A 144,179-nucleotide genomic window follows, 5' to 3' on the forward strand; every position below is an offset into this window, starting at 1 on the left:
AAGAGATACTTGGTTGACCTTGTTTAGTATAGCCAGCCCTCCAGCCCTCAGGTGTACAGTTGGTAGGCACCATGTGAAACACAAATCACAACACAGATTGTTTTTGCACAGTATCTTACCATTTCCACTTGGAAATCAGAGCCCATCATTATATAACAGAATAAGAAAAGTCCATTCCTCCATTTTGAGAGCAAGCCAGTTGTATGTGAAATACAGCTAAGATAGCTTTTGCATTAAATGCACATTTATTTTCTCTGAATCAGAGGTTATATTCAACAGGTTCTTACCAGTTCCGGAGTTGACTTGTGCTAATAAAGAGCTGTTTGTTACCCTGAAGCCTGACTGTGCCTTCATTCCCCCATCTAACAAAAACAAAGTCAGGTCTCAGAGTTCCAAAGTCTTGTCTCAAATATCAGGTTTTGTAATTTCTGTAATTCTAGCCTCCGTCTAATATTGTTATATGCTTGTTTCTTTATTTCTAAATAAACCTAAACTCTTGTACCCTCACAAGATTCTAATCTCAAGTGTCCATCAATTACTGATAAATTTCTTCCTAGCACTATCTGTTTTCAATTGGCATTTAAAACACATTTTGGGCGTACATATGTATATATATATTTCCTGCTTCCAGGGCAATTGGTGAAAATCATATAATGTAAAATAGGCAACACCACAAGTTTGCATTATGAATTTAGTTTCCTTTGAGAGGTTTTAAGCTTGACCAAATAGATAAGGGAGGGCTAGAATAATATGAAGTTACACAATAAAATACGAGAATACTATAAGATACTTCAAGGCCAAACAGGAAGAAGGAATCCAATATTCAAACATCAAAATTCAGAGTCAGGCACCAATACAGTTTATTTACACGGCATTGTATAATACTGTAATTTAATATAACAATTTTCTCATGGTATGTTGACTGGAAATGAATTCAGTGTCAGTTGGTATGTATATGAGTATTGATTGTGTCATTTATTAAACGCTGCAGTATTTTTCACCTACCAAAACATTTCAAGACCTGAACCAAAATCCCTGCTACATTTTTCTGTTCTCTATAGATCTTAAGAGGTCTAATAGCCTCTGCAGATGAGACACTACCAGCTCTACTGAACAAGGGAATGGAAAACAAGTGTGACTTGAATGTGTTCATTCCTGACAGGGTTAACTATGGGAGAAAAAGAAAGGGCATTACATTGCCTGGTCCTTGAAAATGCAAATTATTAGGTAAATGAAATGTGTACTGGCTGTCCCCAAGAAATCTGAATGATTTTGTTTCAACCATTTGAAGGAAGCTACTGTGGCATTTCTAAGAAGCCAATTACTAAAAAGAGAACATATTTTTAAAAGGTTTGATGACTGAAATCAATCTCCTAAAAATAATAATAAAAAACCCTCCATCATACTACTACTTGTATAGCACAATGACTGTAAAATATGTTTTGAGATAGACCTTCCTATCACGAAATCTAGCTTCACAAATGGAAAGGTTTTTTAAATTTTATTTTCTCATGGTCACATCCTACACCAATCCCTGACAGTAAAAAAAAATTTCTAGAATCTTAGCCTCTCCCTTCTCTTTCCCTATATTATGTTCATTTAATTTCTTTAAAATAAACCTCCCATTCTGAATGTAGTGTTCAACTGCAGTAGATACCAAATATGATTTCCACAAGTCACTTATCTGCTGACTTCTCATTTCTCCCTTTTAATCCTCTTTAACAGGTGCTGCTGGAAACAGAGGGTACTGGGAGAAAAGATGGACGGCAAATTTATTAGCCAAGACTTCTAGCTCTTCATCTCATCTGATTTGTGTGGAATGAAGATTGTCTAGATCAGATAAAGCAAATTGTTTATGCAAAGCAGCCACAATTTAAATTTTACTAAAGGTGTCCTCTTCAGCACTGTGATTCTGCCATCTCCTTGTTCCCTTGGAATAGTTTGCTTGGTAAACACGAAGGCTCATTTTGAATGAAGTACACAGACCAGAAATCAAAACTGGAAGGATCTGGAATTCTGTAGCAGTTTAGCCCATTCCACAAGTGGGGATAAAGTCCAGGATGTAATGTTCTGTGGACATAAGCCAAATAGATAACCAGGCACTCAAAAGATACTTTTTGTGAGCTGTAGCCTTCTTATCACATGCTGACAGCAGATGTGTTGCTACCATATCTTTGCTGACAATTTACCAATGCCTGTTCAGGGCTCAACCTAATCTTGAAAATTGCCAGATAATTCGGCTGCTTTTCCTATTGCCTGTGTTCCTCAAAAGCAGAGTCCAAACAGTGACAAAGGGGGCCATCACTCGGCACCATTATGATGCATAGGGTGTGTCCAAACCCTATAAATAATCACCGTTGTTGCTGGGCACAATACTAGTAAAGTCATGATGACAATGGTACCCAGGATGATTAAGACAATGGCCCAAATGTCCAGAATGTGCTTCGGAAGGACGAGTTGGGTAGATTCCATGCTCTCCGAGTTACCCATCATCTTCCAGAGTTCTTCCCTAAGGGAAGAAAAAGGGAAGAAAAGTTATCAACTAGACAAGAAACAAAGCAAAACAAGTTATGGTCCTCCAGAGGCTGCTGAGTTGTAACATCCAGCAATCCTCATCATTGACTGTGATGGTTCAGTTAATCCATGGAAGTTCAAATAAGCATATATATTTTTATTTAGCAATAGCAATAACACTGACACATATACCATTTCACAGTGCTTTACAGAGTCAGCATATTCTCCCCAACGATCTGTGTCCTCATTTTACCAATCTCGGAAAGATGGAAGGCTGAGTCAACCTTGAGCTGGTGAGACTCAAACTACCGAACTGCTGGCAGTTGGCAGTCAGTGGAATTAGCCTGCAATACTGCATTCTAACCACTATGTCTTCATGGCTCTTATAACATAAATTTATATTTATATATCAAACTTCTTAATTGCCCATCTCCCTCATTGAGTCTTTTCTTTCCTCTACAGCTCTACATGGGGCTGCCCTTGAAAAGTGTTCAGAGACTACAATTGGTCCAGAATGCAGCCACGCGAGCGATACTGGGTGTACCTAGGTACACCCATGTTACACCTATCCTCTGTGAGCTGCACTGGCTCCCTATTAGTCTCCGAACATGCTTCAAGGTGCTGGTTATCACCTTTAAAGCCCTACATGGCCTAGGACCTGGATATCTCCGTGACCGCCTCCTGCAATATACCTCCCAGCGACCAATAAGATCGCACAGGGTGGGCCTTCTCCGGGTGCCGTCGACTACACAATGTCGTCTGGCGGCTCCTCGGGGGAGAGCCTTCTCTGTAGCTGCCCCGGCCCTATGGAACGATCTACCCCCTGAAATCCGGACCCTCCCTACTCTCTCGGCCTTCCGAAAGTCTGTTAAGACCTGGCTGTTCCGGCAGGCCTGGGGCTGCTGATCTCTGATTGAGCTTCAGCTCCATTAACATTGAGTGTATGTTGTGTCCTTTTTAATTTGCTCTGTTTGTATTTTAACTTTTTTAGTATTTTGTTTTTTAAACTTTTTTTTATGTAAGCCGCCTGGAGTCCTTCGGGATTGGGCAGCATACAAATCTATTAAAACTAAACTAAACTAACTAAACTACAGTAGACACAGCAGTACTGGGGCTTCTTTTAAAGCAGATTAGAACATTTCTCAGAAATCTTACATACATTTTCACCTCTATTTATATATTCATATAAGTGTTTGTAGAATTAAATCATTAAAAATAAAAATATCCAGTTTGTGCCAGCAAGGTTATACGAACCTAATGGAATAGATCACTTTGAGGATAGACACCTGCCCTTATACCATATGGAATTTGATGTAATTTGCTATTTGACTTCCTAAAACATTTTTGTAAACCAGATGTCCTCAATATGCTGCTCTCCAAAAATGTTGGAATTCTAGAATTTGGCCAGTATCTTTGTTTGTTCATACCACTTGGAGATACAGTATTCAAGTCCAATGTATCCGGAAGTCAGAAGGTGAGCCTACATAAATATTAAAAGCTATACACAAATCCATGATCATCATTATCTTTCTGAACTACCTAACAATGTTGTGTTCCTTGTATGGAGGATGGGATGCACATAGGCTAAATAAACAAAGAAATCCATTTGCATATTGTAAGATAAAACGGATGCTGTTCATATCAGAATGTCCACATTTCTCCCTTTTTATGGAGGCTGGCATTCATGTGTTGGATATCATCAGGCAAGCTGAATGTATAGAAGGATAGGATATATGACATAATGACAGAAAAGCAGCTTTTAAAGTTGGGTTGCTGTTTATATTCTTATTTTATTTTTCTTCCATTCAATTATGTCCAATTCTCAGAGACTGTCCAGACAAATCCAAGAAGTTTTCCTGGCAAAGTGTTCTTTCTTAGGGCTGAGTCAAAATGACTGGTCCAAGGTTGCCTTGTTCCTAAGGCAAGCCTAGAATTCCCGGTCCCCTAGTTTCTAGCATGATGCCTTAATCGGGCTCTCTACTCTATATACTAAACAAGTACTAACTATTCTTTTCAACAGGAGAACCTTTGGGGGAATGGAAAATCATGTACTCTGATACTATACAATAAACTATGTTGTAAAAGTATTTACTATGTGTAATTATGACCTTAATTAGCCTTTGGTTTTATAATCTGATGGGAAGCAACATTGCCCTCAGGGGCAACAGCGTTGTTGTTTGGAGAAAAATGGTATATTATGCAGGTTGACTGTTTTATTTATAATTAGCTGATAATCTGGAATTGCTCAGGTATTTATTTATCCCAACCCTCCTTCCATGAACGTTACCACAATTTCTAATGTTGGCTTTCCCCCCTTACCGGAGGGAGCCCCCTTGTGGAGTACTGTGAAGCTGTTAGCATGGCAACTCCATAGCACTGTTCAGTAGAAGCCATTTTAAGGCAGTATGGTAGAATCCATTTTAAGGTACAACAGGCTGTATCGGAATAGAACATCCTCCCTAACCGAGGGGTGTTAGGGGTATCTTACCCCATAGTATTTGTTTCCAAAGAGTAAGTAATCTGTGTACCAAGTTTGGTTGAAATTGCTTGAGGCGTTCGAGAGTTATGCTGGAACACACCCACCCACCCACAGACATTTTATATATATAGAAAAAAATAATAAAGGCTGGATAAAAATAAATAAAAATAAATTTAAAGAACATGGGAATAGTAGAAACAGATAACTATTTATCCCTTCTTGCATAGTTTCTCTTCCAACTTTTTTGCACACCAAGGAATGTTTACAAATACATGCACAGAAATACATATACATTTTTCTTTGCATCATTTTTTTTCTTGTGATAGGGAGGAAGGATATTTTTAGCCATGATCCATTGAAACAAAGGCCAATGCACTCAGCTATTAGTCAACTTGAAAGGATGAAAAGTGAGCACTGATTGGCTGGCAACTCCCTGTGCTCATTAGTGCTACAAAGGGCAAACTAGTGATCAGCAGTTTTATGTGACTCCTTGACTCAGATACATATAACCATGACTGCATCCACACCATCTCAATATCTGAATAGATCTGCAAATTTTGTCTTAAAGAGAGGCACAGAAATGGTGGTCATCTTGAAATCCATGAATAAAACGTATTTCAGAACATTCAATCATTGCCTTCTCAAGAGCACAAACAATACTAGCCCTTCCTACTATCAGTCACCCTATAGAAAATTGTCTGATACTCTAGATTTATAAACTGTGACACTACTCCTAGCTAGATGCAATAGTATGCGAGAATCACCTTGAGGGAGAAGAATAAGTATTCCTGCTACTTTAACTGCAACTTCTCTTTAAAAATTTTCTTTAAAGTCTTTCTCTGTACAAAAATTAGCAGGTGTGAATATGAATTCTCAACTAATAGAAAGAATATTTTTTTAATTAAGTGAACTACATTATTTAAAGATATTGCAGAAGAAAGCAGTTTTAAAATGTAGGGTGAAACTAAATCCATATACAGGAAATGTAAGCACTGAATTAAATAAATGTCATTTCTGGAAAATTATGTGAACAGTATAAGCATATATATTTATTCAAAGTAAATCCTTTTGACTTCAATGAACTTTATTCTTATGTAGAGATTGCAATTTTCAAACATGCATGGACTGAAATATAAACATCTACTTATTCACTGTCCAGGTTTTTTTTTAATGGTTTATTGTATTTTTATGTACTCCCATCTTTAAAACATATTACTTCAAATTAATTTACTTCAGATTAATTAAATGAGGCAACTGAGCTTTTAATATGCTCAGCACAATATTTTACCCCTTCCAACTCATCACTCATTTAAAACTGAATTCTGCAGTGTCCCCATCACATATACCTTGTCTCTTGACGGCTGAAAAAATGTCAAAAAATGAGGGCATAGATATAAAAATTGATATCAGACTCTGTTTTATGGCTCAGAGTTTTGTATTTTTTTAAAAAAACAACAACAATATTTTAGCAAACATGTCTTAGGAGGTAGCTTTCCCCAACCTATTCAATAAGTAATTGATTATTTAATTTTATATATATATAAACAACAACATATATATATATATATATATATATATATATATATATATATATATATATATATATATATATATATATATATATATATATATATATATATATATATATATATGTTGTTGTATTTGTGCTGATAAATAAATAAAGGGAGACTAGTATAGACCTATTTCAAGCTATTTAGCTCTCATCAGCTAGCCATACCCTTATTGGGATTTGAACCTGGGCTATATTGCATACTAGGCAAACTTCTTAGCCATTAGGCCACAGGCTCTTATCCGTTATCAGGTTATATATATATATATATCCTGATTTTAACCCCAAGCATTTCTGAGAGAGATCTCATTTTTTAAGCTGAGCTTAAAATTTACTAAGTTGATGAAAAAAGATAGCAAGAAAATGTTAACAAGAACTTACAACTGTTTGGAAGGATAAGTTAGAATATTAGGGAACACAAATATAATAGGCTTAGTTTCCAGTGAAAAATATTACTGCAGCCCTTACAGGGAACAACGTCTTGTCTAAGTGATCTAATTTACTCAACCATTATAATAATGACTTAACACTAGTCTCTGGACGTTTCCCATGTCAGGAATAATTTATAAATGAACTACTTTAATTCATACTGTAATCCTATGCACAATTACTCATAATTATTACTCATTGTACAATAATATAGATATTACTTCTAGGATCCTCGGATTTTTGTATCTGCACTGACGTCACAAATAAAGCAACACATGTTGGTTTATCTAAGTCCTCTACAAATTCTGATGACACAAAAATGGTGACAGATCACAATGCAAGTGTCTGCTCTTCTTGCATTTACAACCTCCTTTTCAAGCAAAGATGTAGGTCACCTGGTTTTGTGTCGTGATGCACATTTTGTCGGTTCCCTCTTTATCCCCTGTGTCCTCAACAGGCACTTTTGCTAACAGAAGCTTTTCTCTCTTTTTGAAACTTCTCTCCTTGCTTATGGTAATCCTGATCCATGCCAGGACCCTGTACATTTAGGCTATAGAAAAGAAATACACAATGGACAGCTGCATGCTACGTGATTAATAGTTAAGGTTTTGCTTTGCACTGGAATCTTCTATCAATTTAAATGGATTTGGATCTGATTGGCCCATAAATCCAAGAAAAGGCATACAATAAATCATGTTTGATTAAGATGTAATTGGCTTAACAGATATGAAAGGAGACCTGGATACAAATTCCTTTAACCCCTCTCCTCCCACTTTTTAGCTCCAAACTGACTAATTTGACACCACTTTTGCAATTTCTTCTCCAGACTTGACAGGAGCCTGTTGTGACTTTGACGTCAGAATGAGCAGGTTAAACTGGAGTCAAGATAAAGATTTTCTTAAGTAATCAAGATCAAAGATAACATTGTTACATCAAAGTTTGTGTGGATTCAAAGGCCAGCTACACCCATCTTCATGCCTCAAAGAGATGACTTGTTAAAACATAGGCATTTTGTAAGAAGTCTGCAAGCAAACCCCAAATCGAATAAACGTCCTACTTCGATTTCTCATATTTAATAAGGAGCATTTTTTTCACGTCTCAGAAGATTATTAATTGACCATGTTAACAACTATCTACTCATTTGTTGTGGTTTAACAAAGTCATTTTAACAACTATTAGGAATGCACTGCTATATTAGCATGTCAAGGCAGTTATGCTTAATCTGTTGCTCAGATTCATACTTTTTACAGTCAACAGCTCAGTGTTTTCTATAGATTTGTCAAAAGTTGCCCTAGAAATAAATTTAATTTGAATCCAAGTTTCTCTACAAAGTCCTTGTAGGTGAAACGAGAATATGGAAGCCTTGCTGCCCAATCTTTGTACATATGGTTATTTCTAGAGCGCTTCTATACCCGTTACTAGGATTTTAAAAGGGGGTGCACATGTGCTGAGTTATAGTTACAAAATTATTCAGAACTAGGAAGGTGGGTAGGTTGATAATAGCAACCAACAAGGAGCAATACGAATTTAGTTATTTATTTAAGAAAATTTATATGACTGCCCAATTCACTCCCAGGACTCTGGGTGGCTTACAAAGATAAAACCCCAATATATAAACAATAAAAAGCAACACACACACACCCCGCCCTGCCCTAAACAACATCAGTCAAATAAGCCACACTCAAATAAGTGTCAAAGTAGGGACCAATCTTATCTCTTCGGGGAATGATGTTCCACAGATAGGGAGCCACCAGGGAGAAGGCCCTTCTTCTTGGCCCCAATAGATATACCTCCTTAAGATTGGGGAGCTGTGGCATTCCCTGCCTTCCTATGCTGGTGGGTTGGGTAGATGTGATCGGGAAAAGGTGGCCCTTTAAATACCGTGGTCCCAAGCCATGCAGGGCTTTAAAGGTGGCAATCAACACTTTAACTGGACCTGGGAACAACCAATTCAGCTCCTGCAGGAGAGATGACACATGTGCACACGTAGGCCTGCACAAAACCATCCAAACTGCTGCATTTTGAACCAATTGAAGTTTCCAGACACTTTTCAAAGGCAGCCTCATGCACAGTGGGTTACAGTGATCAAGGTGGGAGATGACTAGGGCAGGAATGGCTGTGAGCAGGGATTGTTCATCTAGGAAAGGGCATAGCTGGTGCATAACCCACCGTTGCACAAAGGCCCTCCTGGCCACAACTGCCACCTGTTCCTTGTAAAGGAGTCATGAATCTAAGAGAACCTCCATAATATATATTGGATCTGTCTGGCATGGTGCCACCCATCCAAGAGCAGAGATGGCAATTGTTCATGGACCAAAGTCCCCCAAACCCAGAGCCATTTGTCCTTGCCAGGGTTTCGTTTCAGTCTGTTGCTCCCCATCCAGCCTCCAAGCATTACGAGAGGGATGTCATGGCATCACTTAGCTCACCATGGGCCAAGACATAGATGGATGTCATCAGCATATTGATGATATCTCAACTTTTGGTCGGCAGATGATATCACCCAATGGCTTCATGTAAACAGAAGCAGAGAAAGTGCCAAGCCCTAAAGGACCCCACAAAACAGAGGACAAAGACTGGACTTCTTACCATCTGAGAGGGTCCACAGAGGAGAAAAGTGAACTAGGGTAACACAGAACACCCTTCCCACTCCCAACCATGATATAGAAGGTCACTCAGAGGTCAAGTAGAGAGGGTATAGCATAGCAAGGATAGAGATCATCCAAAAGAGCAACTAATGCCCTTTCTGTCTCATATCCAGACCTGAACCCTAATTAAAAAGGGTTCAGTTACTGTATTTTTCGGACTATGACACACCTTTTTCCCTCCAAAAAGAGGCTGAAAATCTGTGTGCGTCTTATACACTGAATACAGCATTTTTGGCCTCCTAAAACCCTGCCCCTTCACCAAAATGGCTGTGCATAGCCTTTAGGAGGCTTATAGAGTTTCTGGGGGCTGGGGAGGGCAAAAATGAGCGAACAACAGACTGTTATATAATAAATAATAAATTGACAATAGCAAACAGGAATGTCTACATTTCTTTGCTTCATCTAATGGCTATTTGGAGTTCTTTAGCCCTTATATGTATTGATAGACTAGAACTAACTTCAAGATCAGATTTAGGTCTATTCCTAATAGAATCTTAGAGATAGCACTGATCCTCAATAGTAATGTAAACCCATATTTTGAAGTAGTAGAAATTCTACCATTGTAGTATTGTGCTTTCCTTAAAAATCCTCTAATGAACAAAAGTTTCCTATCCCACAAGTATAATGTTCTACTGCCAAGCAGCTGATATTTTTTGTTAAAGTTTCATCTATGGACTTTCCCTTCATTTGTTGCCAAGAAGACATCACTTTGGGTCTAATGCTTAAGAACAACAGAACATAAGGTAGCGTATCTTCATTGTGACAGTCCTTTAAATAATTTAGTACATTTAGCATATCATTTCAAGTTACAGAAGATCTTTAATCTGTCCTTGTGGGAACTACCTCTAAACTCTTTTTTACCCCATTCATGCCAGTTACTCAGATATTCTGATATGATATCTACTCTTGAGGTCAAAATAAAGTATGCAAAACAAAAATAAAGCTTACATATCCTGTGGTATGAGAAAATGTTATTTTTATCCATCTCCATTACTGATTCTAAAATCATCTGTGCTGCTTAACACATGTTAAGCCATAACTTACGTAAGCACAGTTTCTCAAAGAAACTGAAATTGGCTAGTTTAAAAATCGTGTTTTGCAAACTACAATGGTTGTGACGAGCCAACTATTTTTAGGGCTCTTATAAACACCAAAACCAGTGCAAGATGGGAACTATGGCCCATTTTCAGAGGTCTTCTTTATGGAGATGCAAGCAAAAAGAAGCTAAGAACATCCAGTAGGAGAGAAAAAAAACTAATATCCCCCTGAGTTGCTGCTGCAATTTAGTGAAGGGTAAATGAATATAATCCACTGCTAAATAATATTAGAACTGCAAAACTAAGAATTAAAGAAAAATAACTCATCAAAGATATTTTGTTAATTGAATAGAAAAATGTGGTAGAGGATTGTAAGGATTATAGCTGCAGATTTATGGATTTAAATTCCCTGAATTCTTAGAAATGGCCTTGTTCGGTGGGGAATTCTGAGAGCTGATGTCTAACATCTGGTATGGAGGGCATGTGTTTGGCTTACCTACATATTAGAGAACAAATATAGATGTACATGTACATATACACACATTAAATATGCATTAAATATAAGGTGCTTTTTTCTTCTTAAAAAGATCTGCCTTTATGGGAAACATTTGTCACATTGCTTATGAAACTGCTGCTGGCCCATCCCTGTTGTTCTTTTGACCTCACCTCTTTCTTCAGAGCTGACCAGGTTATGGTTACTTGCTTTGACATAAATAGCATGGTTGTCTAGTTCAGATATTGTCCAAAGTAGCTCACTCTATCTTAGAAAGAAGCAGCACAGAAGAAAGAGCATACTCATACTGGAAACCAAATTGCTGCCAAGCATCCTAATAATGAAGCAATTAGAAACATGTCTCTTTCTCTAGCAATTCTAGCAAATGCTAGAGAAAAAAAATTGTCATAGCCAAGTCTTAAACTAATGGAGAGGGACATATTCCTGACTTTCTCCAATCACAAGGACAACTTCTACACAATGCTACCATAAAGATCCAAGTGAGAAAGGACCTCAAGGGACTTCTTCTCACGAATTATCAAAACTTCACAAAATAAATATTTTTTCCTTCTGCTTACCCCCATAGCAATCCCTGGAAACTTATTCTCACTGTACACATGAATAACTCAGACTGCAAAAGAATCCAAAGTGGGCCGTGAAAGCAAGTCAACAGTCAAATTGCCTTCTGAACCATGGAAGGAATCTTATATTTTCTACAAATTTTATTTGGTCAAATCAATATATGTCCCCCAACAGCACCAACACAGGACGAAGCATACACAAGATTAGAAGAGCCATGACATGTTGATCATCTTATACTTGTCATAATATTTCAGCAACACCCCATATGTAAGACAAACAGGATAAACCTTGGAGAAAAGAATAAATGGGTACAAGTTTGACATCAGATTCAAAACAAGGACAAAGGAATTTCAGTGATTCAACCGCCCCAACCCCTCTACTGTGGATTTCAAATGACTATTTTGAAAAAAAAAATAGACTTTAACAGCATCAGTGAAATGATTGAGCTTACATACATCAGAAGGTTTAAGACTTTCTCAAAGGCCTCATTGAACTTAATGAGTTTTAACATATTACAATAGATACTTATTGCTACAACAAAAGACATCTCAAGTGATAAAAGTATTTGTAATTTGTCTCTGCATAATCAACCTGTCTCCCGCTCTTTTCTCCTTCGCCTCCACATCCTTCTAATCACTGTATGTGTATAAAATTTGTTAGTCAGAAAAATTGCAATCAGACTCCTCCTGATTTATGCTAACACAGCTCTCCTACAATGCCTCCCGAAACACATTTTCAGTCATCCCACAGCTAAGTGCTATGAAGAGAAAGAAAGCACAAAGCTGGCAACTAAGCACAAATAACTGGATATATTTGTAAAGCGTAAATTGGATATATGTTAAGGGCTTTCAGGAAGAAGTTTCATCAAGAATGTTCTTTAGAAAAGAGGAAACAAAGTAGCGGTAATCCAGCATTCAAAGACTGCATCAACATGTCATTTCACCTATATGCCTCAAGGCCTGTATGTCTCAAAGGCTCATCTGGGGTGGGGGGAGAACACCTCCTGGAAATACAATAGCTTAGAAAGCTTGTTTAAAGGCAGCCAAATGAAATTACTGACAACCCTATCTGAGAAAGATGACTCTCAAACCTGAAAAGGGAACTTATGAAAAGCAGACCAAATGGCAAAGGATTTTTTTTTTAACCATGTGGAGTTTCCCCTGGAACCGAAAAATAGAGAAACGACTCAAATGGATGAGAAATGTCAACCGTGCAAGTGGGAAAGGAAGTGCCAAAGCTCTAAAAACAAGAAATCGGTTGGGGTTGTTTTTTTTTTAAAGATCCACCAAGCCGTCGAAAATTTACTGTAGTTCACCCTGAATGGCTAAGAACTCCCGACACCAGTTTCGGCTTACCCCGAAATTGCACAGCAATCCGAATCAAAGGGGAAGGAAATCATTGCTACCTACTGACTTAACTTACCCAAGTTAGTTGCCGGAGATAAAGGCTCCCATGGCTGTATCCTTGGAGGAAGAGTGACGGACTTCGAGGGTAATGTTCAAGCGTCCCTCCAGCTCAGAACCGGCCCCTTCGCTCCCTCCGCGCCAGCCCTCTCCCTTCGAAAATCACCTGCCCGGCTCGGTGGGTCAAAGGGGCAGGAAGCCCTTCGCACACTCCAGCGTGAAGGTCGTCTTGCGTTCAGGCAGGAAGAGGCGAGTTTCCGGGCACTGGAAACGTCTGCCGCCCGACGTGATGCTTCCCTTCTCGAGGAAGGAGTAAAAATGCCGCAGAAGGGTTTTCTCGTCCGGCGTAAAAGTAATAGAATGATTCTGTTTAGCTTGGCGGGCAGGCAGGCTGGCAGCCGTTCGCAGAAGGGTTGGAGCTCCCCTTCTATTCTCAAGAGCGAGCAGAATGAATTCCAAGGCTTGAATTGCTCTCGTCCGTCCGTCTTCGTTTGTCTCGTTGCCCACTAGGCCACCTAGTGGTGGATGAAGGCGTGAAGATGCCTCGACAGGCGCTTAGTGCCAAAGGGAGGTAGGGAAGGGGGTGATTGATGATGTATCATCAAACTGGTGTCGACTCCTAGATAGATGTTCTCTATAGCTATCTTTCCCTCGTGTTTTTCAGGTCTCCCCAAAATGCAGCCATAGCTTCTCGTGTCTATGGAGATTCTTAGTCATCCAGGTCATGGTTGCCCAAAAGGTGCTTTTGTTTTTCAAGAGGCCATTGGACTTTCTGGTTTTTCTTTGAAGATGTTTCTCTTCTCATCCAAGAAGCTTCTTCAGCAGAGCTGAAAAAAAGCACTTCTGGGACACGTGTCACTTCTGTAAATGAAACCACCCACCTTGAGCTGGCCGTCCACTTTTTCCTTCCTTCTGCCTTTCCAGGCAGTAGAGTCTTCTCCAGAGAGCCATAACCTTAGTTGATTTCCTCAAGAAAAAATGGATGGAAACTAATCAAAGAGAGAAGCAACCTGGAATTAAGGAGAAACTTTGTAATAGAACAATTAACCAGCGAAACAGCTTGCCTTCAGAGTTGTAGGTACTTCATCAATGGAGATATTTAAAAAGAGACTGGACAGCTACTTGTCTGAAATGGTATAGGACGGGGATGTCAAACTCAAGGCCCTTAGATCAGGCCCATGGGGCTGCCCTGGAAACAGTGAACGACTGGCCCGTGATGCCTCTGCCAGTGAAAACAGAGCTCAGGAGGGCCTTCCCAAGCTCTGTTTTAGGCTGTGATGGCCTCCTGCAACCCTCTGCCAGTGAAAATGGATCTCGGGAGAGCCGTGCGTGTCCCTCCTGAGCTCCATTTTCACCGGCAGAGTGCTTGGGCCACCACAGGTGTCCCTGAAACAAGTGATGTGGAGTTGGCCACGCCCACCCCTGCCCCCTGAGGTCAAACACAACCCTGATGTGGCGTCAATGAAATCGAGTTTAACACTCCTGGTATAGGATCTCTGGCTTGAGCAGAGGGTTGGACTACATGGCCTACAAGATCCCTTCCAGCTCTAGTCTAATGTATTAGAAGTAGGATAATTTGGGCCTCAGGTAGTAACTCTAGGTTGATTTGTTTAATAATCCATGTGTTGGGAGGTTTCAAATAATACCAAATCATTATTTATTAAAATAATATTTTGCATTCTGCTTCATTTCCTCTCTTTCTGCATGGCCGGTCATTATTTCCTATGAACTTCTTTAACGTAACTTTTATCAATTTAAAACAATAAAGGTTAAGAAATAGCTTTTATTTAGATACTTATTCGGTTAATTTGTGCATTGCTTCTCACATCAAAGACAGCTCAAAGCATAGTATGGGAAGCATTTCAAGAAAAAATATAATAACTGAACATGTTTACCAATAAAGGACAATAATTGTAGCCATTTGAATATTTGAACATCTTTAATCCATTAAAAAAAAAAAACCTACATCTTAATCTTGTTGCAAATTTCCCCAAAGATCAATTTATTGAATTCCTTTAAACAAACAGAAGATGGTTTCACAATGAATGGACACATTTAACATCCCGTGACAACTTTGCTTACAAAAGTTAGATATGAGATAAGTTAGCGTTCCCACACACGACATATTTGTCTCATTACCGTATTTTCAAAGAACTGTGTGGTTTTTCCATTGTTTTCCTTTTACTAAGTGGTGCCTGACTTTTTGCCACCTCATGGACCACAGCATGACAGGCACTCCTATCCTCCACTCTCTCCTGGAATCTGCCCAAACTCATGTTCACTGTTTTGGTAATACTAACCATCTTGTCCTCTGCCATCACTCTGCCTTCTATGTTACCCAACATCTGGATCTTTTGCAATGAGTTGTCTCTTCCCATTAGGTGGCCAAAGTATTTAAGTTTCAGCTTCAGTATCTCTCCTTCCAAAGAACATTCAGGTTTTATTTCCTTTAAGCTTTTTCCCCCTAGAAAAGCAATTATCTGTATTGAATTGTACACTGCACAATTGGAATCTGAGAATATGTGGGGATTTTATTAAGACTAAAATCTGTCATCTGGTTGTAATGCCAGGAATAACGACAACACACCAAAGAATAATAATTACAGGTTCTTTATCTGCAGGTTATTTAGCAACTTATCATAATGAGAAACCCTCCTCCTCCTCCTTTCACTGCCAAGGCTCTATGAAAATGCACGCATAAAGTGGAACAACTGAAAGAGGAAGCTTGTACTTTCCTGGAACCTAGAACTGCAGTTGAAGTATAATGATTCATGCTTTCCAAAGCATTTTGTTTGGCACCCAGAAATGAAAAGAAAAGAAAAAATTCTGAAAAGATTATGCTTTTGCAATTCATGACTTGATGTTTTGTTCAAAACCTTAGTTCCCTGAATAGTAGTAAAGCTTTCAAATCATTATATTTAGTAGGCGTTCCTAAGTAGCATTCTCTGACTAGGGGAAGATGGAAGAGAGTTCCCATAGTAGCAGCATTATACATCTACTTCCGTTACTGCCCTCACTATAGAACAGCCTTTAAATCAGGAGTGTCAAACTCAATTTCATCACCGTTGTGGTTGACCTCGAGTGCCCGGAGTGGGTGTGGCCAGCTCAACCACACTCATGTCAGGGGCGCCTGTGGCAGCCCAAGTGCTCTGGCAGTGAAAATGGGCGCCCACGCTCTGTTTTTGGCTGTGACGGCCTCCTGCAATTCTCTGCCAGCGAAAATGCAGCTCAGAAGAGCCACATGCTGTCCTCCCACGCTCCGTTTTCGCTGGCAGAAGCACAACGGACCAGTTCTTTACTGTCTTCAGAGTGGCCCCGCGGGCCAGATCTAAGCACATTGTGGGCCGAATCTGGCCCCTGGGGCTTGAGTTTGACACCCCTGCTTTAAACAGCCTGGAAACTGTTTAAAGTCTGGAAACTATTCCCCTGGCTAGAATCATCACAGAAACCCTTTTCTAAATTCTCTGCCAATGGTTCTTCCTCCCAGAAAAAAAAAAGAGAGTTCTCCTACAGGGATTAAAGCGAAAAGCAGAAATAGCGGCACCCAACTTTCACCCTGAGCCAAACTTTGTCTCAGACATACAGATACTAGGATGAGACAAAGAAATTTAATAAGAGCTTCTGAATTCATTTAGAAAAGCATCACCCACCCACCCCAGCGCTGAATCTTTGTAGAGGGGAACTTGCTTATGAACTCCAGGCAGAAACAATTATTGTGACTCAAGAAAGATTGGCAACCAGTATTATGTGGTTTGTTGTAAATAGAAGTGGTTGGGTGGAAGATATCCTGTCCAGCCTCCATTCTGTATCACACAGGCAGTAGAATATGATGCTTGTTTCATTTCCTATAGTGTAGCCTTTCAGAATAACCATGATTTTTACTCAGCTTCCCCAAAAGGACGCTTTTAAAGCTTCATCTGTATGTTAGTTTCATAATCCCAAAAGACTAAGGAAGGCAACCTTTCATTTAGTTCCAGTATGAGACAAATAAATTACATCACTGTTTCTCACAACGTATTTTTAAATTTGTACCAAATATGAATTGATTAGAAAAGGACAAATACTATTTAGATATCTAGAACTCTGACAAGCAATTACTGGTTCTGACTGATGGCAAAAACAATTAAAACTCAGGAAGATAATATATTCTCTATGTGTTTTTCTCAGAAATCAAGTCATATGGAAACCATTACAGTTTCGACAGCAAAAAGGAGATATATTGAACTGATTCCCAGTTAGTCTTAAGAGAATTATACTGAATAAAACTTTGGGACACGAATGAAGCTGAAGTAATTGTATATCAGATTACCAGAACGAAGTTAAAAGTCAACACTGAGCACTTTGCTAGAATGCGTCTATGATCTTAAACTGTTTATTTTGCTGAAATACCACATTCATGATGTCAAAAAAAAAAAAAGATTCCGTTGTGGGAAACTGGCATTCTTTCTTATGGAATATTCCACCATAACAGCTACTTTTTCTTGGAATATTCCATTGTTCCATGAGATTAAAAGGTTCAAGAAAATTCTTCGATTTGGGGCTGAGTCAGGGGAAAAAAAAGTAACTGTGGAACAATGGTAACAGTTCATTTTTCAACAGCCCTGCTTAGTACATACAATTTTGGGGAAGAGCAGTTGGTTTGCAGGTGTGAAGAAAGAAAGAGAAAGAAAGAAAGAAAGAAAGAAAGAAAGAGGTGTAATTCAATGTCATTTGTCATATAGCAGATATTATTTAAGAGGATAACACCAACTATAGCCTCTCTGGGTTACGGTATATGCTTAGCACATGTTCTTTTCAGGAGAGAATATTTTTTGTTTTCTGATCAAATTCATACAGCTTAATCCATTATGTAGGAAAGAAGATAATGTCTTCATATGGTTGCTTTTCCCTTTGTAGGTGGCAAAAAAAGAAATCCACAACAAAAATAGTTTATATTTTTCCTTTGTAAAATAAAGCAACTGTATTAAAAATACCTTTTCCCAATGACACTGACTCCTAAATTTCCTAATTTGGCACTTTGCCAGATCAATATCCACAGGTGCATATCTGTAGATGGCCAAAGCACACCATTTATAAACTAGAAATGAGATGCACATTCTTCAGTTGAGCTGACCTTCAAAGAGCATAATATTGTTAATTTCATTTGTGACAGAAGAAATTGTGCCTTCTATATGTACCTCGTATGTATGTAAAACTGTGCAGACTGAGTGAAATTTGAACTATTCCAAAGTAAACTGCACGAAATAAATAGTAATGACAATATAGCTGTCCTTGAGCTCTAGAGTCCCATTCAGAAATTGAAACATTTCTGAATCATACAGGCTTCAGGTCCTCTGTGACAACAACCCACTGCAGTCCATTAATATGGAAGAGTCTGTAGGCGAAGAATGTCTACTTGAAGTTGTTGGAAGAAAGGTAAAGAAAGTTGGAAATATACTCAAACACCAATGGAGTCCCTAGTGTTCTCTTGACTTTGTTTGGTAGCAGATATTTTATTACCAAAGATAATATCAGTGCTAGTGAAGTGGGCTTAGCTCCCTATTTATATACAGTAGCTCAGGGATGAACTGTGGGCAGGGATGACCTGCCAATGTTAGTGGGGGGGTGTACTGAACATAAGGTACTGGCACAAACTACTGCATATAAATAGGAACCAAGGCCATATTCATTAGCACTGATGTTACCTACATCTGTAATCAAGCAACCGAGCTCAGAGAACACCAAAGTTCATCCTTGAGCTACCTATATTTTCTTCTGATATCAGTGGAAGCTATAAGTTTTGACCCACTGACAGCAGAGCATCAGTCTTATCCTAACCTTTTTTTTTGAGGTGGCTATTGAAGAGGTTAGATATATTTTATCCCTTGATAGTAAAAGCGGATTAGAGCACACATTTTTTGGATTTCCCATTTAGCAATAGGAATGCTTATTAATATGAACTATAAATTAGATGGTTCTTGTTAAAACCACCTTCTGGCTGTGAATTAGTAAGTTATGTCTTAATGCAAACCATTTTTCTATTTTAACTCCTGGGCAAAATGGACATGATACAGAAGAGTCATAATAACTAAAATATAGTAAATCTGTTTTAAAATATGAAATTACAGTATTTGCTTTAGCACTGTTACGCAATGATTATTTTGCTTTTGAATAAATCAATTTCTGTTAGAAGAGAAGTTGCTCTTAAAAGTTTAGAGGTTATCTTTTGGGGGGGGGGAGGAAAAAAGCAACACTTTTGAATTGTTTTGAAGCAAGCTCATTTTTTATTTCTTTTGCTTTTGAAAACATGAATCCCAATCATACAAGTGGTAGACACACTACAGACATTTTAATGTGACTTGTCAGGTACGTAGTATGAAGGCAATATATTCATCCAACCACTGTGTAATGAAAAGGGCAACAATATTGCCTTTCTAATTTCCATTTGCTCATCTTCCTCTCCTATATGATTCGAAACAAGACTGCATCATTGTTTGAGCTAGTAATTGATAGCAAAATAAGCCAGCAATTATCAAAACAGCTACACATTTTACTGCTATAAAACTATTTTAAGAAATAAATTTTCTGGCAGGGGCCTGATATTAACTTAAAGTCTCCTGTTATCATAGTTTTTAAAGAAGCTCTATCACAATAAAATAAGAATAGTGAACATTTACAAATCATCATTAACAACTACTGGTAAATGCATTAACTGAGAGTGAAATACTACCAGGCTCAGCAAATGGCAAAATTTACATACGTATATTAAGAAAAAACATCTTAGAATCCCACTTTTTCCAAACAATGTTTGCTGAGGATAGTTAGAACTTTTTAGAAAAGGTAACATAGGACGCTGGCAGCAACCTGTATCAACCATTAGCACCAGTCAATAGTATTTGTGATGCATTTTTGAATGTTTAGTTGACTTGAGTTTCATGTTTAATGAATAAAGTATATAATAATAATAATAATATCATATATTTTAAGAAAATACTTGGTCGATACCTGGGATGCTGACAGCAACTTGTATCAACCATCAGTGCAAGTTAATATTGGTGATACATTTTTAAATGTTCAGTTGACTGAGTTTCATGTTTAATGAATACAGTATAATAATACTGATACTAATACTACTAATACTAAAAAACAACAATAATAATATGCCGTTTGGAATTGACAAATGTACAACAATGGCAACAAAAGCAGGCAAGGTCATAGAAGATGATGGAATAGAACTTGAGAATGAAGAAATGATAAAGGCAGTAAAACCAGAAGAAGATTTTAGAGGCCTCTGACTTAATGCATAATAAAGTCAAGGAATTAACTTCAGCCAAGTACATTCGACGAATTCGCAAGATGTTAAAGTCCAAATTGAGTGGAGGAAACATCATAAAAGCCATAAATACCTGGACTATACCTGTGATTCGATACTCTGCAGGAATAATTGACTGGACCCAGATGGAGTTGGACAATTTGGACAGAAAAACAAGGAAGCTTATGACAATGAATCATGCTTTGCACCTTAAAAGTGATGTTGACCAATTATAGCTGCCAAGAGCAGAGGACTCCTACAAGTAAAACAGACTATGGAGACTTGTAGGAGTCGAGGACTCCTACAAGTAAAACAGACTGTGGAAGAAGGAAAACACAGCTTGAATGATTACATCCAGAAAAGTGAAGAACCAATGATTAAGGAAGTAAATAAAGGAGGCCTTTTAAAGACAACTAAGTCAAAAGCTGAATATAAGAAAGAAGTAATTGAGAAGAGAGCTGAAAATTGGAAAAACAAAGCTATGCATAGCCAATACTTGGAAAGTATTGAAGGCAAAGCTAACCAAAAGCTAACTTGGAACTGGTTAGGATCAGGAGCACTGAAAAAAGAAACAAAAGGCTTTATTTTGGCAGCTCAAGAACAAGCCTCAGCCACAAACTGCATGAAGGCAAAAATTCAACGTTACCCCAACAACAAATGTCGCCTCTGTAATGAGAAAGATGAGACAGTCAACCACTTGATCAGTGGGTGCAGCAAAATTTCACAAACTGACTACCTACAACGCCATGACCGTGTTGCTAAGATCATTCACTGGAAATTGTGCCAAAAGTTTGGATTTGAGTACAGCAAAAACCACTGGGACCATCAGGTTCAGAAGGTTTTAGAGAATGAGAAAATCAAGATCTTGTGGGACTTCAGAATCCAGACTGACAGGCACTTGGCCCACAACACCTGACATAACAATAGTTGAAAAGAAAAAAAAGTATGGTTCATTGACATTGCAATATCTGGAGATGCACGAATTGAAGATAAACAGCAAGAAAAAATCACAAATTGCAAACTGAAGTTGAGCGACTGTGGAAAAAGAAATCGAGTGTTGTCCCGATTGTATTTGGAGCCTTTGAAGCAATACCTAAAGGGCTACCTCGCTATTTGGAAATTTTGTAAATTTATCAGACCTGAACATTCTGATTCTACAAAAAACCACCGTACTTGGAACAGCTTCTATCCTCCCACGTTACCTTAACAGTTCCTAGGTCCTTGGTTAGGACTCGAGCTGTTGAGCTACCAACCAGCCCCAAAGGCTGTGAATCTCACCAAAGATTAATCACATAATAATAACAATAACAACAACAATAATGATGCCAATCTTTTCCAAGTGATAGACCTGCAATACCCATCCAATCCCCCCCCCCAAAAAAAAACTTCTTTGCCTCCCGGGGGAATGGGTCACGGAAGGTTTTTAAGAAGAAAGACTGGAGAGCCATCTATCTGAAATGCTATATGACAGAGTTCTCCAACCTATCTAGGTTGGCGGCCCGGAGGAAGTGGGGGCGGGGGGGGGAGAGAGGTGGCTTTAGCCGCGCACGCGCACACGAGAACGGAGGCGCGCGCGGCGGTACCGCGGGTGGGGGTATACGCGCACGCACTGGCCAGCCACTCACGCGGCCCGTTGGCCAATAGGCCACTGCCTGGTAGGGTTTCTTGCTTGAGCAGGAGGCTGGATTAGAGCGCCTCCATAGTCCCTTCCAGCTCTATTCTGATTGATTACAACAACCATCAGTCGGAAAATGGGTTTTTGTTTAAGATGTACACAGACTGGAGAAGATAAATGTATCAAATTGCCATAGGACGCGCTAATTTTAAATTTGACAAATAATTCTCAATGCCATTTCACGCCCCTCTGTCCGATACCACTTGCAGAGAACTGGCGGAAATGACGACACACTGGTTACTGCGGCCCGTGCACGAGACTGAATGTTTCCGGATCACGTGGCGGAAATCGGGGCGTGTTGGGTGCGGTGGCGCGCCGGAGAGCTTGGGGGCCGGTTTCTGTTCTGCCAAGATGGCTTCCCTTCTTCAGTCGGACCGCGTCTCCTACCTGGTGCGCGGCGAAAAGGAGATCCGCATGCCGCTTTCGCAGCTGTATTTCTGTCGCTACTGCAGCGAGCTCCGTTCTCTCGAGTGTGTCTCGCATGAGGTAAATTGGCCGTGTTGAAGAGGCTGGGGAGTTTAATCCCACGCCAGCGGGGTGGATTGGCTAACCCTGCTGCCACTCGCAGTCCTAGCTCCTTTCCCTCTTCATCCAATTGGCTGTTTTTCTGGTTTGGAGCTCGAGAACAGAACCTCGATTGGGGAGCGTGCCCCCCCCCCCGCCCTCTGTCAGTGTCCCTTTGTGCTGCCTTGGCTAGGCTGAAAGGGAATAAATTGTGGGTAGGAAAGAGAGGAAGATATTTATAGGAAGGGTGGAGTGGAATCGTTTAGCATATGTATTTGAAATAGAATTTCTTCCCATGAAATTGTTGCTTTTCCTGTGTAAATTGCCATCACTCCCTCCTCAGACATTATCACATGCTATGCCTCCCAGTTAGTTACTGAGACAATTTAAGCCACATCCTTATTCTCCCACCCCCATATATTCATATTTATATATTTATGTCATGGGTGCCTGCCTGCCTGCCTCAGTCCAGTTGGAGTCTAGGTGGTACTGTTGGTAATCACATAATGTTAACCCATCTAACTATATGAAACTTGTATTTGTAAAAAACACAACGGTGGCCTACAGACTTGATTCATATTTTGGTACCTGTAAATTTCAAAGTTCTTGGGGACGTGTTTTGTGATTTGCTGCAGAAAAAATGCCTCACTTCATTTTAATTTTAGATATATTTTATTTAATGGGATATTAGGGTGCTGCAAAACACAAACAGTATTCTGAAGAATGCTCCTGGTCCCCAGATATATTCTGGAGGCATTTTTTAAAAATGAAAATGATTGAGGACTGAAGTATGAGGTATGCCCACGTGTGTAGAAAAGGATAGAAATACACAGATATGATAGAGCCAGGATGGCGAACCTATGGCACATGTGCCACAGGTGGCAGGTGGAGCCATTTGTCAAGGCATGCGAGGCGTTGCCCTGTCAGTTGCCCAGTGCACATGCACGTGCTGGCCAGTTGAGTTCAGCCTTTTTTAAAGCCATTTTTTGCCCTCCCCAGGCTCCAGAGGCTTTATAGGAGCCTGGGGAGGGCTAAAAGAGTCCCCCCCCCGGAGGGTGCAAAAAACCAGCCCTATGGGCACACTAGAAGTTCAGGAACGGACTTCCGGTTTGTTTGTAGGATCAGTTTAAGCCCTCCGGAGGCTTCAGGGAAGCCTCCTGAAGGTCCCTGAAGCCTCCGGAGGGCCTCGGGGGGGGGGGGGAGGCTGTTTTTGCCCTCCCCAGGCTCCTATAAAGCCTCTGAAGCCTGGGCAGGGCAAAAAAAGCATGCAAAAAATGGGGGGTCGTGCCTCTAATGTGTATATGCGCACTGGGGTGTGTGTCACACGTTGCATTATGGGTGCGGCACGCCTGCACATGACCCCTCTGCGCTCCCCCCCTTATGGCACGGTGAGCCAAAAAAGGTTCGCCATCGCTGTGATAGAATATCCTGAAAGACTAGTACATTGATTTTTGTGTGAGCCATCTTTTTGGAGAAATTCCCATGACATTTTCACAGAATTCCAGATGTGCTATCCAGTTTGCCAAGCTAGGGCGCACTTGGAATTCAGTACTGTAGTTTGTAATACTGAAAATCTATTTATTAACCAACCGTTCTAAAGCCTTAGTAAGACCACACCTTGAATACTGAATCCAGTTTTGGTCACCACATTACAAAAAAGATGTTGAGACTTTGGAAAAAGTGCAAAGAAGAGGAACTAAGATGATTAAAGGCCTGTAGACTAAAACATATGAAGAACAGTTGCAGGATTTGAGTTTGGCTAGTCTAGAGAAAAGAAGGTGGCATGATAGCAGTACTCCAGCATTTGAGAGGTTGCCATAAAGAGGAGGGGGGCTCACCTTATTTACCAAAGCACCTGTAGGCAGGACAAGAAACAATGCGTGGAAACTAATCAAGGAGGGAAGTAACCTGGAACTAAGGGGAAACTTCCTAACAGTGAGAACAATTAACCAGTGGAACAGCTTGCCTTCAGAAGCTCTGGGTGCTTCATCAGTGGAGTTTTTAAGAAGAGACTGGACAGTCACTTGTCTGAAATGGTATAGGTTCTCCAGCTCTATTTTGATTGATTGACCCAGTTTTGTTCTGTATGAATATGAATGAAGAGGAATATTTTACTTTTTAAATCTTATTCTGTTACTGTATATGTCTTTGAATGCGAACCAATTTCCATTTTAAAACTGTCTATAGCAGGGATATCAAACATGCGGCCTGCGGGCTGGATGCAGCTCATAGAGGCCACGCCCACCCCGGTTCCGCAAGGGCAAAAACAATCCTGATACGTCATGATACGGCCTACGATGTGATCAGGTTTGACACCCCTGGTCTATAAGCAGGGAACAAGAAACATCTTAGTCATTATGATTAAATGGTCCTAATCTGAAGTATTAGTTTTTGAATTACTTATTTTTTAGTTGTTCAGTTCTGGAAAAAAAAAACTAAAGGGTAATTAAAGAAGGTGACAAGCTATTGGAACCCAGTTAGATAGAAAATAAATTTTAAGAATTAGTTCATGATAGGACAAATTCCAAATTTGTTTTTTGATATCGCCTGTTCAAAATATTAATAGTTGAGAATGAGAAAAATCTCTGCTAGAAAATTCATGGAATCACTGCTAATTATAAGTTTGTTTTTCATCCCAGATATAATGCCAATTTTAATTGTCATTAATAATTCTGGGGATTGTAGTTTAATAAAGATTCTGACTGTTTTTCTGGTACAGAACTAAATTTTGTCTCAATAATAATATCTAGAATAGAAAGAAATTTTGCAGTTTTGGAGAAAAATCTTTTCCCTTCATTTAATTGTCAGCTCTTCTGAATCATCTTATGTCTCCTGAGCATGATGTTTGATGTTACATTTTAATATTGTATTATTGTATTATTAAATATTAAATATTTTAAAATGGGACAATTTTTTCCCCACAAACATCGAAGTGTATATTTGAAACTAGCCAGGAAAGCCAGGTATTTCTGGTATTGGCTCTTACCTGTACAATTAAAATGCCCGTCTGATCTTTGAGAGCAGCATCTGAAATCACATCTGAAATCACAATAATCAAATTAGAGTTTTGTGGTTTATAAATCAGTATTTTGGATATTGTCCTGTCCCAACTCCTGAAAATCCAAATGTCTTTTTTGTTCCAAATATAAGATGCACCATTAGTTGAAGTATAGTGATGAAGAATGACGATTCTTTAAAACTATTCTGTAGGTGGATTCGCACTATTGTCCCAGCTGCTTGGAGAATATGCCTTCAGCTGAAGCTAAGCTGAAAAAAAATAGGTAAGACTACATTCCCCCCCCCCTCTTTCTTTTCCTAAAGCTTTTTTGTATTTTGCGTAATCTCTTTATATTTGACCACATACTTATTAATTTGAAACTCATTTTTAATTTAATAGTACAAGTAGTCCTTGATTTATGACCATAATCAAACCCAAAATTTTTGATGCTAAGTGAGATATTTGTTAAGTGACTTTTGTCTCATTTTACAACCTTTCTTGCACAGTTGTTAAGTGAATCACTGCATTTGTTAAGTTAGTAACACGGTTGCCATACAGTTAAGTGAATCTGACTTCCCCATTGACTTTGCTTGTCAAAAGGATACAAAATGTGATCACATGACTCTGGGCATTGCAACTGTCATAAATATGAGTCGGTTGCCAAGCTTCTGAATTTGGATCACATGACTATGGTGATGCTGCAGTGGTCATGTGAAAAATGGCCATAAATAACTTTTTCAGTGTTATTGAAACTTCAAAAGGTCATTAACTGAAGTGTTGTAAGTTGTGGACTTACAGCATATAGAATCTTAACAGATTGCTGTAAAAAATGAAGGAATATGCATGACAGGATTTTTGTTTTTTTATAACAGACTAGATACATGAATTTGCTTCCTGTTGCTTGCCTCGATGAATTTTTCTGAGCAAAAAGTATTTTAAAATATTTATTTTTAAAAACGGTTTTGGAATTATATGTACATTTATAAGTCAAGAGCCTTGGCTCCAATTTATATACAGCTTTCAATTTTAAGAAATAAATATGGTTTACATAATATTGAGCATTGTCACTCTGTTGGTAAATGCAAACAAATCCATTCAGTTAAAAAGCTAAAATTGGTGTCTTCTTGCATAGGTGTGCCAACTGTTTTGATTGTCCTTGCTGTATGCACACCCTTTCTACCCGAGCAACAAGCATTCCTGCTCCATTGCCTGATGATCCAGCTAAGACTACAATGAAAAAAGCTTATTATCTTGCCTGTGGATTTTGCCGTTGGACATCTAGAGATGTTGGCATGGCAGATAAGTCAGTTGGTGAGTGTCATATCTAAAATAAATGGGACTAGGATGGCTTAAAAAAACTACATGCTTTGCACAGTTATCAGTCAAAAGGGGAACACCTGTCTTTAGTTTGCATGATTGACATATCAATCATGTTAACCAACAGTCAGTTACTAGATTAGAAACACAAGCTGCTTTCTGACTCACATTATACAGTGATGAAGCACACAGTATTATGTCATTCTAAATAACAAAGATACAGTATTAGCCCAGTGATGGATTTAGCAGAGTTACTTTCTATATAGTTTATTTTTGACTTGAACATGTATTTCATGATTCCCTTTTCAATTGTTGATGTTATTTTTTGTTATATTGCAGCCAGTGGAGGTTGGCAGGAACCCGAAAATCCTTATATACAAAAGGTAACTAAAAAAACCTCATATCTAGTACTTTAAGTTTGAGAGAAGTCTCAAGTGTTATTCACAATCTTCCCACAACTAATTTAGCAGTGTAATATAATTGTCGACCTAGGTATGAAACTGTGTTGGTGGAAAAATCATCAAGTCCATGTATTTTTCCATAGCTGCCCTGCTTTGAGACACTGCTCTAATCTTATTAGCTCGGTAAATGCAATAGGGAAAGCTATGATCTGTATAGGGAAGATCACAGTCCCTATATAATTTTTAGAAGAAGGAGGTTTACCTTTTGCTCAGGTCAGTTTTTCTTCCCAGATCAATTGTCTTCCTACATACAAACAACTAGATAGCTTCTAGTCATTGATGTGTGTAATAGGTTTTGGAAAGCAAAAGATCATTTCTGGATTTCTCTGGTATGAATCTGATTTGACCTTTGAGTACTGAATACTTAGTTAAAAGACCCATACAAAGGAAAGACATTAGTAATTCAAAGTTTTCTTTCAGTTTCTCTTTCTCTATTTGGATGACCTTGGAATTAACAGATTAATTAAGACAGGTGACAAAGCTTGATAGATAGAATCCTGCTCCAGATCAGCTTAATTCCTGTTCAGGGAAAGACACAGCAGTAGTTAGCCCAAGAATGAAGATAAAATTGGTCTGGGTGTAGCTTAGTCTACATAAGCATTGTCTGTGTGTTTGCACATGCATATCCTATTGTTTCAATAAAACATGATGTTGTTTAAAAAGAACAAAAATATAAACTACCACATGCCAGAGTGTTAAAATATATTTTGGAATATATCTCGAAACATTTTTTAACATTTGGAATTTTCACATGAATAGTTTTAACATTGCAGGCTTATTCGGGAATAAATTAATTTACTAGGAAATGTGAAAGTGAGATAAATCAGGAATATATTGATTTGTCCATGTTTAGCCTCTACAAAAGAATAGTAATATTCATTCAAATGAGTAAGCTGTAAAATGTAAATTGTAGTCATGTAGAATAGTGGCACAAATTAAACAAAATATTCTATAAATAAAATAAATAGGGTTAGAAAGAGTTGCTAGGAAGAGAGAGAGTAAATCTTAAACTCCACTATGTGAAGGTTTGTAAATGCAGTGAAAGGTTATTTTTTTAAAATAAAAAATCTGAGTGAATTCAGGAAAAAAAATTCTTGTAAAGAATGTGCTTTCTCATGAATAGCTTAAAATGTTTCTTTTTATATAGATTAATAAACTAGTGGAATATTATCAACAGTTGGCTCAGAAGGAGAAGATGGAAAGAGATCGTAAAAAATTAGTTCGACGTCGACCATACATGCCACTGGCTTTTTCGGTAAGCTAGGAAAACAGCACAGAAATTGTTGAGGTCACACAGTGAGAATCAGATGTAACATTCTAAAGTACAGTGATACAATTGTTATAGTTAGCATTTTTAAAACTGAAGCAAGAACATTTAAAAAATAATAATTGGAGCTTATCTGAAGTTTTCATAGCTTATGTTTTATTAATCATCTGCAGGTAGTTCTCAATTTACAATTCATTTAGTGACTGTTTGACATTACAACAGCACTGAAAAACGTGACTTATGACCATTGTTCACACTTATGACTATTGAACCAACCCCATGGTCTTGTGATCAAAATTCAGATGCTTGATAATGGACTCATATTTATGACAGTCGCACTGTTCTGGAGTCATGTGATTCCCTTTTGCTACCTTTTGACACGCAAAGTCAACGGGGAAGCCAGATTCACTTAACAACTGCAGTGAATCACTTAGCAACTGTGGCAAGAAAGTTCATAAAATGGGGCAAAATGTACTTAACTGTCTTGCTTAGCAACAGAAATTTTGGGCTGAAACATGATCATACGTTGAAGACTACCTGTGCTTGAAATAAATGTAGGGTTAGGCATTCATTTTCATTTCATTTTTTCATTTTATTGAAAATTTATATGCCGCCCTTTTCCCTGAGGGGACTCAGGGCGGCTTACAACAGTGAAGGGAAGGGAGTGCAAGACAAGACTTAAAAAGAAAGGAATCGTGATTAAAAGAAAATTGATCGTAAAAACACAACATTCACTCAACATTCGGGCGGGGTGAGAGTAATCCTATCCCCAGGCCTGACGGGATAGCCAGTTCTTAACGGCTGTGCGGAAGGCCTGGACTGTGGTGAGGGTACGGATCTCCACGGGGAGGTTGTTCCATAATGTCGGAGCAGCAACTGAGAAGGCTCTCCTCCGCGTAGTCGCCAGTCGGCACTGACTGGCGGATGGAATTCGGAGGAGGCCTACTCTGTGCGATCTGATGGGACGCAGGGAGGTGATTGGCAGGAGGCGGTCTCTCAAATAGTCAGATCCACTACCATGGAGCGCTTTATAGGTGGTAAGTAAAACCTTGAAGTGCACCCGACGATCAACAGGTAGCCAGCGCAGCTCACGGAGGATTGGTGTTATATGGGCGAACCGTGGTGCGCCCATGATCACTCGCGCGGCCGCGTTCTGGACTAGCTGAAGTCGCCGGATGCTCCTCAAGGGCAGCCCCATGTAGAGCACATTGCAGTATTCCAGCCTAGAGAGCACAAGGGCTCGAGTGACTGTTGTGAGAGCCTCCCGGTTCAGGTAGGGCCGCAACTGGCGCACCAGGCGAACCTGGGCAAATGCCCCCCTGGTCACAGCCGACAAGTGGTGGTCAAAACTCAGCTGTGGATCCAGGAGGACTCCCAAGTTGCGGACCCTATCTGAGGGGGATAAGTTTTGCCCCCCCAGCCTGATTGGTGGAACGTTAGCCAAATTTTTGGGAGGAAAACACAACAGCCACTCGGTCTTTTCCGGGTTGAGTACCAGTTTGTTAGCTCTCATCCAGTCTTTAACAGCCTCAAGGCCCCGGTTCATCACGTCCACCGCTTCATTGAGTTGGCACGGGGCGGACAGATACAACTGAGTATCGTCCGCATACTGGTGGTATTTTATCCCGTGCCTTCGAATGATCTCGCCCAGCGGTTTCATGTATATGTTAAATAGCAGGGGGGACAGAACCGAACCCTGCGGCACCCCATAGGTTAGGGGCCTCGGGGACGATCTCTCCCTCCCCACCAACACCGACTGCGACCTGTCCGAGAGGTAGGAGGAGAACCACTGTAAAACAGTGCCGCCCACCCCCACCTCCCGCAGTCGTCGCAGAAGGATACCATGGTCGATGGTATCGAAAGCCGCTGAGAGGTCGAGGAGAACCAGGATGGACGCATAGCCTCCATCTCTGGCTCTCCAGAGATCATCGGTCAATGCGACCAAAGCGGTTTCAGTGCTGTAACCGGGCCTGAAGCCAGACTGGAAGGGGTCAAGGTAGTTAGCTTCCTCCAAGGTACGCTGAAGCTGTAAGGCCACCACCTTCTCAACAACCTTCCCCAGAAAGGGGAGGTTGGAGACTGGACGATAGTTGTTAAGAACTGCTGGATCCATTCATACTTTGAAATCATAAAGTAACTTGGCTTGAATTTTACAGTGAAGGTTCAGCTTTGGAAATGGGCCCCAATACCTCAGATTTTCAAATGCTGATTACTGTTATTCTGTATAGAGTGATTTAACTCCGAGTCGGCACAAATGTAATGTCTGAGATATTTAGATTTAAATATGCATTTTCTTTTAATTTTCAGCTATGCATTCAGTGTCAAATGAAAAGCTTATTTTTTTTCTTGGCTAAATAATTTTGCATATGCTTGCTGCCTTTTGGATAACACTATATAACCTGCTTGCTCTGTGCATTGCTTTTGTCTTTATTGGTGCATATTTTTTTTATCTCCGTTGCTACCTGCCGCTAATTTGGGGCTCTCCACAGCAACATACTATACATGTAGTGGTAAGTTCCTTTAGTTGGTTCCATTAGCTGGATTCAGCTAGTCAAATTGTCTTTATTGCATTTGGGTGACTAACATGCTCATAATAGGAAAGTTCACATTCAATCTGAATGAATTAATATGCATTTGAGTTTAGTAGTCATATAACTCAGTGTATTCCTTAATTTTTTTTATATAAAACCAAAAGTGTTCAGTATAAGACCCTATAAATGTTCTGTGAGGTCACAATCTTTGATGAATTGTAGTGCTATTAAGAACAGTTGGATAGATTTTGCCTGGACAAGTATGTTTTGGGATTCCACTGTCTATGATTCTTCGACACATTTTAGTCCTCTTGAACTATAGATAGCCTATACATACATTACTCACTGTCTACAATTTTGTCACTTAAATATTTATTTCCCTGTTAAAAATCATAAATTCTTTTAAATAGCAATCCTGTATAGAAACTTTAATATATATGTTATCTAATATGTTAAGTAGATAAATGAAATATATTTTCCTTTCCTTTAAACTAAAACAATAAGCCACCCACCAAAAGTTTACAAAATAATAGGTGAGCTAGAGAGGCAAAATAATATCCCAAAATATTTAGCAATTTTAAAAAATAGTACATGGCATGGGTGTCAAATTCCCGGTATCACGTTGCCATCACATGACATTTCATGACAGTTTTCCCATTTGTGGAGCTGATATAGGCATGGGCTGCGCGTGATACATCTGGCCCACGGGCTGCCAGTTTGATATCCTTTGTATGGAGCTAAACCTATCCTTACTATGAAGCTAACACGGACTGAACTATTAGGAGCAGCAGGAAGATAAGTAAAATAATTCAAACCACCTGACTCAGTAACATTGCCATATAAACTCTGCTTTCAGTGCTAGCAGTTACCATACTTCTCTGAAAAGTTGTCTGACCTCTTGTACATGTATTTAGTTCATTTTTTTTTCATTTTTTTAGTGCACTGGTCTGGCACTAATGGGAAATGAACTGTTTCAATTATTTTCTGTATTCAGAAGAACACTTTTGAATCCAACCTACTTTTTCTTAGAAATTGACAACCTTCAGTTTTGATATCTTCTGTCACAACACAGAATGTCAATCAATTTGTTGCAAGTACCTCAGCTGACTGTTGTTAACTCAAGTATAGTATAATGGGGTGATTTCATATCATGAAATATAGTCATTATGTATTTTTCAGCTCTAAATCATCTTCAGGTCTGTTGCAGTAGAGGGTATTTGGCCACAAAAGTAGGCCAAATTACTCCTAGAATTTAAACTATTTTTGTTGTAAGCTGCCCAGTGTCTGGATATGAGATAGGCAGCAAATACATTTAATAAATAAGTATTTATGTTCTGAGCTAGAAGATTTAATGATCAAGTGAAATTTAAATGTAATCACTAAATGAAAATACTTTTAAGTAGAATAAACAGTGATTGAGGCTTGCTGCTTTTTTTTTTTAGCTTTTGTATGTTTGATTTCTGTTCATCAAACTATCAAAACTTTCTCTGGAGGGAGAAAACTTCCAGATTTCCTTTTCTTGTAATTGATTCACTTGTTTTTAAGCTGCCCTCAAACCTCAAGATGGTGTTTTCATTTGCCAATACACCTCTTGTTATTGACAGGTAATCCTTGACTCACAACCACAGTTGTGACCAGAATTTTGGTTTCAAGTAATTGTGGTAGTAAGTTGAGGCACCACGTGCTCAGACTCATTTTTATGACTGTTTTTACGACAGTCATTGAATGAGTCACTGTGGTAGTTAAAACAAACCACTTCATCTAATGGACATATTTTTGCTGAAAAATGGCAAAAAAGTAGCATAATGTGATAATATGATTGTGGGACTCTGCAAGCTGATTGTAAATGTAAGCCGACTGCCAACCGCCTGAAATGTGTGACTGGGGGGATGGTGTGGCAATCATAACTTCAAGGATTATTTTTTTCAGTCGCACAATTTTGAAGGTTTGGTAAGCAACCAGTCATAAATCAAGGATTATCTGTATCTCTTTTAGGACAAATATGGCCTTGGAACCAGGCTCCAACGTCAGAGGCCCGGGGCCCCTATCAGCGCCCTTACTGGACTTTCGTGAGTACTAGTTCTTTCATATCAATGATTGATAAAGTTGCTTAATCCCAATCATATAAAATGGAAATAGTCTCAGAATCAAGGATAATTCTGGGTCTTCTTTAGCTGATTAGTTAAATGCTATACTTTTAATACCAGTGTGTGGACATCTAAGCTGTACCTGTGATCTTTTCTAAAGTGTCATTTTATTAAAAAAAAAATACAGCTCATGTTCTTACTTCTAAAATTTGCTATTATCTATATTAATTAAGTGTTAAAATGTAAATTGAGTGCTACCACTTGGTACTACTATTCCATGTGCTGCAAGAGGATTTGAACATAAGTAAAGAATTGATCTCTAGCAGCTCTATACTGCTTCTTTTGAACCAGCAATTTAGTACTGCTTAGGTTTTTATGGCTTCTTTTAAAAGTAATCAATCCATTCCCTTTACCTCAGGCTGAAAGAAGGGGAAGACCACAAGGAGATAAAAATTGAACCAGCTCAGGCTGTGGAAGAAGTAGAACCTTTACCTGAGGATTATTACACAAGGCCAGTCAATCTAACAGAAGGTAATAGTTTAGCTTGTCTTTATCACATTTCTACCCAAGCTGATTGATTCAAATGGTGCTTGTTCTTATTATTCAAAATCATGAACTGAGATTTCTGAATTTTCTGAACTTCCTATGTTGTGAACAGTGACAACCTTAAAGCAGCGCCTCCTGCAGCCAGATTTTCAGCCCATTTGTGCTTCTCAACTTTACCCACGTCATAAGCACCTTCTGATCAAACGCTCACTGCGATGCAGGGTATGTAGTCATTATAAAAAACTTTACTGCCATCATAGTCACTTTTGACAAAATTAGAGATTATGTACAAATTCCTGAATTCCCTGTCCTGGAATTGTCATTTTCTTCCATATAACTCTTTCAGCTTGGCCCTTGGCTGATTTTGAATGTAATCAGCATGGGATTGCATGTTTTGAGAATTCTTAGATTACAATAAATTCAATAGGAAAATATTGCTTCTCTGGGTCCATAAAATGAGGCAGTATCCTTCATAAATGCATTTTACAGTGATGAAACCCAGTTGTAAATTTATACTGCTAAAAGTGATAATCATATAGCTTGATCTTTCATGATACCAAGTTCATCTTACTTTCATTCCAGTGGCTACTGATGATAGTGGTAAGGAGTAAAATGGAACACTGACAATTCCAGGCAATGCATGCTAAATAAATAGAATGAGGAAGACACTAAGTATTTTATTTGAACTACAAGCATATTGAGTTGAATTCGTTCTTTAGTTCTTACTTGAAATATGAGCACTAACGACTTAAAGAAAGACTAATAAAAGACTAAGTTCCAAAGAGGTAAAGACTCTTATCCTAAAAGATACATTTAGAATATAAATTAGTATTATTTGTAGAATTCATTGTCAAAATGAATGTAGGTTTAAATGTTAAGTTGGATAAATTTGTGGTGCAGAAGGCAATCTAGGTTTTCTGCATGGTGGTTATATCTCTATCAGTTTATATTCAAGGTATGTTTCCATCTCCCCATATCATCTTGTCAAAGGCTTGTGGCTAGCTGTGATAGGAAACACAGCTAGCCGCAAGCCTAAATGAACTAAAGGAACTTTGACAGTTGTGTTGCAGTGTGTCTATAAGGGGAAAGATTACCATAACACGGAAGGTTTCAGGTTTCTGCAAGATGCCCTAATTAATTCCAAGGAAGGAGAGACCGTATTCCAAGGGTGGGAGAAGATGAAGCACAGTTTGGAGCTGGATTGTGAGAAGAGGAAGATATATTTAGGATAGGCAATTCCTCCCTAGAATTTGCCAGGGTATCTCTATTAGGGTGGAGTAGCATAGGTTTGATCTGGCAAGATTCTGTCTGTACAATGTTATGCAGATAAAGAACTGAAGTTTGACTGACATTTTTACTTCGTTCTTGGACTAGAACTGACAATAGGGCAGGTTCTTTCTAGGAAACAAAGTTGTCTTTTTTAATGTCTGAATAAAATCTTTCAACATTTTTATAGGCTATTTCCATTGTTAAGGAAATGCTTTATGTTCATATGGATGAATGCCCTTGGTTCCCCCCCCCCCCCCCGGTACTCGTATCACTTCATATCTATTCTGGAGAACACTGGGTTTTCTGTAGCAGATTTGAGATAGGAGAAATCCATCCCAGTAGCAGTTTCCATTCTACTGTCAACAGTCACTCTTGGATACAGTCCAGCCCTTACATTCTGTTTAGTGAATTGAGTAAAATAAAATGATTCTGCAATGATATTTGTAATTCTTGAGCATAGCTTTGCAAACTTCTTATTCTCATTTGTTTTCTTTTGTTTGTAGAAATGCGAACACAATTTGAGTAAACCAGAGTTCAACCCCACATCGATAAAATTCAAAATTCAATTGGCTGCTGTGTAAGTATTTTGAAAACTACTGCAAGAAATCAAAAGACTTTCTCATGTTTGGGATAAATCTATATCTGCTGTATACGGTTTCTTCTAGCAAATTAAGATTCTCACAATCCAAGTTCTAGCATGCAGAAAAATAGTGTGCTAGTAATAGACTTTCTATTTTAGCTTTTCTTATGAATATAGATACAATAAATGTGTGGAAAATATAGTTTTAAAAATTCCAGTTTTATTAAACAATGCAGTGCAATTAGCTAGATGTTATGTTAACATACATCAAAAGTTTTCAAGGAACACAATGGTTTTTAACATCACAATTAACACTGTAATCTATGTAATATGTAACCTGCATAAATGAACTGTTTCCTCCTCTCTTTCCTCATCCTAATTTGAATGCTATATCATTTTACTAGCTTATAAGTCATAAAATGTGTAAGTCTGGAAACGTGCTACTAGACTTCTGATTTTCAGCCGAAATTGGTGCATTCTACTGTAGGGAGGGTATTTTCTTCATGGCGTAGGAAATATCTTCTAATCCTGTCTACTAGTTGCAAGAAATGAATATTTTTTCCTGTGAGGTCCATCTTTCTGTGAATACAGAAAAAGGAAATTCACAGTAATTCCAATTACTGTATTGTATGAAAAAACAAACTGGAAGCTATAAATTACAATATAATCTCCTTAAAAAACCTGTTTCCCAATCATAAATTTTACCAGTTTTGAAAAATGCTTCAGTGTTGAGAATAATTTGAAAACCGCATAATTGAAAAATGAATTATTTAAAATTATAAAACTTAGCAAAAAGTCTAGAGACAATGCCATTCATATGTTTCCTATTGGTGTTTTTTATTTGTATTTATAGCAATTACATCCCAGAAGTGAGAATCATGTCTATTCCTAAACTACGCTATATGAAGGTTAGTAATTGATTACTTTAACCTTCTTTAGAGATGGACCTTCAAAGCTTCATGAAGCCTGCATCTGCTGTTTTGTTTAAAATATGGCAGAGGTCTGGAAAGCTAACATGTTATGTTTAATAACATTGATTCAGGCATGACCCTAACTCAGGGTTTCACAATCCACTGTTTTTAAATTGGATTCAAAAGCCTATCAGGATGAAACAATTGAAAAAGATGCTCATAAGGAATACATGATAAAATGTTATAAATATAAGTTTAATGTGTGGTTTTGAAAATTGTAAATCTTGAAGCATTTCCCCCTTTTCTTTCACATAGGGAAGACTAGGTATAGTGAGAACACCAAACCTTAAGATGAAAACTTTGAGGTGTCAAACTTTTCTCCCAGAAACCCTCTAGTTTTAAAAGCCATGGACCACTTTCCTAGCATCAGGGTAGTGCTTGCTAATTATGATCACCATGTGAGACTTCCTGGAAGTCCTTGCTTGATGCACTTTCACTAATCTTGCAAACTCTTTGGCGTCTGGTAAAAGACAGGGGAAAAGATTGGGAGAAAAAGAAATTTAAAGATGCTACTCTTTGGCCTTTGTAGCATTCAGTTGTATAATTATGAAAAATAGCCCCCCTCCTTTCCTTTGGGAAGCTAGATCATGAAATTTCAAAGGAAAATTGCTTTATTAAAAACAAGAAAATGATACAGTCAGTGGACAAGGAGATTAAATAGTGCTGCTAATATCATAAACACTTTATAGAAATCTCCCACTGGGAAAAAAACCCTGCAATTTACGTGTTTTTTTAAAAATATACTACTAATATAAAAGGGAAAGAGATGCCACTTTCTATCAGACAGGACTGATAGAACAATAACCAGAGACAGGAAATGAAAACCAGACACCCCCCTCAAAATTTTTAATGTGATAACTAGGCATATACTTACGCTTCTTAAAGTAATAATTCCTTGACTTGAAAAGATTCCTTCTATTACATATCCTTGCTGGAACTTTCAGTCTTAAATTTGAGGTTAGAACTGAATTTTGACTTCCTCCAACCCAAGCCCACTATTTCTTGCTTCTTTCTCTCAGAGGTCTCTGGGGAAAAAAGATATATTTTTTCTCTATCAAAGAGGAAAGAGTTTGTGGGGAGGCAATTAGACTTCTGCTGTTTGCTCCCAGCCATGAGATGGAAGCACCTTCCATCAAGAAAAAGTCTTGTTGAGAAATGTATGTACTGGTTGCCTGGGGTAATAAGCTGAGTGAGGGTGAAACTGAATCTTTTAAAGTTTTGTTATGCTGTAGGGTGACTGCTTGATATTTCAGATTTTTATGTTTGATTTTGGTTTGGTTGACTGCAAACTAATTTATAATATTCCTTAATTCTAATATGAATTGGATATTTATAGTTTAGAAAAATGAATGGAATAATTGTTCATGTTACTATTTAGAAGGTTAGCACTTCCTAAAAGGGCATCATACAGGCAAAAATGGTTATATAGAACCTTCATGAATATTTTGTCTCTTATATACTTCTGTCATTCATAGGAAAGTCAAGTTCTTTTAACTCTAACCAATCCAGTGGAAAACCTTACCCATGTGACCTTAAAAGAATGTGAGGAAAATGATTCTGAGGATATTAATAGTACTGCAAAGGTAAGTATCGTTTATCATCTTAGGTGTATAAGCTAATGTATATACTCTGATACTATGCTAAAAATATATTAATTGTGAATATCTTGCATAGTCCTTTTTCAGGTTCAGAATGGTTTTTTGCCATAACACAATAATGTTATTTTAAAAAAAGGAGAGGAAGCTTTTAATACCTATGATTAGCATAGGTATTAGATCTTTTGGATATGGTAGCTCAAATTTCATTAGCAATTATAGTTGTTTTCATATTTGTTATGAAACTTTTTTTCTATGTCTCTTTTCAGGTAGCGGTTCCTTCCAAGGAACTAATCTTGGCTGGCAAAGATGCAGCAGCAGAATATGATGACTTGGCAGAATCTCAAGATTTCCAGGATGACCCTGAGTAAGTTTGTTTGTCTGCTTTCATAGGCTGTAGATTTGCATTTATCAACTATTGAAAATTGACCAATGCTGTCTTAACTTTTTCTAGGGGGAAATTAAAAAAATTTTTTTTCTCCTAGTAGCAGTAGATTTTAAATAGGCTAAATAATATATAATACATAAAATGCAAATGCAATTTTCTACATCCATCTGATACATATTCCGACATGTTTAGCAGGAAAGATGAACCTACTGTACCAGTGATTTTAGTTCTGGCAAACATCAGCATCAGATGCAGCCTTCATTAGACATTAGTTTGGATACTGCCACTGGGTACTACTTGCCTGGGAGGTAGTATTTTGATAGACGTTTCTAGGAAGCAAGTACTAAGGCTAAGGCCCTATTTGTGAGCATCCCAAAGGCATTTGGGTGGCTACTGTTGGAAGCAAGACGATGGACTAAATGAATCCTTTCTCTAACCCAGCCCCAAATTTGTTTTGTAGCCAATTCTTGAGTAATGTAACTATTTAGCCCCATTTTCATTTAATGGAAATTTTGGGCTCAATTATGGTCATAAATCGAGGACTACCTGTATTATGTTCAGTAATCCTAAAGATAAGATAAACTTTATTGTAATTTTTTACTGGGAACACACTGGCACAGATTAAAAATGAAATTTGGTTGCCTGCTCTCAAAAGAGCATCAATATATAAAAATAAATACCATTGTCCATCTTGAATACATTTCTGAAAGAGGAAGCTTGAGAGTTCACAAGGTTGATACTATATGGAACAAAACTATGACTGAATCTGGATGTTCTGCTTTGAATATCACAAAGCTTCCTCCTAGAAGAAAACAGATCATGAAGAGGATGTGTAACTTCCTGCGGGAACTGGGGGGGGGGGGGAGAGGCAAAGGTGATCGCGTTGCTTGGTGCTTTTGGGATACCGCTAGGTTGGTGAGCAGTGCTGAGCCCAGCTGAAGAGGGGGGTTGCCGAGCGGCTGCTCTCTTACGAGTGGGCTCTCAAAGAGCTGGGCACAGCCTCATGGGCGAATGGCTGTGTTGCGCTTTCGCAGCAGCGCAACACAACAGCCATGAAGCGACCACGCTCACGAGTAGCCACCCGGCAAACCCCCTTTCCAGCCAGATACAGCGCCATTCACTAACCTAGGGGTATCGCCAAGCTGCATGGGCACCTGTTTGCTGCTGCCCGGCTTGGCACCTTCGAAATGCCAGTGAATGGCACTCTGCTTGGCTGGAAAGGGGGGTTGCACAAGTGGCTGTTCCGCTCTCGCTCATGTGCCTCCCAGCCTCACGATGCCCTGGCCCAGCTCTCCCTGCAGAGCCAGGGCACTTCTGCTGCTGCTGGCGCCATCCCAGCATGGCTTTTTCGGCAGCTTCCAAACTGAGTTTTCCCTCAGTGGCCGCTCTGGGCGTACGCTCTATGGTTTGGAAGCCGCCGAAAAAGCCATGCTGGGATACGGCGGCAGCAGCAGAAGTGCCCTGGCAGCCACTCAGCAACCCCAAAACAATAAACCCTCCCCTCATAATAAGGCCCAAGCCATATTTTGTGGGTAAAAAGAAAATAAGACCCTGTCTTATTTTTGGGGAAACATGGTAGTATATGGACTGCATCTAGCTCTTCGTCCATTTATGGTAATTAATTCTCGTATTCCTGATGAAAAGATGGGGGAGATGACATTATTTGTTTCTGAGAATTGAGAGACACTGGAGCAGCATTGAAAGTTTACAAGATCCTGGAAATTGAATTGGCAGTTCCTTACTTGAACAACAGTCTATTTCAGTATTTATTATTATTATCTCTTTTATTCATTAAACATGGAACTCGGTCAACTGAACATTTAAAAATGAGTCACAAATTCCGTTGACTGGTGCTAATGGTTGATACAGGTTGCTGCTAGCGTCCTATTATTATTATTATATACTTTATTCATAAACATGAAACTCGTCAACTGAGTTTTATGTTTAATGAATAAAGTATATAATATAAATAGTTATAATAATATTTATTATAATAATAAAAATAAAAATTGTTGTTTTGTTGTTGTTATTATTCCTGTTTTGTAGCATCATAGCCTTCCGGAAAGCTAACAAAGTTGGGATATTCATCAGAGTTACTCCACAGAAAGAAGAAGGAAAAGTTACTGTAAGCTTTAAGATGAGACATGAATTCAAAAATCTTGCTGCTCCAATCCGCGCCACAGAGGAGTGTGATCAGAGTTGTGAAGTTATTTGGCTCACCCATCACGTGGAGCTCAGCCTGGGCCCTCTGCTTCCCTGAAGTTTGTGCCTTAATTGGTTGCTAAATGATAGGTGTTTTGAAAATGCATTCTGATAAAATGCTGGTTCTACGGAGATGCCTTGGAAAGGGAAATTTCAGCCAAAAAAGGTAGAGTTGAAACAGAAAAAAGACACCCCCCCTTGCCTCCTTCTCTTCACATCTATTACATGAATTAGTGATTCTGTCACTGTACCATATGCATAGTCAAATTGACAGGTCAAGCTTAGTGTGCATGTTTGTAGTTATCTTCTATCTTCCTTAAAAAAAGTCACACACTAGTTTCTTGCAAAACCTTTTACTAGCTTTCCTTGCACCAATCTAACCAAGCTAGTATTGGACAAAATCTCTTTCCTTCTCTGGTACATTTTCTGATAACTGGATTACTACTTTTCTGATAGTAGTAATTATTTCAACTAGATTTTTCAGTAAAGCAATAATCAGCACAGCAGCATGACATGTCTTCCTTTCGCTATCTGTCAGTCATCTCAAATATTACGGCTAAGTTTTTTAATCTACCATTTGTGGCATTTTGTTGTCTTGTTATGGACAATTCCTGAAAGGAAAACAATTAAGAAACTAGCACATTAATCAATACTATATCATTGGAAGATTTAACTTCTTAGGCTGGAGAATGCTTATTTAAAGGAAATGCAATTTAGAATAGTTGTATTTGCTGATGTATTGCATTTATTGAAGCAAGAATTGAATTGGGACAAGCACTAGTGTTCTGGTTAAATTATTCCTTTAGGAACAGGATACGGACCAAACATAGCATATTATGATTTTAATTACTTTAAGTATGTAAATTTGAACTTTTAAGACCTCTTGGAAAAGTAAGTACCATCACTATTGTGTAATTTTGAAGGTGTAAAATCTTATTCCCCTACTGAACAGATTTCATTAGGTTTTGTTAATAGGAAGGTGAATAAATTATTATAAAGTATAATTCCCACGTTTTGGGTCTTGAATTTTAATGATTTGAAATTTAATATTGCATGCACATTGTATGTAATGGGAAGGTGAAAATATTGGATTGTAGACTGGTGGCCATGGGCACTCATTACAGTGTGAATATTTATTATGTAGTTCCAAAATTGGAATGGAGAAGATGAACAGCAATGTATAATTGGAAGATGTACTTAAGACCCCTGGAAATATATTTCTAATTTGTTAGAAAGTGTATTTAAGTAGTTTTAATTGGTTTGGCACTATTTAAATAAAAGTTTCAGCTTTGAACTTTGTGCAATTGATGTAAAAAAAAAGTTTGATGTAGATTATATACATTGTGCAGCATGAATTTAGGACATCTAGGCAATATTTATTCAATGTGTAGTACAATATTACTATCTGCTGCTCTCAAATTTATATATTAACTCTAATTAATCCATGATTTAACTCCCCACACTAATTAAAAGTCCAATTAATAAGTTAATATTGTAACGAACTAATGTATATTTATGATTTCTTGTAAACACATATAAAGTTGGGGCATACTTGAAAAGTCTTTTCTCCTTTTAACCTCTTACAATATAGGAATACTTGTACATATCTCACTTCACATATCTGTAAAAATATCTCACTCAAGGGACATTCTGCCTTTATCAGTATTAGGATCATTGTATTGCCTTATTGTATAATTTAGTTAATTTCAAATAAATAAGCAGACAAAGCTGCTTTCATGTATTTTTCCTTTATCATATTTAAGAATTTTCTGTCATATTTCTATGATTAGAAATAACTACGGTAGCCTACATTTCTTTTGGCAATGCTAGCATAACATGATTTGTAACACTGGACCAATAAATTACTTTTGCACATCTTTTACAAGGCATGCAAAAGTCCCAAATTTTGAATGACAGGTAGTCCTTGACTTACGACTACAATTGAGCCCAAAATTTCTATTGCAAAGTGAAACATTTGTTAAGAGAGTTTTGCTCCATTTTATGACCTTTCTTGCCACAATTGTAAAGTGAACTACTGTAGTTGTTAATTTAGTAACCAGGTTGTTAAGTGAATCTGGATTCCACGTTGACTTGGCTTGTCAGAAGGTGCCAAAAGGGGATCACATGACCCCTGGACACTGCAGCCATCATAAATATAAACCAATTGCCAAGCATCTGAATTTTGATCTCCTGACTATGGGGAGATTGCAACAATGGCTGTAAGTGTAAAGAATGGTCATCAGTCCCTTTTTTCAATGCCATTGTAACTTTGAACAGTCACTAAATGAACTGTTGCGAGTTGAGGACTACCTATACTCCATAAAAAGAGGAAACTTGTCCAGTTTTTTTAACATTCTCAAATATGAATATGATCAATGCTTTTTCTATAAAAAAGCTTAATTGAAACTGTTATCTAATTTACATTACTATCATTTAGCTTCTGTCACTTGTGAAACATGTATTGTACTTATAGGCATGATGATTAGAGTAAGATTAGTTGAAAGCATTCATCCATCTTCTGTATATCCCACTCATCTAACCAATAAGAAAGCAAATAGCAAACACTATTTTAAGTAAAATTATTTACTTTTCTCTGTGAAAATCTATTCTATGGTGATGTCTGTTGTAAAAGACTTTTTGCAAGTAGAAATGTTAATTGTCCTTTAGCAAATTAGAATTGAAACTAAAGTGCCATTCCAGATGCACTTGAAATGCACAATGAAAAGGGTAAGACTGGCAATAGGCAGGAAAGATGCTATAGAACTACTAGGGTGTATGTACTTCGAACACAAGATAGCTGTGAATTGGGGCTCTATAACACAATGTATTTTAGAGGGATAAAATTAGACCGTGCAGATGACCTAGCAAAGATCTTTAGAAGAGATTAGAGTCTTGGGAATGCTCCCAATTCAGAACCAACTAATATTCAACCAATAGCAAACAACACTGTAGATAAATAAGCTTCTATATATATTCGCTGTGGGCTATAGAAGCATTTAGAGTTCTTGTATAGAGTAATTTACAATATAAACCATACATTTAAGACTATAACTAACTACCAGAGTCTCCAAATTGTTCATTTGCATTTGATATTTATTCCCCCAAGATCATAGGTTTTTAAAAACTTCAAAAATAGCTTCTTGATTATTAAATTTTATATCATTTCTCTTCCTGCTATCTGCCCATATGGTACAATGAAAAACCTTGAGATACCTGGCATGGATCTGGTAACAAAAGTAGAATTCAGAATGCTTTGGATTGTGTTTTATCCAAGATGAACAGAAAATTTTGTCAGCCAATTATGTTCTAAATTTAAAAAGAGCCATCTATTTTAAAATCCTTAATGTTCAACCTTAGAGCTGGAGGATAAATCAAGTTGTAATTTTTTAAAGTAAAAATGGAGTACTGTAAAGCATTCTTTAACTGAAGAATTATACTAGGCAATAACATTGAAAGCTAGTGTCTGATACTAAGAAAACATTTGCTGAAAATAGCATCTGCAAAATATTTCTGAAAACCATCATGCACCTGGGCAGTGGAGGCAGGCAATCTGAGTGGAAATATGTTGCCTGAATTGCCAAATCTGAATTTTATGGCTGTGTGTTTGAGACCATATTGATTTGTAATAGAATATATTAGTTTCCATATACTAATTAGGCTTTCTAAAAGAAAAATAATAGAGATCATTTGATTTTTCACCATATCAACACATTATTCTTCTCTCACTGAAAATAATACGGCTATGGCTTTATAATGTTCAGAAAGACTGAGTGTATAAATCAAGAGTATCCGTTAGGACTTCTGTCACAGGTTTTTTACACAGAAGTTGGTGTTTGGTGTTTTATGCAGTTTCAGTTGGATCGCAAGTAAAAATATTGATCTACACAGATCTATACCTTGGATCCACATTTTTGTTTTGCAATGAGACAAGTATTTCATATGATGGCTTATTGTGCAGACAGCTGTGATTTTATGATGGGTACTAGTGAGAGCAAAAATCTGGCAAAATCAAACAGATCTATGCTTTGTATCCCAGATTTAAAACAGCAGTGGCAAAAATGTGGGATCTAATCTAAATCCATGTTTCTGCATTACAAGTTTGTCCAAAATATATTGAATTTGTGATTGTGATGTTTTATTGCATGCAGTTAAATGTCTTCTGATACTATTTGAATGTTATATAAAAATAATATGAAATCAAAAGGATCTGTGTCTTGAATCCCCATTTTTGTGGTACTAAATAGAGCTATTACCAGGATGTACTTCATGCTGGCAAACATGATGTCTTATTTGATTGTGATTTCAGATAGATCCCTGATAAAATTGCTAGTACAGATAGTCCTTGACTTACAACCACAATTGAGCCCAAAATTTCTGTTGCTATGCAAAATGTTTAAGTGAATTTGACTACCTTTGTTGCCACAATTATTAAGTAAATCACTGTGCTTGTTAAGTTAATAACATGGTTAAATGAATCTGGCTTCCCCATTGACTTTGCTTGTCAGGTTACAAAAGGTGATCACATGACCAGGGGACACTGCAACCATCATAAATGAGTCATTTGTCAAACGGCTGAATTTAGATCACATGACCATGGGACTGCTGAAACGGGCATAAGTGTGAAAAATGGTCATAAGTCACTTTTTTCAGTGACATTGTAACTCAATGATCACTAAATGAACTGTTGTAAGTTGAGGACTACCTGTATTTAACTGTTTTCAATATTCTGGTTCTGATCAACTCTCTTCTACCTTTTTCCCCATATATCATATATTTTGAAGAGGAAACATTTTTAAGGGATGAAAATTATATTTAAAATACAAATATTCTCCAAATATTAGGAAAGAGATTGATATTGAAAGAGACTTAGGACTAGAGATTTGTAAAGAAAATAAATGATGTAGACCATGTTAATATGAACTGTTAAATTGTCACTGAAGACACAAATGACCAAGATGAAGTTATCCTACTTTAGACACATTGTGGAAAGACCTAGCTCTCTGGAAAAAGCTGATACTTGGAAATTGAAAGAGGACAATTAGCAGCGAAATGGACTTAATTACAGTGATGATAACTACACTGTTAAAAGATCTGAAATAGGAGATTAGGGATAGCTCATCATGCAGAAAATCTATGCAGTCACCAAAAGTCAATACCAACGTGATGGCACAAAATCAATGTTAACATTATAATTGGAATAGGAGCTAATTGTTGAGCATGTTTACAGTATTCCAAAATTTACTTTAAAAAAAAACCCTCCCAAAGTATCTTGCTAAAGGAGAATGATCTTAAATCAATAAAACAAGCGATGGTTATTAGTGTTCTAGTAGTATTCAAACAATGTAAAGGTCTGCCCATCTTACAGTAAATGCTTTTATTTGGTGAGGAGCGTTAAAACGAGAAAGACAAGTACGCTTTTTTGGAGTTTTTCGTTCAGAAAAGCATGCCTAATAGATCCCTCGTATAAATTCATTCAAAAGCAAGCTCCACTTTACTCAGTGGGTCTTCTAAATACCAGCTGAGCTATAAGTAATACCTACGGAGTAGACGTTGCTTTGAAGCCGAGCTGGGATTCACCCTAAAATACGATGCTGTATTTAGGAGTGCAGTCAATGGGATTGTCAATGGTGCTGAAAAATGCACCGGTTATTTTCCCTTAAGTGTCCATTGCAATTCTCCCCCTTCCCGGCCCTCTTAAAACCTTTAGTCTGCAACTAAACTATAGTTAGTAGAAGTCGCCTCCGCTTTGCCCACGCTAGCAGTTAAGTCAGCCCGCGCTTGGAGGTCAGGTCTGGGGACAAGCCCAGGGGAGGCGCTTCCGCTTCAACCTGTCAAAAGGGAGCAACCCCATTTAATAGGGCATTAAAAAACCCGCCCCCTACAGCCATTGGTCAAGAACCTGGATTATGGAAAGGTACATCCGGAGTGCAGAGCGTCTACTTCCGGGCCTGCTTTTTTTTTTTTATAACACTGTAAGCACAATAAAATGGCGACGTCTCTGGGATCCAACACATACAATCGGCAGAACTGGGAGGATGCGGTAACAATGTTGTCCTTTGGGGTTTGGGTGCCTTGGCTTTGGTAGGAGGGAGAGGGCGGCTCTGAATCGGCCGGTCCGTTGACATCGTCCTGCTTCGAAGAGGCTTCGATCCGTTGCTCCAGATGTTAGAAAAGCGTGTCACCCGAGGCCGGGGTTGCTGCCTTCTCTGAGCTTCCAGATCTCAGGCAGCCGAGATCTCTGGAGAAAGGATGCCTTCCTCCCCGAGTCACACGGAAGGACCGAGCCGATCCCGTCCCTTGATCAGTTTTCCCGGAAGAATGAATCGCGTGTGGCTTCGCTTTCTCTTAATTCAGGCAATCTTAGAGCATTTAGTTCATTGAGATCCTATAGCTCTTCAACTATGTGTGTTTGGAAGAGTTGTGTCATTTTCTTTCTTTTTTAATTTACAGCCCCTTTTGGGATCACTACAGAGTAGTGATCAAGTGTGCTGTTATCTTGGTCTTGGAATAATTACACTTTTTTTCTCTGTAGGATTTCCCTATTTTGTGCCAGACCTGCCTTGGAGAAAACCCCTATATCCGAATGGTATGTTTTTTTCTGAGGGAATGATACTTAAACACACACAATAAAGATAAAAGGAAAACATTAACATAACTGGGTGCATAAAGGCAAGATTAAAGCAAACTAGAACTTCATTTCATAGTTCTTCATGTTTAGCCTGGCAAAAGATCTATATATTCACCATGTATGAGTAATCTTTTTCAAGTACATTAATGAAGATATTTATTTGTGTATATAAATACACAAATACAAAATATAATGTATATAATGTGTTGGTACATTAAAAGCTAGCTCTAACTTTGAAGAGGATGATGACAAGCTGAAATTTCTTGGAGATCAAGGAATAGATTTATGACATAATAGAATAGAATTCTTTTCTATTATATATTATGACATAGATATCATAATAGGACTATGATATCTAGACTTTTGGAAGATGAAGAATGAAGATTTCTTGCATGTTATTGTTTTGATTTTAGTAGTGATAGGAGACTGATATGCATTGTCTTCTTTTGTTCCATCTGACAGATGGAAGTCATGTACAAAATACAAATGAGTGTCTTTGATAGTGATGAAAAAACAAATCTTGATTTTTGAAATACATTGTCTTGGGATAATTATCTATTGTAATGTATTTCTTCCTCCCTGTATTTTAGACCAAAGAAAAATATGGAAAAGAATGCAAGGTAGGTTTTCCATTTGGAAAAAAGACTTATGTAATTGTAAAGAATGGCACACAAGAAGCAGCTTGTGGTTCTGTGAATTGTAATTTCACAGTTACTTAGGAAATCGTTTAAACCTGCCCATCATCTTAAACTAACAATATTTCCTTGAACTTAACAATAAAATGTGAACCCTAAGCATATTTGATTAACTTGGATTAGTTTAGATGTGTAAATCCAGTCTGTTAGTATTATCAATTAGCTGTTTTTCTTTAAATGTAAGTATCTTGGTTCTAAAAGTAAGCATTTAAACCATAATGGTACTTTAGGCAGTGGAATGTGTATGTGATTAAAAAGAACAAGAGCAACATATCAGAATCTCTCAATTTTTGAATAATATGATATATTCATTTTAGGAAAGATGGTACTATTTTCAATGGTTACCTTTTAGTTTTTATTTTAACAAGTAAGACTGAACCTCTCAAAACAGATCTTTCAGGCCACAGTATATCCCATTAATAACGGAGAATTAGATATATGTGTGTATGCCTAAATTGAGATACTGACTTAATATAGGCATTTATTTGGATGTGCAATATGTCAGCCAGCTAAAATTGCATAGATAGAAATGTTTTAAATTAAAAAAAATGCATTAAAATAGATTTTGGTTAGGATAATGTACATTAATGTAATGATTGTTTCAGATCTGTGCCAGGCCATTTACCGTTTTTCGATGGTGCCCTGGTGTTCGTATGCGTTTTAAAAAGACCGAAGTGTGCCAAACATGCAGCAAGCTGAAGAATGTCTGTCAGACTTGCCTCCTTGACTTGGAATATGGTTTGTAGTTATCATTTTACATTAAATCAGTGGATACAAAATTAGCACATTATTATTCCAGTGCACTAACCATGAGCTGCCTGTTCCTGGAGATCAGAGTCTGCATAGCTGAAGTTCTGCAAGATGAAAAACAATGACATAAATAGCACTAATTTATCAGTTTGGAGAAATGAACCCGACATTCCTATTCTTGAAATGGCAGACATTTCTAATAGTGCTTAATAGTGAAAATTAAAAAAAGGGTTTGTCATATAAATTACTAGGTAAAGTCAATCCATATTCCACTGTTTTGAATAAAAATCAATACTGGAAGCTCTGACTGAAATCAGAAAGGGTAGCTGTAATATTTTTCTCCCAACTTCATCCCACTAATAAAGGATTGGGGAGTCTGGAAAAAATATGTAATAAATCTCCACGTACAATTCTTTTAATATCTTGGTTTCTGTATTTTTATCTTTGAGGTATTGCAATTAGTTTTGAAGTGCTGTTAGAAAATGGTTTAGGTTGAATATTTTTAGGGACATCTGTGTGAGTAGTATTTCTAGATTGGATAAATCAATTTTGTTTTTTTCCAGTTTGCCCAAGGCTGCTTTGTAAAGTATTCTTGTCTGCTCCAAAGCTTGACCATTTTTTTAATGGTTGTTACATCTTAAGGCATTTCTGTCTTAATACTGTAGATATTTATGTGTGTTTCAGAATGATGTACAGCTAGTCCTCAACTTACAACCACACTTCAGCCCCAAACTTATGTTGTTAAGTGAGAAATTTATTAAGGGAGTTTTGCCCCACGTTACAACTTTTCTTGCCACATTTGTTAAGTGAAACACTGCAGTTGTTAAATTAATAACATGGTTGTTAAGTGAATCTGACTTCCCCATTGATTTTGCTTGACACAAGGTTGAAAAGGGTGGTCACATGACTCCGAGACACTGCAACTGTCATAAATGTGAGTCAGTTGTCAAGCAAGCGAATGTAAATCACATCATCATGGGGATGCTGCAATATCCATAAGTCACCAAGTGAACTGTTGTAAATTGAGGACGACCTGTACTACAGTTCCCATATTTAGCATCTTTTTGATCTTTGAACCTGAAGTGCTACACAGCCCCAATATGATGTTACGTAGCTGAACATGAGTTAAGAGAACTGGAATATAAGCTACATGGAATAAAATCTCAATGTCTCAGAGGGGAGAAATAATTTTGTACAATTATTGGATGAAGCAAATTCATGTAATGGCTATCATCCAAATATAGATATCCCCATTTAACACTATTAATTGGGACCAGAAACTCTATTGTTAAACTACACGTTCGTAAGTTGACTGCTACTTAGTGACAGCAGTTCCAGCAGTGAACTGTTAAATGAGGATCATCCTTAAGTGAGGGTCGTATATGTGTGCAACTTCCAATTTTCTGCCAAATTCCCCATGCTTAGGAATCGCAATTCTGTAATCATAGGGACTCTGCAACAGATGTTAATATGAGGTCCAGTTATAACTACACTCATTCAGCATCCTAACTTTGGTTGCTGAATGTGTGGGCATTAAACAAAGACTACGTACAATGCTAACAGTGTAGATTTCTACAGGACCTGAGATTTGAGTGCCATGGATATTTGTGGTGCAGTAAAATCAAAGTTAACGATTAAAAAAAAAAACTATGTTAGGCCATATTGATAATAATGGGATAAATCCAAAACCAGGTTGTGTCAGAATATACCTTTGTGGCTCTCAGCACATGAAACATGAGAAACAAGAGGTAGAAAGAAATTGCTAAATTGTCATGAGATACTAGAATTGTATCAAGGGGAATACAAAATAAAATAAAGGAAACGATGGATCTAGTTGCCAGTGGTTCTCTTATTTACATTTATCAGGATTTAAAGTAAATAAAAAAGTATGGTATTGAACATTGTAGGACTGATTTTGAAATAGAATTTTGTACTATGACAAATATGTTATTGCCAAAATATATAAACATTGAAATTTGTAATAGAAAAAGAATGAATGTAATAGTGTATAATAAAGTGGACTAAAATTGGCTATAAATGTAAAGATTACATAGTTATGATTTATGGTGTCTAATTGTTAGGATAGATTAGTGAATGAATATGTCATGATATAACTTTAGTGAAAGAGATAAATTTATTATTTGGAAAAATACCTTTTGTTTTCGCTTTGTATTAATTGTGTGTTTTGTTCCTCAATATTAGGTTTACCTATTCAGGTTCGTGATGCTGGACTCTCACTTAAAGATGATATGCCCAAGTCTGATGTTAATAAAGAATATTACACCCAAAATATGGAAAGAGAGGTGAAGAAATGATATATATATATATATATACATATATATTTGGTGGAGTAGTAAATTAAATGAGCCCAATATTTGGACACAAACCTTCTTGGTATTGCTGTATATTGTCTACCCTTTGAATCATGAGAGGGGCAGCATATAAGTTGAATAATATAACCACCCCTATCTGTCTGCTTTTCTAGATCATGAATTCAGATGGCACTCGACCTGTTGGTGCTCTTGGAAAGGCAACATCTACCAGTGACATGCTGCTAAAATTGGCTCGGACCACCCCTTACTACAAGCGCAATCGCCCTCATATTTGTTCATTCTGGGTGAAAGGAGAATGTAAAAGAGGGGAGGAGTGTCCTTACAGGTATACCTTAGTGCAGAAATTGATTAATTTTACAATTTTAAGTTGCCTGACAAGTGGGTGGCAAAATTGGATGGATGGATGGATGGGAAAGGGCAAACGGAGGGAAGGTTTCAAGAGCTCTTACCCGAAAGAAAATAATGCCTTGGCCTCAACAAATCCAGAAATATCAAAATGGAAACATTGTCTGATTTCTATTCTATTCATTTAGCAGCTCAAGGGAACATTCCCTTTTAATTTTCACTCATAATAATCTACTGCAAAAGTGACTGTAGAATAAGGGTCTAATAGAATCTGGGTTTCCTTGCTTCTATGGCAACGTCGTCATAATTCCACTAGGTCTTATGCTATTAACCGCTGAGACAATAGTTGTAATCTTCAGATACGTAATTGAGTCTGCTGAGTGAGAAACTTGGAATTGCAGCAGTGGGCCTTTTTTAAAAAAAAATCTCCAGTAATTGCATATTATAAAGTTTCCAATATTTGCATATTATGTAATTAATCATCTAGCTTCCTTTTAAGTTCTCTGGATTTTATGTTGCCAAATTAATGCCACGGTTTAGAAGATTAGATGAATCAAATGAATTGAACCACTCTTAACCGCATACTGTACAATATTGATTCTGACCCTTTAGACATGAAAAACCTACAGATCCGGATGATCCTCTTGCAGATCAGAACATTAAAGATCGCTACTATGGTATAAATGATCCTGTGGCTGATAAGCTCCTTAAGCGAGCTTCTACAATGCCTCGACTAGACCCCCCTGATGACAAGACCATTACAACCCTATACGTCGGTGGTCTAGGCGATACTATCACTGAGTCTGATCTTAGGTATGTCTCTCCATTGTTTGCTTCATTTCTTGTCTGTTTCTTTGAGATTGTCAATCATAAGTGATTCTTGCAGGCTTGGTCAAAAATGAACGGAAAGCAATAGATATCAACCTGCACAATTTGCTTCTCAAGGCTTCATTTTTAGCTTTTATGTGTATTTGACAACTATTATTTTTTAAATGGAGTTCTCATGCTTGAACTGTGGGAAAAAACTCTATTTCTCACCCTTGACTTTTCCATGTAATAAGCAGGCACGTCTCTGAGTCAACATAGAATGTTGTTTTTTGAGAAGATGTTTATCATGTTTATGTCTCTTGTTGCTCCAAAATAATACAAGCCAACAGTGGCAATGAAAAGAGATGCCAAATGAAGGTTTTAAATGGGGTAGCAGCTGAAGTGTTATCAGCATCTTACTATCTTGTTTACTAATGATTATTTGGCAATATTAGCAAATTATAAAGTATTCTTATTTATGCATCAGCTATTGAATAAATACTGTCAATAAATACTGTTTTATTGATTAGTTGCTTTATGTTTGCATTATATATATATATAGACCTACATATATATATACATATACATACATATATATATACATACATACATACATACATATATATATATATATATACATACATACATACATACATACATACTTGTGCGAAGCCTGAAGATGACGAATGAGACTTCGTTGAAACGTCGCCAAGACACCTCCAAATATATATATTTGTTTTCTGATGTTTTCGCGGGTGTTAGTATGTAGGTCTTTGGTTATTCGGGTTTTCTCCCGCGTAAAATTGGAGGTATATATATATCAGCACAAATACAACAAATGTAACGTAAAGGCAACAGTAAAAATATTGGGTTTCTGTCTGGATAGTCTCTTGTGACGAGCCAAAGGACAGAGAATGGAAGTAGTGATCTTCCTTCCATATTTGGGCATACCGGGGGTTGTAAATCTATATATATATATATATATATATATATATATATATATATATATATATATATATATATATATATATATATATATATATATATAGATTTACAACCCCCGGTATATATATCGGGGGTTGTAAATATATATATATATATATATATATATATATATATATATATATATATATATATATATATATATAGATTTACAACCCCCGGTATGCCCAAATATGGAAGGAAGATCACTACTTCCATTCTCTGTCCTTTGGCTCGTCACAAGAGACTATCCAGACAGAAACCCAATATTTTTACTGTTGCCTTTACGTTACATTTGTTGTATTTGTGCTGATAAATAAATAAAGGGAGACTAGTATAGATCTATTTCAAGCTATTTAGCTCTCATCAGCTAGCCATACCCTTACTGGGAATCGAACCTGTGCTGTATTGCATCTTAGGCAGAGATTATTTATCAGCACAAATACAATATATATATATAACAAATTATTTTAGATTGTTTTTTTAGAACTTTAAATAGCATTAAATATATATAATTAATTGTTGAACTTATTTAGAAGCAAATAGGTGTGTGTGAGAGATATATTACAGTGTCAGGCTGTTTCCTCTTCAGGAATCACTTCTATCAGTTTGGTGAGATTCGGACAATAACAGTGGTCCAGAGGCAGCAGTGTGCATTTATCCAATTTGCTACCCGACAAGCTGCAGAAGTAGCAGCAGAAAAATCCTTCAACAAACTCATTGTGAATGGCCGCAGGCTTAATGTGAAGTGGGGCAGGTGAGTGAGTGGTCAGGAAAAAAGAGTGAAAGCAATACACATTTTTCTTTCAGTCTTTCATTCAGTACATTTGTTAACTTTGAAGTTAATTATTTATCACTTACTAATTGATCATAATTATGACATTTTTCTTGGATTTCAGATCTCAGGCAGCCAGAGGGAAAGAGAAGGAACGAGAAGGGACTACAGAATCTGGTCTAAAACTGGAACCAGTTCCTGGTCTACCTGGAGGTAAGGCAATTCTCTTCTGCCAAAGCCATTATGACAGTGTTAGGAAAGGGAAAATAAAGAGGTATTTGTTTTTCTTGATCTAACCTTGAAATGCAGTTATGTCCCCAAAAGGCAATGAAACAAGTAGAACGTCTTGAGTTTTGTTTGATTGGCAATTGAATAAAGAATTAGAACAAGCCTGTGAATGAAGGCCTGGATTGTTATTTGAAGCCTATTAATTTAGTTCTTGGAAGGATAAAGAGCTAGGGTCATATTCAAGTGTTTTTGATACCACAATATTTTTATTTGTTTTAGTGCTTCTAAAACCTTTCAAGAGATTATAGGTTGTTTATTCCAAATATGGGCTTTTCATAATTACAGGTCTGCAAAGTAGTCTGGGATGAGAGAGAGTGCACTACTTCTCCCATCTCCCAATTCATGTTGAATCCCTAATAAATAATGAAGATGTTGTGAGATTCTGCTTGGTTGTTTGTTTGCAGATATTTCCTTACACAACTAAATAGCATCATTGCTGTGAGTGTGAAGTTTGCTGGTAGGGCAAACTACCTATAAACAGATAGGAAACCCCACATTTAGTCACATTGGTGATGCTACCTAGTAGCAATAGCACTTAGACTTATATACCACTTCACAGTGCTTTACAGCCCTAAGTGGTTTACAGAGTCAGCCTATTGCCCCCAACAACCTGGGTCCTCATTTTACAATACAATACAATAGCAGACCTTGGGACCTTGGAGGTCTTCTAGTCCAACCCCTTGCCTAGGCAGGAAACCCTATACCGTTTCAGACAAATGGCTATCCAACATCTTCTTAAAGACTTTCAGTGTTGGGGCATTCACAAGTTTTGGAGACAAGCTGTTCCACTGATTAATTGTTCTAACTCAGGAAATTTCTCAGTTCTAAGTTGCTTCTCTCCTTGATTAGTTTCCACCCATTGTTTCTTGTTCTACCCTCAGATGCCTTGGAGAATAGTTTGACTCCCTCTTCTTTGTGGCAACTCCTGAGATATTGGAACACTGCTATCATGTCTCCCCTAGTCCTTCTTTTCATTAAACTAGACATACCCAGTTCCTGCAGCCGTTCTTCATATGTTTTAGTCTCCAGTGCCCTAATCATCTTTGTTGCTCTTCTCTGCATTCTTTCTAGAGTCTCCGCATCTTTTTTACATCGTGGAGTCCAAAACTGAATGCAGTATTCGAAGTGTGGCCTTACCAAGGCATTATAAAGTGGTATTAACACTTCACACGATCTTGATTCTATCCCTCTGTTTATGTAGCCTAGAATTGTGTTGGCTTTTTGGGCAGCTGCTGCACACTGCTGGCTCATATTTAAATGGTTGTCCACTAGGACTCCAAGATCCCTCTCACAGTTACTACTATTGAGCAAGGTGCCACCTATACTGTACCTGTGCATTGCGTTTTTCTTGCCTAAATGTAGAACCTTACTCTTTTCACCATTGAATTCCATTTTATTAGATAGTGCCCAATGTTCAAATTTGTCAAGATTCTTCTGTATCTTAAGCCTGTCTTCTGGAGTGTTGGCTATTCCTGCCAGTTTGTGTCATCTGCAAATTTGATGAGTTCCCCATTTATTCCTTCATCCAAATCATTGATGAAGATGTTGAAGAGTAATGGGCCTAAAACAGAGCCTTGGGGTACTCCACTGCATACTTCCCTCCATGTAGATGCAGTTCCATTGAGGACTATATGTTGAGTGCAGTTGGTCAGTCAATTACGAATCCATCTGGTAGTGATGCTGTCCAACCCACATTCTTCTACTTTATCTAGTAGTGGGTTATGGTCTACCTTATTTTACCCGACCTCGGAAGGATGGAAGACTGAGTAAGTCCTGAGCCTGGCAAGATTTGAACTGCCCAATTGAAATCAGCCGGCAGTCAGCAGAAGTATCCTGCAGTACTGCATTCTAACCACTACGCTGCTGTGGCTCTTAGGGTAGTAGAATAAAATAGAATAGAATTCTTTATTGGCCAAATGTGATTGGATACACAAGGAATTTGTCTTTGGTGCCTATGCTCTCAGTGTACATAAAAAGACAAAATACATTCATCAAGAATCATAAGGTACAACACTTAATGATAGTCATAGGGTACAAATAAGCAATCAGGACACAATCAATATCAATATATCGTAAGGATACAAGCAACAAAACAGTCCTGCAGTCCTAAGTGGGAGGAGATGAGTGATAGGACCGATGAGAAGACTTAACAGTAATAGTAATGCAGCCTTAGTGAATAGTTTGACAGTGGTGAGGGAATCATTTGTTTAGCAGAGTGATGGCGTTTGGGGAAAAAAAACTGTTCTTGTGTCTAGTTGTTTTGGTGTGCAGTGCTCTATAGTGTCGTTTTGAGGGTAGGAGTTGAAACAATTTATGTCCAGGATGTGAGGGATCTGTAAATATTTCCACGGGCCTCCTTTTGACTCATGCAGTGTACAGGTCCTCAGTGGAAGTATAGTAGGGTATTGAAAGATCTGCAAACAGCCAAGGCTCAGAGACTAGCAATAATTCCACAGTTCAGCCCTTAGCTTCAGCTATTCTCTTCTAGTGGAATGAAGACACTGTTTATGAAAACAGGTTAAAGTGATGCTTTCTTGACCTAATTTGTTCAGACGTGTGAGTATTATGGTCGTTGGAAAAAGTTTTACAATTAAGTGAAATGTTATGCCCTGCAGCTCTTCCACCTCCTCCTGCAGCAGAAGAGGAAGCAACTTCTGCAAACTACTTCAATCTATCTCCTAGTGGCCCTCCAGCTGTTGTAAACATTGCCCTTCCGCCACCACCTGGCATTGCGCCACCGCCACCACCAGGTAATTATTAATTCTGATCCTGGAGAAACAGATGCTTGATTACCGTTCTTTGAACGAATAGAATAGTATATTCTATTGTCTGAACATCTTCAGAAATTGCTCAAGAGCGTGGGACAGTATTATCACTTAAAAACTCTCTGTTATTTCAGCAAGTTTTTACTTCTTTCATTTCTGGCCTTTGCAAAACAAATCTCAGGGGATAAGAAAATCAGCCATCTAAATGATATATTTTTCTAAAAGGTTTTCAGACTTTACCATATACATCTATACAAGCAGTCCTTGACTTACAACCATTCTTCCGTGACTCTTCAAATTTACAGCAGCACTGAAAAAAGTCAGTGGGGAAGCTGGATTCACTTAACAAACATGTTACTAACTGCTTCACTTAACCACGGCAAGAAAGGTCATAAAATGGGGCAAAACTCACTTAACAAATGTTGCGCTTAACAACAGCTATTTGGGGCTCAGTTTTGGTTGTAAGTCAAGGAGCACCTGTATATAATTGCCACCATAATTCTTTTTTAAAAATACGTTTGTGATGCTTTGGAAATGAATTTTGTTTTGAATTTGTCAATTATAAACCCTGCAAAACTCTTCAGGTAATGTACACTTGAAATCATGATAAAAACTATAAGTAAAAATGCAGCTAATTAACTATAGCTGGTAAATAAAAATATTAAGGCTCAGAATCCAATTATTTCAGTACTTTCCAGAGGAGCTGTTAAGTCTTGCCTTTATTTGCAAAAATCTTGCTTTTACATGGGAAATGAATGGTCCATCGATAATCTTTTTTTTTTATCCTGCAGGTTTTGGGCCACACATGTTTCATGCAATGGGACCTCCACCTCCTTTCATGAGGGCTCCAGGCCCCATACATTATCCTTCTCAAGATCCACAAAGAATGGGTGCACATGCAGGAAAACACAACAATCCCTAACCCCGCTGACTCCTTTCTTATTTTTGTTTTGACAAGGCATTTAAATTTGTAGCATATCACCTACAGTTACAATAAATCTCCTTGTTTTTTTGTGCACCGAGCACAGTTTTAATCTTATTGTGCAACAAAAACTGGTCCCTTGTATAATAACCAGAATTCTTAACCAGTGGTTGGGGAGGAAAGGGTGGTTTCTGTTAAGAAAAGAAAAGAAAAAAGAAGAAGAGTGGCTATGAATTTTTTTAAAAAGACCCAATTTTGCTAGAGTTATCATACATGTATTCCATTTTGCACACCCCTGATAAGTCTTCTGGCTTATTATTACTTTTAAGTCTGCTGATTTCCAGTCAGTCAAAGTGGAATTAATCCAAACCTGCTCAGGTCTTGGACACACCTTCACAGCTCAGTTACTCTTATCACTGTTGAAATTAGATTCGGATTCCTCCTTGCGCTGAGCTGGATTGGCATTACGTAGATGGTCCCGGCAGGCTCCCATGAAGATCATGCAGATGGTGTGCCACTTTGTATCAAAGCTGTTTCTGTCATTCATGATCTTGGCTGTAATACATGTTACCGAAATGTTGAGACAGCAGTTCTGCATGCTTGCTAATCCTCTGTTACGGAGGAAGCGACCCAGAGTAAAAGTTCCACGATATTCATTTGTTACTATATCTTGTCTGCTTTATTCCTGATTCAAATGTTTGATTACTGATGGTTGTTTTAGATATGTGTTTCATTATTTACTTTGTACCATCTTTCTTTGCCCTTGGTCTGTAACGTGTCTTAGTAAAGAAAATCATATTTTTTACCTATTTTCGGTCATTATTTTTAAAGAAAATATTCCTAATTGGTTTTCTCGGTGATGTTTGGACCTAGCCTTTAGCTTATTTATTTGTTAAATTAATTTGCTGCCTATCTTGCCCTGGGGCTACTCTCTCGGCTTATAATAAAAAGGAAGAAAATGAAAGGAGTGTAAACAGACGTAAAACAAACAAGGGACACAACAAGAATCATCATCATCATCTTAGACATTGTCTTCCACTGCAAGATGAAGACCTCTTCTAAATGTTTCCAATCAACACAGTCCTGAGCTTTCTTTTGCCAGTTGGGCCCGCAGTAATTGCTGATGTCTATCCATGATAACCAAAACGATGGATGGACGGACGGATGGATGGATGGCAGGATGGCAGACAGCAAGGGGATGGGAGGTGGAGTCTGCCCTCAATCCAGCATCACCTCCACTGTGGAAGCCCCCCCCCCCCATTGGGTTCCCAGACAAACCGGCAGAGCCAGGTTTTCAGGCTCTTGCAGAAGGATGTGTGTGCAATCCTACTTTAAAAAGATGTTCCCAAGGCAGGTGCTGTAGCAGAGAAGGCTGTTCTGGATCTCGAGTTCTTTGGCTAACAGGATATGAAGAGTCCCTCTCAGCTGGCATGAGTAGGATAGGCCTATCCTAGTGGAACAAGGCAGTTAACCAGATAGCCTGGACCTATGCCATTAAGGGCTTTAAAGGCCATAACTTACATCTTGAACTGTATTCGGAAACATTGATAGCCAGTGAAATTTGTGCAGCTGAGGTGCAATATGGGCTATCCTTAGGGGCATCAAAGACTGTTTCCGCTTCTCTGCTTTGCATCAACTGAAGCTTCCGAATGGACTTTAAGGATAGCCCCTTACAGAGTGCATTGCAGTGGACCGGGTGAGAAATGACCACAGTTGCATAAATGCAGCTGTCCAAAATGAATATATATTCTTCAAAGTTTGCAGTCTGGTGGAAAGAGTAATAAACCTATCCTACCATGCATTTTGACTTTTAGGCCTGTTGACATAGCTGAAACTCAAATTGTAGCATTATAATATTCATGTTCTTACTCTGGCCATTTCAGTTTCCACACTTTTATAAAGAAGGTTGAACATCGACAATTCAGAGAAATGAGTTGCAAGACAAGAAAAAACAGTTGTAATAGATGTGATTTTTTTTTATTTTCTAGCAACTCTTACAACATCTAGCTTTGATCTCTCAAAAAAAATCTGGGTATTTAATTAAACATAAACAAGACATTAACATAAATCCACATTTGACCTGTCATTTTTTTCAAAACAACAAGAACAACAACATGAAATTCAGTTGCTTTCTTTTAAGTTTAATTTCAACCTACTTTATTTTAAGTTAATTTCAGTTTAGATGGCTACCCATGTAATGAAATGGATCTGAGTAGCAATCAGCAGATCACAAAAGAAAAATAACACCTCAATAAATCTGTAAACGGTAACAAAGTTTAAAAAAAGTTTTTTTTGCCATCATTAGAACCAGGCTTTGTCACATATTCCTGAAAGAATAACCAGGACAAGAAAGCTGTATGAAAGGCCACCAGTGTTGGGGCAAATCTAATCTCAAGTCACCAGGAGAGAAAAGCTGTTTTCCTGGGTCTTACCAGATGGCACCCTAATAGCGGCGTGTGGCTTGCCTCTTCTGTTGGATCTGATAAGACAGGTAAACACAACCAGAGAGGTTTTATATGTCCTGCATACTTTTATACTACTACCCTGTTTCCCCCAAAATAAGACCTCCCTGTATAATAAGCCCAATCAGGCTTTTGAGCGCATGCACTAAAATAAGTCCACCCCGAAAATAAGCCCTCCCTGAAAATATTTCAACACAGCAGCAGCCATGAGGTGACTATGCTCGCCACCTCCTACACCTCAAAAGTAATAAGACCTCCCCGAAAGTAAGGCCAAGTGCTTATTTGGGGTGGGGTCCAAAAGAAAATAAGGTCCTGTCTTATTTTCAGGAAAACACGGTGTATCTTCTCATATCCCTAGATATATGTTCATTTTAAAAATGTTTTGGGTTTTTTGCTCTTTGAGTTTAAAAATCACTGCCACTCCTTGTTTCAATGTTTTAAGCAATCATCCTACTATGAACTGCATGGTTTGTTACAGTTTGTGGTCAAAATGGCACCAGGCAGGAGTGTTTAACAATAAGCCAAAGCTGCTATTTTACTTTCAAGATGTGAGAAGATTTGTCTATTTTATGCTAAAAAAATTCTCTTCTGGCAATTATTGGTTAATAACTGGGTGTCAAGCAGGCATTGATCTTGGGATAAGAGATACAACTATGAGGCAGTCTCTACAGATCCTCTGATTCAGGCATAACATGTATCCATCCTTGAGGTGTTCTGTTGAAGCTGGGTCTATCTGAAAGTAGCACCACATCATTCATGGCATCTGCAGGAGGCATAAATACATCAAATCCAGGAAACGTGTCAATCAGTAATGGCCCACCAAATGGTGTAGGAGTCCTGCAAGGAGGATGAAAAGTTTAAAACAGTTGGCAAACAAAGCATTCTGAAAACCTAAGTGGGAAAAATATTTGCTGCAGATACGACACAATCTGCAAGTGTCAAATGCAGCTAGCCGTTAGCAAATTAAGCCACAATTAAAATGTTTCTCATGGTTTGCTACTCAATACTTAAAATGTTCTGGCCAAGCAAGTTTCATTGCGCTGTGTTCATATTAGGGCTGCAAAACTAATCAAATGTTCCATTTGAGTTTCTTCTCAATTTCTAATACTAGATTCATTCTGTGAACTGCTTATCAGCTTCGCAGATAAGCAAGTGAACTTGGTGTGAAATGCAAACACATTTCTTTTGAACCGTTTGTGTATACTGTTTTACAGCCATTGTGTTTTCTGCAACATACATTGGTGTGTGGGTGTATGCATGTCTGCTTGTAAATGATCACAAAACAAATAATGCATTGTTCTCGACCAATAGTCAACCCCAGAATAGTGAATCTATTGTCAAAATCTTATTTTGACCTCGTCCAGCGAAACAGTTCTTTAATTCTGTAGTGAAATAACACAGTGTAAATTATACGGACGAACAATGGAGTATTTTCAATTATGCGTAAATACTATTTCAGGCATCTTTTGCTTCCTGATGTCATTTTTGCTACTTGGGAGGAATCTGAGAGCTCACAAATTGGTTATCCTAAACTGTGCAGAAAATCATGGATTATGTAGGTTGCCAACTTCTCAAATGGATGAAATTGGGCAGAATTTGTTTCCAAGCAAGCTCCAACAAATGAAACAGTTGCTGTAAAATTTGTAAGAAATATATAGGCTGAAGCCATTTAAGCTATTTCTGTTTTATATTACCAAATGCCTACAAATGGAAGCTTGCAACTTTTGGCATCTTCTGACTCTTTGGAGACTCTGAGCTTATTTTTCCTTTCCGTGAAATCTGTGAATTGTTTTTGTTCTTAGGTTTTGTATAGGCGGGTGGATCTGAGTGCAGAGAGAGAACATATTAGAGCAGCCCTGGGCATTTTATGGCTCTTGGACCATATCCAGCCCTTCGGCTGTCCTTGTCGGGCCTGCAGTATTGGAGGAGGCAGCCTTAGTGGCAGGATGTCCCCAGAACAGTGGCAGTGGCTCTCCATAACAATCCCATTTCTCATGTGGTCCTTTGAGAAAATTAATTGCCCATCCCATGGTATATAAAGAAGACCATGTCATCAAGTAATCTCCATTGTTTTTAAATTATGGTTCCATGCATTTTTGGGTGTTCTGCTCTGATTTAGGTTTAGAATATGTAAGGAAGCCTTCTTAGAAATCATAGCTAATAGCTCAGAGTTTCCAAAATATTTGTTATTTACAATATATCTAGGTAATTTTGCATTAATATGAGAAAGGATTAATTAGGATAGCACAATAGTTTAATGCATATTCCAGGGCAAGCATTTTGAAATGTCACCTTTGACGTTCAGTGTGGTCTTCTAGAGTACCAAACTTCCTATCAGTCCAGGTCATTATTGTTCCTGGAAATGCCTCTTCCTGCAAGGCTCACTGGCCATAAAGTCCTCTCAATGATTAAAGGCTCTGTCTTCTGTGCTGAGCAGACTCTCAGAAAAACAAGGAATCTGGTCTTTTAAAATCCAGCAATCACAAAAAGTTAAGATGTTTATGAGTTATACCCATAGCAGCTTTAACCGGTGTGGCCAATAGTGAAGGATACAAGTGAGCAGCTTCTGGAAGGATATACATTTTCTACCATGCTTTAAAGAGCTAATATTTAAAAATATGCCTATCGAGTCTTATAAAAAAGGGGTAAACAACCTGATTACCATCTGTAGTTTGTTTATACATACATACATACATACATACATACATACATACACACACACACACACACACACACACACACACACACACACACACGCAAAAGAAACAAAGCAAACCTTTTTACCTGTTGAAATTCCTAAGGTCCAAAGTATTCACTTTTCTGGACTCAGGCAAATGGTTTTCCACATCTACCTGGTAATCAGCATTACAGAAGAATTCCTGCCAGGGAGACTTGTAACCTTTGGGGATTGCAGTTCGGTTAAATTTCTCGGGTGGAACTTCTTTTAGTGGTCCAGAATAGCCTGCAACAGGGATTGTCCAATAAAACAATAGTTTTAAGTAATGTGACGCCAAAAGTTCAAGCAACTTTCAAATTATTTTTATGCTTTCAAATTATTATTATTATGCTTATTTCTGGAAGAAGCTAGCTAGCTAGAGAAAGATAGATTTTGGTTCCAAGTTGTAGGAGATCTTCATCAGAAACATGTTCTGCTTCTAGAGTGCCTCTTCAGTGCCACACTCCTTTAACCTTGTTATCAGTGACAGTTGTTGCAGTTTGCCATTTCTTGAATACTTTGGTACTGCAGTGTGTATTTATGAATTAACCTCAACTGTATACCAAAAAATAGTTAATGGCTATCTTTCCTGTTGCACTTCTGCCCTTCATTCATTTTCTCAAGTCGGTGAGTATATCAGAATCAGCATTGACTTCTTTCCAATTAAAGATAAGGCTTCCTTTTTAAAAAAAAGTTACTCATCAGTTTCTTAATCAATCACGATTTGCCAACTATGGATGGACAATCCTCTGCTCCATTTTGATTTTAAAAATGCTCCCACCTCATACTGGAGATGAACCAGAACAGGACTATGACGGTGATGAGGGGCATACTTCAGTATTGTTGGGATAAAATGTTGGAAATGTAGTGTCCCTTTGTCATGAAAAGAAATTCTATGATGGGACAATAATCAAGGAGTTGTTTGAGAAGAGATGATAAGGAAAAATCAGGGACAATTTAGGATTTACAGTAGCCTTTATTGAGAGGTGGCGTGTGTGTGTGAATAAAATAGATATTATGAGATCTCTCTCCATCAAAATCAAACTGCTTTCCTACTTATTCAACAACAAGAACTGCATCAGATGAAAGTGTCAAAGAAATGGACAATGATTCCATCTGTCTGGATGTTTTTGAGTACAGGCGACCATTTATATTCCTCATCAAATCATTAACTACTGTTAAGAAAAGGACGGTGTTCCATCAGTTGTCTTTCCAGGCTGATCACATCTAGGTAAGTCTCTGTTTGCTACTAAAAAACAGTAGGTCATACAGTAAATAACACAGACCTCCCCATGACGATACTATAAACAATATGAGCAATAAGGTAAAGACAATATACTTCAAGTGAGCCTTGTCATGATCATGTGGACATTTATGTCCCCTTCTCTACCACCGCTACTCACAATTTATCCTTTTATTTTTGAGTTTATGATGGACTAGAGTAGCATTTTCCATCTTAGTTCCCTAGCAATAGCAATAGCAATAGCAGTAGACTTATATACCGCTTCATAGGCCTTTCAGGCCTCTCTAAGCGGTTTACAGAGAGTCAGCATATTGCCCCCAACAATCTGGGTCCTCATTTTACCCACCTCGGAAGGATGGAAGGCTGAGTCAACCCTGAGCCAGTGAGATTTGAACCGCTGACCTGCTGATCTAGCAGTAGCCTGCAGTGCTGCATTTAACCACTGCGCCACCTTGGCTCATTAAATACCCTACGGATATGATCAACTTCAAAGTATTCTAAGTCAGCCAATGCAATATGTGGGAATTTCCACAGGCTAGAAAGTCAATGAGTCAAGTCCAGCAAGCCTTTCTTCCTTGATATTAGGGCCAGCTTGGAGTAGTGAAGAGCTTCTTACCTAAGATGACCAGATGTCCTGATTTTGGCGGGACAGTCACGATTTATAACAATTTGTCCCGTGTCCTGGGGCATTTTAAAATTCTCCCGATTTTCTGGCTTCATATTGAAAGCCCAGTGGATTTGCTTAATAAATCCTAACCGGGGCAAGACAAAAGACACCCTGTCTAATCCCTCTCTCTGTGTCAGTACTTTCATTGAAGATATTAAAACATTAAAGCAAGAAAATGGACCCCCCGCGCCCCTTTTACCTCATTTTATAAGAAAAAACGACCAAGTACCATAGAGCTCCAGGAAATACTTGGCTAGAGAAGCCACGAGTGTTCCTTCCTGGATTTTCTGGAGGGGAGGGGCACAGAGGTTGGAGGTCAGCTCATGTGGGAAAAATGGTGGCAAAGTTTCTTTGAAAAATATTTCCCTGACTAATTTCACCATTTTAATTTGCTCAGTTCTTTGTATTAACATCTACATCATTCTGGATTGACTTGGAGTGCTCACTTGTGTCTGCTGGTAAGTGAGCTGGGTTTTTTTCTTTTATTTTTTTAATGTATTTTAAAATAATATTTTATTTATTGTGCATAGGATTTTTTAAAATAGTTTTATTCTGTGTTTTATTTTTTTAAATTGTCTTAGACTATTTAAAAAAAGATTCTATCCAAAGTAAATTGAAGTGAAACCATTTTTAAAAATTCTATGCACAATACTTTGAAATATATTGTGCATAGAAAGAATAGTTTGAAATGTTTTACTTCAATTTATTCTGTGTCAATTCTTTCTTTAAATTGTCTTAGACTATTTAAAAAAAGATTCTATCAAAATACAAAATACCAGCTGCAGTTATTCACTTAAGAACTGTGGCAAGAAAGGTGGTATAATGGGCTTAGTGACCAAAGTTACAATGGCATTGAAAAAAGTGACTGATGACCATTTTTCACACTTAGCAACCATTTTCACACTTAGTGACCGTTGCAGCATCCTCATGGTCATGCGATCAAAATTTTGGTGTTTGGCAACAGTTACAATTTATATATGTAAATTGTAATTATGTTGAAATAAAAAAATATTACAATACTATTTTTGTGTTGTATGAAAATTTTTGTTGTTCCGTATTAAATTTTTAATCAAGCCCCCCCCCCCCCCGGGTCAAAAGTGTCCCTCTTTACCAATCTGAAAATCTGGTCACCTTATTCTTACCTGGAGCAATTGCACTGGGGTTCAGGGCCTTGCTCATCCTCAAGACTTTGTCTGTTTTTTGTGGTACTTGGGGAGGTGCTCTCTTTCCAAAAGCCTCCATGTGATTTATGTCGTTCTGATAGTTCTCTTTGCCCTCTGTGGAGTGAGCAGACTGGCAGACAAAGGAGAACATGCATAAGAGGTAAATATTTTCTATCAGGAAAAATACCTAATTAGAACCAGATTGACTAGAAGCAATGGAAAAACATAGGCGAGAGAAAAGAATTTTTCAGGCAATGTAATGAGAAACTGCTTTTAAACCATTCTCCCCCGTGTGGAAAGATAAATCCATCCATTGCCATTATACATAAACATTTTCTTCCAAAATATCTGCAGTTTATTATTTTTTTCCCAGAAGACTAACTCTACATACTTCCTGCTACTGAAACAATATTGTTAAAGGCTGAAAATATATTTATATATTGCAACCGTATGCTATCATGGTTTCTAGAGTGATTACTTACACATTAACAAAACAGAAAAAAAAGTATGATCAAAAAGACACCGATTTGCATAAAATGTGCATATGCTGAAGTGTATAGACAGATGCAAACACAGATATAATTACTGTAATTTAAACATTTCATATATCTCGCCATACAGGAGCATATGACTTGAACGCATTGTGTGAATGCTGTCCATGTGCTTACAAATTTTTGAACTAACATAGATTACAACCAATGGGGAGGATGGCCAAAAATAGAGGACGGAATATTAGCCCAGGTAAGAAGCATCTTACCTGGGCTAAAGAAAAACAGACCTGGTCTCTTACTCAGTGGTCCAAAGGCCTCTTTTTTGATGAGAGCAACTTTTGCATCTCATTTGGAAACCAAGGACCCAGACTATGGAGGAAGAATGGAGAGACACACACTGCAAGATGCTTGAAGTCTAGTGTGAAGTTTCCACAGTCTGGGTTGATTTGGGGAGCCATGTCATCTGCTGGTGTTGGTCCACTGTGCTTCATTAAGTCCAGGGTCAACGCAGCTGTCTACCAGGAGATTTTGGAGCACTTCTTGCTTCCTTCCGCAGATGAGCTTTATGGGCAGGCTGACTTCATTTTCCAGCAGGACCTGGCACCTGCCCACACTGCCAAAAGCACCAAAACCTGGTTCAATGACTGTGGGATTGCTGTGCTTGATTGGCCAGCAAACTTGCCTGATCTGAACCCCATAGAGAATCTATGGGGCATTGTCAAGAGAAAGATGAGAGACATGAGACCGAACAATGCAGAAGAGCTGAAGGCCGCTATTGAAGCATCCTGGTCTTCCATAACCTCAGCAGTGCCACAGGCTGATAGCTTCCATGCCACGCCACATTGAGGCAGTAATTGCTGCAAAAGGGGCCCAAACCAAGTACTGAGTACATATGCATGCTTATACTTTTCAGAGGTCCAATATTGTTCAATGTACAATCCTTGTTTTATTGATTGCATGTAATATTCTAATTTTCTGCGATTGTGGATTTGGGGTTTTCATGAGCTGTAAGCCATAATCATCACAATTATGACAAATCACGGCTTGAACTATCTTGCTTTGCATGTAATGAGTCTATCTCATATATTAGTTTCACCTTTTAAGTTGCATTACTGAAATAAATGAACTTTTGCACGATATTCTAATTTTTCGAGTTTCACCTGTATACTGTGTTGCGAAATTGGATTTTGCTTCAGGTATGTTCTAATGCAGAACTGTCAAACTTGTGGCCTGCGGGCCATGCCCATGTCCGGTTTAGCGAAGAGGGGGGAATTGTAATATGTCACGTAATGACGCTGTGACGACACAAGTTTGACACCCCTATTTTAATGCATAGGTTTACACATGGTTACCACATTGCCATTAATACCGAAATATTAATTTGGAAAGATTATTCAAACTCATCCGTTTTAACCAAAAATGGCACCCAGGAAAAAGGAGCACTGCCACAGAGGGGAACTCTAAGGCACTAAACTCCAGGCCAACCATATGACACTATCCCAGGTTCTGATCAAGTAACTAAGCATACCCTCCATCCTTTAGTTGTTTCCATTCCATTGCATTCTGGGTGTGAGCCTCCACCTGCCATGTTGGAGGCCTAGAAAGAGAGAGCAAAGAATAGCATATTTGGACAGGAAGAACCAGAGAGAAGACCTGAAACCAGAAATCATACATCGGTTTGCTAATAATCTGAATAAAAGCTTGTCAATTGAATATATTGAAACTTACAAACTAGTAGAATGTATAATGCAGACACCCACATTGTCTACACTGTTCCCATATGGCATTCCCATAACATTAAGCTAACATTAGTTTAGAATCCATATGGGAGATGGAATAATTTCTTCCATGCATAGTATTTGTGTGCAGATGGATAGATGGATGGATAATTAATCAGTAGCTAGTAATTTAAGTTTAATTATAGTTCTTTATGCCAGAAGAGTTTCTCAAGGAGTTTCTACTCCAATCTAATTGGATTTGCTCTAACCTCATAATCTATTCTATCAAGTAATTAAACCTAACCCCGAGACTTATGCTTCAAGCCAAGCAATGACTATGGTATGCATTGGTCTGCCTCCTACAAATCTACCCCAGCTGCTTCAAGATTGGAAAGATCCAGGCTCTTGTGCTTGGAAACTTAACAATTATGATAAAATTACACCATCTGAAGTGAAAAGAAATATTGGTTTGATCAGCTTTAAGTGGGATACCTGCCTTGGCACTTCCTGTTTTTGTTCCCGACTGACATCCCAATAATATTTTTTTCTTAGCACGCTAATATGACTTACAATTTTGTAGCCTGTAGGATTCTCCAGCACAAAACGCTGCACTCTCTTCTGCCTTTGTTGATACAGTCTCGAACCCCTGTTTATGGACAGGGACAACTCCTCCATCATCAAGTCTTGAGGAGTGCTAACCTTCTTTCCCAAGTCTAATTCTGGAGCTGAAGACACAAAGAAATATATACATATACATATACATATACATGTACATGTACATGTACATGTACATGTACATGTACATATACATATACATATACATATACATATACATATACATATACATATACATATACATATACATATACATATACATATACATATACATCATATGCATATGCATATGCATATGCATATGCATATACATATACATATACATATACATATACATATACATATACATATACATATACATATACATATACATATACATATACATATACATATACATATACATATACATATACATATACATATACATATACATATACATATACATACACATACACATACACATACACATACACATACACATATACATATACATTTAGATTAAGAAATACGGGTGCAGTTGTTTCACCCTTTGCCATTCTTTGCACATTTAACCAAAAAGACTGCAGTCAAGAGTGCTTACTAAGTTAAATTGTGTATAGGAATTAGACCTACTGTAATTAGAGAGGGAAATTGTTGCAACAAGAAACTTTCAGCATAATTCTATGTTTGTTTTCCTTGGTGTTTATCCTATTGTTCCCTAGAAGGATCCTTGGCTTTTGTGGCTGAGGATGTGGCCAACTAAAAACAAACTCATGGGCACATCTCTTTTCAGATGAAAAAGAACAAATATTCCTTGAAGCTCTCCTAGCCCTAGGCTTTGCACAATAACTTACCATAATTAATTTAGTGACCGTTTGAAGTTACAACAGCACTGAAAAAAATGACTGATGACTGTTTTTCAAACTTACAACCATTGCTCCATTCCCACGGTCACATGATCAAAATTTGGATGCTTGACAAATGATTCATATTTATGATAGCTGCAGTGTCCCGGGGTCATGTGATCACCTTTTGTGACCTTCTGACAAGCAAAGTCAATGGGGGAAACCAGATTCATTTAACAAGTGTGTTAGTTACTTAACCACTGCAGTGATTCACTTAACAATTGTGGCAAGAAATTTCATACAATGGGGCAAAATGCATTTAACAAATGTCTCATTTAGCAGCAGAAATTTGGGCTCAGTTGTGGGCATAAGTCAAGGACTACTTGTAAAGGGTTGATTGATATCAGATATACCTTTTCTTGCTGATACTCCACTTGTTGATAGAGAAAGGACATATTATGGGCAGAAATGGCTTTGCAGGCACACTGGTGTAGACAAATCTATCTTTACCAAATGTATATTGGCTAAGTCAGTACCAGAGATGGGTTCCTACCAGTTCTCACCTATTTGGTAGAACCGGTTCGTCAAATCTACCGAACCGGTTAGAAGAGGTTCCACCAGTGGACCCAGAAAGCAGGCCACACCTACAGAAGAGGTTCCAAAATTTTTTGAAACCCACCACTGGTCCTTGGATATGATTATTCTACACTATCATGCTCATATTTATAAAACTCAGTGCCTCTGTGAAAGGTAAGGATGACTACTGCGTTTATGGTGCAATCAGAACATTGTGTGTGTTGAAGTTGTTTTAACGCAAACCAAAGATGCCTTTTAAAAAACAAGTTTACATCATATTCTTATGCATGCCAGTGCTGTGTGTGAGGTAATTTAAGGTGGTTCTGACAAGTGTCGTCGGCATCTTCATATCTGGTGACATGGGCGGCAAGCCACTCCCATCTGGTCACATTGGTGGCAAGCCACTCCCACAAAGGAGGCCACGCCCACAGAGTAGGTTCGAACAATTTTTGAAACCCACCACTGGGCAGTACCATAACAAGCAAGGGAAGAATCATTCTGCTTGTTGCTGGTAAGTACAAATCTCTCTTATCAACTGCGTTTTACAATGATATCTGAATATCTTCAATTATTATCAGATCTATTGAAGGTGGACATTAATTCACAATTGCCTGAATTTCACAACACATTCTTCTGAGTCGAATATACTCATAAACAGGCACGTTATGTTAGGATCTGAATTCTGAAACCTTCACAGTTTTGTCTGTATTATTCACTGTATTGTAAGCACCTGCAGCGATATAAAATGCTAGAGAAGCCTATTATCTAGGAAGAATCCAGAAAATTATAGCAGTCAAAGTCAATTTACCCTCTTCTCCATGAATCTCTTTCACAATGGCTTGAATTGGTTCATACTGCTCACTTTTGAGGTACAAGCGCGGAAGGGGAAACATATTTTCAGCTGCAAGGAAAGGAAGATTTGATCATTCTCCGCACACCCACTTATTTTTTTTTTGTTGCCTGCATTTATTTCCAGTGCTAAAGCTTGCCAGGAAAAATAGAAATAGGTACAGAAATTTGATAAATATATAAATAAAGCTGGCCAGTAAACTAATTCTACTAGGCAAAGAGACAGTGTCTAGGTGGAAATAAGAACTTGGCATATCTTTGGTACACTTTGATCTAATGCAGCTTAGAATTTAATTAGTCCTGGTGGCCGCTATCAGTGATCACTGACAATGTCACATTTCTAAGACATCTTGGAAAATGAGCTACATTTTTTTCTCCTTAAAGATAATATTTCACATTTTTCCTTATTGAAAGACATCTAGTTCTCAACCGGTTCTTCAACCTGCCCCGAATAGATAGCAATCTCATTCGGTCATCCTGGCTGTTGGTCAGACCTCTCAACTGTGTATCATCCGCACATTTGATAAGTAGCCCATCAGCTCCATTATCCAACTAATAAATCCAAATGTTGAAAGATATTGGACAAAAGTGAAATCTCTGCAGGACCCACTGTTCAACCCAGCCTGATACAGAGCAATTAGTTCGGATTCTTCTACTGCAATTAGACAGCTAGTCATAGGCACATTTTACTATAATGCTGTACAAACCACATTGTTAAAGTTTATAAATGAGAATATCAACTTCAAATGAAAAAAAGAGTTGGTATCCTGGTACAAAACCCTTGGAAAGCTAAACAATAATAAATAATAAATTTGAAACAATTTCAAATTTCAAATGGGGAGGTAAGGGAGCAAGATGAGCCCACTACTCACAACTGGATTGTTACAATTGTGATAGTTCCTGGATTGTTCTTGGGTCAATGGCATCATAGACACTCACAAAGACACTCTATCTCAAGCTGAGACTGTTAAGAGAGAAGTAGCAGCATAATACTGCCTTGCATTCCAAGAAGGGCCTTATTGAAGTAGCTGATTGGCTCTCCTTGTCTTTCAGCTTCTGGATCTTCCTATGGCAGCAGTCTGTTGCCAGGGCTGTGAAAATAGCTGTTATGCCAAAGTGGAGCTTGGAAGACAATAGAGGGATTCATTTTTAATTTTTCCCACAATTTCAATATTACCATAAGAACCCATCTCTAGGCAGTTTGCAAATCAAGTAATAAAGATCAATAAGCACAAAAACATAATTCTAAGAGAAAGCACAATTGAATGTAGTCCATTGCTGATAAGAAAATAATAGATGTTAATCAGAAATAGCTTGTCAGAAAAAAATGATTTGGGGAGACAATAAGATCTTGAGGAAACTTATTTCACAGATTCAATACCCTTCCTTCCTTCCTTCCTTCTTTCCTTCCTCCCTCCCTCCCTCCCTCCCTCCTTTCTTTCTTTCTTAAATTTATTAGCCACCCATCTTACCATAGGATAACTCTAAGTGGCTTACAATCATAAGCTAAAGAGCAACATTGCTTTTAGGTCTTTACCTCCACCTTCCATAGTGAGGGTAGCACAGCAGCCTCTTGAGTAGAACAGCCAGATCAGCCAGAGTCAAGCTGGAGGAGGTGGCCTTTAGAGTTCCAGACTGATACACTGAGTTATACTTGGGCACTACTCAAAGCCACTTCAGAACTAGCAAAATAGATGTGATATTGCTGAATGTGTGTGTACCCAATGGCATGTAGAGTGCTGCAGGTAAAGGTGAATTTTTCCCTGTGCAGTCATGTCCAATTCTAGGGCACAGTGCTCATCTCCATTTCGTGGCTGAGGGAGCAGCATTGTCCAAAGACATTTTCTCTGTTCATATGGTCAGCATGGCTATACACCAAAGACACATGGAACACTGTTACTGGTACTGAAGTGGTACCTATTAATCTACTCACATTTGCATGCTTTTGAATTGCTAGGTGGGCAGGAGCTGGGGCAAGTCTGCATTTTGAGACTGCTGAGAGTCTGAATTTTGCATCAATTTCAATTTCTGGGTGATCTTCAAAGGGCAGCCCTAGGCATAAGTGATGAGATCTTGTAACTGCTGTAGAGTAACTCCCACTCCTGTATCTGTATCCCTTTGGCTACATTTTCCACCTTCTGATGTAAGTGGAACAGCAAATCCAAGAGGACTTACAAATTGAAGACCTGCTGTTACAGAGTACACCAAAAATAGCAGAGTAGCCATAGAACCACCATAAGGTTGCTAGGCAAATGTCAACTGCAACTGTCAACTGATGAATGACTCTCTCAGTAGCGTCATGTAAGGATTCAAATGTGTGGGAGAGATTACTGAGGTCTACAGCAGGCCTGAGTTGATTGATTGATTGATTGATTGATTGTCGATTGATTGATTTTAAGCTGATATGCCACCAACTCTGTCATGATGGCTTACAACAGGATTAAAAGTTTCATAGTATAACAAACATAACAACACTAAAACAAACATCCAAAGTAAGTCTAAAATAACTTTAGCATTACAATCTTAAATTATCCATGGTAAGAATTTTAAAAATATAGCAATAGCAGTAGACTTATATACCACTTCATAGGCCTTTCAGGCCTCTCTAAGCGGTTTACAGAGAGTCAGCATATTGCCCCCAACAATCTGGGTCCTCATTTTACCCACCTCGGAAGGATGGAAGGCTGAGTCAACCCTGAGCCGGTGAGATTTGAACCGCTGACCTGCTGATCTAGCAGTAGCCTGCAGTGCTGCATTTAACCACTGCGCCACCTTGGCTCTAATCTCATAATACATTAAAGCAATTATAATCCTCTTCAGTACAGTTATCACACATAAGTAAAAGAAAAACCACACGATTAAGAATGAGCCAAGGAAGACAACATTAAACCACCCAAGGTCTTCTGGAACAATGCAGTTTTTAGTACCTTTTTTGAGGTAAATCCAACACACAAAGGGGGGCCGTTGTATAATATTGGACTGGTGGTCAGTTATAATTGGAGAATGCAATCCCAAGGTACCTTGGCACCAAGTTGTAAAGGGCCTTATAGGTCAAACTCAACATTCAAATTGCACGTGAAATGTATTACAGTGCTGGTCTTTAAGCACAAGGAACATATGCTTTAGGTGATTGACACCTTTCACCACACAGACTGCTCAGTTTGTACCCATTGCAATTTCCAATTTATCTTTAAAAGTAGCTCTACTTAGAGTACATTGTGGTAGATGTATTTACTCCATTTAATCCACAACCATTGAAGGAGCTACTGCAAAGCAGTGTGTCCCCAACAACTGACTCATGTAGGTGGTCTGGAAGGATACTAAGACTATGGCATTAAAACCAACTAAAGGAATTGAACTCCAATCATCCAAATATCAATAGATGTCATGTACTAGAACAACTAATATTATTTTCATACCATGCTTTGTGAATCTTGAATGAAGGGAACCAGATAATCAGCTGTATCTAAGATCCTTAGTAGCGCAAACCCCATCAACCTTCTACAAAACCTTCTCCAACAAGGGAAGATTTGTCACTAGGCAGAAATGGTCTAACATGGTGGGTCCCTCACTTTCATCTTGGCTGCCAGGAAGAACAGTTTTCAGCCCACAAGTGGCAGGACTGACTTGTCAAGAACCCTGTTCAAGTTCTCAAACTTCTCAAATACCTAAAGAATCCATGAAAAACCATCTGATTTTGGCTCAGTTTTTTGGGTCAGGAAAAAAGATGCCAGCAATTTAACCTCTTTTTAAAAGTAATGTAATGTAATGTAATGTAATGTAATGTAATGTAATGTAATGTAATGTAATGTAATGTAATGTAATAATATAATATAATATAATATAATATAATATAATATAATATAATATAATATAATATAATATAATATAATATAATATAATATAATATAATATAATATAATATAATATAATATAATATAATATAATAATATAATAATATAATATAATATAATATAATATTATAATATAATATAATATAATATAATATAATATAATATAATATAATATAATATAATATAATATAATATAATATAATATAATATAATATAATATAATATAATATAATATAATATAATATAATATAATATAATATAATATAATATAATATAATATAATATAATATAATATAATATAATATAATATAATTAATATAATATAATATAATATAATATAATATAATATAATTAATATAATATAATAATATAATATAATATAATATAATAATATAATATGGCTGCAATTCAATAGAATCTATTGAACAGACTATCCACTTAAAAAGGAATAACTGTGCATTTTAATTAATTAGTTTTCCCATTCTAAATATATTTTCTTTAACATAAATCCAGTTGACTTATTTCAGGAAACTTCAGCCTTCTTTGAGTTTTCAATTCAATTTGTATGTGGAGAATTCCTTAACTGCAAGGTTCCAGTAACATTAACTGAGCTACAGATGAAGCATTGTGATGAAATAAAATGCAAAATATTTCATTATATTTACTGACTAAATCTGTTATCAGAAAAATCTGCTGCCCTCTCTCGATTTTCAATATAGAGTATAATTCATTAACTAACACCTTCCCGCTCAGTCAACATATTAACATAAGGCAAAGAATGCTAATTAACATTTCTTCAGTTATTTCAATTACATCTTAATTGTCAGTTAGAACAACTTCTGTAAAAGCTGGGGTTGCACAAAAAGAGAATATGTAGAATTGCTGAGCCAAATTGTATTATTTTCTCTCTCTCTCTCGTTTTTTCCATTCTCCCCAAATTCTTCAGGACAATTCATTGTCTGAATTGGTCAGATTTTCTCCTGAGGTCAGAGCAGAACAGCCTGTTTTCTTCTGAATTTAAAACAAAAGTTCTGAATCATGCATATTTGATCCGTAATTTGGCAAATCCAAACTGGTCTTTGTGAGCATGGAATGTTTTGAAGCCAGCTGAGCTATTAGTATTAGTCAGAGGGAAAAAAAGATTAAAGTGGATTTATAGTTATCCACTGACAATACTAAGTTGCTATATAGAATAACCTCTCCCTCCCAGAACTATAATGAACGTTCAGTAATAACTAGCTTATATCCATATAGGCTCTTTCTTAGAAAAGAACTGAATTTGTGGTGATGGCCTTCAGCTCTAAACAGATACTTGTTGTCAAAGCTGATGGTGAAGCTTTTGGAATGGGGCAGTTCTGTCAGGAAGAGCTACACTTCTCTGCAAAAGGTTTCATATGGGACTCCATGTCTTCTTTCTGCTCAGAAAAGCCTTCCTTAAATCTGACACCACTATATTTAGCTGGTGTGACCTGAGAATACTGGAGATGAACTCACAGGGTTAGAAGAAGAAGGCAGGGTTAACACTAAAATCATAAAAACTCCAAAATTGGGAAATTAAAAACATGAACAATTCCTGTAGGTGAACTTCAGATTTTTCAAGCAATGAAGGACTTTTCATCTACCTATTCACTTCAGCTACTATCATTTGCACACACACCAGTCAGCCTAATCTAAAATATCACCCAGGGGTGCCTATTCTTGGTCTTGTAGAATGCTTGACAAAAAATCTCCTGCACTTATTTCTATATGTAGATTTGTGAGCCTGAATACTCATTAGCCCAGAATTTAGGAAAAATTAACATTCCTCATTGTGCAGAACCATTTCTTTATCATTACCTTTTGAAAAAAAAACTAATTTTTTTCTCCACTTGTTCCACTTTAATTTCTTATTTATCCCATATTATTATCAGATGGGTGGTTTCTAAATTTTATATATGAATAAGCAAATATTTACCTTTTATCTCATATGGATATTTGACCCATTTCCCAGTAGAAAGTAAGAAACAAAAGTCCTTGAATTTGCCTCATATCTACCTAAATCCATGACCCTGTTTTAAACAAAAAATAAAAAATAGATATATTGGTTGTTGGGAGAATATTTTTTTCTCTCACAATATATCTAATTTTGAGAGTACAGTCTCACTCTGGTGTGTTCTGAGTCAAACCACATATTTCTTGCTTATTTTTACCATTAATTAAGAGGTAGAGTGTCTAGTATATTTCAATGTGAATAAATCAAGTCCATAATTGGGCTAGATTTTGGTCAGTCTCATTGCCACAAAAAACTGTACAGGTGTATCTGCAGGAAAGCTAAGAAACTACAAAATGCATTAGCCTTCAGTTGCCTAAGCAAATACTTCTGAGCTAAGTGAAGAAAGTACTTCATGGTTTCAAATGACCATCAGCTTGGTTCAAAAGCACACACTTCCCCTTCTGCTGCTGGGAGGACATGGGGGTGTGTGCAACATTCTTCCAATAGCAACTGATGTAATTTAGTGCTGGAATCAGAAAAGAAGGCTAAGAGTCTTCAACCATATATATCTATATATCTATAAATCTTATACATCTATCTGGGAGGAAGTCTTCTGGGACAGAACTGCAGACAAAACTGAGCTAATGGATATCTGAGTTTTGTTTTTCCTCTCTTTAGTAAATTGAGTGAGAAACCATCAGTTTTAGATGAACTTAGGGAATCTTAATATATACTCATCTGCTCTTTTGGACATTATATGTGTTTATCAATGGGCTCTCATCAGGATTTGCCAGCAGTCACAAATTCTCTTCCTTACTTGTTTCTACATTCCAGGTCATCTCCTAGCAGCTCTTTTCTAACGCTGGGACTTCCATTCTTAGAGCTGGGCAATTTGACGTTCTCAGATTAAAGTCTTGCCAGAGGACAATTCTGCACCCAAAGGGTCAACCCTTGGCATGGAAAGGCAAACCTAATACATCTGTAGGCTTTGGATAGGTCTTCACATTCATGTACTGTGATTAAATCCAGTCTTGTTCCCAGCACTAGCTGTTGAAATTCCTTAAATTGTTAACAATCTACTCTTAAACTCTACAAGGCTTTCTCTGTTGCCTCTGAGAGATACACCTGTTGGGTTGTCTAATCCTCAATAATACGCGTACTAAATAAAACTGGTTATCCAAATGACTGGCATAATCTTCCACAGTTTTCTCATAGCAGCTACACCACAAACAAATGCCTCGCAAACAAGATGCAAGCATTGTCCCTACCTGCCCAGGCTCTTATTCAGACCACAGCAGAGCCTCTGTTGTGAAGTCCTGACAGAGCGGACGATTCCCAGGTAAGGATTAGAGCCCCGGATGAGTTTTCTCAGCACTTTTTCTCACCCAAGAGATTCTCCAAAGTCAGTGCTTCCCAGCTGTCCCCAGTCTTGCTCTTGTACCTTTTTTGATCTTGCCTCGCTGGGATGCCAAGTTTCTAATCCATGTTACATCAGACATTTATTTCTGGCTGAGAAAAGGGGTGTGTCCAGCCCAGAGAAGAACCTTTGGGAACTCAACTAGCAGCAAGTGCTGAGGCCAAGTGAAGCATGGAGTGGAAAACGATCTGTCCCTTTACACAACTAGTACCACTGTATTTCATCTGGCCACAGGTTACCTTTCACAGTAAAGTGGTAGGTGCAGAAAGTATTAAGAAATTACCATGTTTCTCTCAAGATTTTGTCTACTTGGCTCACTAACAAGCCCAGAATGAACACCATTTCATTCCTACACTCTAATGCTTACATCAGTTTGAATCGTGGCACGACAAAACCGCGCTCGGCTAAAGCGCGCCCGATTAAACCGCGTCGCTGACATCATCAACAGGGCGACAACAGCGAGCGCGGAGAAAGAAGGGCGCTTTAAATAGCGCTTTGAAAGCAAGCCGATTCAAGTTAAGGTAAGGGTTAGGGTTAGGGTTAGCTTTAGGGTTAGGTTTAGGGTTAGGTTAAGGGTTAGGGTTAGGTTTAGGGTTAGGTTAAGGGTTAGGGTTAGGTTTAGGGTTAGGTTAAGGGTTAGGGTTAGGTTTAGGGTTAGGTTAAGGGTTAGGATTAGGTTTAGGGTTAGGTTAAGGGTTAGGTTAAGGGTTAGGTTTAGGTTTAGGATTAGGTTTAGGGGGGTTAGGTTTAGGTTTAGAGGTTAATTTTAGGTTTAGCGTTTACAGCGTGCTTCTGTCTCCGCGCTGTTGTCGCCCTGTGATGACGTCAGCTACGCAGTTTCATCGAGCGCGCTTTAGTCGAACGCAGTTTTGTGGTGGAACCAGTTTGAATATAGTCAAACATTTTCATGCAAAAGGATACAGCCACAGAAGCATGTATAAATGCCACAGAATGTGGTTGGGCAGACAATGGCACAGAACATTGGAATTGCCCCCTTTCCTAACAAATACAGATCATTTTTCTTTGAAGCTGCCTTTTTTCTTTTTGTGTTTTCTTTGAAATAGAGATAATAAAGCACATATTTTCTTCTTTCCAAGCCTCAGCTCCCGTCTTCTGGATATGAATGTCTGAGAATTAATTGCCTACAGAGTTTTTCAAAATTAAAGATGCTTCCAGACTAGGCTTTGTGCCCCCCATGTGAGTATGTGTGTGCGTGCAATTAGCACACATGACATCTTAAGGGAGATCAAAGTGAGACGATCTTCCATTTTTATTCCTTCTATATGTTCCCACTGTTTCTTCCAATTTTTTTTTGTGGGGCAGCGGGGTTACCACATAAAATCTGCTTGGAGGAAAAGAACTTTTGATTAGTCTGATTGGAAGCCCTCCATCTGGGGGAAAAACATACTTTGAAAAAAGTGTACGGTTTTATTCACTACTTTAGAGCAGATTGCCAACATATGTTTTTACACCCTTCTCTTTGGAGATGATAACTACGAGATTGCACCAAATGCATTTGATTATTATTTTGTGCCAAAAGTGAATGTGGGATAGAAAACCCTTCAGCTGTTGGGAAGGAAGTACAGGCTTGCATATGGATTAGAGATAAACAGAGAATGCGTCTTTGGGGCTACATTCTCTGCTATTCCCATCACATGTTTGAACCCAACAGATCTGTTCTCCATTCTCTTCATAAGATTGATGTGGCTTCCGATCCTTAATCAGAAGCATTTGTACTATGTGCTGTTAAAGTTGGTGCAGAATTACACAGTGAAAACATTCAGCTATTTATTATCTGAGTATTGTGTAGGCCAGGGTTTCTCAGCCTTGGTAGTGTTAAGATGGGTGGATTTCAACTCCCAGAATTCCTCAGTGAGTTTGAAGTCCACACATGTCAAAATTACTAAAGTTGAGAAACTCTGCTGTAGGATTAATTTAACCAGGGATTATTTGTTTCAGTTGCTGAAACGCCATGATTCATCATAAAACGAGTGTACAGACTAATTTTATAGAACTCAGTGCTTTAAAATACCATTTGTCAATTGTGGGTCAATATGTTAAGCAACTTCCACAACAATATTAGATCTAAATCTAAAATCATATTTTTCCCCATGCTATTTTAAAACATCTGTCAGTGATTGTTCCCAAATCCAGGTTAAATCCAGAGAAAGGGGAGTGGGGGAGAGAAAGAAAACTAGCTAGATTCTAAGTGGGGCTGGACCAGAGGAATTTCTGTGATTTTTCTGTAATAAAAAAATACATTAAAGGTAAAAAGTAAAAGTTCCCCTTGCACATATGTGCTAATCATTCCCAACTCTAGAGGGCGGTGCTCTCCGTTTCAAAGCCAAGAGTGAACGCTATCCGAAGACGTCTCTGTGGTCAGCATGAGTAAACACCGAGGCGCATGGAACCCTGTTACCTTCACACCAAAAGTGGTTCCTATTTTTCTACTTGCAATTTTTAAGTGCTTTTGAACTGCTAGCTTGTCAGAAGCTAGGACAAGTAAGGGGAGTTCACTCCGTTATGTGGCACTAGGGATTCGAACCACCAAACTGCTGACCTTTCTGATTAATAAGCTCAGCATCTTAGCCACTGAGCCACCACATCCCTGCAAAATGCATTACAATAAATTTAAAAATTAAAATAAATTAAAACATACATTATAAATACCCAAACTCTTCTGGGGATTAGATAATATATTTCCAATGCCTGTTATTTCTGCCAAATAGTGAAGAGGAAACAGTATGTGCAAAGTATTTCAGACTGATTGATTTACAGCTCAAAGCTCATTCCTAAGCCATTCCCGCCTCTCCCCCCCCCTCCCATTTTATCTAGGCATTGTTCTATAAAGGATGCATTCAGGCATGCAATTTGCTTTTGTTACTGCTGTTATTTGCATTATGTATTGCTTTCAGGAAGAGGTTTGGGGCAGATTATAAATTCCCACCACAAACATTAATTTAAAAAATGCAAGCAAACAGCAACAGGAAAAAAAAACATTAGCAGAAACAATAGAATATAAAAATGATGAAAACAACCATCGCTATCTGCTTAGATTAGAACATAAAACAGAATAATAGGATTGCAAGAGACCTTGAGGTCTTCTAGTCCAACCCCTTACTCAAGCAGGAGACCCTATGTTGACTCTGGACAAATGGCTGCCCAGTATCTTCTTGAAAACCTCCAGTGATGAACTGCTCACAACTTCCAGAAGTCAATGTTCTACTGATTAATTGTTCTCGCTGTTGTTTCTCCTTAGGCCTAGGTTGGGTCTCTCTTTAATGATCTTGTGCCTATTACTTCTTGTCTTGCTCTCAGGTACTTCGGAGACTAAATCAGTTAAGAACACAGGTTCAAATATACATCTTATGTTCTCCTGAAAGGCTACTAGGTAAAAGTGAGGCCTGTTTGACAAAAGTACATGTGGCAGAGGAGTGTAGGCTGGAGCAGGAAACATTGTCCTAAGAGTCCCTCACTCACTTCCTCTTGTGTTTCTCTACCTTTTAGGTAACCTGCCACCTCATGCTAAACCGTCATCCCAATTTGTGCATCTTGTTCCATCTTTGATGATAGGGGGAGAAATTTTTAGAGAGGGCCCGCAATCTGGGCATCCTCCTGGATACGCGGGTTAGTTTAGAAGAACACCTGACGGCCATGACCAGGGGGGCCTTTTACCAGGTTCGCCTGGTACGTCAGTTGCGCCCCTTCCTGGATCGGGATGCTCTGTGCACAGTCATCCATGACCTTGTCCTTTCTCACCTGGACTACTGTAACGCTCTCTACATGGGGCTGCCCTTGAAGAGCACCCGGAGGCTTCAACTGGTCCAGAATGCGGCTGCGCGGGTTATCATGGGACCACCTAGGTGCTCCAATGTTACACCCCTTTTAGGCAGCCTGCACTGGTTGCTGGTTGTCTTCCGGGTGCGATTCAAGGTACTAATTATGACCTTTAAAGCGCTCCATGGCTTAGGCTCAGAGACCACCTACTGCCACCGGTAGCCTCCCACCGTCCAGTGCGATCCCACAGAGTTGGCCTCCTGAGGGTGCCGTCGGCCAGACAGTGTTGGCTAGCGACCCCCCAGGGGGAGAGCCTTCTCTGTGGGAGTGCCTTCCCTCTGGAATGAGCTGCCCCCGGAGCTTCGTATAATCCCCGACCTCTGGTCCTTCCGACGCGCCCTAAAAAGTTGGCTTTTCCAGCAAGCCAGCCTGGCCTGAACAAAAAAAAATAAATTATTGATCATTGTTAATTTTAATTCGAATTTTTTAAAAAAATGTTATTGTCAATTCTAATTGGGTTTGTTTGGGATATTCTATTTAATTTTTTAAACTTTTGTATTATATGTTTTTTTTAATGTTGTACGCCGCTCTGAGTCCTTGGGAGAAGGGCGGCATCTAATAAACCTAAACCTAAACCTAAACCCTTGTCTAAAGTAAGGTAAAGGTAAAGGTTCCTCTTGTCCAGTCATTCCATGATTCTAAGGAGTGGTTCTCATCTCTGTTTCTTAGCCAAGGGAGCCAGCATTGTCTAAAGACATTTCCAGGGGCATATGGCCAGCATGACTATATGCCGAGCTGCATGGAATGCTGTTACCTTCCCATTGAAGTGGTACCTATTTATCTGCTTGCACTTGCATGTTTTTGAACTGCTAGGATGGCAGGAGCTAAGCTCAGTGTCTTAACCGCTGGGCTAGCATGCCCTCTTGTCCAAAAAAAGCAGCCCAAATGACTGGTCACAAGCAGAGTGAAGGATTTGCAGGGAGCATGTGGGCAGCCTGTTAGTTGGCCATGGGTTGAAAAAGGAGAGAGCAATCAATAAGAGCTGAGAGCAAGTGGTAGCATTGGCAACAAGTCAGATGCACCCATAAAGAACTCAAAAAGTGTCTTGCAGTATAACCAGGAGAAAGTGTGGCGACAGGATACTCCTGGATAGCAGAAACAGAAGAAAATCTGTAACACATTCATTTGGGACAGGCTCAGCAACACAATGTTAGAAGAATCTAGCTTTTATTTTTTGGTATATATTAATTGCAACTGCCACACATTAAATAAATAAAATAAACTGTAATATCAAGGTTTTTTTTTAGATGGGTGTATTATTCTTTTTAAAAATCTGCTAAAGATGGATTGAAAAATGACATTTTAAAAGAGCTCTACATTTGCATCTTAAAAGAGCCCGTGTAATGCTAATTTCACTTTTCCGAAGCTTCAACTAAAAATTACGTGGGCAGATGGGTGGACGTTTGAATCAGTCAAGTTTTTATTTTTGAGCTCTGCCTTAGTAAAAGCTCATAACATCTAATGCTAATTATTATTTTTACTTCATTACAGGGGATGATGATATTATAGGAAGACAAAAAAGACGCAGAGACAAAAAAAGAAACCTCCACCACTTCCATTTTATGGTTATGTTAGTGCAAGAAAATAGCAAGTGTAATCTAAATAGAGAAATATTACCCTATTTTATATATTATTCAGCTTAGTTTCTCACGATGAGTGGTGATTGCACTCTTTTTTCCTTAAGTTCTCTTGTTCTAAAATAATTAATACCCAGTTAGTTTTTAAGCACACCAAAGAGGGTTTTTGTGGTCTTATTCATTCTGTTGTTCTGTTGGAGGAAAGCAATATCTTATAAAAATTGTCATCCATTTAATTTGGCAACACAAGGTCCTCTTGTCACTGGTAGGTCAGCAGGAGACGATGCTTAATTAGTGTGTTTTTTTCTCGTTTGTGTTTCCTTTCCCATAATTAGGTCCCTTTCCTCTTTCCATTTCTTCCTTGCAAATATGCAGCTATGGGTTAAGCATTGCCTAGGGTAGATGGCTCATTAATCAATACAGGAGAAATTATTTTTCAAAACAGAAAGTACACATACACACAATGCATGCATTAAAATTGTGATACATCCTGGTGTGTGTGTGTGTGTGTGTGTAAACCAGGACAAGATGACCTGTATATGTGCTCTGTTGTTGTTTAAAGGCTAATTGCAACCAATGGGTTATTGGCAGAGCCCTGTCCTCCCCAATTCCCCAGCCCTTGGCCCAGTCAAGGCAGTTCTTCAAAACTTACTTGAGTTTGGAATGGGCTGCCTTTCAAGTGGGGTTTTTTCCCAATCATGAGTATCCTTTTCAAAGACAGGGTTGTGCTCTCTAAGGTTGAATCCAGGGAATCACGGTGATATCTATTGACATCTTCTTCTTATACATGTTATTCATCTATAGTAGACAAAAGATAAATAGCCAGTCCTAAAAGATGACTATTAGACCCCCACACTACAAATGCTGACTAAAGTACCAGTTCTGGCATTGTTTGCCCATCCTACCTTTGTGTGTGTGTGTGTGTGTGTGTGTGTGTGTGTGTGTGTGTGTGTGTGTGTGTGTAGATACAAATCAATGTAGGAATGCAAGCCAACCTGATAGTAGAAATATTCAGATCAAGAACCAATGTTTTGATAATGAATCTCAGTCTTCTCATCTGATTTTAAGTGGACTAGAAAATACATACAGCACATCAACAATACATTTCCCCCTTGCAGACTAAAATATCAGGGGAAAACAATCAGTTCAGAGTATTCTTATCTATTTCATATTCAAACTCAATCATCACCTCCATTAGAGGAGCAGAAGTAAAGCTATTCAATCATTTAGAATTGCTACCCTCTTGTTCTCATTCTTTTTCACTGGAGTTTCAGAGGCTGGGATAAAATCCTACTAATTGGCATTTTCAGCCCACTTTGATTGATCTGAACTTAAACAATTCTCCCACAGGAATACTGTTTATGAATTGTACCTACCGATTCATGTCTCAGATAATAAAACTATTTGGCAAATATTAAGCTTGGTAGAGGCTACCCTCCATCCCTTTTCCTCTGTAAAGCACTGCTGTCCCAACACACAATTGTTGTATTGTGGTACTATGTGAATAAATATTGTGTAGCATTAACCGCATTTATGCCACTATCAAATGCCATTCCCTCAGCATTGAAACTGTGGGCGAAATTGGAGATGTTTGAAAGATCATTTGGGTTTATGAGGCTTGTATGAGCCAAATGCCTAGTGGGAGGCCATGCAAACCTGTTCAGCTATTAAAACTAAATGTTTGTTGGTGATTCATTGCTCAGCTGTGTATGTGCATTGAAAATTAAGCAGCTCTGAACAGAATGCCTCATTAATTTTCCCTGTGGTCAAGGATGTCAAAAAAGCCAAGATGGTAGCCATAATTCTGCAATCAAAACGTGGTCTCCATGTTTTATCTGCATTGTCCCTGCCTGTGGTCAAAGAAGGATGTTGCAGGATAATCACAAATGTCCTGCTTTCTTTTTCCTATTATGTCAAGCAATGTTGACAGTGAATCTTTGAGAAATTAGCTGTATGAATTCAGGGGCGCTGCTTCTAGATTACCCGTGCCACTGCTGGATTGGAACACACATAACTCATCGGCATGGGGAAGAAAATAATAGGAAAAAAAATATTGATGGAAAAATAGGTTGGAGACTTGTGTTGTGGCCATATGAGCAAATCCTAGGAAACTCTACCCTACCTCTCTCTTCCTTCCAGGTTTACATGGCTGCTAGAATTGAAGAAGGTTCTATTACTTCTCCTTACAAATGAAGGCTCTCAACAAGTCCTAAAACCCATTTCTTGAATGTGTTCAATTACGAAGTTTGTTGTGGTTACACTTTTTTTAATAGCAACGATACCAACACATGATTTTAAAAAAAGTGTGGCTATCAGCCATTCAAGGTAATCTAAGTCAGGAAACAGATTCCACAGTGATTACTGGAACTTTACAGCAATAGCATTAGCACTTAGATAGTGCTTTACAGGACTCTCTAAGAGGTTTACAATGTCTTGACCCCAACAACCTGGGTCCTCATTTAAGAGACCTCAGAAGAATGGAAGGCTGTGTTGACCTTGAGCCCTCAGGATCGAACTCCTGGCTGTGGGCAGAGTTAGCCTGCAATACAGCATTCTAACCACTGGGCCACCATGCCTCTTTTATTTTGTTGCTACAGGCTTTATTTATTGAATTTGAAAGCCTGACAGAGATTTCCCCTCCCTCCCTATTTAAACCAAGGTGAATCCAGGTGAGGCAATCTTGAGGTTCTTACTCACTCCTTCTCTTTAGGACTAAGCTGGTGTTTATGTAAGAGCTGTAGAACACCTTCCTCGAGGCCCTCTCCCTACATCTCTACACTTCCTACACTCTACAGAGGTCATCACTATCCTCTGGATGACATTGGAGTACAAAATCTGGATTAGATGCACCTTCTGTCTGATCCATCAGGGTTCTTCTTATATCCTTATGTGTGCCATTACTGAGAGTTGGAAGATGGAAAGTCACAAAGAAAACTCTGTAGTGAATAATTTTGATTTACTGCATTGAAAAGTCTTTGCACTGGACTTTATAATTCAAACATAAACTAGAAAAGAATGCACAGGTTTGCTACCCAGAAAAACACATGTGGCCATTATAATGACATTTTGCACCTGATTTTTATTCAGTTTTTCTGGGGAGAGAAGAATTTGCTTTTGTACCAACTTTGGGATGGAAATGCTATTTATTTGAATAAATGAATGTAAGTATAAACATAAAACTTGCTTGTGTAGAATCTTGCTTGTCATGGACTAAGTGTGTTGGGTTCCTGTAATTGCTTTGATTTCTTCCTTCCTTCCTTTCTTGCTTGCTTTTCGTGCCTTCAAATCAATTTTGACTCCTGGCAATTGCCCCGAGAAGTCAATTTTCTTGACCAGATGTTTCAGAATTGATTTGCCATTGTCTCCTTCCTAAAACTGAGAGACTATAACTAATCGCCCACCTGGCTTTGCACCTAAGGCAGGGGTCGGCAACCTTAAACACTCAAAGAGCCACAAAGGTCCTATCGGAAAGCCCCCCGTTCAATTCTGGAGCCAACCAGAAGTCTGATTCCCCCACCATAGAGTCTTCTCATAGTGCGGCATCCTTTTCCCTTTACCTGTCCTAACCGAAAGCCCTATCAATAGTGGAGCCAACCAGCAACAGGGAGCCACAGCGGAAGGATGAAAGAGCCACATGCGGCTCCAGAGCTGTGGGTTGCTGACTGCTGGTCTAAGGCAAGACTAAAACTCCTGGTCTCTCAGTTTCTAAGCTGGTACCTTACCACTACATCAGATTGGCTATCTTACTTAGGGTTGGGTGTCTGACAGATGATGCCTAGATGGCAGCAAATGTATGTAGAAACTTCTAATTCATCCTGATTTTTGCAGTCCATATGCGTATCTTATTACAGTTTCTGGCTTCCAGATGTTTAGTTGAATGACTGCCATTTAAGAAGTTTCATTCTTCCCTTTCCTATGTGGTTTCTATGAGTATGTGGGCAACCCACAAAGACCACAACTGGACACAACAAAGGTGAGTGTATTTCAGCATAACAAAGAGTTTAATTCCAAAATAATGTGTGATTGATAACCAGGCCATATGGGCTAATGTCTGATTTATTTTGGAGCTTTAATATAGGTGTATGGCATGGTGCTGATGCAAACAGTATCAGGTGAAGGGATACAGCAAGCCGTACATGTTCTCAGTGATACATTCAGAAATAAGATGACTCACAAGTCAAAAAAGATGTGAATTTCCCCCTAAGGCTCCTAAGTACATTGTTTTCAATATTTGTAGTACAATTTTACATTTGTCTCCTTGCGCTAAGTCTTTTGGTTTTCAAAGGGTCTTACGCCCAGCAAAGCGTATATAGGTAGGCTTTGTTTACATACCACAACTGGGACTAACAACTTGGCCATTGGGCAAAGTGGACAGTAAGTGGAACTGTGACTATGCTTACAATCTTACTTTTGCTTTCTTTCGCTTTACAGATTTGCAAAGGTCAATCAACCATAAAGTTACTTTTTCATCACAGTCCTTCCTTGCGAATGGTGGCTAAACAAGGCAATTTGTTAACTAAGGATGACCCATACAGAATTGCAGCCTTGGTTAACTACATTTTTCCAACTGCTCATTTCTCCTGGGATCCTGAGGAATTTAGCCCATCAACATGTTAGAATAAGGATAAACATGCGTCCATCCTTGATGCATTGTTCTGTGGAAGATAACCCTGGAAAAACTGTGGCACGAACTCAAACTTCACCTTTGCTGTATAGACAGATCTAAACCAAGAAACAAGTTTGTTCATCCTGCCCCAGGGATTTCTAGCGGTTTCTTACAGCAGAAACTGAGTTCAGGTATGTGCAAGTAGGTATGGCATTTCCTTTAGAGATAGGATGACTATTGCAGAATGGAATCTTATATACCTACACTGGGGGAGGAGGGGGCTTCTGAGACAATATGTATAGGATTGCACTATAAGTTAGCAGGGAAGGGAACATACAAATATTCAATGTGTCCTTAACATGTGGGATATATTTCTGTGAAATAAGGCACGTCTGATAAATGAGCTGGTCCCATAATAGAAAATAAGCAAAGGGCTAAAGGTATCATAACATACTATCAAACGGCATCCATCCATTTAACGGTGTGGAAATAGTTAGGGATGTGCATTCTGTTGCAGAGTCATCGTAGGAGAAGTCACAGCTGCTATTTACACACAGAGTCTAAAGACACAGAGAAAAAATTTACACTGTCAATATTTAGAGGCCTCGTGGCCTGCCTTTTTACCAATGCTTCACTTAAGGAAAAATGGGACTTTGATCCCGGAATAAAATAGGAAGCTAGAATTCTTGAGACTACTTTCATGTTTTTCATTTCCTGGACCAAGCTTCGCTTTTCCTTCTACAAGCTGTGAAAGCAGCAGTAGTGATTTCCTAGGTCAAGGAGAGAAAAACTGCCTTAATAGCTTCTCAATCTCTCTTTTGAACACCTTCTCTTACACTTGACATACCGCATTTCCCTCATCTTGCTAACTAAAGATCTCCCCAAATGGCTGAGACACAGCCTTCTCTCTGCCACAAGAGGTATAAAAACAAAGCTCAACTGTTTTGCTTTTATGCTCTGCATTCTCTGGGTTTATTTTCCTCTTGCTCTTGCAATTGGCATCATGAAGCCCTAGAGGGCACCATTGGCCCCTTTTCTTGTCATCTTCTCTCCCACCCCCTCCCTTTCTGTTTCTCTAAAGGACATGTTGGCTGATCTCCTAATGCTATCTGAGAATGACACCTTGATGTTACCATGTGTTCCCTGCCTTCTGGATGAAATAGATCGCTTTGGCTTGACCATCACACCGGTGTCCTGGTGGCAGGGTTCAGTGTGCAATTCTCTCCTCTCCCTTGCCATTTCTCAGGAGAAAGTGCAGTAGGAGCAAAGTAAAAGAAACAAGCAGTGCCAGGGTACCAACTATTTTGTAGCTGGCTGGTTGTTTTTGCATCTTTCTTTGAATTCTTCCATTCTATTTAGTCAAGGTTGAAGATGGGTCTTTCCAGAACCTGCATTTTGCTCTGTGATCAATGCATCTGTTCTGTTGGCATCAGTAATCTACAAGATGGAAGGGAAGAAGTCTAGATGTGAGTTGGCTAGCTGCTTCTACCATGGGTTGAGAAGAGTAAGGGCACTAAGACTGAAGGACTTATATAAGACTTCCATGCAACAATGTCCCCTTAATATGTGCACATATGGACCATAGGCTTGCCAAGCCCATGATTATTTACAAAGATCTTCCTCAACCATGTCCCTTTTAACATGAGGTGGTTGCAAGTTGGAAGAGTTGAGGTCCAACACGTCAGAAGGCAATGTGCTGGGGAAGAACCTCAGAGACTGATGGTTGCTCTCTAGAACTTCAGACTGGTCTCTTTCACAGCCTGAACTGCAAATGCCAGGACTGAATTTACTGCAAGCTGAACATTTCTACTCTATCAATAATTTCTCCCTTTACATATTCCATATTTCTGAAAATATTTGGCATAGCAATCCCATTTTGTTTCTGCTTCTTTTACTCTTTACTCTATATATCATGTAGAGTAAGCCTGATGGCCTTGAGTTTCAGGAGACTTCAGCAGCATGGCTCGGCCAGCTCGGCCCCAGTGTCCCACTTCTCCTCACCCCTAAAAGGAAAATGCCAAAATGCTCCTGTGGAGAAGTTATACTGCTGAAGCAGATACAATATAAGGGCTATTTGGCAAGCTTGGCTGAGTTTATGCTGGTATGTTTCCAAGGTACCCACAGCTTGGAGCCTCTTCCATCTGATCTCCTACATAAGCTATGCATGATCAGAAGAAAACAAAGATGGGGGTGGCCCCGATTATTCATTTCTGGCTCCGTTTGAATTAATATCAAATAAATGTTCTCCTCTTTAAAGGTTACAGGATAAAAATAGAGGGCGACTGCTGAATCGAGGGCAAGTAGGGAAACACCTGATACGATCTGGTCCTTGCCAAGGCCAGCTGATGTATTAGCTAGATGACACCCTATCACACAGCAGAGGAGCTAGAGAGAAAATGGGCAAGACATAGGGGGCCAGAACTGAGAGGTAAGGGGAAACCATGGGAGGAGGACATTTTGCACACACAGGGCTCACTTTACTCACATTGGCTAGACTCCAGATCACAGAACATATTGCCTGGAATTCTTTAGTTAACTCCATCTGAGCCTATGGACACAGATACTGCAGACCAACCTCCTATTCTTTTCCTATGGCTAGAGAAGGCAGGATAAGCACGGGACAATCATGCGGTGGTGGCGCTGTGGTTAAATGCAGCACTGCAGGCTACTTCAGCTGACTGCAGTTCGGCTATTCAAATCTCACCGGCTCAGGGTTGACTCAGCCTTCCATCCTTCTGAGGTGGGTAAAATGAGGACCCGGATTGTTGGGGGCAATACGCTGACTCTGTAAACCGCTTAGAGAGGGCTGAAAGCCCTATGAAGCGGTATATAAGTCTAACTGCTATTGCTACTGCTATTGCTATGCGGTGAAATCTGTCTGAACTATCCTCTCCTCTGCCTTTTCTCTTGACTTGTCCAAATCATTTTGTTCAATGGGAAGAGATCTATTTTCCCAGTCACCCGGCTCCAGCCAACCACTTCCAGGACAGATACTTCTACTCTGCAGGATTATGGCAAGGTGCAGCACAGAATAGGTTATTGTGCACTCAAACTGGGCTCACACATCAACCACAGACACTGGTTTGTGGCTGAAAGTAATGAATGGAGCCAGTTAAAGAGACCTATTGTAAGTCTGAAAAGAGAAAAGTGCATGCATATGCATGCCTTACACTTCAGGAAGTCCTTCATTCTAGATGCCGAACAATAATGATGAGAGGAGGTGTGTTTTTCTTTGCTGTTCAGCAGAGGTAGATCAGAAGTTTCGTGGGGCCACACAGATGGTGTAAATAGATAGATGCTGCTACCAGACACAGTACTATGCCTTGTAGATGTTGCTATGAGTCACAGTACTGGGGGATAAAGCAAAGAGGAAAAATGGAAGGGAATTTAGCCTCTTGGGTTTGTCTCCTATTTACTCTGATAGGCAGTCCTTCTTAGTAGATTGCAAGGATGGGGGCCTGAGCTAGTTGATCCATACAGAATCATCATCCACCTGCCTGGCTTTGGGTATATCTTGGCACCTTTGTGTGTTTTAGATAACAGCTCCTCACTTTTCCTTTCCTAGTGTGGAATGTTATTCTGAATGCAAATCTCTCCCACCTCCCACTCCCACTTCCGCCTTTGTGTTCTGTCCTGCATGTCTAGAGGCTGAGATACAGGGTGAAAATACAAGTGACCAATGAAGTTTCTGATAGGTGGCTGTGTTAGGGAACAGCTCTGTTGAGCTTCCCTACTGTTGGATATAACTAACTTTGCTCCTGATCCTCTACTTAAGAGGTGGAGCTCACTTCTCCATCTGTTGTTTCCAACCGTTATGCAAGAAGCACCTGAAGGCAACTTTCTCCAGGTGCTGAAAAAAGAGTTGTCAGAAGAGGCATTATTTGGGGCTTATTAACCAATCTCCTCCCCAGAGGGACATCTTGGATAGCTTTGCCTCCCAGATATCTGGTAAACTAGAAAGCAATAGAAGAGATCAGAAGACCTCTCTCCTGGTGACTGGCAGTACCAGAACCATTGCTCACTGGGCATTCAGTCCTAAAATCATGGCAAGAGTTCTGAGGTCATTGGGGTACACTCTGGGAACAGGCCTCCATTGCTGCATGTTAACTGGAAACCCATGTGGATCCTTGCTATCACAGTCCCAGGCTGGCTAGCTTTGGTGGCATTTCCAGAAAGCTTGGAAGTTCCTACGTTTCATATTCCTACGTGGTCTCTTCTAATGCGGATGTGGGAGTACTTGGATTGTAGCTTGAATCGGTCCTTCATCCTCTTGTAATTCAGCTGCAATAGTCCAGAGAACAAAAAGGCTTTCAAACAACCTTCTTTCATTTCATTTGATTCATATAAAGTCAATCTATATGTTTGGAGGAAAAGTACGCTGTGCAGATGAAGCACCACCACCAACTTCTGAATGGGTTTCTGGCTCATTTTTTTAAATCCCCGTTTTCTTCTTCTTCTTCCCTCAGAACGTTGGAGTGGAAGCCAACTGAAGAGTAGCTCTATCAAAGTAGAGCTAAATCAATGGCAATTGTTTTATGTGAAACATGGACTTAATTGTTTTAAGTGGAACATGGAGTTAAGGCTGGCTTTCCTCTCTTATTGTCCCCTCACTAAGAGTCATCAAGGATTCTCTCAAGGGCTCTGTGTCCTCCTGCCGGATATTTCTCAGAGGGGACACAAGCAGTCAGATGCGTCTTAAACTTCCCCAAGCAAAGAAATCATCGTGTCTCCAGTCCAGCTGAGAAAGAGAAACCAAAACCTGGGAAAGTCAAGCATGTCATCCAAGAGAGAGGGAGGAGGAAGCTAACAAGGTTCCTGTGGAAATGGATGTCCTGCAGGAATAGAAGCTGAATCACACTTCTCCATTGCATGAGAAATGTTTCTCATAAATTCTCTTCTTCAAAGTCCCCAAGAAGTGGCAAACTTGGAGAGAAGGTGTTACACATCTTTGCAGATGAACATCTTCCTCCTAAAACTTAACTAGGTTGGCAGGATTAAGCATGTATGGACCTGCACAAATATTTTGGCAACAGTTTTCACAACCTTTGTTTTTTGGGTTCATGTCTCTTGGCCCATGTTTAAGAGGTACAAGATGCTTCTGATGCGAGGCTACCCCGTTTCAGCCTCAGGCTGCCGTTCCAGCCTCGTGGACAAATATTGAAGCTGCGGATGCTAGGTGACTTGACCCCAGAGCAGTCAGAGTCCACGGATGCCTCTGAGTTGGTGGGGGACATGGAAGTGGCGCGCTTCACTGGGGACCATGTTGTCATCATGGGACTTTGGGGAGTGGGAGAAGAAGCATCCAGGTTTTTTGGACTGCTATATGATATCCCACTGGTGTTTGCTGGCAATGTGAAGGCCTTATGGCTGCCCACGATTGTGGGTTTTTGAAGCGGCTCTGGATGCTGGTGTGATTCCGAATGAGCACCCATTATACTTGGGCCATTATGGTTTGTTGAGACAAAGAACTGGGACGCTCCAGTTCTAGTAGGCAGCGTGAAGCATTTGTTTCCATTCATCCTCCCTGCTTTTGGTGACTGCAGTGGACTTGGAGATTTGATGCCTAGCAACCTGGGGCTGTTGCTTGATGATGCACTAGCCTGCGATGGGGCAGCTGAGACTGGGAGGGAGACACGTCTGTAGCCATCCATTCTTGTTGGTTTGGGTGACTGAATTGGGCTCAGAGTATGAGTACTTCTGTTCTTAGGGCTTCCGCCAGTGGATGACACATTGGGGCAAGTGACAGGGGGCGTGAAGGGCCTGAAGTTTTCTACTCCGGTAAGTTTGGGAGAAGAGCTCTTCCTCCGGGCAGCATTTATGATATTTCTTGCCAACAGCACCTGCATCTGTCGGCTGGACTTTTGGTCAATCTCCTGTCGAAATGGGGACAGAGACCTTTCGCTCCAGGATGGAGACATGGGAGGAGGTGGAGTCATAACATGGGCTGCTCGAAAGGCTTCGACAAGCCCATCCTCAGATTCTGGAGTTTGGGCTGGGCTCATCCAGCCCTCTATGCTGCTGGATGATCGACTTATCGGCTGTGGAGTCCAAGTTGGGGAGGCAGGCAGGGATGTTTTTCTTTCCTGAAATAGAAAGAGGAATAATTTTTAGCATTCTGTTCCTCTATGACCCTTCAGATTGTGCTTACCTGCAGAAGGCCAGGTCTGGCTGTGCACTGTAAGAGAAATTAAGGTGCAGAGACCAGCATGCTCCCTGCATTTCTTTTCTGGCTATATCCATTCCTCCTCAGATGACTTGGGGTGATCTCCTTATGCTCCCATTACTCCATGAAAATATCCTGATACCACTGTACGAGTGCTCTTTATCTGAGAACAGTGTGATTGGAAAAGATTGGGAAAGACAACATGGAGAGAAGGACTTCCAACTTTCTGCTGGCTTCCCCATTGACTTTGCTTGTGGGAAGTTGGCAGGAAAGTTTGTGGATAGTGACGATGTGATAGTAAGACGGTGCAAAGGCCATAAATACAACATCTGGTAATAACTGCTTTTGTTCAGTGCTATCATCAGTTCAAACATGGCTTAATGTAAGGGGGCCTCCAGAGCCTGGGAAGGACAAAAACACCTTCCCCCCCACCGTGATGCAGGAGGCTGACTAGGCCATACCCACCCAGCAAACCTCTTGCTAAAAATTTTGAAGCCCATCCCTCGCCTGCCAATTCCTGTAAAGCATTTCATTATTTTTCTGGCGGTTTTGTGGCTTCAAGTCAGGCCTGACACCTGGCCACTGCCTGAACAGGTCCCTACAGTTTTCTTTGCACTGTTTTTCAGAAGTGATTTGCCGTTGCCTGTGAGTGAGAGAGACTGGCCCAAGGTGGCATTGTATCTAAACCCAAACTACAACTCACAATTCCCTGGTTTCTAGTCCAGTGTCTTTTAAGTGCTACAGCAAACTGGCTCTGTTCTACAAGAATGCTAATCGCTAAATAACGACATGCAATGTGGCTATGAAAACAAGAGGGCTTGTGTAAAAAAAAAAATCGAGCGTAGAAAGCAGGTGGAAGTAAAGACATGAAACAGGAGAATCTCTACAAAACACAGAATGAATAGAAAAATTTAGGACGTTGCTTGAAATTTCCAAAGAAGTGAAATTCCTCTATCAGCAAAACATGATGCTGAAGGATAGGAGGATGAAAGAAACAGAGGGGAAAGGAATGTCAGAAACTGACATTGAAAACACGGGTCACTCATCTCTACTCCGTGGTTTTCTACTATTATTTCCTTCTTTTACAGTATCTTTCAACTCATGTTTTAGAAGACAAAACCATGTCAATACAGGACTATACCCTGATGGTCTTCCTGAGTTACATTTCATCAATTTCCTATCTTTCTCCCAAATGTGAGTCTCATTGCTGAAATAGGCATGATAATAAAGACCATAATGTATGTGTTAATGGGAAGGCTTAGCAGAACAGAATATTCTAGAAAAAGGATGGGAAGCTGCCAGAAACAGAAGTAATTGAGATTTATTGAAGCATCCAAGCACAGGGGGCTGTGGCTATAAGAAGAAAACTAAACATGTGCAGTACAGCACAACACAAATCCCACTGCCGTGTAGTTGCAACCCAATTTCTGACAAAACGACCAGAAGTCATAGTATCTGCATTTGACATGCTGCATGATTTCATCAATCTTTCACCCCCACTGACCGCATTCAGGTTAGCATTAATGGAAGTGCTTTGTGTTATGATTGGTGTTAAGCCAAGAGCTGGAGGGCAGCTTTCTATTGACATTAATGCACAAAGGTAACCATTCACATACAACTTTTCTGAGGATAATTTCTCCAGATGTATTTCTATTGGTGGAATCCTAAAGTTGAAATTATTTCAGATTAACTGAGGTTTCCCAGACTAGTTGGACAATCTGGATTGCCCAGAAGGAAGGAAGGAAGGAAGGAAGGAAGGAAGGAAGGAAGGAAGGAAGGAAGGAAGGAAGGAAGGAAGGAATTAATTTAATGCAAGAGATTTTCCTTGAATGATTTTCCTTCTCTTGCATTAAATTAATTCCTTCCTTCCCTCCCTCCTTCCTTCCTTCTTCCCTTCCCTCCTTCCTTTCTTCCTTCTTCCCTCCTTCCCTTCCTCCCTCCCACCCTCCTCCCTTCCCTCCCTCCTCCCTTCCCTTCTTCCTTCCTTTTTCCTTCTCTCCCCCCTCCCACCCTTCCTTCTCATTCAACTGTCCAAATTTTGTAGCATCCCTCCTGTGCTCTTCATAGCTCCCAAATGGCCTCTTGGTAGTGGAAATGCTGACATGAAGATATCAATGGCTTGCTAATTCTTTTGTGCCAAGGATGATTGAACTTTAGTTCACTATTTGTACCTCCACACATGCACACCTATACATACAGACACATGCACACCCACACCCCTGAACCTCTGTATATCAGAAAATAACCATTAGGGGTGAATGCTGCTGTTTCTCTTGCTTCCAGCATCCTATTGTCTAGGAAGCCTCTTCTCTGCCTCTCTCAAAACTGTTGCTACAGGTTTTCAAGAGTGGAGAGGAAATTTAGTCCCTTGTTAAATGGAACATCCAGATAGGAAGTACCTGCCTCATGGAAAACATGCCTCTGTCAGTTTTCAGCAAAATAATTCATGTATTTTCAATGTTCAATATTATGTGAAATTCCTAAGCACTGGTTAAACACTGTATAAATTGACCTTTCTCTAGGATGTCTTTGACAATAATTAAACCAAAGTGAGCTATCCTGCCTAAGACTATGGCCATTGCAGTTTAACACATCTGGAGAGCTCCCAATTGAAGAAGACATCCATGTTTTTCTCAGTAGCACTAGTAGTACATTTTTGCTTGCTGTTTTTAAGGCATGCCTTGAACTCTATAGTAAAAAAAACAAGTGTCAACACTTCACAGGTGGACCATTAGAAATGGATTTCTAGCTCTGAGCCCCAACCACAACTATGATGTGGTATTTGACACCATGGGCACCTTCTGTCAAATACACATCCATAGAGTGGATCTATACCAGTAGGTTGTGAAGTAGTTTTCTGTACTCAGACTGAGACGTTTCTTCCCTTAACCTTCCCATTTATTATTTGTGAAGCCCACATACAAAAACTTACACCTTGTTCATTTATATCAAACTTCGTAGCCTTGTAGAATATACCAGTTAAAGGGTATTTGAGAAACTGTGGCCCTTTGGGTTTTGCTGAACTACAACTCCCATGAGCTCCAGCATCAGTATATATAATTGAATGTGTGGATGATCTTGTGGGATGAAAGGAAGAGATGTTTCATAGGAAACAATGAGAAGAGAAGCACAAGCCTCCAATGGATTAATGGTCACAGGAAGGAAGGCTCTGCATTAATTGTTCAGGCAGTTAAAAGTGACAGTGTAAAGTTTGTACCTTCAGAATTGCAAGATTCTCATGATGTAGCCTTACAATAAAGCAGAATTGGCTCTGATTCTAGATTCAAAATCTGTCCCTTCGAGATGTTTTGCTGACTGAAGCATAGAATAACTGGCGCCCATTTCTCCCCTGCTAAGGCCAACACTTCCTGACAGCTCTCTCTCTTCCACGACTTGCCTAAAGCAATAAATTCACCTCGCTGCATCCCTCTCCTTAGTTTTTCATGGTTCCCTCCTTCCTTTGCTGCCTCTTTTGATGGCAATCGCGCTGGTGGAATGATATAACCTGGCTTTCCTGAGCCTAGACATCCTCAAGTTAAGCGGATTTCAACCCACATAATTTTCAACAGTGGCAGGGCTGGCTGGGAATTTGGAAAATGGTCAATGTATCTAGGCTGTGACCGAAACTGAAACTATCAAAGTGAGCCAAAGCACTTGAGTATCCCAAACATTACTCTGGACCAACATTTCTCAATCCCAGCAGTTTTGCAATGCAAGCATGCTGGCTGGAGAATTCTGTAAATTAAATTCCATGCTTTTTGAAGTTGCTGAGGTTGAGAAACATTGCTCTAGGCCTATCTTCATGGGTTGAACTGTACCTTCCACATTCCTAGATACTAGGGCCAAAACCTGTAAGGCACAAACTTGAGGAAAACTACTGGACTTTATGGCCTGGGGAGGATGGGAACAAGCGTCCAAAATTTTGGGAGGATTCACAATTGATATTCTGTCATCCAGGCAACCATCCTACATTCCCTAGATGACTTTTCTCAATTGTTCCACTAATTAAGTTAATACGGTCATGAAGAAGATAAAAAAAATCTTCTTGGGTAAAATGTTCACTTTACAACTGTTGTTTTCCTTTGGTAGAAATCTTTCCTCCAACTTTCTTTACATTTCAATGAAGTGAGGAATACAAGTTTAATGCCCTCTCATTTTGAAATCTTTTTTAGCTGTGGTGGAAAAACTTTCCTTTCCTTTCTCCTTTTTCCCTTCCTTTCCTTTTCCTTTCCCTTTTCTTCTCCTTCTCAACGAAAGACAATCATGTAAGTTCTATCTGCCTGGAGTCTGTTTGACTCATCTCTGCTTTGACTCTCAAGTTTGAAGGAGAAAAATTGCAGTTGCCAAGTTAGCCCTTTGATACTATTTCTCTAATATATGGTAAGGTAAAGGTAAAAGTAAAGGTTCCCCTCGCACATATGTCGTTCTTGACTCTAGGGTGTGGTGCTCATCTCCATTTCAAAGCCGAAGAGCCAGCGCTGTCCGAAGATGTCATGAGGCTGGTATGACTAAATGCTGAAGGTGCATGGAACAATTACCTTCCCATCAAAGGTGGTTCCTATTTTTCTACTTGCACTTTTTACGTGCTTTCGAATTGCTAGGTTGGCAGAAGCTGGGACAAGTAATGGTCGCTCACTCTGTTACGCGGCAATAGGGATTCAAACCGCCAAACTGCCGACCTTTTTGATCGACCAGCTCAGCATCTTAGCCACTGAGCCACTGCGTCCCAATAATATACGGTACATCAATGCTATTCATGGATAGATGGCTCTATCAGCTTGCCCTGCATGAGGGATTTACCAAGGCAGGTGTTTTTCTTGTAGGGATAAATGAAGAAAAGGGAGAAAAACTGTTGCTGCTCCTTGATTAACCAGCAGTTATGTGGGATTGAATTGGGAATGTCTGCAGGGGAGGTTTGAAAAGGTCAAGACAGCAGCCGTACCCACACAATTATATGCCAACCCTTTTGCATGGACAGTGTGATACACATAAAAAGGGCCAGGGCTGCGATGGTCATGTATTTTGATGTTTTTAACTTCCTTTTGCCTACCTCTTTACAAACCCCCAGGGCTCAGCATAGCTATTTAAATAATATATCAGAACCAAAAGAAATTATTGTCCTGCAACACCTGGCTATTCCACATCCCTTCTGCAGTAATTTTCCTTCCACCTTTGGAACTCTTCTGCCTCTGAACCCATAGCATGGAAGGGAAGAGAGAATGCACTCAGTAATATTAGTTTCACATTTGGTATTGCCACCCAATACAGGTTTTGTGTCTGATAAGACCCTTCCTTCATTGATTTGGCTTGCTTTACACAAGTAGTCCTCACCTTACGACCACAATTGAGCCCCAAATGCCCACGGCCAATCAAGACCATTGTTAAGTGACTTTTGCCCCATTTTACAACCTTTCTTGTCACTGTTGCTAAGTGAATCACTGCAATTGTGAAGTGTATTTGGCTGGCTTCCCCTTTGACTCTGCTTGTCAGAAGTTCACAAAAGGTGACAACATGACACCCCCCCCCCCATGGACACTGCCAGTGTCATAAACACATGGCAGAATTTTGGTCACATTTGATCATGGAGATGCTGTAATGGTCGTAAGTGAGAAAACCAGTCATAGGTCAGTTTTTTCAGTGCTGTTTTAACTTCAAACAGTCATTAAATCAGGGGTGGGATTCTACTGGTTCGAACTGGTTCGGGTGAACCAATACCTCCAATGATCAGCAAACCAGTTCGCTCCCACTATCAAGTACCCCCCCACACACGCTTTACTGACCTATATTTTCTTAGCTGAGTCTTATGGCAGAGCGGATTGCCATGCCTCAGTGTTTTCCTCCCCAGCAGTAATGCGGAAGGCAAGTTTTCTCAAAACTGCACACACAAGTGCACAAAGCGCACGATCACCGAACCGGTTGTTAAACCAGTAGCATCCCACCACTGCACTGAATGGATGTCGCTAAGTTGAGGACTATCTTTATTAGGCTTCTGCTAGAATTTGTCAAGCAGGAGAAAGAGGGAAGGACAGGGAAAAAAAGTCAGAGACAGAGAATGAACTAGATTGGGAATCTCTGTAGGAGAAGAAAGCCAGTGTGGCAGTAGCTTTAAGGCAGTGTTTCTCAACCTTGGCAACTTGAAGATGTCTGGACTTCAACTCCCAGAATTCCCCAGCCAGCATTGGCTGGCTGGGGAATTCTGGGAGTTGAAGTCCAGACATCTTCAAGTTGCCAAGGTTGAGAAACACTGCTTTAAGGTCTTGGACCAGATTCTCATCTACCTTCAGCCACAAAAACTTCCTGTGTGATTTTGGGCAAGTCTTCTTTCTTCACTCACAGGACTGAAGTTATGGAGCAAAATGGGACAAAGGAACACAGTACAGGGTGCTTTGTGCTCCTGTCCAAAACATAGGATAGGAAAGTAAGAACAGCTAGCGTTATTTAGTGTTTTGTGTCAAGGCCTTGCAGTTTGCAACTTAATCAACCATGGAAGGAGGCCGATGGCAGAAATTAATTCTCAGTGTTGGATTTGCTTAGAGACAGCTCACTCTGTGGGGTAACCCATCACTTGTTCTGTAGAGTCAGCCTAAAGGTCAGTCTGCAGTTAGCTTACTGTAAACATGATTTTTAAAAAAAATTGCAAACAAAATGTATAACCGAGGACTCCATATAATTGCATAGAAATTTGAAATTCTATATCCTAAAAAAAAAAAGATTGAGAGCTCCCACCCTCTTGGACCGAGTTGTTTATCTTCCCCCACAGATATTCTACATTGGGGAACTAGCCAGATGTGCCACTTTGAAAGCACTGCAAGGCTCATGCGTGGACTCTGGACCTGTTGCACTGGTCTACAGAGCTGTTCTGAAGGGTTCCCAATGTGAGGGAAATGAAGGAAAGACTGTGATGATGGCTGGAATTAATATTAATTCCCTACTTAACACACACTTCTGGTTCCTATTCTTTCTGTCCTGAGCCACACTTGTGGAGTTTATGGTTCACTTTTACAGAGATTGGTAGATTCCCCCCCCCCTGACTTCTGACCAGCTGACTTAGCATCTAAATGATGAGGTAGTGATGTTGAACAGCAATAAATGTAACTGCTCTAGAGACTGTATTAGAAACAAGGAATTGATTGCCTTGCTTGTTCAGGACAATAGAGCAACTTAAAAGAATTGGAGTTGAAAACAATTACTTGTAGCTATGTGAGCTTACTTCTTACTTCTAAATACCAGAGGCTTAGCCTGATCAGGTTGGTTCTGTGGTTTAATGTATCATCTCAGTGATACTTTTAGTCCCAAATAGTCAGTCATTCAAACCCCAAAGAAAGATGAGCAATGGATGTTAAATAAGAGATTAAGTGTTAAAATGTGAAAATCATTTTATTTGCCTTCTAGTTTCAATCTTTTTCAGGGAACAGCATGGTGTTCCTTTTTCCCTTGAAGGAAAATCAATCCTATTATGACCAGAAAAACATGTCAGCATTGAAACCTCTTCCTCCCACAAGACCTTAGCATCAGCAGGAAATACTGTAGTACTGAGACACTATAGAAGAAATACTGTACCACAGAGACTATATTTTACACATCCCTGATTTCTGTTAATAGTCACCGGTGCTGGAAAAGGGTTCTTCTGAGAGATAATTGCACTGTGAGTGGATTCTGCCAGTATAAAATGTTTCAAACGAATTTATGAAACCTCATTGTATTTCCCAGAGACTAAATCATGGTACTTGGCTACATGTTTCTCTCGGCAGTTTAACTGCTTTGAGGCCCTTTGGGTCAATGATAACAATGGTCTCTGTGTACTCCTAAATCCCAGTATAAGGAGGATAAAATTGTCATCATATAACTTATTGTAAGCTAATTGCAGAACATCTGCAGCTATTCCCTGATTGCATCAAAAGGATTTGGGGTGCGTGGGAGTAGGGTAAGGTGTGACTTCTGAAGTTTATAAGCTGGGTTAGTCCACCAAGCACTTCTGGGCATTAAATGTTGTTATTAAATTAAACGTTGCGTATTAGGATGCTAAGACATTATAATGAGGTTTGTGTTCTGGATTATGTTTATGATACATGTATTTACCCCAAAGGTATTCAGTGTCCTGTTATCTAAGAGAGACAATAAAATTAGAGAGGAGAAATAAATGAAGCACAAAGGTAGCAGAGGCAGGAACAGGCATCAGGTAGAATCGTCTTTTGGCATCAGCAAAGAACAGAGAAGGTGAGCATGTCGCAGTGGAGGCTCTGGATGCAGAGAAGACAGAGGAGAAAACACCCTTCAGAGCAAAGAAGCCAAAAAAAAAAAAAAAAGTAAGGCAAAGAAGAAGCCAGATATTGGATGTTCATAGAGTTTCTGGGCAGGAGGAAAAGGAGAAAGCATGTCTTCCTGCTTCAGTCAAGCTTCTGCTAATAATCTTCTAAGGCTCCTATGCTTGGACTATTTTTATATTCTTTTGTGGGCTAAATTCACACACTGCTGAACAACTCCAATTGCACAAGTTCTATCAGGACTGGCTTAGCCGAGATACGCTGGCATTAGGCTAAATTGGGTTTTTTCCAAAAAAAACCAGCCTGCTCAGTTTTGTTAGTGGACAATGTAACTTAGCCTATTATGGTTTGAGAGGTGGCACTTTTCTGCAAGATCTAATTGCACTCACAACTCATTAAACTGCTTTCATTTTGCTTTTTTGTTTTCTTTGCACATCACCAGTCAGAAGCTAATAATGATGTAGGTCTTTTGCCTGAACCCTTGCACATGCTTTAAAACCTATTACTTATAGTAAAAAGAAGGTTTCCACACCTGAGGCTCAATCCCTGCATTCTTGGTGGAGTAAGATGGTCTTGGAGCCTGGAATACTCCTTTAGCTCTTGGAGACAAAATTTTAGAAGAGTGATCAAAAGATGCTTCAGGTGATATTTCAGCATTTGCTCTGAACTTCTGTAATGGAAACATGTTTCCAGGTAAGGGAGCAAAGAGGCCAGGCAATGTTCTGCTTGGGCTGGACTGGACAGGTGGGTACAACAGAGGAGAAGGTGCCTTGGGCGAAGTAGAGGAAGAAGCCTGTCTCATAAAACCCCTTTCAGGGTCTACAGATCTCATGGGCTCTTTGACTGGGGAACGAACAAACGTGGGTGACCGAAGCTGGTAAGGCTGTTGCTTGGAGATTTCCAACTCCTTTTTGGAGACCTCACTTTCTGTCAAATTGCTGTTGTAGAAAGATACAGGGGGGCCTTTTGGAGATCTTGATGGACTTTTGAGTGTAGGTTGGAATGCCATGGGGGAGAGATGAGTTTCTGACGTATACTTCCAGGATGGAGGAAGAGACATTGTAGGTGAAGGTGATCTTGCTATATCTGGATGGGATGGGGCTTCAATGACGTACTTCTGCATTCTTGATTGCCTCTTGGCAAACAGTTCTGCCCCCTTTCCTTTCGCCTCAGATAGGCTTTGGTTGGAGATTATTTTAGGTCTAGGCTGTATTTTTGGTGATCTTAAACATGAAGACCACTCCGGTGGAGGATCTCCAAGGGACTGAGTAGGTCCATGTAATGATCGATCTTCAGTTAGAAAGTTAGAGGCATCTGCACCCAATGCAAATGATTCATCTTCAGGAAAGGCTCCTCCTTGCTTCTTTTTATTATCTGATGTCTGTACTAAATTCAAAAGATCTGGATTGGGACCCATTTTTGGCTTCTCCACAAAGGTGAACATGGACTTCTTAGGTGTTCTGCGGGCTGCAGATTCCTCCAGAATGCCTGTTTTATCTGGAGGTGGTGCTTTATCCTCTCTGAATTGAGGTCCTGGGCTGTTGTCTTTGGACCTAGTTTCAGGTGGAACCAGGATTTTCTGTTCTTGACCAGGATACAGTGCTGAGTAAGCTGGTGGTGACCTGACCCTAGTCACTGGAGGAGGGCTGGAAAATGCTTCTGCATAGGTGGGTGGTGGAGGAATCTCCGCCACTGGGCTCTTCTCTGCTGGTGAGAGGATTTTAGCGAGTGACTGCGTGCCAAAAGGTCTTGCAGTTCGGTTCTTCACTGGTTGGGGCTTAGACAAAGTGAGGCGCACTTCACAATACTGCCTATGATTTTGTGTGCTGGTTTCATCAGAACATACATTGGTGGCTTTTTCGGTTTCAGCAGTGGGAAAAATGTTCTCATTGTCAGTGACCAATTCCTCTTGTTCCATGTAGGGCAGCTCTCCATTTTCCTTTCTGTCTATGACTGGTTCACTCGGTGTCTTGTTGAGGACAATATTATTCTCCCTATCAATGACGGCAGCATACAGATCTTTGTCAGGGATATTGTTGTTTTTCTCACTAACTACGGGTAGATACGGTTCTTTATCGAGAATATTATTTTCCCGATCCATATGCAGAAGGTACAGTTCTTTTTCAAGAATGGTATCTTTCTTCTCAATCTTGGGGGTAGCCTCATCCTCAGTCTTAGCTGGGATATTTTCTGTATTGCCCATAATTGGTCCTTGCTCAACCATAGGCATTTTTCCAAACTCAGTGAGAGGTTCATGTATTCCGTTGGTTGAAGCTGTCCCTGTATTCTCTTTAAGGTATACACTGAGCGGGATCTGCTGAAATTCTTCCTCTGGAATATCTTTAGAGGATGTTGGGTTTGTTGAATAAAGAATCGTCTCGCTCTTTTCCTTATTCCACGGAAGGCCCTGTGCATTATCTAGGGGATGTTCCACACCCAGTTCCTCCTCGTATTTTTCCATGGTGACTTTTTGCCCCCAGCGTCCAAAATTATTGAGGCAGAGTGAAGCGTTCAGCTCCTTGTTTGGTTTTGGAGTCTGCTTCAGATGCGATGCCTCCCCATGGCTCAGAGCGCACGGGTGAGTGATAGCTTTGGGGTCTTTCTCCGCAGCTCCTCGTTCTGGGTTGATTGGCTTTGGGGCTCCTAAGGTGAATGCATTCACTCGCTGCTTGCGTCTGTGAAACAGCAGGACTCCTTTGGAATTGGAACTTGGTGGATTGGTCAACTGAGCAACAATTCTTTGGCTCCTCTCTTTTGCTTCCTTCAGCTCTGTTTCAGACAAGCTTGCACTTCTTGAGATATCTGAGGAAGAAGAAACATACAGAGTACAAAGTTATACACGGGTATGGAATCCCGGAAGTGCACCCCAGCACTCTTTCCATCTATTTATTGAAAGAAGGAACTCTAACATGATTCATTAACATAATTAATAGTTCTTCCTCCTATTTGTGTGCTGCATTAGACTTCTTATTTGTAATTCATTCAAAATGCTGAACCATTTGAGAAGGCATAAAGCATATTAATGAAATCAGCAGCCAGAGAACTTATGTTGAGATGCTAAACCAGAGAAACAAAAGTTGAAATCCTAACCCTGCCAGTGTTTGCAAGTTACTCTGTGACAGGTTACTGGTGCTGATGCTACCTCATCATATACCGGTTGTCCTTGACTTATGACCACAACTGAGCCCAACACTTCTGTTGTTAAGTGAGACATTTATTAAGTGAGTTTTGCCCCATTTTATAATCTTTCTTGCCACAGTTGTTTAAGTGAATCTCTACAGTTGATAATCCAGATAAGTAACTGGATTGTTAAGTGCATCTAGCTTCCCCATTGACTTTGCTTGTCAGAAGGTTGCAAAAGGGGATCCCATGACCTTGGGACACAGCAATGGTCATAGGTATGAGCCAGTTGCAATGCGTCTGAATTTTGATCACATGATCATGGGGATGCTACAAAAGTTGTACCTGTGAAAAAGGTCATGTCACTTTTTTTTGTGCCGTTGTAACTTTGAATGATCACTAAATGAACTGTTGTAAGTTGAGGACTATCTAGTAATAAATAATGCTAACAGAAAATCTACCCAGGGGTATTGTTTTGTATCCTTCAAAAAACCAACCAGTTACAAGTAAACTAGTAGTGTCTTTGTGCACTGTCTTTAAAGGTCCTTCACAATAGACTGTCTTCTAGATAGATTCAGGTCCAGAATTCATCAAATGTGCACTCTTGTGGGAAGCAGGATTTATAATGGGTAGTTATAATTCCAAAGCATCTGGAGTGAATTAATTCAGAAACATAATTTTAATTCAGAAGGAATTAAAGGTACTTTTGATTCAGAAAGAAAGCAAAGATAGATTGATTCAGAAGCCTGGTTTCCATAGTCAACCAGAATTCAATGTGGAGTTTCGTGTATCAAGAAGTACAAAGGAAATTAAATCACCCTTAGTTTCATTGACAAGCTTTAGATAGGCTTTCCCATTGTCTCTGTCTTATTTACAGTATTTACTATTTCAGAGAAATGGAGTGAATAAATAGATATACTTGAAGTTTAGGCCTTCTAGAAATTTAATAAAAACTGATCATTTCAACATTTCTCTCTTACACCTCATACCTAAATGTCAATTTAAATTTTTAGCACGGTATATTATATATTGAAAGCTTTTACAAATCATAACGATAATCTAAATAAAAATGCACTGTGTCTCTCTGCTCAGTTTATCACCGTATATAAGAACCAATATTAAATGGGCAACTGCAAACTTCCCTTTATCTATAGACTTGGATTCAAATAGTAGAGTAAAATAGTCACCCTAATATTGATACTGGTGTAATCCTTTCCCAAACAAGTGTCTTCCAGATATGTTGGCCCTACAGATTCCATGACTGGATGGCAAAGCCTTCTTGGCTAAAGATAAAGGAAGTCCCTGACAGTTAGAACAATTAATTAGTGGGACTACTTGTCTCAAGAGGTTTGTGAATGCTCCAACATTGAAAATTTTAAAGAGGAGATTAGGTAACCATTTGTCTGAAGTGCTGTAGGGTTTCCTACCGGGTTTGGACTAGAAGATCTCCAAGGTCCCTTCCAACTCTGTTATTCTAAAGTTGATGCTCAAGACAGACAGAGGTCACCTGGTGGAAGGGAACTGATGTAGGTTGGAAAGGAAATCATATTGCTCTCTTCCACCACCCTTTTAGTAAAGATCAAACCAGTACTAAAAGCAGGGCCAATAGAAATAAAAATGTTGATCAAATAGTTGGGCACATCCCTACTGTTGGATGAAGATATGATTTTCTAACCACAGGAAGCAACAAAGTAGATAAGCAATGAGAAAACAGCAATAATGATGAAAAAGGAGCAAGCAATCATCTTTCCTTCCTCCTATTTTCACAGGGATCAACTTAAAAGCAGGGTACTGCACATGTTTCACAGATTCCTGAAATATTTCATGACATAAAGCCTACAGACTGTAATTAGAACAATTATATAAACATATTTGTGTATGACATGAATAAAATGCTTGAAATAAATTGCCTAAAATAAAACCAAAGTACATTAGTCTTCCTCGCCGAAGGTGTTTATCATAATCAAAGCAAATTGACAGCAGTACGGAGCTGAGATATGCACCTATATCAGTGTTTCTCAGCCTCAGCAATTCTAAGATGTGTGAACTCGAGCTGCCAGAATTCCCCAGCCAACATGCTGATCTACATCAATCACATCCCTACAGATTGTAAATTGTACTGAACTGGAAGAATTTGCCACCTGTATGGCACCTTTTCAGTTTGTCACCTGCACAGCACCTGATTTCATTTTCCAAAACAATTTCCATGGGCTTTAGTGCTCCTGTTTTAATGGAATGTGTATGTGGTTGCTCTTAAGGGTTTTATAACACCTTGCTTTAGAATAGAAAAAAAAAATTCTAGACTTTCTACTCTTTTCTACACAAGACCTGTTTGGGTTTTTTTGCAAACCCCAATACAGAGAAATGTCAAAAGAGGAGATTGCAGTCTTCTTTGTACGCAGTTTTGCTTTGCAATTGTAAATGATTGCATGCAAAAGGAATTTATTGAAAGACTTCAAAGTTTCAAGTTGCAGTTCATTGGGTTTCAAACACCCTGTACAAACATGCTCTAAGCAGGAAGTTGGCCAGCTCTAAACTGTCTCACAGAACTCCTTCTGCAGAGGCCGAATGAAGTACAAAGTGCCAGGTTATCATAAAAAATAGGAAAATAAAACATTGACTCTACATTGCTAGAAGCTCATTTCTAATATAACGGATCAAATAATTTTGCTTGAATTTAACACAAGATGGCAGCGCCTGAAAACAAATCTGTAAAGATTTGGGCCTTTTAATGTGCTTTCCTACAGCACGGATCGAAAACCAATTAGTCAAGCAACTTCCTAGAATAGAGCCTACTTAGCATCTCATAAAACCATGAGGCTTAGGTCACTTGCCTGCCACTCCTAAGCTACCTAGGGGAAGTGGGAAGTTGACAAGCTTTTCAAAAGATCATCTGTCCATGGGTCATGGCAAGAGTTGCTATTAACAAAGGATGTGAAAGGACACTGAATGCATTTTCTGTGGGTGAGCCATTTCCTATGAGCCATTTTCCTAAAATGGCCATGATTTAGCACCTCTGGCAAGGGGAAATATCAGAAACAAGGAATGGTTATAAAAAGCTTACCACCAAACCACTGACATACTTGCTGGAGAAGATGGCCTTCCAAGCACACAATTCCCTTAAGTTGCTCATTCTGATCTCAGTTTCCCAAATGGGCCAGGATCAGATCGCCTCTTATTGTTTTTCAAAATCATTATTAAGAGTCCAATGAAGGTTCTTTGAACAAATCAAAAGAAGGCCTGTTTGTTATATTAACTAATCACCATAATTAGGAAATCCATGTTACAACCTGCCTTCTGAAGTGATACTTAATTAAATGATTCTGGTTGTGGTTATGATAGTCCTAAACTTGAAGACTTAATAACAAGCCTTCTTAGCCAAACGATACTCCAATGTTTTCCCCAGGCCTTCAGGTATTTGAGTACGTCTTATGTTCAGTTTTTTACTTGGGCATACAAGAACTATAAGATGAAAGAACCCAACTAAGAAACCACGAAAGACGATTAAAAAATCAATCACAAAGGATGATAAAAAAAGGGAAAAGGGTTTCAGAGGTGAGGAAGTTGGTGTGGTAGCAGAAGTAGTAGGGTGAACAAAGAGGAATAAAAAATGAAGAAAAAGGAAGCAGAGAAGGATCCTGGGAAAAAAGTCAGGTAAGTAGCAGCTCACCTATAGTTATTTTTATGAGTCATTAACAGCTTGCTGACACCCCCCCTCCCACTCTTCTTGATTTTTTCTGTACTGCAAGATAACCAGCAGCAGCAAAGAAAACATGGAGGAGAGGGCTAGGAGTCAAACCTCTCTTTCTCCTTCCCCTCTCCTCTTCCTCCTCCTCCTCCATTTCCATCCTCCTCCTCCTCCTCCTCCTCCTTGCTGCTCTTTCTATTACCAAAAAGGGCTGGGTTCTTCTAAGTTTCCTTAGTGAGGAAAAGCTAATCTTTCCCCAAAATTAGAGCTCCCAAAACTGAAAGTGGTTGCCAAGTCCATTGTGTTCAGCCTTGGAAATATTTCTGGTCCTTCCTCATTTCAAGCCTTTCTGTGGCATCCCGCACAAACTCACTTTGGCCAGGCAAGGTGCTTTTTTAATAGGGAAAAGAGAGATGCAGCTACTGAATACAAACCAGAACGGAATTTCCAGGTGTTAATTCAGAATTCAATGTTTTTCATATGGACAGCTTGTTCTATTTGCTATAAAAGACAAACTTCTATGAAAGTATATTTTAGTAAATGTCCGTGGAGATACTCAATTATCCAGGTGAGGAAACTCCAATTGCCTTTTGAAAAGCACCTTTGGGATATATTTTAGTAATAAGACCACTCTTCCAAAATGCTGTTGAATTGGATTAATATGGTAAAGGATACTGGTTAAATTGGAGGGGGGGAGATCATATTTGGCTAGAACATCCATCCATCTATCTATCTATCTATCTATCTATCTATCTATCTATCTATCTATCTATCTATCTATCTATCTATCTATCTATCATCTATCTATTATCTATCTATCTATCTATCTATCTATCTATCTATCTATCTATCTATCTATCTATCATCCATCCACCCACCCACCCACCCACCCACCCACCCACCCACCCACCCACCCACCCACCCACCCATCCATCCATCCATCCATCTATCTATCTATCTATCTATCTATCTATCTATCTATCTATCTATCTATCTATCTATCTATCATCTATCCTATTGTCTAAATAGCCCGAAGATAACCTTTCAACAGGTAAGAAAATAAGCAGGACTTAACTGTTCACACTAAGGGTATTAAGCATTTTCTCACAACTCTTATTACAGTTTATGTATGTACACTAGAGGCACTCATTATGTGCACAGGTGTTATAGTGTAGTGGGAGAACAAAGAAACGACAACCATCATGCCGTTTGAACTCGGGCCTTAATAACATGTATCACTAGGAAGCATTACTGTTTCTACAAATATTAAGACAGGAACCTAAAGTAATGGATTTTAGATGCTGCTGAACTATGTTTCCCAACAGAATTATTGCTCTGAAGAACTCTCAGTTAAAAAATTGAGTATTAGTTCTGTTAAAACTGAGAATTCTTCAATAACATGTGGAGGACCACCAATTCCCCATCTCTGCCTTGGGGTGGGGGGAATGTTCATCTGGACTAGAAGACTAAGACAAGAGATTTAATCTCTTCTTTTCCAACCATATCATGAAAGCTGGGGTCTTTAAGCTCAAAGCTTTCTACCCTAACCATATTTCTTACAGATGCATTTGGCTGATCTGTGAGCATCAGATCTTCTTATCATCAGAGTGCTTTGATGTCAGTCTCTGTGTGTTCTGAACATGGATATCTGTAAATAAATGCAAACACTCAGCAATATTTTATGTTCTAATCCTCTCTCCCTAAAATATCGCCTCTCTGCTAAGTGAGAATGTATGACACATGCCAATTTTGTATAGTGTGTGGTTTGCATTGTAAACCACACTCTACTTTAAATGATAAAAACCATTTGAAATACAACAGAATATGGGCATGGTGTTCTTAGAGAGCTAGTTTGATGTGGTAGTTAAGGCACCAGACTAGAAACTGGGAGACTGTGAATTCTAGTGTCATCTAAGGCATGAAACCAATCACTCTTTCTCCTAAGCAGGAGACAATGGCAAATCATATTCAAATTCTTTCAAGAAAACTGTAAGGACTTGTCCAAATAGTCACCAAGAGTCAACACTGACTCAAAGGCACAAAAAAAGAAAAAAAGAAAGAAAAGGGATGAAAAAAAGGGAAGGATAGGAAAAGAAAAGAAAAGGAAGAAAAGAATGGTGTTTTTGCATAGCAAACACATGCAGGACAGGGACAATGTCATTTTGGCTTTAGATATCCCAACAAGAATGGAAACAGATTGTCTTCAAGCTTCTGTACGAAATATTAACAGAAAACATTCTTTGCTCTAGAATGAACATAGATAATCCCAAACTTCATGGAGCAGCATAGAATTACAAAGGAAACAACTGACTCCTAACAGCAAGGCAGAAATAATATGGATGATTGATTGATTTTTATCAACAATTTTTCCAGCTAAATTGGGATTAAGTGTTTGTGGCTTTTCATGTATTATTGGCTTCCAACTAATAACCCTCCTAATTACTTGGATAATGATCAGATATGATGGGAGGGTCCAGCAACATCTGGAGAGCCAGTGCATTTCTGTTGCAGATGTAAATGATTCTTAAGATGATGAACAATAAATGCTTCACAAATAAAATAATATCTTGCCATGAGCAAAAATTGAAAGGTAGGAGTGGGCCCACCTACCCCCAAAATGATGGAAGCATTCGCAAATCCCAAGTATATGACAAAGCAAAAGATGAAAATCAACCAAGTTTACAGAAAACTTCTCCATCATATTTTGTTATTTTTTACTTGCTATTCTTATTATTTGCCTACTTCCTATATGTTGGTATCACACCAGCCTGAAGCCAAGGCTGCTTCAATATTGAAAGGCAACAAGTAATTTGCAGTTGAGTTGCACAAAAAGGCCCTACCCTCAAACTGATGCCATGACTTTTATCTAAACCTTAACTTCTGGGGTAGATGAAATGTGGGTCAAGGACAAGCTACATACATATGGTAGATTTCAAGTTGCATTTTCCATTTTCCATCCTAATCCTACCATCCTCAAGGAGTATCTCCTTGCTTTTCAGCTGCTTAAATCAGTAATTGCTTCTGTAGCTCCTGGCATGATTTTGATCTCAAATGCTGCTGCCAGAATGATATAGTAAATGCACAGTTGAGAACAAAATAAAAAATGATTGCATCTCTATCAGATGAAATCATTTTTGTGTTACTTTACATTCATCATAACTGAGATCTTGTTAGTGTGACAGTAGGTTGGCTTTAGAGTCAATTTCAGTTTCCTGTGCATGAAATTATAAACTTTGTTATACAATATAAAAACAAAACAAAAAGAACAGGCTAAAGTATGTTGAGATATAAAGTCACGGTTACCCAGCAACCATGATAAGAAAAACAAAACAATATATGAGTTAGTTACATGTGTGGGTGAATTTGGCCTTTGCATTTCTTTCCTCATAGTCCTCTCTCTCCCTCCCTCCCTCTCTCCCCCCCTCTCTCCAACTCTATCTCTATCATCTTTATCATCATCTATCTAGAACCTATGGCACGTGGAGCCATTTCTGAAAGCATGTGAGGCTCCTTAACCCTAACCCTGTCAGATCCTGATTTTCGGCCGTTTTCCAACCTCCAGAGGTTTCCCTGAAGCCTCCGGAGGGAGAAAAACAGCCCAACGGGCAACCAGGAAGTCCACCCCCAAACTTCCGGTTTGCATGCTGGGCCCTCCCTAGGTTCCTAGAAAACCTCTGGAGCCTGAGGAGGGTGAAAAATGGACCTACCAGGCCCACTGGAAGTCAGAAAATGGGCCATTTTCAGGCACTGGAGGGCCTGAGGGGGAGGAGAGACCAGTTTCACCCTCCCCAGGTTCCAAGAAAGCTGTGCACACAGGGTGGGCATGTGAGCATGTGCAATAGCACACATGTGTGTGCTTTTGGCACCTGAGGCAAAACAGGTTCACCCTCACTGATCTAGAGCAAAATACAAAAGTGCAGGTTTTAGGAACAATTGTGCAACTCCAGATTCAAAACACCCTCCAGTCCCTGCACAAAAATAATCAATACTGTGGAAGAATAAAGTTACTAGAGCAATCTGCCTAACTCCCTTCTTCCTGCCAAAAACATTGTTCATTAACCCAATACTACTGAATATTCATGGATATCATCAAACTACATTTCAGGAAATAAAATCTTTTTCCCAGTAAATAAAGTACAATTAGCCATAATATAAAATTCAACATTAAAAGGTTGTCAGACTCTATATTTCCCCTCCAGGGGTGGGTTCCGCAAGGCACTATTGCCAATTCGCTTGGGTGTGTGCTGTGCAAGCACACATGCTTGATGCACACTGCATGCAAATGCATAGTGTTGAATACTAGCGCAGGGCACCCCCATTTCCCTCTGCCTCGATCCCCAGGTCGCTCCCATTAGGCTGAAGGCACGCAGGGTCCCCTTCGCATTGAGAGCAAAGGTAGACGCTGAACTTGATAAGCTTATAGAGCAGGGGGTAATCGAGCCCGTAGATCACGCCCGTTGGGAAACCCCCATAGTCCTCCCGGTCAAACCCGACGGATCGGTGAGAATATGTGCCGACTATAAGTCGACCATCAATTTGGCCCTGCAGGCAAATCCATATCCGGTTCCCGTAGTGCAACACCTACTCCACTCCTTAGGGCAGGGCCGCATTTTCGCCAAGCTAGATATGGCACAGGCCTACCAGCAGCTTCCCGTAGACGACGATGCGGCTACAGCCCAGACCATCGTCACCCACCGCGGGGCCTTCCGTTGCCGCCGCCTCCAATTCGGCGTTTCGGTTGCCCCGGGGATTTTTCAGAGCCTCATGGAGCGGTTGCTCCACGGGCTCCCAGGCGTCGTTCCCTACTTCGACGACGTCCTGGTCGCAGCCCCCAGCCACTCGGAACTCCTGAAAATACTGCGGGAGGTTCTCACACGTTTTAGGGAGGCAGGACTGAAACTAAAGCGCAGCAAATGCGAAATTGCTGTTCCCAAAGTAGAATTCTTGGGGTTCCTCATTGATGCCCAAGGCATCCACCCCACTCCTTCCAAAGTCGCCGCCATCAAAAACGCACCCGCACCCACCTCTAGGGCGGAATTGCAGGCGTTCCTGGGGCTTTTAAACTTCTACGCCCCTTTTATCCCCCACAAGGCGTCGCTAGCTGAGCCGCTACACCGACTGCTTGACCGGTCAGCGGCCTGGCAATGGGGTAGCCGTGAAGCGCACGCGTTCGCGGCTATAAAAGACATTTTGACCTCGTCGGCAGTCCTAATTCAATATAGCGATAGGATGCCCCTAGTTCTGACTTGCGACGCCTCTCCCTATGGTATAGGGGCGGTCCTGAGCCATGCCCTCCCGAACGGCTCAGAGGCCCCCATAGCTTTCTATTCCCGGACACTCTCCTCCACGGAGCGGAACTACAGCCAAATCGATAAAGAAGCCCTGGCTGCAGTGTCCGGCATTAAGCGGTTCCATGACTACCTCTATGGTAGGAATTTCACCCTTGTCACGGATCACAAGCCGCTCCTGGGGCTACTGGCAGGCGACAAGCCAACCCCCCCCATTTTGTCTCCCCGCATGACACGCTGGACGGAGTTCCTAACGGCGTATTCGTATACGCTGTTATACCGTCCGGGTAAGCAGCTAGGGCACGCAGACGCCCTGAGCCGTTGCCCTTTGCCAGAGACGGACACAGCCCACGTGCCCGCGCTCTCTATTTTGTCCATCGCCGAATCCGACCTCCCCGTCTCTGCCGCGGACGTCGCAGCTTGCACAAAGGCTGACCCCGTCCTATCCCAAGTAGCTTCATGGGTTTTGAGGGGGTGGCCCGCGGAAAAGGTAGCGGAAGGATTCCGACCATTTAAAGCACGACAAGCCGAACTCGCCCTTCACGGGGGTTGTCTTGTCTGGGGGGATAGGGTAGTGATCCCCACAGCCCTGCGGGCACGAATCCTGCCCGCACTCCACAAAAACCACCCAGGCATAGCGCGAATGAAAGCCTTAGCCCGTAGCTATGTGTGGTGGCCCTTGCTAGATTCGGAAATTGCAGACTACGTAGGCCGGTGCAGGATCTGCCAAAACTCTAGGCCGAATCCCCCCACAGCCGCCCCTCATGAGTGGGAAATCCCTAGAGGCCCATGGTCCCGTTTACACATTGACTTTGCAGGCCCCTTCCACGGCCGAAACTTCATGATAGTAGTCGATGCTTACTCCAAGTGGGTGGAGCTGGTAATCATGACCTCCACCACAGCAGAGAGTACAGTGAGGGCCCTTCGTAAGATGTTCGCCACCCATGGATTACCGGATGTGATAGTCTCAGACAATGGGCCGCAGTTTACCTCCACCACGTTCCAAGAATTCCTGGCCGAACAAGGAATCAGACACGCAGCCACAGCCCCTTATCACCCAGCTAGCAACGGCCGGGCGGAGCGCGCAGTTCGCTCAGCCAAAGAAGCTTTGGGCCGCATGGACCAGGGCGACTGGCAAGAAAGAGTGGCGGCTTACCTCTTGAGCCAGCACTCCATACCCTGCCCAACGACTAATAAAAGTCCCGCGGAGCTCTTGATGGGTAGGAGATTGCGAACCCCCCTAGACAGGCTCCATCCACTTTACGCAGGGGATCTGCCGAGCAACCTGGGGGCCCTCCCTTCCCACGCGTTTAAGTTAGGGGATCCTGTATGGGCCCGCTCCTTTTCTGGGGATCCACGGTGGGTTCCCGCAACCATCACAGCCCTGACTGGCCCCTGTTCCTTCAGGGTCGGCCTGGCCGACGGAACACAATGGAGGCGCCACGTGGACCAGTTAAGGCGACGCCTCCCCGCGGAAGCAGACGGCCCGAGCCTCTCAGACACCCGCTCTCAGCATGAGCCACCCTCGATGACATTTCCCCCAACGGACCGCCTCCACCCGGGGAACGGGAGACAAGCCGATACGAACTTTTCGGACAGACGCGCCTCACTCGGCTACTCCCTTCCTCGAAGCCCTTATCGAGACTCTGAACCTACACCCCAACCAGACTGCACGGGGCCACTGTCGGACGCTCCTGTTGCCACGGAGACGCCACCCCGGGCAAACGGACATCGGGCACCGGGCCCGGGGCCAGCGCCATCTCTCGGGACCGCGTCGCAGATTCACCGCCCCGCCGCGGACACGCCTCCGCCGGCGGTTTCCCCCCCGACGACAACCGCCGGGGAGCCACGAAGGTCGGGACGAGAACGTCACCGTCCCACCTACTTACAAGACTATGTTTGCCCTTCCTAGGGAACTCTTTGACTAGGGGGGGAGGGGTGTTGAATACTAGCGCGGGAAATACAAGCGCGGGAATAAGGACTCCCTTTCTGATTGGTTCCCGGGCGAAGCCGGTTCAATCCTCGCCCTGATAGGTCAAGCTACTCGACGCCCCATTGGCTCCTCGTTCAAACCCGGGGGTATAAATGTTTGGCGCGAACCACGCCACGTTGAATCGTAGTCACTCTGTTCTAAATAAAGGTTGCTGTTTGCATACCCGTTTGTCGCGTCCTTCCCTTCGCTCCAAGATGCAAAACATAGTGTAATTAAAATTGTTCTGAGCATGCGCAGAACTGAAAAACAAGATGGCGGTGCTTATGGCAGTACCTGGAGAACCGGTTGGGGGCATGGCAGGCCTGGGTTGCTGCTGATTCCAGTGACCCAGGCCACCAAACTATCAGTTGGGCTGAACCGGTAGGAACCCATCACTGTTTCCCTCCTCTTATCCTCAACTATTTTCTTCCCTGCTCCTCAAATTAATTGAAATGGTGATCCTGATGCTTCCACTATCAAGCTTAAACATCAAAGTTCTATAAATTAGTACAGTCAGATTCCTAATTTAAAATTTAAAACACTCGGTCGTCTTTTGTTATCTCTGAAATTGGCCAACTCACGTATGACTGTTTTTAACAGCCTGTCTCTCAACAAATGAGCTTACTGAAAGATAAGCTCTCAAAGAGAATGAGAAAAAAAAGGTGCAGTAGAAGATTTCTAGTCTAAAATCAGGATTACTCAGAATTATTCTCTATTCCCCTGAAATTCCCTATGCAACTAGATGCCAGATTATATTTGCTGAAGGCAGTGGACTTTTTAAAAGCATTGTGAGTAAGATAACTTTGGACAAGCCATTCCCTATGAATCATTTACAAGCTAATAACCACATTATAGCCAAAGTAATGTTAAAGCAATATAAAATATCTTTATAACAGCAGTAACAACAAAATCCCCAGCACTGAGGCCCAAACGATGCAGTTAAACATTCACACTTGGAAAGGAACAAGACAGATACCCCCAAAGGCTGCTAACCAACCCAGATGTTACTGCTGTTTGCAACACTCAAAAATATCAGGTCACCTACAAAGCCCTACCCTCACTTGCACTTTATTGTGGAGCTTCACTCCCCGAGGACACCAAACTTCTTTCTTGGTTGTCCAACATTATCTCAATATTATGAATATCACACCTTTGTAATTATTACGTATACTGGAACATGAGGATTATTTCTCCTCTTCAACACCGAAGGCACATCATACCTTCAAGGTATGCAAAATCTAGCGCACTTTGTCATCACTAACTTAGAAGTGGGATAATGATATCTGCTATGGGTCAGACCAGAGATGCTTTTTGTGAAGGTTGAGAAACCAATGATCACCTTTTCCCCTCTAGCCACTAGACAGTCTCAGCCACAGCTCCCTTCCTGCCTTTCTTTCTTTTGTTCTTGTTTGGTCTCTAAGTCATATACCGTAGCATGTCAGCCCTCACCCCCTGTCCTCCACTGTCTTCTGGAGTTTGCCCAAATTCACGTTCATTGCAACAATGACATTATCTAACCATCTCTCCTCGCCTTCTCCTTTTGTTTCATTAGTTCCTTTCATATTCATTATCTTCTACGTCCCATTCCCCCCAACCAGTTCTTCTTCAGATTTCTTCAGGCAGAAAAGGTGACATGCTATTGTGTGGGAAGAGGGGGGAGAAATAGTAGATTAGCACAATTCTATATTTATAGTACTCTGGAATGGTGTCCCTGTGGTTCTTTAGGCACTTCTACAGGGAAACACAATAATTGCCATTTTTGCAACAAACAGACAATGCAAAGGATGTTGAACTCAGCTTTTGTTGTTCAATTTACAGGTTTCCATTTACTCGTCAGTTTTAATCACTTCTTCCCCAACTTCTAGTAATGTAATATGCTTGTTCATATACGAGCCAGTTTTGGCTATCCCTCTCCAGAGGAACTAGTAAACTGCATAATTTGGAGCACTTTGTACCTGGAATCTTCCCATTTGTTTCAATTTATTTTCACATGCGAGATGCCCACAGGGGGCATCGGAGGAGGGAATGAAAACCCGATCTGGGAAAGTCCAGGCAGAGCATTAAAGTCACATTGGCTTCATTTCTGTTGCAGTGAACATCCATTGATGGATGTTCTCCCCACTGGCTGGGGATATGCTGAAAGAAGGCAGAAGCAGCAAAGCCAGAGGAGAAACCAGAGACCTTGTCTGCGGGGAGCACTCACTCACTTTAACTTGTGTGCACAGTCCTGGAGACTTAACCCAGAGCTTTTTCAGTGCTTTCAGTGGGAAAGTTCCTTCCTTGCAAGAGAGAAGAGCACTCCAGCTGAACCAGCTCATTTTGTTTGATATGAAGACAAATGGTTTTTGTTACATCCTAAGAGGGAGAGATACAATACTGGTGGGGGAGTGTGTACACATCCTTTGTCACTGTCTTTCCCCCCTCCAGGGAGGAGAGGCAAAAAGAAAGTGTGTAGGACGTTCTCCGGAGCTGCCAGGGGTATCTGCCACCCTTGATTCCACCCACTCGGAGCATGCCTAATGTTAGCTTTGATTCATTTCATGTGTTTTTCATTTTCTTGCCTTCTGTGCTGCTTGGAATGTTTCCAGGGTATTTTAAACAGCGGTTCATTTCCCTTGAGTGTGTTACCAAGAGAAAAATGGAAAACGAGAAATTAAATGAAATGAAATGGAAGCAAAAAGAAGGCAGAAAATTTCTTGGGAGAAAGCTGACACTGATCTGTAAATCTCATTCCTGACCGCTCTTCTGGTAAGACCTTCTGCAGCAGAATATAAAATCAAAATACAATATGGCCACCAATTTTTTTTTGAAGGAGGATTCCCTTTCTCAGCAGATCAGGTGGTCAAAATGGAGACAATCACCCATCACCCTCAACCCTGAGGCAGGCTCAATAAGGATTGAAATAATTATCTTTGCACAGAATATGATGATTATCACTCCTTTAGTACTGAATTACAGCATGATATTCCAATGTTTCACAAATACTATAGATACTAATTGTAATAGCAATAGCAGCAGTTAGACTTATATACCACTTCATAGGGCTTTCAGCCCTCTCTAAGCGGTTTACAGAGTCAGCATATTGCCCCCAACAACAATCCGGGTCCTCATTTTACCCACCTCGGAAGGATGGAAGGCTGAGTCAACCCTGAGCCTGAGTAATAAGTGCCATCCTCTCTGAGTTGGATGTTATTTATTTGATCAATTTATATGGCCACCCATCTTGCAATAGAGACTCTGATATTTAAGTGCCCTACCCCAATGGGAGCAGTTAACTTTTCTCATGCAAATTAACGATAAAAATATCAGTTTTTGTGTGATTTTCATTTCTTCTTTAAATAAATCTGATTCACATAGTGTTGTTTTTGCTGTACAAAATTAACTGGTCTAATGGCTTCTGGGAGAGGAATGGCAAACTGTAAATGGCTCTGCAAAGTATATCTAATGAACTCAGCCAGCACCAAGGAATCATTGAGTAGACAGGTTCCTGGGAACCTCTCCACCTAAGGAGAGGGTGGGAAATCATCACCCACATGTGCTCCAGGTTTGAATGCTCGGAGACATACAATCCCATCATAACTTGCAAACTGTCTTTTTTTCTCCTGTTTCATCTCCTACAAACTGATGCGGCAGAGCCTTTTAAAGGATACCAAGTTCACCAACCTCATTTTCTAATCACTTTCAGAAATTGCCTATTAAGTATCGTAAAGCTATTAGAGACATTTGGAATGACAGATCTGAAAATATTGGGTGAATTTATCTTGAACTCTGAACAAAAGAAAACATAATTACATGTTTACGAACATAATGAATTTGAAATAAAGAGCAAAAAGCTAAATAAGATTTTGATCTAAGAAAGTTATAAACAGATTAAGGATCCAAATAAATTTTGACTTTTACTACCAGGGTTGGAATTAACTATTAAAAAAATGTAAACAACCTCGTTGGAAACAGATTTCTTTTGGTTATTCTGGCAATGATGATTATAGAAACTAGATACTAGAGAAGATTAAAGGAAGAGAATACAGATTTGATGTCAGATAATACTGGGAATGCAGAATGATACATAACATTGGAAATATTAAAGGAGAACTTTGAAGAATGGAGTCAGAACTTAGTAACCGGGCTATTTACACTATCAGTAATGATTTGATTATTGGATCTACAATGGTTTGCATTGTTTTACTGACTGTACACTGCCCAGAATTGCTTTAGACAGGCAGCTGTACAAACGTATTAAATGTAAATAAATAATTTGGGTGTATTAGTTTGATTTTCAAATCTGCACAGGTATTTCAAAGGGTTACAGTGGAATAATTAGGAATATTCATACACAAACTGAACCTGAGAGGTTGTTGAGAATAAAACACTTTTCATGTTGTTTTTCATGTTGTTTTCATATGACTTTATGATCTTATTGAATAAGGTACAGAAGCCAAGTGGTCTTGAATAACACACCTCCCACTTACCAGTGCTATGATGGAGGGGCAAGGAAGTACGTAGCTGTCTAGCATGAGAAATTCTTCTGTGGCTGCTTTCCAAAGGCTTTTCCTGTTAGAATTGGCTTCCTCTTGTCCTTATTTCACCTGCACTAAGATTAGAGGATGGCTGCCTTGTGACTGGGAGATCGGTCCATGTTAAGGACTGCAAATGTATTGTCCTTTCTTATTGATCATCATGTCTGTCCTTTAAGATTGCAGTGAAGAAGATCATTATCAGGAGAATTTGGGAGTCCATATGATATCTGAGAGACCGCCTCCTGCTACATACCTCCCAACGGCCGATAAGAACTCACAGGCTAGACCTCCTCCGAGTGCCGTCGACCAGACAATGCCGGCTGGCGACCCCTCGGGGGAGAGCCTTTTCTGTAGCTGCTCCAGCTCTGTGGAACGATCTCCCCGCAGAGATCCGGACCCTTCCCACTCTCGCGGCCTTCCAAAAAGCCACCAAAACCTGGCTGTTCCGGTAGGCCTGGGGCTGTTGATCTATGAATTAGGTCCAGCCCCTAGCTAAGCTGAATGTATGTTGTCTTTTTTAAAACTGTCTTCATTTCTCCCCTATTTGTTATTTTGTTTTATCTCGTATTTGTAAACTGCCCGGAGTCCTACGGGATTGGGTGGCATATAAGCTTATTAAATTACAAATTATTACGAAACCTTATCAGCTACAATTCTTACAGTAACTCCTTCTGTTATTTTGAATTGGTTAATGCAATTATTATTTTAGCCCCCCCTTCACAATTAAGATTCAATACATTGTGATGTGTGATCATCTCCCATTTGATGCCTCTATGACATCAATATAATGTAATTCAGCCATTCCTGCCAATATTTCCCTTCAGATCTGTTAATTCATAATATCTTCCTTTCCTCTGCTTAGCATTGCAATGACCTAGAAGGTGGCATTCAGGGCCCTTCCAGATCATGATTTTACTGTATAATGGTAATGTACTAATGTACTGGATTTTACAGTGGGTCCAAAGAACCAACATCTTTTCATTTCTAATTTTTTCCAATCCTTCTTCCATTTTCTCTCTCCCATCCAAAAATACTTTGAGGAGGAAAACAATGAGAAGCCCAATGCCTTTTTATAGGAAGCACTAGGAGCTAACTGTTGGAAAGCATTTTAACTTGAAAATATTTTTATTAGGAAAAAGTAGCAGGCTTCATGTCCCTCAATAGGCCTCCCATAGGAAAAAAAAATCATTTGTCCCTTGCAAAAGAGCCAAAATATTAGATGGCTCTTTAGGGTCTTTCAATAGGAAGTGTTGTTTCAATGAGTCCCTCTGAGCAGTTTGAAGTCAATGAAAAAGTTTCAAATTCCCTTATCTATTTATTAATTCATTTTTAATAGTACTTTAATGACACACAGAAAAGAAAGCCGCAAGGAATTAAACACACCACACAAGGCTTATTAGGAATTATTAAGTCTTTTTACAACTTAACCAAAATTATGTATTAGGTACTGAATGATTCCTAAAATGAACTAAGAGGAAATGTGTAAATAAAACTGAGTTATATGATCTAAACAAAGTCAATCCAGGTGCTCAAGAAGAGTCACATCTCTGCCTCTATGAGCTGTTTATATAGACCTATGTGGCTCTATTCCAGGGGATGCTGGACTCCCTGTTAGGTCCCATAATATATTGCATTGTATCATTCATGTTATTACAGTTCTGTCATTCCTACACATTTCTGAAAATGTATTATTGTATTTTCATAGATGTGATATTCCAATATTGCTATTTTAATATATCAGTAAACAATACAATCACCAAATTTTCTATATTTAAGGCCTCTATTACATAAGAACTTTCCATATGCAGCAGGTAACAAGAAGGGAAACACCTGGAGTCACTTAGTGCCTTTTTAAATGCATGGGGCAATCATTCAGATTGGACATCAGCCTCCTTTTGTTGCACTGCAGTAACTCATGCAACTGGCATTTAACAATAAAAAATTCCAATTATTATTAATCACCTTGATAGCAATGTATCATATATATATTGAGGCCCTAAGTCATAGAATTGATCACTGCCCAGAGAACCTCCTAGGGGGAAATGGGAAGTCTAGAAACATGAAATATAATTGTAAAATAAATAAATTAGCAATATAAATAAATCAAGTGTAAAACTGGGGATTTCCAAATGTTGAATGACTTGGTAATGTTCCAAAGTTGGTAACATTGAAATATCTTTCCCTGGGAACAGGAAGACTTTGTGATAGCTCCCTTACTGTGGTTAACATCCTCCTCCCTTGTTTTGTATGCTTTTTTATAGTAATTGTGATTGTTTTTGATGAGTAAATTGTTTTTTTAATAAGTGTTGTACGCCAGTCAGAGTCATTTCATGTGAGACGGACCATACAAATCCGGAAAGTAATATAAACAAAAATAAATTGTTGCTAAAGTCTAGTAGCTGAAGCAGTTTCCCCCAGCCTTGCATTCTCACCAGATATAGTGAAACTCCAGAATTCAGCAGTCCAGTCAGTAGACTAAGCCTTATACTCCCATAACATCTGGAAGGCAAGAAGCTGGGCAAGGGCTGAGCATAGCAAATTTCTACAGTGCTTTAACATCCAACTTAGCATATGTTTTAACAGGAAATCACAACAGTTGAAATTATTATTGTTTTTACCTTATTATTTGTCAACTTGTTGGTAATTCTTACTATTTCACCACACGTTTTCACATTAGTTTTTTCAGTAACCAGTAAGGGGAGATAAAGGATTTGGTGATGGGCAGACAAGGGGAATCTGGAAATCCTAGTTCTAACAAGAATACATCCACACTTGAGTTGTATTATTTTTTTTCATCCTGAAAGAGTTCTTGAGTAGAATCCCAAGTGTGGGACCAATGTAAACTATTGTTTCCTTTTAGTTCTTTTCCTGATTAAAAATCATCCAGTCCTTGTGGTGTTTTCTCATACGCAAAAGATAACAAGGAATTTGGTTTTTTATCCCAGAGGAGAAAAAGAAAAATGGAAGCAATTCAATGCACATAGGTATCGATGTATTGTTCAAAGGGCAGATGAAGATCGGGAAACAAAAATTTGAAACAGCTTCCCTTTGTTCCTCCTTCCTCGTCCCTGCTGTTCTTTTGTCCTACACAGGCACTTTACAAGGGAATATACGCGAGAATAATAACCACTGACTTTATTTTCTTTATTTATGAATAAAAGTTACGTAGCTGCCCATTTTACTGAAAGTGACTCTTGGAACAATCAGTTAAAAAGCAACAAATAAAAGCAAAAATACAACAATCCATATTTAATAAATATAATAAAAAGAGATGTGTTAAAAATGGCTACTTCAGCAACGGAATCAATCTGAGCCACTCTTCAGTTACCTGGGAGTCCCAGGCCTGATATCATAACCAGATCTTGATGGCCTTCCAGAATATCTAAAGAATGAGCTAATCTAATTTCAAGGGGAAGAGGGGCAGGTACCATGGCAGAAAAGGCACATCTCCTGGGACCCATGAAATGAAGGTCCCTAGTTGATGGTACCCATAACATGCCTACTCTGCCAGAATCAATGGGTATGGGTTGATGTAACTGGGGAGTTACACTTTTGAAGGTTCTGCCTTAGGGTCCAGATCCCACAAGCAACCTGGTTCCAATCTGTATTGTAAAATATGTATAAAATAAGCTATAAATACATAAACATTTGGGCAATGCCAAAGCAAGCATGGGTATTATTTGTTGCTGATTTGCCATGGCCATGATTAGAGAAAGACAGAAAGAGGACAGTGGAAGGAAGGACAGATTGTCAATCCATTTTATCTTTTTGAAACAGGGGAGAAAGCCACAAAGCAAAATCAAAGCAAGATTCCCAAGAGAGGACTGTATTATATTGGTTTTCTGCAGGGTAGTCATTTCCCATAAGTCTTCACCACATATGTTTTATGCAACGGGAAATAGACTATTGAATCCAGCATACTAGTGTAGCTTCTGCGAGCATTAACATTTTGTGGCAAATCAGAAATTCAATCAAAACAAATGATGATTGGCGGCACTTAGAAAGGTAGTTTGCTTCAATTATGGTCCTTTTTTTGCAACTAACTTACATCTGGATACTATGATATGAGAGAGGGAGCTGCAACGTTCTTCTCCACAATAACTGAATGATTTATAGTAATGAATAAATGCCTATTTATGCATTCTATTAGAAATTCATTTTTATTCACCCAAAGAACTGTTCAAAGTAGTTTGCCCTTAGAGAAGCTCTTACAAAAGTCAATTGACATAATATATGCGTATTGGATAATTAGAGGGGAGTCAAAAGGTTGTTCATTGCTGCATGTTGCTCCTTAAATCAACATTTCCCCATCGATTAGTTTATAAATAATGAAATATCATCATGTGAGACATAAAAACAAACATGGATAATATAAACCAAATGTGAATATTCATGCACCTGAGATTCACTGTTAAAATGCATGTAACTGTATCAGTTAAACCTACTTATTTTCTGCACCACCAAAGGCCTTTAGAAACATTAGGAGCTCTCTTACATCATTCAAGCTATACTGTGCTATCTTTTGCCTAATAGTGCCAACAGTGATTGGCAATGATTCATCCGTTTTCATGAAGGGTCCCCCCTCCCTTCTGACGTGGGTCTATAAACAAAACAAAACAAAACCACCCTGGGAACTTCTGCATTCACCTACTATTGAGCTACACTATGCCTTTTCTTTTGCAACTCTTCTTGCAAAGAGAGATTTGTCTCTTAAGACAATCAGTTCCCAAACATTTCAGTGACTAACGAATCTAGATGCAAGCCAAGGTTGTTTTTTTTTCCAAAACAACCCAGTTTTATATAAACAGAACCCAAATACTTGTGGTCTAATAAGCTTATAAGCTTATATTTCAATCTCCTGTTTATTTCCAGATTCATCAGGGTTCAAGACTACTACTTTAATCATACAGAAGAACAGCAACATATATCAAGAAAATCCCTAGAAGAAAGACCCCATTTGAACACATATCAGTGGTAGGCAGACACTATACCACCAACCAGGGTGAAATGCTACCAGTTCGGACCAGTTCACCTGAACCGGTAGCAAATATGCCAGCTGTTCACCCAAATCAGTAGTAAAAAAAATGCTACCGGTTCAGGCGAACCGTTTTTTCCGATGATCAGCTTGCCACACGATTTATATTAGCTAGGATTTCCTGCTTTCTAGCTAATCTAAATTGCGTGACACAGCGGATTCCCCCCCTCCGCTGTTCTATTTACCTTTGGAAGCAAGCTCTGCCCACCTGCCCAGATATCATTTTGACGCTCTGCCCATGCGTGGAAGGTCCTGCGCATGCGCGGAGGTAATGTGTGCAAGCACATTAGGAGTTCGATTCTGACTGACTCAAGGTTGAGTCAGCCTTCCATCCTTATGAGGTTGGTAAAATGAGGAACCAGATTTTTTGGGGGGGGGCATGTGGTGACTCTGTAAACAGCTAAGAGAGGATTGTAAAGCACATAGGTCTAAATGCTATTGCTATATAAAATATTGCATATTTTCTGTTGATTTATTTAAAACTTCATGGTTTTAAGACAAGACAAAAGCCATTCTCTTTTGTAATTTAATGAATACATATTTGGAATTATAAAAAGTGTCTAATAAAAATCCACTGAGTTTTACCTATTATTCTGTGTAATACAAAAGTATGCCAGTATCATATACTTATCAGGCTAATTAAGATCATCATTTTAAAAATAAACAGAGACTGTAAAATTGGGGGAAAACAATGACAAATATAGACTGGGATATGGTGCTTACGGGACAGATGTTTCAGAAGTTCTGGGAATTTTCTTCTGTGATTATAAAATTACATTTTCTGGCTGTGATTACAAACTATGACTTATACTAGAAGTACTATTTCAACAGTTTTTGAGGAATCTCTGCATATATCACATGTCTGACCATTCTATTTAAGATGATTGGAGTCATTTACAGTGCTATTGTCTTCTTGAAACTGACGAGGTCTGAATGGATAAAAGCAGATGCATTTTAATGTAAGTCTATAATGATTGAGAAAAGTTATGCTAACCTGGTCAGACTTCATGCATCCATCATGGCAAAGTTTGTCCATCAACATTCACCTCCACTTCTTGGACATTAAAAAATAATAATGAAGAGCATTCTTGACTGCCTAATTCTCCTGTTGGATTAGATAGAATGGAAAAAGCTGAAGGTGAAGACCATGTTTGTTATGGAGATCTCTGCAGGGATAAACCTATGGTGGCTGGTGTTTCTGCTCAACATTAAGCACACAATGGGACATTTTGTATATGGGACAGCAGTTTGAGTATTGCCTTGAATTCTCTGGATCCAGGTATGTTCCTTACTCAAGAGTCTCCAGGATTTCAGGCTGGAAGACTTTGGAATTTGGGCAATATCTATCTCTTGATTCACCCCACCTCTAATTTAGGAATGCTTTCTAAATAAATAACATCCCCAAAATCAAATACTTCAAATATGGTTTTCCCACATTAATTATTGAAACTTTGTAAAAAAGTTGTTTGCTAATTATTATTTTAAGTGTACCAAGCAACAGACAGAGCTAGGAACTTTTCCTCCCACAATATGCAAACCAAAAGGCAAAGGAATGGAAAACCTGATGACAAAAATCTGATGGTGAAAAATAAGCCCGTGATGCTCAACTCACACTGCTGGCATTTTTGGAGGTCTTTAAAATCATAGCAGCAGGTAAGACTGCTCAGCTAATCAGGACATTTACAGTGCAAATTATAATCACACAATGATAAATTCAGGCTTGAGTCAGCAAAGGCAACGAAATGCAAACTATTCTGTTTATTTTGAAATGTTTATTGCTTCAGTTTTATTTTACTTGGCTGCAGCACTAAAAAATATTTTCTCATCTGACCAGAAAGGCTGACCTTGGCTTGAGAAGGGCCAGTGCAGGCCTGGATTCCATCCTCCAGTGGTTCATCCTTTCAAGTGCTTGTCTTCTTAAAATGCGAAAGAATGTTCGCTGTAGAATGCTGGAATTGTTAAGAACTAAACCACAGGGGCCAAAAGATTGGGAATGTTATGCCTTGAAAGATAAACTGTTCTAAAAACACATCCGACATTTTTTTCCTCCTATTTGTCCAAAGTTCCTTGATAAATTATGATCTTACAAGAACCATTTTCTGAATCTCTTGAAAATATTCTTAGTTAGAAAAACTTAAACTTGTGACTATTTTTTTTTCTTTTTTGTATATCATGTGCTTCAGAACCTTCCTCATAACCGTATGTGAGACACAGTAGGGTCTTTCTATGTGAGTTTCTGGAATGAATTAGAAGGAACTGAACTCAACACTTATTTAAAGAGGCTCACAGAGATTATGGGAGTCCTTCTGGATAGCTTTGAAAGACTCTTATTGGACATTAAATTGTTTCTTACTCAGCCTAATTACCATTAAAAAAAAATCTATACAACCTCACTTGACATGGAGATACCTGGCCCATAGAATCATCAATAATCAGATACGACTGAATGGATATCATCATCATCTCACTTACATTGAACAAGTTTTGAAAGTGCACATATATGACCAAACATACAAGCACACTTTTATAGGATTGAGCAGTTTGATCTTCTATCTCTGTAGACAGTTACTTGATGCATTGATGCCTATATTGCTGAGCTGATATAATTACGGTAGCTACTTATATATGTCAGCTATACAGCAGGATAATTTTCAAGCTGAACAAATGAATATCCTCATATTTACACCCATCTAAACTCCTATGACTTTTTAATAGTTTGTTTCTAACTAATCAAGCTTCGTCTACATGTCTGCTCTGATCCCAATCATGCCATAAATTTCACACTGAAAGTTATATTTCTGACACAAAGGAAACATATCTAGACACTCCTTCCCGCTTAGGAGTTTATAACTGCATATAAATATTATTAAACTTTAAACTTTAAACTGATCTCCTATTGGTAACAGATACAGAACTACATGTGATTCTCTCGTAATTTTATTCCACACTATTATGTTTCATTAAATGTGTTGTTTCTGCTAATGACTTTCCTTAGAAGATTTCCTTATCATACCTAATTTATTGTCTCAGGTAACAAGCTCTGATTGCTCTGCTCATGATCTGTAACAAGTTGGAAACAATTTATATGGGCTTGCATCTCTTCCATTTTAATTTCCCTCCTTGAGATTTACTTCTGATTCACTGAACGGCGTGTAGTTTAGGTGTTCCTTAGGGGAAAGAAAGAGAAAGGAGCAGACAAGGGAAGATGATATGTGGTGCAAACAATGAATGAATCCATCCCTTTTTGGAGGCTAAATGAGAGGGTGGAGATCTTGTAATAGCAAAATGTGATTCACACATCTTTCACTTACATAGTTTGGGTTGACTTTTAGATGATGTCTAGAACCATTCTGTTATCACTTCCACTCTGCTGACACACAGTATTGTCTCAAAATAGGTTCATAACCCTTATGCCAAAGTCCCCCCCACCAATTGACTCCTATTAACTTTGTATTGGCCATCTAATCAACCTGATTGGGATATGTACAGTAAGTTGATTGCCAAAGCATCCAGTGAGGCCAGGAAATTTGAGTTTAATATTAATAGTTTAATATTCTTGTCCTCTAGTGCTCATTTTTCAGCGCTATAAATAGAATGGAAAAATGCTATGAAAATTGCCTATATAGGAAAGTCCGTTCTAGTACATTGTTTATTGCCTTCTTAATCTTGAGCTGCTTGTTCATGCAAATAGAGAATGGTAGAGACTTGTCTCTTGGTTTTCCTGTGAACTGCAGACAGGGCTGGATTTTCCTATAGGCTAACTAGGCTTCAGCCTAGGCCCTCAAGATCAAGAGGGGCCTACATTCAAATTGTTAGCAAAATTAAAATTACACTATTCTAAAAACAGTGAACACTAAAACACTGAACCGAAAATAAGAAGAAATTCTACGCATATGACTAATAAACAAACATAAAAATGTATTGGTTAAGATTGTTCCAGTGCCGCGGCAGTTGGGGAGCCCGCCCACATTCCCAGGACTGGTAGTCGGGCGAGAGGCGCAGCCGCACCCAGTAGCCACCCCGTCGATGCGGAGCCCACCAGCGGCCAGGCAGGTGAGGGCGAGGGGGCCGAGCCAGGCAGCTGACCGCAGCAGGGGAGGCGGCTGGCCTCGCTGCCTTTACCGCAGAGTAGAGTCGGGAGGCCAGCTATTGATATATATTGATATATATCACAGTAATGATGTATTTTATTGTCTCTCATGTAATTTACAAACTTAAAAATGGGAGGTGAAAGGGCCTCATAAGTGGAATAGCCTAGGGCCTCTTTTCATCTAAATCCGGCCCTGACTGCAGAGTACCAGACTGTTTGCAATCACTACTCACCTGGAAGATAGTAACATCAATTTATGAAGCAGGGTTTTTTTTTGTTTTTGCCTCCTGTGCTTTGCCTGCTGAAAGTATAATTATGTTAGCAGGTCTGGGAAATGAGTGGCTGTTTCCTCATGTGTTTCCTACCAGCAGAATGGTCAGAGTGAAAAGATGGAAGATGGTTTTCTCTATATGCTGTCTTCCTTCTCTGGAGTTGAGAGTGAATTTCTCTTTTCTTTTGTTATAAGGTGGAATTCCTGAATAACTTTTTTCTCCAAGAAGGACTTTACTGAAAGATTGGTTAATGAATGGTGTCCCTCCTGCCAATGTCACAGGCCCTAACATGCCACCACTCCAGAAGTAATGGATGGCTGCAGATTGTAAGTATTCCATACATGTCTCTGCCATGAGCTCTTCTACTTTGACATGTTTGTTAATATCTTTTCTTAGACATTTGACATTATAATGAGTCTTCAGAGGGGAGGCTCAATGTCCAAATTACCAAACTTCAGGCAACAATACAGGGTAATGCTGCAGCCCTGATTCCCCAGATATGTTGCTTTGTGCTTTTGCTTCAGTGTTCCATCTGAACATTCTATTGGGTATGAAGTATGAACATGTCTCCTCTTTCTCTGAGCATTTAGAAACCAGTGTTACTACTGACCCTTTAATAATAATTATCTCCCTTGTGTGTGATATCAGCTTCTTGGGTTTGATTGGTTCCATCCATTCTTTCTGCTTATTTCTGTGTCAGGGCTTTTGGCACCTTACTGCATATGCACTTCAAGAAAGACCTTGAACTCAACTTATCTGCCTATAGAGAGTATATGGAGATGATAGATGATAGACAGGGCAGAGAGGTAGGTAGGCAAATAGATGAGAGAGAGAGAGAAAGAGAAAGAGAGAGAGGGAGAGGAAGGAAAGGAGTAAAGGTGGGAAGGAGGGAGTGATTATATTACTACAGGGAGGGAGGAAATCTACAACTTTACAAAAAATGTAATTCAGGACTGAAATGAGGAGTCCTTGGTGCTCTCTGAGCTTGGTTGTTTTCTTGCAGATGTTTCATTACCCAAACTAGGTAACATCATCAGTACTACTAGCACTGATTCTAGATTTCACAAATTCACAGATAATGGTGATCTCTGTAGTGTGAATGAATGTCATTAATATACCCTTTAGTCAAGTCAGATTAAATAAAGGAGAATGCATTGCCCAGGTTGTGGAAGAGGCATCTGGTCAAAAATCCGCCATTACTCATATAAAGGTAGGGAGATAGGGCCTTGTCCAAGAATGAGTGACAAAGGGAGAGCATTATCATCTCTTTTGTATTCCCATTAAGAAGGGATATATTCTGCCTGTAAATCAACAGACAGAACTGGTGTTGCTGGCTTTCTGTCTCTTGTCAATGCAAAATAAATTTCCTCCTAAAATTAACTGATAATACAGCTGGTTTTCTTTCTTGTACCATCACAGTGGGTTTTTACAATTAAAAGAGGTCTTTTATTTTATTTTTATTTTATTTTTAAACAGGTCATATGCTCATATGCTTTGCTCTACATTCCTATTTTATTTTAATTTCATCTTATACTGGTTCATTTTATTCTCTGATCCTTTAAACATTTGTTCACATTTCCCAGTTTTAGGATGACGGTCCTTTTAGCTTTTACTTCTTTTAAACAAAGGACAACAAATAACTGCATGTTACAATAACTATGAAAGAGCACACAAAAGGGAGCTGCTAATATAATGCGTCTGGAGGATTGTTTTGAAGCTGGGGTGAAGCAAGGTTAAGAAAGCTGCTTCTCTGTCTGCAGAGAAGGAAATTTGTGAGGTATCTGGGAAAAATAGCAGCAATTATTCATACAATCTGTTACAGGAAGAAAGATAGAATAACTGAGGATCAATGGGCATTGAGTGTGCAGCTTTGTAATATATCTTTTGAATTAGATACTATATTTCATACAATGAGACCAGGAAATAGGACAATGATCAGAGACAGGAAGTAGATTAAGGTTCAAAATGTGCAAGTCACTGAAAGTGTTTTCAACGCCAATCATGTCATAGAGCAGTGGTTCCCAAAGTGGGTGGTACCCACCCCCTGGGGGTGGTGGGATGACTTAGGAGGGCGCTAAGAGACAAGGGGGGCAGCAGGGGGAGCGCTAAGAGGCAAGGGGGGTGGCAGGGGTGCTAAGAGGCAAGGGGGGTGGCAGAGGAGTGCTGGAGGTGGCTCCCTCGCAGGGCACAAGATTCTACTTGGAATGACAGGGCCATAGAAGGGGATATAGTGTGTTGTGTTGTGTGTAAATAACAAGCCCCAGAAAGCCCCAGAAAGGCCATCCAGCCTCCAGCGAGAGCCTCATACCAGCGATAGGGAAGAAAACAGAGAAATGCACACCTACGGGTGCATTTAAAAGCAAAGCAGAGAAGCCAACTCGTTTCTTTCCCAAGCCTCCTCCTGTTATCACTGGATCATATTCAACAATTTTGTTGAATTAACATTAACTAAAAAGGTTTTTAAATTGGATTTTGAATAAATGTGCAATTAATTGGTACACTTTTGAATTTTACTGTTACTACCTTCCTTCCATCGTGCAAACCGCCCAGTCACATGACCCCACCCCAGCCACGCCCACAAAGCCATGCCCACAGAACCAGTGGTAAAAAATTTTGAATTCCACCACCGGGTGGGGGGCACTGAGGATCAGTTTGTAGCACCAAGGGAGCAGTGGACTGAAAAGGTTTGGGAACCACTGTCATAGAGGCTCCCTACATCCTTGTTCAACCTTGCTGCTGCTTGTTCACTTCCTAAACCTACAAATGTTAAATTTAAATCTTTCTAGTCCTAGCAAGAATGTCCATTGGGAACAGAGGCTAGAATGTCTAATTCAGCTACAGTGTCTTGGAATGCAATAGATCAGGGGTGTCAAACTCAAGGCCCACAGGCTGAATCCAGCCCGCAGAGTGTTTAGATCTAGCCTGAGGGGTCACCTTGGAAACAGCGAAGGACTGGCCCATGGGGCCTCTGCCAATGAAAACTGCCATTTTTGTTGGCAGTGGGTTGCAGGAGGTTGTTGCAGCCAAAATCGGAGCTCAGGAGCCCGTTTTTTGCTGGAAGAGTGCTCAGGCCGCCACAGGCACCCCCAACACGAGTGATGTTGAGCTGGCCATGCCTACCCTGGACACGTCCACCCCAACTCTCCAAGGTCAAACACAATCTTGATGTGGCCCTCAGGAGTTTGAAACACCAATAGTTTGTACACCCCTGTGTAAGCAATTCAGTATGCACTGAACCCAAAAAAACCTGCAATCTTTCTATTCAGTTGTACCTTGCGCAGCCAACAATTCAGAATTGTGTCAAATCACTCCGATAAAACTTCATGCCACACCTAAATGTGCACCCACTTTTTACATACTTTTAAAATAAAACCTTGGCTAGAAATCTGAAAGAAAATTAGCTATATGCATAGTGCGTTGTCAGATATATCCAGGGCTTATTCAATAAAATCAGTGCTTGTTCACAGTTTCCTAAAAAGTAATGAAACCGCTAAGAGCTAGCGGTTGCCTGTTTATAATATTTTTCACTTGACAAGTTTCCTGGATCTCCAAATGTCACAACCACAGCTCCAGTAACACCCTGAAACATAGAGCTTAGCACTTTCTTTCTTACTTGTCAAAGTACTTTATGACAAGGACACTTACTCCTACCCCCCCCCCCCCCAAAGCTGAGTGGAAAAAGAAGGGATAGCACTGTTGAATTCAAATAATTCAAGGGCGAGTGTGTCTCATGGTTTATGTTTTTACTCAGCTCAAGATGATCTTAGTTGGTTTTGTTTTGATCTAATTTTTGTTTGAGTTTTTCCACCAATAAGAGTTTCTCAGTCAGATGGGCAACCATACAGATTGTATAATACAGTGTCTGAAAAGGTCATAAAAACATTACAGTTAATCTTCTATATACTATAAGTAGTCCTTACTTAACAATGACAACTGGGCCGTAATTTTGGTCATTAGTCATTGTGGTTGTTAAGTGGATCCCATGTGACTTGACTCAATGTTACAACCATTTTTATGTGATCATAAAGTAAATCACCATGGTTATTAATTTGATCAAATGGTTGTTAAGCAAACCATTGGTTGTTACATGACTCCATTCACCCAAATTGATTTTTTGGGGGGCACAAAATGGAAATCTGCAAAAGACCAGAAACCAGCAAAAGACATTGCAAATAATGGTCAAGTGACTACCAAATGCTGCAGACAGTTATAAATGTGATTTGATTGCCAAACATCTGACATGTGATGGGTGCAAAAGCAATAACTTAGAGGATGGGTCATAACTTTATCTGAGTCTGTTGTATCTTTGGTCATTAAGCAAGGATTTCCTGTACAGCACATCATCTTCCAAACTATTAAGAGTTATTATTCCAAAACAATAAACTTTAGCTCTGATTTTGTTACTGCATCTTTCATCAGATATTTCAGATTTAAGCTCTCACTAACCCAGCTAGCATTGTGTACTTGTTGAAGATGAGAGGATTAGTAACTCAACACCTGTCAAGGTGTTGTCCTGAGCTATCTAGATTGTGTTGCACCTAAGTTAAATAAATAAAAGAATGCATTGAAAAATCACAATAACCACAAAAAAGCTCTGCCTTAAATATTCTTGTGCTCTACAAGAAAACCCAACCTTACTACCAACTCATCTACAGTATACTACTATTCATTATGTAATGATATATCTATCTATATATCTGAACTATTTTGACATCAGGAATAGTTCTGAAGTATGTTCTAATTAATATTGTTGAGATGGTCCAGACTACAATCAGAGATCTTGACCTTTTTCAGTCAGGTTTCAGGCCAGGACATTGTACAGAGACGGATTGGTTAGTCATATTTGTTGAGGAGCTCTCAACAGCTTTTTATATCATTGATCATGGTGCACTTTTGCTTCACCCATCAGGACTAGTAATAGACAACATTATGAGTTAGCATGCTTCAGATCTCAACTATTCAACAAGGTCATCTAATAGGATTCAGAAAATAGGCCTTGGTCTCTGGAACAGCTGTTCTTTCAGAGATCTTTATTGCCTTTGCCCTTACCTTACTTAAACAAGCTCTTAAAACATATCCCCCCCCCCCAGGAAAGCTAGCTTGGCTTAGAGATCTCTCATGGGAATATTATTATATTGGTGAAAGTTTATTTTGCTACTGCAAATGTTAATTGTTTTTCTTTGCTGTATTTGTTTTGATTTGTTCTTAACATTGTACGTATATCAACCAGCTTTGTCATGGAGCTTGGTGCCGAAGCAAAATCTACCTATATCTACCCATCTGCCTATCTATTTATCTGCCCATCTGCCTATCATCCAGACAGCCATCTATCCAAAATGTAATAATTAATCACAATTAATAACATAGGAATTGATAAAATCAAGAAAACAGAATAGAAAACAGTTTTTCATGTCTTATTTAATCTGTACTTCAACTAACCCTTTTGAATAATGACTTTATTCTAATGGTGCTCAATTGATGATAACTGAAATCCAATAAACGGTGTGATTATATGAAGAATCCTTTAAAATCAAATAAGATAAGGAAACCAGTCAACAACCATGTGTCCTGGAATGACTCACTATACACATTATCTAAATAACAATTTATGATATTTCTTCTATATAAAGGTTTCACAAGTATTCAAATAGTAATGTGAATAAGTGTTTCCGCTTAACTGAACAAAGCCTTTGGATATTATCAAATATATCATTCCCTGAAAAATCATTTTCCCTAAGATCACCGATCTAGCATTTATTTCATCATATTGAATTAGGATTTTACCCAATGATTTTTAAGTACTGCAATTTAGACATCGTTGTCTGAAATACAATTTTGAAAGCATACAATTAAAAAACAAGTTATCTTGTTTCTATATCAACTGATAAGTATTATTTAGTTGGACAAAACATATTTGTTATTGAACCTGGCAGCTGGACTTCAAAAGTCAGGACAAATGCTTGTCCTACAAGCATTTGGATATAGAGTTGAGATCCTTCTGGATTCAGAACTGAAGCTATACAGCCATCTAACATTAATGGCAAGGAGTGTCTTTTATCAGCTAATGGCCCAACTGCACTTACTGTGAAAGATAATGTTCACACAGATAAAATAATCAATCCGATACTAGTTCAGGCAATTTTCAAAACAAGGAACAGATGGAAACTGTATCACCCACTCAAAAGAGAACTGGCTTTTACTGTGTAAGATGAACAGGAGAAATTGATATAAGAAGTTTGAACAATTATATAATACAGTCACTGTAATTCTTGCTAATAGTATTGTATTGTATTATTACATTACATTACATTACATTACATTACATTACATTACATTACATTACATTACATTACATTACATTACATTACATTACATTAATATAAAAGCCAAGGTGACACAGTGGTTAAGAATGCAGCACTGCAGGCCACTTCAGCTGACTGCTAGTTGCAGTTTGGCAGTTCAAATCTCATCAACAAAAGGTTAACTCAGCCTTCCAAGGTCAATAAAATGAGGACTTAGATTGTTGGGGAAAATATGCTGACTCTGTAAACTGCTTAGAGAGGACTGTAAAAGCACTATGAAATGGTATATGTCTAAGTGCTATTCATGTAATCTAAAATAATATAAGATAATATAAGCTAAGATAAGATAAGATAAGGTCACATCACATAACATCACATCATATATCACTATGTGCCTGTCTGCTGTACTAAAAAAAAGCCTAATCCCTCCCTGAAGAAAAGTGACTTCAGTGAGGCACTTGCTAACAATCTCAGGGTTAAATTATATTACATTTATTGTGGCAGTTCTTGAAGATGGCAGTTGGCTCAGAATGAGGCAACAAACATAGTGAGTGAAAATCTTACAGAACGCCCATGCTGAAAAAGCTTCATGGATTGCCAACTGATTCATGAACCAAATCCTATTGTTCCCAGTAATGGGGAAAGCCTTACATGACGTAAAACACAATACTAATAGAAGCACCTATTTTTGCTTTCTTTATATCTGTAGAACATCAATGAGGCATTTTTTGTGGTTCTAATGCAGGTATATTTGACATCAATGATTAATTATGTTTTCTCTGAGTAAAGGTCTATACTGGGGAACAAACTGCTGAGGCAAGCCCGCTCTGTGTCATAGTTTAGAAGAGGTTCAGAAAATACTGTATGAACCAAGCTTTTTCTTGTATTAATGGATATGCCTTTTTCATTAATAAAAACTATTATTTAAATTGTGTTTAAGAGCTTGTTTAAACATTATGTTTGTTATTTTATTATACTTCTTTAAGGTGACTTGAATTGTTAAGGAGGCAAGTGACACCCAGGAACTTTAAATAAAGAAATGAAAACACACACACACACACACACACACAAGTGGTTATCTCAGATGTCAAATCTATCATAGCTGCATTGGCAATTTCCTGGTTATTTAGTCTGTAAATCAATACATGCCACAAATTTAACTTTATTAATTATTAAGTTCAATTATATCAACTTCCAGATGCAATAAAATATTAATAACCATGAACCAAAGGTGGACAATCTAATGTGCTTACTGTGCAATGTTGGGGGGAAAATTCTTAAACATTGTTAAAATCTCATAAAGAGAACTCATAAAATTTCAATGATTTTGCCTATAACTTCTTCCAAAATCTAACAAAAAGGAAACTGAATCATACTGAGAACCTCAAAAGTTTGTATGATTTCAACTTTCTTTGTTGAAATTGTGCAAGCTCTTACATGAGAATCCTGAAACCATGTGAGATTTGGTACTTTTGTGAGATTCCCAGTTTTACTTTCCTGGTCTTTTAAAAAGGCTGTATAATTATAAGATCTCTAGGCACTTAGGAGTCTTCCAGGTGTCTAGAAATCTACAGGTGCCAAATGAGTGATCTCTGATGTAAACTATCAACTATAGATTTGGAAGCCAAAGCCACAGGTGAAAGACAAAAGCTAAGAGTCATAGATGGATTTGTACAGACACAAGAGAATTATTTCCTAAAGAGTATATCATTCATTGTTACTGAGAGTTAACAAACCAGTTTGGTCATGCTGCCTTTCTTCTGAAAAATTCTTGATAATGCATGTTTATTGACTTTTAATTACATTTATATTCCTGCCGGATTTCATAATGGTATACACAGGGCTTTTTACTCACAACTATTATTCCAAACTCGATTGCAGAAAATACAACTTCAGCAACAGAGTGGTCAGTGCCTGTAATGCACTACTTGACTCTGTGGTTTCTTCCCCAAACCCCCCCAACTTTAACCTTAGTCTGTCTACTGTCGACCTCATCCCACTGCTAAGAGGTCTGTAAGGGGCATGCATAACAGCACCAATGTGCCTACCGTCCCTGTTCTAATGTTCCCTTTTATTTGTATCCACTCCATGTATTCAAATAATGTTTATACTTATATATGTTATCTAATTCATGCTTGATGAAACAAACAAGCAAGCAAACAAACAAACTATGTTAAACTCTTATCCAGCCATCTTTGGGCTAGTATATTGACATAAAATTGTCAATCACTATCCTAGCTGTAATGCTTCTGTTCCAGTGGTAGGTTTCAATTTTTTTAAAATCTCTTTGGTAGGTGTGGCCTGCTTTGTGGGAGTGGCTTGCTGGCCATGTGACTGAGTGGGAGTGGCTTGCTGGCCATGTAACTGGGTGGGAGTGGCTTGCCAGCCATGTGACTGGGTGGGCGTGGCCAACTTGTAAAATGTGATGAAACTCACTTAACAACGCTCTTGCTTAGCAACCAAAATGTTGGCTCAGAAACTCTGGCATTTGAAGCACACAAGTCTTAAAGCTGTCAAGTTACAAGACCCTTGAACCCCCAACCCTTTAGGAAAAAAACCCCAGGGGTGTTAAAACTTGACAGCTTTAAGACTTGTGGACTTCAACTCCCAGAATTCCTCTTCCAGTCACGTTGGCTCAGGAACTCTGGCATTGAAGTGTGCAAATCTTAAAGCTGTCAAATTACAAGACTCTTGCACTCCTAACCCTTTAGAAAAAAACCCAGGGGTGTTCAAACTTGAAAGCTTTAAGACTTGTGGACTTCAACTCCTAGAATTCCTCCTCTCGCTCTTCATCTTGATGATGTGAGGATGGGCGGGGGGAGGGAGCTGGAACCGGTTCTAAACGGCACTGTAGATTTGTGGAACCTCTTCTATAGAAGAGGGTAGAACTGGCAGGAACCCACCCCTGTTCTGTTCCTACCAATAGCTGGTCATCTGACTTGTCTTCATGATGAGAGAGACAAAGCTTAGAAGATGTTAGATACCTAGAAGCTGTTCTTGGGCAGTGTCAGCATAAGTGGGAAAAACATTACTTTAATAATTGGTGCTACTGACATACTATAATAGCCTGTCATCAGTGACAGATCAAATAATGTCAAATTAGTGGAGATAAGGTAGGGAAAAGCTTGTTGTCTAAGAACACTTAGGTTGTGGTTAGGTTCATACAATATAGGGATAAATTGCAGCCTCAGTCATACCTTGCCAATTTTACTTTAACTATTCTATGAAGCTAGATTGAATCAGGGGTAGGAACTGAACAAGGGGTGTCAATCTTGTAATTGTTCTCATAATGACACATTGTAATGACATATTGTTCTCACGTGACATATCACAACTTTCCCCCCTTCACTAAAACGGGGGGTGGTGTGGCCAGCATATGACACATCTGGCGTGAGGGCAGCAAATTTGACACCCCTGAACCAGACTAAACTCAACTGGTTTGTCTCTGCCTGAGGAAGATTTGAACCTGAATCATCTCAGTTCTAACCAAGCCCAACATATAACCATAAGAAATCATAACTATAATATTGTACTTGCTATTTTTTTAAAAAGTTCCCTCAGTTCTTTTTGGGACATTCCAATTGCTGCCAGGGTGAAATCAAATGAAGCACTGAAATGGAGTTTAATGGAAAATAAGCAGGCTTCCCTATGTCTTGAATTTGGACTCCTTTATTTTCATTCCAGAGTGGGGGTGGGGAAGTGAAGCTGGCAGTATAAGTAGATCATTAATTGAAGTCTTTGATAGGAGATGCTTAGAAGACAATTCTAGGCAAGACTGTTGTCCAAATTCCATTCCAGTAACATGATTGTATCTGGTGAGAGTTACTGCTTTATTCAGGCTAGCTCCATTGTGTTAGAATGTTATCCACTATGATTGAATGAGGTTATGGCAGAATTTCTGCACCTTAACAGGGAGAAAAAAACCTTAGGTAGGTTGGGGTGGATTGAAACAGCAACCATATTGTAGGTGAGACCTGTGCTTCTTTGTCTTTTGGCGTGTTTGCGGGGAGTTCATCAATCCTCTAAGCTTCCATAGTAATGTATTTAAATGACTTGATATAAAATAATAACATTTAAAACTTGAGGAGGAGAGCATGACATTTTCTTTGAAATGTTTTGAGGTCTGACAATAAGAAATGAAAAGTGGGGGGCGGGAAATGGTGAGAAGAGGATTGGCAAAACAACCCACTGGTTCTTTGCCTTAGCAACAGTTGAATAGTTTCTCTCTCCCTCTCTCTCCCTCCCCCCCTCTCATATTATAGAGTTTGACAATGAGGAGATGAAGCTGGTTTTCACCAAGATGAATGCCCATTGGCTGACTTGAAAGAAATATACTACTTATTTGATTGATATACACCTTAATCTTGTACAGTTCGAGTTGATATGTATATAATGTTCCTTCTTTCTATTTTCCCCACAATAACAATCTATGAAGAGGGTTGGGGGAAGAGAGAAAGGAGGGAGGGAGGCCCAAATGGCATAGTTTGCTTGTTACAAAGAGTGGATTCAAGAAATTTAGAATCTTATATACTTCCAAAATATTAGGTGTCTTGCTACTTTGCTTTTATTCTCAGTTGCAGGAATCTATAGAGCAAAGAATAAGAACCTGACCAAAACATGCAAGAATTGTTGCTTAGGCAAAAAGGACTGAAACATTTTAAGTCCAGAGCAAAAGATAGCATTTGGAAAGTACTCAGGCACAAACCTCCCTAATTCACAAGGGTATAAGAAGCACGCGCGCAGGGGTGGGGGGTGGGGGTACAGCACAATTAGGCTTGCAAGATTCTATTGTTATAGCCAATCTCAGTACAAGAAGTTTTAGTTTTCCTGTGGTTATTTGGTCTGCTATACTAGTAGGGATGATAGAAGGAGAGCAATGAGTAATAGGAATAAAAAGCAGATACTTCTTGCTAATACATGATCCTTTTGCTTTTTCAGAAACAATCATACCTTTGGAAAGTTCAACAAATACCCAAAAACTACAAAAATGGGTTAAAAAATACAATCATATAATGCAACAGGAAAAAATGAAACACCTTCCATCACCAAGAAAGGAAAAGATTACATCTCTGTGGAACATTGGAATGAAATAGATAGCCTGGTAAGGGAATGTTCTTGTCATTTGGCCAAGGCTAACGTTAATAGAGTAGAATGAAAGAATGCCTCTATCTCCACTCCTTTGTTATTCCCTAGTGGTATTTTGATCCATAATCTCTCATCTCCAGAAGTCAAAGAGAACAGCATGATCATTGTATTGTTCCCAGTTGCATAAATGATTTCGCTCAGTGGTTCTCAACCTTAGCAACTTTAGGATGGGTAGACTTCAATTCCCAGGATTCCCCAGCTAGCTTTGGGGAATTCTGGGAATTAACGTTGCCAAGTTGAGAAACATTGCTTTAAAGGTGTGGCTGCTTTAAGATTTGCTATGACTTTAATAAATGGATTCCTAATACAATCACATCCACCCCCAAACTATCACAGAATCCTATATCCTTCTGTGCAGACCTTTCTGTCTTTTACTTGATACTTGTTGGCATTTTCAGTAGTTCTAAATTAAACTTTAACTAGAATATTGTAGTAACAGAAAAAGTACAACTGGGTGAACAGTCTGTTTCTTTGTCTCTTCTAGGAATTAGTACCCAATCACTGGCTTAGTCTGACTGCATTTCCATGGAGAGCAATGCCAGTTCCTATAACCTCACAAAAACAAGACATTACCTTAGCCTTAACAGATATGAATCATAAAAACCATTCATTCTTTAAAAGGTAGGATGAAACTACAGTATTGTAGAACTGCAAATGATGTCATCAGCTAGTAAACCCCCGGCATACTGGCAACACAACCAGACAACCATTTAAGGTCCCAAAGGTGCTTTTTCAAAAGGCAACTGGACTTTCAGAATCAGAATCGAACTGGAAGGATCCTTGGAGTCTTCTAGTCCAGTGGTCACCAACTGGTGGTCCGTGGGAAAATTTTGCTGGTCCAGAGAAAAATAATTTGCATTTTTTATATTGCACTAAATACTACTTACAGTGGTACCTTGGGTGCCAACCATAATCTGTTCCAGGATTTCAGTCAGCACCCAATTTGGTTGTGACCAGAAGCAAGACAAACTGTGCATGCACGCACACACACACAAAATGACGCAGCAGGGGAAATCTCCACGGCTGTGTTTATTTGGCACCCAAGGATGTGTTCGTGATGTGAGTGAAACATTTAGCAGATTTTTCAGTCGGCACCCGAATTGTTCATCATCTGAGCTGTTCGGGACCCAAGGTCCCACTGTATCTTTTAAAAAATTCATATTGGTGGGCCACAGGATTTAAAATTATGAATTTAGTGGTCCCTGAGGTCTGAAAGGTTGGTGAGCCTTGTTCTAATCCAACGCCCTGCTCAAGCAGGAGCTTCCTTAAATCTTTCAAAGCTCTTTATTAAAGACCTTTGAGACAACCATGATCTGGATGATTGAGAATGATTGAACATAGTGTGACTATGCCTTACACTCTCTTATCACACAGTCCTGTTCTACTTTTGCATTGAGAGATGTTACCTTCACGGATTCAAGGTTGTACAACTACAACCACCAATCTATAATTGGTGGATTCCCTTCCTTCATTTCCCCTCCCTCTAACCATGTTCCAGTGGGACTGTATCCACCAAGGGGCTTTCTTCACATGCGTGAAGAAATTGGGTAAGTGTGGAAAAATGCTTGGCGTAAAGGGTTTAGTTAATATTCAAGAAATCTAACAGGTCA

General features: G+C 39.3%; 5 protein-coding genes and 1 long non-coding RNA gene across 8 annotated transcripts in view; 2 read left to right on the forward strand and 4 right to left on the reverse strand.

The window, feature by feature from the left end:
* Window positions 1-836: 836 nt before the first annotated feature.
* SMIM3 (small integral membrane protein 3) lies at window positions 837-13,641 on the reverse strand. Its single transcript, XM_014058800.2, has 2 exons — window positions 13,175-13,641; window positions 837-2,509 (listed from the first exon to the last, which is right to left on the reverse strand). Exon 2 carries the CDS (start codon window positions 2,491-2,493, stop codon window positions 2,302-2,304), a length of 192 nt encoding a protein of 63 aa, XP_013914275.1. The 5' UTR covers window positions 2,494-2,509; window positions 13,175-13,641; the 3' UTR covers window positions 837-2,301.
* An 8,782-nt stretch (window positions 13,642-22,423) lies between these two features.
* DCTN4 (dynactin subunit 4) lies at window positions 22,424-42,578 on the forward strand. Of its 3 annotated transcripts, XR_015695950.1 has the most exons (15): window positions 22,424-22,607; window positions 25,836-25,906; window positions 26,756-26,934; window positions 27,280-27,323; window positions 28,549-28,656; window positions 31,158-31,178; window positions 33,195-33,268; window positions 33,705-33,817; window positions 33,945-34,054; window positions 35,605-35,678; window positions 36,535-36,589; window positions 38,128-38,235; window positions 38,517-38,614; window positions 40,682-41,003; window positions 42,429-42,578. XR_015695950.1 is itself a non-coding variant. In XM_087709438.1 (14 exons), the coding sequence occupies exons 1-14, from the start codon at window positions 22,473-22,475 to the stop codon at window positions 40,893-40,895; spliced, it is 1,404 nt and encodes a 467-aa protein (XP_087565564.1). In that variant the 5' UTR covers window positions 22,424-22,472; the 3' UTR covers window positions 40,896-42,578. The 3 variants fall into 3 exon arrangements, 2 of the variants coding, with proteins under 2 accessions (XP_087565564.1, XP_087565566.1); XM_087709438.1 differs by having other exon boundaries at window positions 40,682-42,578; XM_087709440.1 differs by lacking the exon at window positions 31,158-31,178 and having other exon boundaries at window positions 40,682-42,578.
* Window positions 42,579-46,766: 4,188 nt separating this feature from the next.
* RBM22 (RNA binding motif protein 22) lies at window positions 46,767-58,935 on the forward strand. The gene is made up of 11 exons (XM_087709441.1): window positions 46,767-46,877; window positions 47,370-47,423; window positions 48,056-48,085; window positions 48,766-48,898; window positions 51,113-51,213; window positions 51,396-51,568; window positions 52,201-52,401; window positions 53,969-54,133; window positions 54,276-54,364; window positions 57,055-57,189; window positions 57,996-58,935. The coding sequence occupies exons 1-11, from the start codon at window positions 46,824-46,826 to the stop codon at window positions 58,124-58,126; spliced, it is 1,266 nt and encodes a 421-aa protein (XP_087565567.1). The 5' UTR covers window positions 46,767-46,823; the 3' UTR covers window positions 58,127-58,935.
* Window positions 58,936-60,122: 1,187 nt separating this feature from the next.
* Window positions 60,123-78,747, reverse strand: MYOZ3 (myozenin 3). The gene is made up of 7 exons (XM_087707822.1): window positions 78,545-78,747; window positions 71,410-71,502; window positions 69,157-69,311; window positions 68,397-68,465; window positions 66,357-66,507; window positions 63,373-63,550; window positions 60,123-61,425 (listed from the first exon to the last, which is right to left on the reverse strand). Exons 2-7 carry the CDS (start codon window positions 71,492-71,494, stop codon window positions 61,254-61,256), a joined length of 810 nt encoding a protein of 269 aa, XP_087563948.1. The 5' UTR covers window positions 71,495-71,502; window positions 78,545-78,747; the 3' UTR covers window positions 60,123-61,253.
* Window positions 78,748-88,081: 9,334 nt separating this feature from the next.
* Window positions 88,082-92,309, reverse strand: LOC148048056 (uncharacterized). Its single transcript, XR_015695951.1, has 2 exons — window positions 91,884-92,309; window positions 88,082-89,273 (listed from the first exon to the last, which is right to left on the reverse strand). It is a non-coding gene; the product is annotated as an uncharacterized LOC148048056 (long non-coding RNA).
* Window positions 92,310-92,330: 21 nt separating this feature from the next.
* Window positions 92,331-144,179, reverse strand: part of SYNPO (synaptopodin) — a 62,433-nt gene continuing 10,584 nt past the window's right edge. The window contains exons 2-3 of the mRNA XM_014058804.2: window positions 103,673-105,942; window positions 92,331-94,796 (exon numbers count right to left, since the gene is read on the reverse strand). Of these exons, the coding sequence (XP_013914279.2) occupies window positions 93,792-94,796; window positions 103,673-105,942 (3,275 nt within the window). The 3' untranslated portion in view covers window positions 92,331-93,791. The remainder of the gene's footprint in view (window positions 94,797-103,672; window positions 105,943-144,179) is intronic.

The sequence above is a fragment of the Thamnophis sirtalis genome, unplaced genomic scaffold (assembly GCF_051295495.1).
Source record: "Thamnophis sirtalis isolate CommonGarterSnake01/CBP01778 unplaced genomic scaffold, rThaSir2_p1.2 scaffold_3, whole genome shotgun sequence".
Classification (NCBI taxonomy): domain Eukaryota; kingdom Metazoa; phylum Chordata; class Lepidosauria; order Squamata; family Natricidae; genus Thamnophis; species Thamnophis sirtalis.

Excerpts from the sequence above, each read along its gene's own strand:
- MYOZ3 (XM_087707822.1), bottom strand. The coding sequence starts at position 71,494 with ATGTTTCCCCTTCCGCGCTTGTACCTCAAAAGTGAGCAGTATGAACCA. Across the intron at positions 68,466-69,156 it reads ATCCTACAGGCTACAAAATT|GCCTCCAACATGGCAGGTGG; the intron begins GTAAGTCATATT and ends CTCTCTTTCTAG. Across the intron at positions 63,551-66,356 it reads CCCCAGTGCAATTGCTCCAG|GCTATTCTGGACCACTAAAA; the intron begins GTAAGAATAAGG and ends TCCCTGTTGCAG.
- SMIM3 (XM_014058800.2), bottom strand. The coding sequence starts at position 2,493 with ATGATGGGTAACTCGGAGAGCATGGAATCTACCCAACTCGTCCTTCCG.
- DCTN4 (XM_087709438.1), top strand. The coding sequence starts at position 22,473 with ATGGCTTCCCTTCTTCAGTCGGACCGCGTCTCCTACCTGGTGCGCGGC. Across the intron at positions 25,907-26,755 it reads GCTAAGCTGAAAAAAAATAG|GTGTGCCAACTGTTTTGATT; the intron begins GTAAGACTACAT and ends CTTCTTGCATAG. Across the intron at positions 34,055-35,604 it reads AACGCTCACTGCGATGCAGG|AAATGCGAACACAATTTGAG; the intron begins GTATGTAGTCAT and ends TTTTGTTTGTAG.
- RBM22 (XM_087709441.1), top strand. The coding sequence starts at position 46,824 with ATGGCGACGTCTCTGGGATCCAACACATACAATCGGCAGAACTGGGAG. Across the intron at positions 48,899-51,112 it reads CCTCCTTGACTTGGAATATG|GTTTACCTATTCAGGTTCGT; the intron begins GTTTGTAGTTAT and ends CCTCAATATTAG. Across the intron at positions 51,569-52,200 it reads GGGGAGGAGTGTCCTTACAG|ACATGAAAAACCTACAGATC; the intron begins GTATACCTTAGT and ends CTGACCCTTTAG.